Source organism: Orcinus orca, chromosome 12 (assembly GCF_937001465.1).
Source record: "Orcinus orca chromosome 12, mOrcOrc1.1, whole genome shotgun sequence".
Lineage (NCBI taxonomy): Eukaryota > Metazoa > Chordata > Mammalia > Artiodactyla > Delphinidae > Orcinus > Orcinus orca.
In genome coordinates this window covers 64,330,704-64,474,882 of record NC_064570.1, presented here as the reverse complement: position 1 = coordinate 64,474,882, position 144,179 = coordinate 64,330,704, and the positions used below count along the sequence as shown (strand labels likewise).

Genomic DNA, 144,179 nt, shown 5'->3' with positions numbered 1-144,179 from the left:
CAGCAGGGACTGTGTTTTCCCCCTTGAAGTCCCTAGGAAATAGCAAAATATTTGGTACACATTTAACACACAGTATATATCTATTGTTTGTTAAATTCTGAATGAAAATAAGATATAGCTATTTTTATTGAATTATTGGATCACATTATATGTAGTCAATTATTGTATTATATATGTACTGTATTGCATTTTTTTATTGTGGAGATAAATTTTCTACCTTCTACATCTAAAATAGGGGTGATAACATGATATCACTTATATGGGGAATCTAAAAAATATAATACAAATGAAATTATATACAAAATAGAAATAGACCCACAGACATAGAAAACAAATTTATGGTTACCAAAAGGGAAAGGAGGGGGGAGGGATAAATTAGGAGTTTGGGATTAACATATACACACTACCATATATAAAATAGATAACCAACACGGATCTACTGTATAGCACAGGGAATTATACTCAATATTTTGTAATAACCTATAAGGGAAAAGAATCTGAAAAAAAAATATGTGTGTGTAACTGAATCACTTTGCTGTACACCTGAAACTAAAACAACATTGTAAATCAATTATACTTCAATTTAAAAATAAATAAATAAATAAATAAATTTTTAAACCCGAAAAAGTGAATATAAAAAAAACAGAAATAGACTCACCAATATAGAGAACAAACCAGTGGGGAGAGAGAAGGGGAGAAGGCAAGACAGAGGTAGGAGACTAAGAGATACTAACTACTATGTATAAAATAAATAAGCAACAACAATATATTGTAAAACACAGGAAAATATCCTCATTATTTTCTCATAGAATTTATAAAGCTCTAAAGCTAATATCAGCAGAGTTCTAAGAATATTCAGTACTTTCAGCAGCAGCAGTAACCTTGCAAGGGGGCCACATTGATGGAAATAAGATTTTTTGGGATGAACAAACTTCCATATTATAAAAACTTTTTGAGAGCTGGGAGGTTTGTTCTACATTTTACCTATCTTAATACACATGCAGTGAATGATTATTCAATATTTCTTCAGATTCATGTTGACTATCTTTCTCATACATATTTCTTTCAGGGCTTAAGAAAGGAGAGATCATGCTTAAACTATGTCATCTTCTGCCAGAAATAACTTCATATAAAGTCTACAAGACACCAAATTGGAGGTTACCTTGGGAGAGACAGACCAAAATAATAAGATTCTCATGATAAGAATAAATGAATAATGCCTATGCTGCTTTCATTACTTTTGTTCCCTGTGACAAAGATAAAGTTAATTATTCAGAGATAGCAAAGAAGTCTGTTTATTGAATGTGACATACTAGATGCAGTTCTGGATTACAGTATATTATAATACTAAAGATCAAGCAACTTTTAATCAGAATCAAATGCAATTTTTAATTGAGCCCATTTATTGCACACGTGAGCTGTATTGAAAATTCTCCCAAATCAAAACTCAGTAAAGATTATTGCAATTAAAAAGTGACTCTCATAGGCTGACTTTTTCTTTTTGCTTAGATTCTCTTTTAAATCAACCCATTATAAATTATTTTTGTTAAAAGTTAGAATTGATTTAATGTGAACTGTATGCTTTTTTCGTAAATTTGTCCTGTTTCTTTTTGACCTCTAGCTTGTTTCATATTCTTTGTCTTCACTGAAAAGTGTTCATTGGTACACTGTGTCTAGATGATGCCATGACATCTGAATGAAAGATTTGGTATTTGTCATCCACATGCTTTGCCTTCTTGATGCCATCTGGATGTTTGGCCTGTACTTAAAAACCATCTGGGTTTGTTACTGTACTTTCCACTTTGCATCCAGATGTTTTGGCACTGTGTGGACAAAGCATGTGGCATTGTCTATAAAATGTAATTACATAAAAATAAATAATACTATGTAAGCAATTAAGGGAGCAACATTTTCCCATCTACAAATCTCAACAAATTTTTCTTAGTAATGTAGTCATGGCAGAATAGATTTTCCTTGCTGTATTTTAAAAATTTTAATTTCATTTCTGAACAATAAGGGATAAGTATAAAACATTCTATCAAATTCAAAGGAAATAGTCAATATTTTTACAGTTTCTAACAGAAAAATCTGTGATTCAATATATTTTTAACTTTTAATTATATTTTATTAATTGCAAGTATGATATACTTATGGAAATCTGACTTTAAAAGTAATAACAGGGCTTCCCTGGTGGCGCAGTGGTGGAGAGTCCACCTGCTGATGCAGGGGACATGGGTTTGTGCCCTGGTCTGGGAAAATCCCACATGCCGCGGAGCGGCTGGGCCCATGAGCCATGGCTGCTGAGCCTGCGCGTCCGGAGCCTGTGCCCCGCAATGGGAGAGGCCACAGCAGTGAGAGGCCCGCGTACCGCAAAAAAAAAAAAAAAAAGTAATAACAAAATATTTTAAAATTCTTCCAAATTAAAATCAATCTATTAAGAAAATTTATCTTAAATCACATTTTACAAAAATCTGTTGTACAAATCTTTTATACAGCAACATATATTTCCCCAATCATCTGCTCAAATCTCTAATATAGATTTTTGCTTCCATAATTCTGGTACCTATATACCTGTACATCTTGTACTATTGCTCTAGAAAAGAAAAAATATATATATATATAATTATATACTACTCCAGATCACTATGGCAACCAATATCTCTGATTAGACTTGCTTTCAAATCTTCGTATTATTTAACACACGGAGACTGTATATTATATAATAAGCATGCATTTCCGAAAAAAGGATAAGATCAAAGGGAGCTAATCTAAAAGTGATAAATATATCCCAGAAGGTTCCTGGGACCACTTCCAAATTGTCTGTAAGCAAGCGAGAGTATATAATTTTACGAGTCCATGGAAGATTTTGTCCAAAGCTTCCTAAACATGTGGTGTGAGAGTCTCACTCAGCTGGCTCAGTTTATCTCAGATGTAATAGCTTTAACTCTGGGCCCAGGATTTAAGAGTAGAGGGTGATAAGAAAGTATAAGGGAGACATTGATCAAGATGGGAATAGACTAGAACCCTAATATATAAAATATTCCTGAAAGAAGATATTTAGCCTGAAAAAGACAAGATAGAAGAGGGGAGAAATAATGGGGAAAATTTCTTCAAATACTTAAGAGCTATAATAATTAAAATGTATTAGAAATTATTTATGCCCTCAAGGGCAGAACTAAAATTAGAATTCAAAAAAATGTTTTGCTTCAATGCCATGGAAGAGCAGCATGACTTGTGGAAGTGAGTTCCCTACCACCAAACGATTCATGCAGGGAACTCAATTATAAGTTAGGAACTCAATTAGATGACTGCTAGTTTCTTCTCAAAAAATGTTTAATGTCTTCAGTGGCCAGAATACTGCCTGATACAAAATGGATGGTTAACACATATGTAATGAACAAATTCTAAAGTTATATTTCAGGTACCATTGTTCAAACTGAGACAAGCAGGTTTATGATGTTTCTAGTATGGCCATTTGCACCCTCCAGGGCACTCTATTTGGTTGAATAAAATGTGACAGGTACCTTCTGGACTTGTACAAGTAGTGGGCCCTGTACGAGCCTGATTACCTAAGAAATTTCAGGTTAGCATGATTTTATGTGGTTGTAAATTTTGAAGTCAGTGTGTAAGGCCAAATTAAGTAGATTCACATATAGCTAAGAAAATCTACCATATTAAAAACTAAAGTATTATCTCCCAGAAGTCCAATAAGGAGAGTTTTTCCCTTGGCCCTGAAACAATCTGGTCAGTTGAATAATAAATGAAGTAGCTGGCTTCCATTTTGGGGACATTCTGAAATAAAGGTATGAAGTTTATACACTTTACCACAGTACTCAGTTCAGCAAGATGGTCCCAGTCTAAGAGGCCCTAGAGAATGGAAACTGATGGGATGTGGTTAAGTACCACGTGCCTTGTCATGCTCACTCAGGACAGATGCACAATATATGGAATTGGCCATATTGTATGAATATGAACTGCTATTTCTTTCTCTGTATATCTCCTGAGTATATATACTTGATTTTGCATAAGTTGAATATATGCATAATAAAATTCCACTCTACTTGATCAACTTTCAAAAATGTAATTTGCCTCATAGCTACCTTCAGCAACAGTGCATGATGTTCCCAGTCTGAGACCCAAATAACTCCCATCCTCACGCAGTCATATTGCTTCCCTGGAGTCACCAGGCTACCATAATAAAGATAGAATAATCTCATTTGCAAGAGCTTTATAGATCTTATGATCCTTGATGCACAATAGAAACAAGGAGAAAGTTTTTCCAAGTCTCAAGCATAGAAATAAACTTTTTCCAAGGAATATATTTCCAAAGCCTCTCTCCCACTGAAATATCACTTATCATCCCTCCTACTTCATAGACCTCCTCTCATAATTATAAAAACTCACATACGAAAATAAGCAGTAAGGCCATTATGGAGGGATGTGCACAATTACCCATGGGGTCTCAGCCTCTTCGCTTATTTTCTTTTTTTCCATACGCTGAGATAGTCAGCAGCAGCCAATCATCCCTTAAGAAGCCACTATCTGGATCATCACCCTCCCTACATCTTGTCTCAGGATATATTTCTATAAGTGGTATGAGTCTTTTCCACATGCAGTGTCAAAACATCAAGAGAAAGGCAAGCACTAATCTTAAATAGATCTTATATCACATAGAGAAGTAAAGATTTCAATTTTAATTAACTATTTTCCAATTGCAAAAGAGAACTATAAAATGTTCTAAGATGAAAGGAAATGCACTGGGCAGTACTACAGATAAGAAAAGTTCTATCCAGATGGGAAAATTACGCTATTCAAAGAGAAGGAATGCAATCAATTCACTGAGGCAAGAGTAAGATTTCCACTGCACAACTTTGCCCTCCAAATAGGGAGGAAGACGGTAAAACACCAACTCTCTCTTACTTAATTATTAAGCTTGAACGTTAATTCATTTATTCAACTAATATTTATGAAGTCCCTACTACATGCTAGGCAACTGTGCAAGCATAGAAAACACAACAGTGAGTAAGGTAGATTTGGTCCTAATTTGCAACATGCTCGAATGTTTTTAAGATCTGATGGAGTTAAGTGCGTTGGACCAGCTAGTGGCTCATCCCAGAAGACAAAGTCCACATCCTGCTTAGGCACCAGGATTCAGTCCATAGAGAAGAATTGTTGCTTTGGATGAACATTCTGCACTGGAGAAATTCCAAGAGAGTTGTGGATAATGGAAAGAAATACCCCAAGAAGAGGCTCAGGTTGACTTGCAAATATGGCTACCAGGGAGGATTTCATACAGATTCTGCGTGAACTTTTTAGGCGTATAGAAAGCCACTATTTAGCATTTTTGCCCAACCAACTTACACACATTCAGTTTACATATAATTTTCAAAATAACAGTTAACCACTGCATACTGAACAGAATATTCTCAAATAAAGTATTATTCTCACTGTATATCAAACTTTAGCAGAAACCTAATGTGCTTTTTGATTTAGGAGATAAAAATTGTGCTAACAAGTCCTCCATGTGATGTAAGGCATGGTGCCCTCAAAGGAGACACCAGAGGTGGCATTAGCAGGACCACAGATTGCGATTATTTGGAATATAAATTGTTAGGAAAATAAACTCCCCAAAATTGCATTGGCTGTTTCTAGATAAAGATGAGTTTTACTTCAAATGCACGCATCTTTCCTAGAAAAGCACTATATAACAGCAAATGAGCACTGAACTAGTTGGTTTCTTTCATTGAATCATTTTTTGCCTTTCTTGCAGACTAACTGAAGGCAACCAACATTTACTGAAAGGATATTCTAGAAGTAGACAGGCTAGGATTCGATTGTAATAGGAACTTTATATCATGTTAGTGAGTTGAATAGTGCCCACTTCAAAATTCATGTCCACCCAGAATCTCAGAATGTGACCTTATTTGGAAATAAAACTTTTATAGATGCAATTAACTAAGATGAGGTCATACTGGATTCGGGTCATATTAAGCCATAAAGGGGAGCAGATGGCCATGTGAAGACAGAGGCGGAGACTGGAGTTACACTGGGGCCATCAGAAGCTGGAAGAGGAAAGGAAGAATTCTTCCTTAGAGCCATCGAAGGGAGAATGACTTTGACCACACCTTGATTTCAGACTTCTAGTCACCAGAATTGTGAGAATAAATTTGTTTTTAGCCACCTGATTCCTGGTACTTTGTCATGGTAGCCCTAAGCTAATATATAATGCTAAAGAGTTGTGCAGACTTTGACTATGAGATTGTCTGGAACAGTTGATATGATTGAGCAAAAACAAACAACTTTGTTTTTTTTTTTTTAGAGAAGGCCTTAAGCACCTGATCAAATGAATGAGGTATGTCCTTCTGGGACATCTGGGAAGCCAAACAGTCACGAGGCATTAGAGAGGGCCACCAAGGCTGTGAAAGCTAAGTTCAACCACGTTCAACCAAGGACTGAAAAGGAACCAGTTGGGCAAACAGGAACAGAGTATAGTAAACAAAGAACACAGAACAACTCTGTAATGTGTGTGTGTATGATTCTGTAGGATTTATGACTCCAGTCACTCACACAGTACAATGCTAGTGCACTTTAGTATCATTTATATGACCCATAGTTCCTTCCTTTCATTCTTTATTTTATGTACTTTTATTACAAATAATACTTTGAATGGCTTGTTTTCTATGATTTATTACTTTTCACTTCTATGGTCAAGTTAACATGAGCACTTTGTGGTGTAGATAAAAAGTTAACCCGTCCGGGTACCTCTTCTATCCTAGAGTGTATTTCAGAAGCATCAGTTGATCTAGCCTCCTTCCTTACCCTAACCACTCCTCTTCGCCAACATTGAGTCTGGCCCATTGTTTGGTGGTACACAGAATGACTCAGAATGTTTTTTAAGCCCACCTGGGTGGATCATGACAATGACAATGAAACCGGGGGTGGGGGTGTGTGTGTACAGTGTGTGTCGATTCATGGTGATCCTGCTACCAGAAAGGTCAATAATATATCCAACATGAAACATGTCTTGTTTTTTGACTGTATTCCAATGACCAACACATTTTGGCTTATTACATATAGCTTCTCAATAAAGGCATGGGAGACATGTTAAGAGAAAAACTACATGGTAGACCTTTGTAAGGAGAGAGAAGTAATCTAGGTCCTAAATGTAGAGTTTTTACAATGATTCCATATAGGGGCAGGGACTTGAGTTACTCATCAAGGCAATATCCTCGCAGTATGTCTTTGCCTTTTGGGCTGTCAGATTTAAGTCTGGAAACAGTGCTGAGCTTTGCAGAGCTTTGCTGGGCAGCTATTTGCAACAATTAACAAAGTGACAGAAATTAGAAAAAGGAAAAATGGGGCCTGGGTTCCTTGTTAGTTTGGCAAAACCTGTCATGAGGTGTACACTGTAGAGTTATAGCAGAACTCAGCAGCCCATGCTTATTGGTTACTTCACACGCTCACTCAAAGATTGTGTTCAGGGACTTGAGGGAGGCAGTTAGACCAATCAGTTGGTCATCTGATCTTATGTTAATAAATGAAAGATTGGTGACCCAGTAATTCAATATCTACAAGGAGATATGTTTACAAGGAGAACTCCTCAAAAAAAGGAAAAATGAATTAAATAGGATGGATTAAAATTGTCTGGTATGGAAGGTATTGTCCACTTCCATTAATGTTTCAATCAACACATGCTTAGGGCTTGCAATAAACATGTCACCACACTACACTGCACCACACTAGGCACTGGGATACAAAGACTTCAGGGACATGCTGTTAAAGGAGGTGTGATGTGTGACAGAATCGCAAACAGCAAATAACAGCAGTGTGTTCATTCATTCATCCATTCATGCATTTATGCCACAAATGCTCATTAACACCTTCTGTGGGTCAGGCATTTGTGTCAAGCTTTGAGTGTACAGAGATGGAACGACGTGGTCCATGCCCTCATGGAATTTATAGATATGGAACAAATCATTACACATGTTCTGCACAACTAAGAAGAAATGCAGTATGTGCTAGAAATACTTAACATGTGAACCAGCCTCATCTTGGTGGCTGGGCAAAGGGTACCTGGATGAAAGACTGGCTACACTGAGACAGAACGCTAAATAGCAGTGAAATTCTGGGGAATGATCCAGGCATAAATAATATTATGTAGAAAAGCTGACTTAAAAGAGTATAAACTTATAAGCTGAAAGATATTCTATTTAACTGAAGCCTATATTTTTAAAAGGAGAATAGTGAGAAAGGGACTAAATAGGTGAGCAGGTGTCCAGTCACACACCTTGAGAACTTGTTAGGAATAAAGCTGTTAGTCCTTAAATCCTTAATTCTTAAAATCTTAATCCTTATAAGCAATAGAAAGCCATTGAACGAATGGGGAGTAAAATGATCAGATGTGCATTTTAAAAATATCCCTAAAGGTGTAGTATAGAGTCTGAGTCATAGGAAATCAAGGCTGGGAGCTGGATGACTGGTCATGAAGGCATTGCAGAGCCTAAGAGAGAGATGATACCTTAGACAAGAATGGTGGTAGTGGGAAAGAGACTGGTGGTGTCAAGAAACCTCACAAGTTAGAAGTTAGGAGATTGACGACCCATTCGATAAGGAGAATGAAAGAGGGAGACCTTTAGAATGACGCTCAAAGTCTGACATGAACAAGACGCATCTGTTGAGCCACTTACTAGAAAAGGGCATATTGAAGGAGAAAAGTCTATGGCATGTTGTGCCTGTGAAACATGAGAGTCACGATCTGAGCAGGCTTCCCCGGGCCAATTGAGGCAGCCTCAATCTAAGCTGCCTATAGGGACAGAAGTAAATCACAATTTTCTGCTTGTTGTAGAAATGGAGCCTTTTCACTGTTTAACTTCCATCCCTTTCTTATGAGAAAGCATCTTTCTTCAAGTTAGAAAATGTTGCCTCATCGCTCCAAAAGCTGCAATGCTTTTACAGACTCACCTCTCTGGTCTGATCAAAAACACCTCCTGGGATTTGTGAATGTAGAACTAGGAAATATCCAAGTGAATCTCTCTCCAGTGGAGGTGGACAACAATGTGAACCCTGGAGCAGTTCATTGCCATTTCCCTCGTGCAAGGATGGTTGGCATAAGAGAGAGGGAGACAAGATGTGTAGATTACTGCTCTCGGTGCAGAGAAGTGGCATCTACTGGATAAACTTAAAGAATTTAAGTGAAGGGTACATATATATTAGGAAGAATATTAAAACACAGAAATTGCTTATGCTCTGAAGTGAAAGATACACCAAGGTTTCTTTAGCCATGTTTCCAAAAGAAGCAAAAGTGACACTGTTGAAATACCACACTGACGGGCACTAAGTGTTCTGTGCTCTCTGCTTCTTGATGTCTCCTTGATACAAGAAAATCTGAGCTCTACTCCTGTTCTCTGCTAGTCAAGGAAATTTTTCTCACCTTGAAAAATTATTTCCTGATTTCGCCAGTAACCTGTGCCATGACTCTTCAATGTAGAAATATATCTGTACAGTGTAGTTTGGGGAGCAATCCTTTACTAGAAAGACCTCAAGTTCTAATCCCAAGTTAAAATGGAGAAAGTTAAAATGGCTACCCAAATCGTTACCCAAAAGGGAGAAAAAGCTACAGGCTTACATTGTTGCTTTTAAGTCCTGGCAAATACACAAGAGAGGACCCAAATCAAGCAATGATCACAACTGACTATCTTTCCCAGATCTCAACTCGGTTCAGGAAAAGTGGTCCACTTTTTCCTCTTATACATACAGACCATTTCAAGAGTCTCACAAAAATGTTTTGTTCATCCATTGCTACTTTTAAAAGTTTGAGGTTACAGGGCTGCCAGGCATTGCTAGGACTCATCTGCCTTGGAAAATTTGTCCTTGTTGAACTCAGCCTGGACCTCAGCTGTCCTAACCCAAAGTTGTAACAGAATCACTAGTTGTTTTTAATCGCTAGTATTTACTTAGGCAGCAATGTGAATAATTGGAAATGAGATGCGCTGTTAAGTGTAAAATACACCAGATTTCAGAGATCTAGTGTGAAAAAAGAATGTAAAGTAAATCATTAATAAGTTTTCAATATTGTTTATATTAAAATAATATTTTGGATGTATTGAGTTAGATAAAATATATTATTAAAATTAATTACACCTATTGTTTTACTGGGTTTTTTTAATTGGAGTATAATTGCTTTACACTGTTGTGTTAGTTTCTGCTGTACAACGAAGTGAATCAGCTATATGTATATATATATATATATAGATCCCCTCCTTATTGGACCTCCTTCCCATCCCCCCAATCCTGCCCATCTAGGTCATCACAGAGCACTGAGCTGAGCTCCCTGTGCTATACCACAGGTTCCCATTAGCTATCTATTTTACACATAAATACACTGTTTTTAATGTAATTACTAGAAAGTTTAAAATTACATGTGTGTCTTGAATTCATGTATCATGTTATATTTCCATTGGATATGTAGTCTGCCAGCTTCTGACAAGGGATTATGTGGAATTATTCACAGGTTTAAAAAATGTGTTGTGGGAAGGGAAGGTGGATCACAATATTTGTTGTTTTGAAATTTAGTGATAAAAACATGATTTGGGTCAGGGTGAGAACAGAAATAAAGAAATCAGTTACCTGAATTTTGCATGAGTCCAAACAAGACATGACAGGAAACTGACATGCATCTGTAGCTTGGAAGAAAAATAACTGATTTAGGACACATCTTAGGTTTAGGATAGGGGGTACTTGGGGTTGAGGAGAATGTTTGGATTAAGGAAATTGGGGGAATTCAGAATGATACCTCCAGTGTCTGAGTAGATGTGGGAATAGGATAATGTCTTTAACTGAGAGGGAAAGAAAACAAACTTCTTATATCCTCAAAGGGAACAAAGGAACTGACTTGAGAATGTTAGTAGCAATTAGTCAACTAAAAATCAACTGTCTTACAATAGCTTCAAATAATTCGTCCCAATTTAAATTCCTAAATGGAGTGAAAATATTTAGCAAACCATCTAATGAGTTTCTTCTTCCCAAAAGAAGCTTCTGGGAAGAAATTTGTCAAGCAGAAAATTTTCCCTAAAACAAAAATTTTTCTTCCTTTGATAACAAAATAACATAAGTGTGATATACAAACTAACCAAATTTAATTATATTATTAGACTTGTAACATCATAACTGAGTCACAGAGACCTGTGAGATAAACAAATTCAACTCTTATGATGGGTATGTTAAGAAGGGGGGAAATAAATAACATGTTCAAAAGAGGCTACTTCAAAAAGTCCAAAATTCAAATAATTGCAATTAACCTCAATAGAATTATTAATTTTATAGTTTATGATTCTTCACATTACTATGCTGATTGGAGCACATAATGTTGAAATGCAAAGTGTATTTAATATGGAAAGAAATATTTATTGCCTCTTTCATTTATTCAACCAATATTTGTTGAGTACCTATAAAAGTGCTAAGCCTTTTGATGACCATAGTGACTTGGACCGACTTATTCTATCTCATGCAACTTATAGTTTAAGCTTGAGAGAAAAATCATTATTCATAGTATGTTTTATAAGGGTAACAATGAAATTTAAGTTGTTACGGGTGCACTTACAAGGGGCATCTAATGCTGACTCTGAAAGTGTCTAGAAAATCAGAAAAACTTCCTAGAGAAAATAACATCTACATTGAGATTCAAAGGAGGAGTAAGATTAAGTTAGATAAAATAGGCTAGCTAAAGGTGGAGTAGAATGAGGACAATTGGCAAAGGTCATGAGTTAAGAGAGAATGTGACACATCCTAGATGCAGGAAATAGGTAATTTGGTTGGAACATTGAGCTATAATGTTGATTGTCAGTAACCTAGCCTGGACAGATAAATGGGAATCACATTATAAAGGGCTTTCTAAATCATGAGTGTGCCTTTTTGCTGAAGCCTTTTACATCTTTGATACTGTTTATTTTTAAGTACATGTCACTCTTAATAATTAAATAGCTAGTAAAAACAAATTATATAACTTCCAAACAGTGAGATAATATGCAGCAGTCTCATAAAAGAATAAGATAAATCTCCATGTACTAACTTGGAGAGATGTCTAGATTTATTTTTAAAGAAAACAACTGGTTGCACAACAATTTATACAAGATAATATATGTTTATATATTCACAGAAAATTTTGGGAAGAATGTCCACAAACTCTCTGGAGAGTAAAATGACTGCCTCTCAGTAGTATACTGGGGGTGATTTTGGTGAAGGAAATATATGTAATCTATAATGTTTGAAAGAAAAGATAAAGGGATAAAGAAATATTTATCTATCCTATCCTATAGTAATCAAGAAAAGGTAGAAAAAAAGAAAGAAAAAATATACTAAATATTACAAGAATATAATGGCAAAATTCTGAATATTATTTTATTTATTTATTTTTTTGGGGTACGCGGGCCTCTTACTGTTGTGGCCTCTCCCGTTGCGAAGCACAGGCTCTGGACGCACAGGCTCAGCGGCCATGGCTCACGGGCTTAGCTGCTACCCGGCATGTGGGATCTTCCCGGACTGGGGAACGAACCTGCGTCCCCTGCAGCGGCAGGCGGACTCTCAACCACTGCGCCACCAGGGAAGCCCTGAATATTATTATTAATAAAATATTAATGGATTAAATAGCCTATTAAAAGTTAAATTGCAGAAAATCTGAGTAGATTTGAAAAATCCAGCTAGCTGCTGTCTATAGGGTGACACACCTAAAAAAAAAAAAAAAAAAGTAAAAGGAGAGAATACGGAAATAGGAATTCTGAATAAATCTCTAACAAGTCAAAAGATTAAATTAGTCATTTACAAAACTTCTTATAAAGAAAACTTGACTGGTGAAATCTACAAATACTTAAGGATTTCACAACAATCCTTCACAAACTCTTCGAGAAAAATTAAAATCAAAAAACCCCCCAAAACCCGGGCTTCCCTGGTGGCGCAGTGGTTGAGAGTCCGCCTGCCGATGCAGGGGACGCGGGTTCGTGCTCCGGTCCTGGAAGATCCCATATGTCGCGGAGCGGCTGGGACGGTGAGCCATGGCCGCTGAGCCTGCGCGTCCCGGAGCCTGTGCTCCGCAACGGGAGAGGCCACAACAGTGAGAGGACCGCGTACTGCAAAAAACAAACAAACAAACAAAAAAACCAACCCATTCTATGAAGCCAGTATTACCTTTTATCAAAACCAGATAAAGACATCATATGCAAAGAAAATTACACAACTACATACCTTATTGGTATTCTGATTTCTTATTTTTTGCATCCTGCATAGTATCTCACACCTCAGATTAGAATGTGGCATCTTTTGTCTTGGGTCTTTGATGTAATCAAGACGTTAAAAGTTTCATTTTTAAATATTTTGCTTTGTAGCTGTTATGCTGACATAGGATTTATGGATTTTTCCAAAATAAATTTTTAGAAAAAGAATAAAATGAATGGGCTAAGCCCCTTCTCACTGCCGTACAATCATATGTCTAAGACAGATCGACAAAGAATACGATTAGCATAACTCGTAATTTAAAGTCAGGGAAAAATTATTGGTTAAAATGGAACAAAAGGACTCAAGAAGTCATATAATTCTTTAAGTTCTTTTAAAAATTTTCAAGAAAGTTGTAGATTGCCACAAGTTTGCTAACGAATCCAAAGATTTCAACTCTTGTAAGTCATTTAAGAAGTCAGCACCATGGAAGTAACTGGAAGCTTAGCTCATGAATAAAATGATGTTTTGATACTCCATCTCCCTTTGAGGTGATTTTAGAGGGTCCACTGCTCATATTTCAATGTCAGGTTAGCAATTTCCAGGACCAGTAACCAGTGGCGGAAATGGAAGAGGAGGGCATGGTCTTACCCACTTTCAGTTGTTGAAGGCTGTGTGTTTACACAGAGTAAATCCCGCAGTGAATGCACAGATGGTTAATCAATTGCAAGTGTTCTCCTTTATCTGGCAAAATGCCACTCAAACTCAAAATTACACTCAAAAATAATAAATGACAGTTCGGCATCTCAAGATAGCTATCCTACACTGCTGTTACCAAAGAAAATGCAAGGGAAAAGGATGCATTCATTTACTCATTCACTCACTTGCTCAGTTCACACAAGAGCACCCACTACATACAAGGCAGGTGTGAGATACTGCAGTGTTACTTACAAGCCGGTTTAGAGCTTGATGTTACAAGCTTTATAAAGTGGTGCGTAAGAGGCAGGTACCTTGCCAGTCATTTGTAATGGATTTCCTCTTTCCTCGTTCTTTGTATCTCCAGCTAGGTTACCTGGAGTTACTGATATATTGAATCTCTAGTTTTGGCATCACTCTAGTTCTGGACTAATTCTAACCAAGTAGCCCGTAATCAGGAGGTTGATGGTGGTGGTGGTGAAGAAAATCGTTGTCTGGAGTTATCCTTATTACTGTAAGGCTGGTCTTTAGAACATCAAGGGAAAAACTCTAGGTATCTCTGTGGTCACTGAGCCATAACATTCTCTTCATATTTGCAATGTTAACTTTCCTCTGATAACGGGGCCTGTTTTCATCTGCTGTTCATATTCCAGTCTCCTGTGTACATGGAGCCCATCCCTGAACCCCAGCTCACTTATCCTTATAATCTTCATTTGTAATCATCTAACCTACTCCTGGCTACCTTTGGGATGTCAGTGATGCTATAGAAAATCCCAACATCTTCAGATCTTTCTACATACTGGTCAAAATTTATCAGAGTCCATTTGAAAAAGAGAATTTATAAAAAGCTATGAAAATCAAACATCTGCCCCTTAATTTAAAAAAAGAGAGGGTTACCCTGATTACAAGCCCCGACAGAGTGCTTAATGGAAAAGAAGCAATGCTTCCCCCCCAAATAAGGCGGTCATTTGGAATGGTAGTGGAATGGATGTAGGGCACGTACCGTGGGTATTAGGCGGGAGAAGCACCATGTATCAATCTCAGAGAATGATCAGAATTGGATCCGATAATTTAGCTCCTGGCAGATAATGAATAGACGGATGAGGCCCAGAATATCCTTTGTCTCTTTTTCTCGCCTTCAACCAAGCAGCCACGACCTTCCCATCTGCCCTGGAAGCTATACTCTGTTCCCGATGGACAAATGTTTGACACTGTTATTTTTCTGCCTAGTTTTGACTATTACCACTACTTATAACATCAGTTCTTAACCATTTTTAAATCCATGTGTAACTCTGAAAATCTGATAAATATTTAGGAACCATTTCCTTAGGAACAAATGCTCATAAACATGTGCATTTACATTATACTTGAAGGGATATACGAAACTCCTGAAACATATAAATACTGTAAAGATAATAAATAATATTTATTGAACATTTATCTGTGGTGGCCAGTCTTTTAAATGTTTTACATGCGTCATGTAATTAATCTTCATGACAAATCTAAAGGTGAGTACTCTTATCATCTAATTGACAGTTTAGAAAATGAAGATCTATAGGTGCTAAATTAAATAACCTGGGCAATATCTCACAAACAGTATATTCTGACAATGGATTCAAGCCAGGCCAATGTGATTAGAGAAGCCACATTCTTACATAATACAATATACTCTTTAACTATGCTAATTACTCTGATGAATACCAAATGATCAAAATTTGGTCTATAACATCCAGAGGCTTGCTCACTATCTAGTGGCAACGATAGGATGTATCAAAAAGAACGATAGGGAAAAGGAGAGTGTGAAATGTGGTAAGAGTTCAGAAACGCTAAGGGAGAACAAAGCAGTAGTTTTTCACCATTAGGGCAATTTCAATGTGTCCACTACTGACTTAGAGATATCTACACGGCAGTCATGGACAAATGAACTGGGCTCGTAAAGGATGGTTTTCACAGGAAGACAGGGAGGAAGAGGTGAGCATTCTAGGATAAATACAGTGTAGCAATGAGAGCCAAGATGCAGAAATGGGCAAGACCTTGCATGAGTGCTCTGGCCATCAGGAGAAGTTAGTTATCTCCCTACCATCAAGTAGTCAAGGGCACTGGAACTCAGTTTCCTACTCTCTGTAGTGGAAATTGTATGTACTTGATGACTCTGGGGACCTGAACTTGAGGATTTATTGAATCACTTTTAATGAATAATTTAATTAAAACAAGTTATATACATAATAATTTATGAAATATTGAGAGGAATAGAGGGAAGAATGATACATATTTATTATTTTTTAAGAGTTTACAGTCAGTTTGGAAAAAAGTCATACCGTTGAAAATAAATTGAAAAGCAATTAACATAGATAGATAGACACACAGAGATCTAACCATGAAATGATCTATCTGTTCTTTTTTGTTCCATTGAACGAGGAATAACTGTCTCAAATTCATGGATACAATACAACCTTTTATTGTGGCTGCCATTATTGCTTTCTAAGAAGGGGGAATTTTAAAGGAAATAAGACTACTGAAAAGGAGTGTGCTTTAGGCAACATGGAAAATATAAAGCTTTTTATGATTAAATTATTTAATATTTTCTACCTAATTTCAGAATTCTATTGAGGCCACAGAACATATATTTAAAAGGTGTGTGAGGGATGCCATTCATTAAAGACCAGGAAAAAGTAGTTGAAACTTTATTAAAAATTGACTAATAGACACTCTAGATAATTGAAATGACAGCTTGTTTTGACAGCTGCAAGCAAAAATGTACTTTTTCAAAACAGTGAGTGTAAATCTTTTTAATTTCCAGAAAGAAGAAAAAATGATGTACAGGTTTAACTTAATTCGCTCAGCTCATAAAGTGTAATAAGAAAAGGTAACTCTTCACCTGACTAGTGAAACTCTGGTAATTGGAGGTCCTGCCAATCACTGCACTTTGGGGCTGGATGTGAAGACCTTTGAAGGCCCTCAAGTGGAAGAGGTAATTTCCTCCAAGATCCTAGAGGAAACAGAAATCAACACAGGAGCAACCAAATATCCCCAGGATAACCTTTGTAAATACCACCCAGTGTTAAATTTGGAGATCATGAAACACTTCCAGGAATGTTTTTTCAGCCAAACCTCCTAACAAGTAGAATGAAGTAGAAACACATTCATCACCCAATGGAATGGCACCCATAGGTATTTTGTAATTATTCTATAAATGCTAAAAAGTGTGACCAAAAAAATAAGAGCTAAGTTTCCTAATCAACAAAACAAGTCAAGTCTCAGGTCAAGAATAATCCGTGTAACATTAAATTGTACTTATTGAGACATGGCTGCTTGATTTTATTACATTTATACCCATAAAGGAAACAAAAAGGACAAACAAATGCAGTTGATGAACTAAATCATGCCTTTTTAAACTCACATTATATCTGATTAGAAAAGGAAAAAGTCCAGCCTCAGGATCTGAGCTCCATGCTCTCTTAATTTATTTTATTATTTTGTTTTAGATCTAAGTAGTCATTTTACTTGAGACACAACCAGCTGAGAATTTAAATTTCACTTTTATGATAGTTTTAGTTATCCTTTGGCTAAGAGGGCACACAGTTGGACCAACCAAAAACTAAAAGCAGTTCATTAAAATATGATTATATACTTTTATATTTATCTACACTTTATGTGGGAGAGTTTGGTATAAAGTACATTTGATTAAAATGTTACAGAGCATAGAATTGCCAGGAACAATTTAAGCGCCATAAATGTGTCCTTTAAATTGAATCAAAGAAGGCTGAGAATTCTATAACACCCTGCGGAAATTCAATGCTTAGTTTTTAAATGAAACAATGTCAAAAATTGGAGCTCCGCCATCATTTTCAGCCATCAGAAACACTATCATAATACAGAGCTTTGATTTCTCCTCATTCCAAGCTCATCCACATTGAAACTTTCACTTGCAATCCACAAAGTGAGGCAGAAGGCTGAAAAAGTATGTGTTTTAGATCATCTGAGCAAATGGTCTCTTCTGTTCGCAGGTAAATCTATTCCTCTACTTAAGCCATAACTTTTTGACCTTAAAAGTGAAAATATTCCATTAATTAAATTTCTCAGGTCTGTTTAAATCACAAGGCATTCATTCTTTTTTTCATAGTTAAAGATTTAAATTGCCTATGTTTAATATCTTACGTGTAAACAAGGGCTATAAATTATTGATTGGTTAACATGGTCCATGAATGAATGCATTGTTCTCAAAGTAGACTGATTTTACTTTTAAAAGAAAGAAACAAATCAAAATCCTTAATGTCTGTGAGGTGTTATACAGAAAAAAATGCTTTTAAAATTTAGTAGGAGCAAATGAAAATGTGCATTTAGTTAGATTGTCTCTGGTGAAAGTATATTTCATTCAAAACTTTTATTAACAAAGAATTGCGTTAATATATTAAATGATATTAAAATGTATAGCAACATATATAGATGTTAAAACATATTTAGCCATTACTCTATTTAAGGGTATAAATTAATTTTGCAAAATTCAAAAGCTAATATGTGTTTTAAAATACAAAAATATAAACTACAAACATTCAGGAAGCTAGGAGCAAAGATTAGATGTACATAAGCGTGTCTATAATAAAGATGAACTAAGGAATTCAGCTGATGCAGAAGCCAATCTGGAAATTCCAGAATGAAAAAGTTGACAGTAGCTTCAGATTCAAAATGACAGTAAAGATTTTCAGAGACAAATGAATCCAAATGAGGAAGCAATGGTATTACTTAACTGTATATTGTGTCTAATATGTTAAATAAAGAAAGGAGATGGATCTGCACTGATGGATTAAAGTACACTGTGGCCTAAGAATATAATCCAGGAAAGGAATGCAGCAAAAGTGAAAGACATTCTTCTACCTTAAGCTCAGGAAATACTCAAAGTTCAGAGTAGGAGAAGTCAAATTCTGAACTCAAAGTTCAGAGAGAGTGGACGTGGGCCATCATGATCGTTAGAAACAGTGTTGACTATTAATAATTGTTATCATTATTGAAACATCTGGGCCAGTCAGCCCCTCATCCTTCTCTCCTCATCCCCACGCTTCACAACCAATATAAAGAGACAGGCAACAGTACCATTAAATCTAAATCTGGAGAATAACTCTGAAAATAATAGCATATCTGCCTGGGGAAGTTTAGTGTGGGTGTGCCTTCAAGAGAAGCAATAAAGGGATTGCTGTAGTTCTAGACAGACAAAAACAAAACCAAAGAAAAACACGCAAAAATAGTTCTTCACAGGAGAAAAACATACAAATATTTTTATACTAATATAAAGATCTTTATTACGTTTTTACTTTTAAACTAACAAGTATTGAGTGTGAGGTATTGGTTTAAATGTTTTCTATGTAACTTACAACAACCCTATGTTAAAGATTCTATTATTTATATTTAGCAGGAAAAAGGTACAAAACAGATCAAGTAAATTATACCAAGTCATGGAATTTACCAGTGGCGGAGCCAAAATTTGAACCAGACAGACTTGGTTTTAGAACCGATGCGCTTAACTCCTGTTCTGGGCTGCTTCTCCTCTGTGATGCCGGGGGAGGGCTGAGTCCAAGTCTGCCTGTCTCCTTCCACTCTCCCTGACTTTACTTTCTAAAAATGAATTACACGCACAATAGCCCCTTAACAGACCGCCGAATCACTTTTAAGCTTCTTTTACAGGGAAGAAAATTTTAGGAATAAACTTAAAATTCTGCACGAACCCCCATTTCCAGCTAGCCCAGTCCATTTTTCAGATATGAATGACTCAGATAGTATCAACAACTGTTTAACAAAAAACAGCAACACAAAAAGAGAAGAATGAAGAGAAATAAATCCAATGAATGATCCCACAGGAAAGTGATTATTTTTAATATAAGCAGAGAAAAAATATATATATGTAGTTATAAATGTTATATATATATATAATGCATATTCTTTTTCATATTCTTTTCCCTTATAGATTATTACAAAATATTAAGTAGAGTTCCCTGTGCTATACAGTAGGTCCTTGTTGGTTATCTATTTTATATGTAATAGTGTGTATATGTTAATCCCAAACTCCTAATTTATCTCTCCCCCACCCCTTTCCCCTTTGGTAACCATAAATTTGTTTTCCATGTCTGTGTGTCTATTTTGCAAATTTAACTTTTAATTTTGCCAATGCAGAAGGGAATACTAAATATTTCTCTAATATAGGCATTTCATTCATTTTTTAAAATACTGTTCCTGCAATCTATCATACTTTAACACTTGGATTGTTTCATTATCTCCTTAAAAAGTGCTCCACACCCGTTTTGTTTTGTTTTGTTTTTTTGCGGTACGCGGGCCTCTCACTGTGGTGGCCTCTCCCGTTGCGGAGCATGGGCTCCAGACGCGCCATGGCTCACGGGCCCAGCCGCTCCAGGGCATGTGAGATCTTCCCGGACCGGGGCACGAACCCATGTCCCCTGCATCGGCAGGCGGACTCTTAACCACAGCGCCACCAGGGAAGCCCTCCACACCCACTTCTGATCCTTCTAAGCCCTTCTCTATATCTGCAGCGATCCTCAAATGGAAATGTGATCATCATCCCCCCTGCTTAAAAATCATTGTTTTAATAAAGAGCACTGTCATTACTATATATCTCCACATGATCTGATCTCTGCTCTTCTCTTTCCTCCTTCTTCATGTTCAGATAAATAAATTGTATTAAATGTTCTACTAATTATTTTGAATATTAATGAGTCTGACACTAACGGCAATGTCCATTTAACAGTGTTAGCCAGAACACTGAACCCAGGGAAACTTACCCAAGAAAATGTTACAAATTTTTTCCTTCACTTTGAGGGACATGGCACCATGTATCTTTCAGCCTGGAGGTTTTTGCACTCCAAATGGACATGCTTATTTCAGAGTCCAGATTTAGTTAGAACTTAATCATCACATTCCCATTGGATCATCTTCCCCAAGAAGTCACACACAATCTCTGAGGACCCTCAGATCATGTCTGGTTTCTTATTTATCTCCCTATGGCCCTGAGATTATTAGACAAACAAATTATTAGACAAAAAAAAAAAAGCACACAAAACAGAACTGGCAAGATTCAATCAACTAGATCAAGTGTTTAGTCTGACCCATATAATTATTCAATATTGAACTTTCTCCATTTTGAGATATAAAATTAAAATGTGAAAATTTCAGGAAAAAAAGCGCTTTCTTTTAGATACAATAGATTATTTTTTAAGTGCCTAATATAATTCCAACCTAGTGACTGGAAGTAGAAAATAAAATTCTATACTGGTAGCATGAAGGAAAGTACAGAGCATAATAGAGCATCAATAAGTAATATGGATGAAAGTGGGTGGCAATTTGACTATACATCTGGTGAAGGTAGAATTTTGAGAAAGTAGAGTTTACATAACATTCCATCATTATATAGCTCAGGGTGTAATATATCGAATGCAAATTTTAAATAACTCGGATAAATGGCCAAAACTGAAATAAGCATTTCTCTCTTTTGAAAGGCACAGCTGTAGCATTTAAAGATGAGTTATAGAACTTGTGTTCCAAAGTGTATGAGAATTACAGCCAACACAGCTTCAAAACATAAACCAGATATAAATAAAAGGAAGGAATCAAGCGCTTATCCTACTTTTTCTATATGAACGACAGAATTGGGTAACCAAAGAGTAGATGAAGAAAAGTGTCTCTTCGTGAGAATATTTCAACAAACACATGAAGAAGCGTTGAAGGAATTGCAATTTCAACATTTCACAAATCCTAATGAATGAAAGGATCCAGGGATTGGGTATTAAGGGCTTCTACTTTTATCAAAAGAGAAAATTGGTCATTAAACACCTCATGAAGAATACAACACTGGTTATAATGTAGTTTTCAAAAAGGAAGAAAAGAAAGGCTAACCTGAGTTAGATTAAGCCTCTAGATTCAACTACAAATTTGGAAGAAAAGCAGAGGATCATGTTAAACTACAGTGGAATGAAATCAACAAATTTCAGCCTGTAGAAAACTATAGGACAGATAAGGGTCTTTAAACAAATGGATTTCAGGAAAGAAAAGTGATAGAGGGGGATTTGATAGATTAAAACAAAAATATTTTCCAAAATAACAGGCAAAACTAAACCTCAGCATCTATGGAAGAACAATTAAATGATAAAGTAAGGGGGCAGTTAGTATAAAAGTCAGGAGAGGTAAATCTTAGAAGAGGCTATGACTGGGGTCCACATAGGGGACTTCTGGAGTGGTTGATGAGGTTTTATTTCCCAACATGAGTGGTGTTTACAAGAATGTTCCCCTTCAGATAATTTAGAAAACTAAACATTTGTTTTATGAGATTTTCTTATATTTCTTATTTAAGAAAAATAATAAGTTAAAAACATAGGAAGAGGAAATAAGTTACTTTAACATACTCTGGAATTTGGTATCATATCATAGTTAGTGTGAGTTAATGTCTGTAATTAGCAAAATCCTGAGTAAACTATCCCAAATAATCTATTTTGTTCAAAGAATCTAGGTTGGTGTTTAGAAAATGTGGCATAGCCCTAATACTTGCATTAATGTCAAATTATTTTATGCTTTCTATTGCCTTTGCTTCTCTAATTAAAATGCATATTCATTAGTTAAATTTTTAGAATTTGGAAAGCTCATTGGGATAGTTGCTGGTAACAGGATTAGAATGGAATTAATATATTGATTGGTGGGCTATTAAGATTTTTAATACATTCAACTTATCTCCACTGAGTGTTATAAAAATTAGCTGCAGATTTAATAAAGTACCTTAAAGTCTTTACAGGAAAGCACCATATAAATACATAGCAAGCCATAATAACAACAATCGTAATTTATCCTGTTGCCTAAATAAAACCATGGTCAGTTAACCTAGACTGATGAATTTGTACATTGGGAAGACTGAGATAAATAGAAACCTAAGGGAAACAGTAGAAAAAATAAAGGGTAGGAAATTTACCATCTTAAACATCACAGAAGTGCAAGAAAGCTGAGAATGATTAGTTATGTTAGATATTACTAATATTGACCTAAATGTTTTCCACCTAATACCTGCATCACTTAAGACACAAATGATCCCAAACGTAGCTCTCAAATTTCTGGATTTCTTGACATGTTTATATAACAATTTCAAACTTGATATTTTATAACAAAATTAAAAATAAAATATGACTGACTGCCTTTTAAGTCATTTTGGTTAATAAAAACTTCCTTCATAGGGAAAATATTACATATTTAAAATCATTCAATGGAACCTAATAAATCCTTATTTTTCCTGTGGCCCCTCTCCTGAAAACTGTCTCAGTTGGTGAACACTTTAAGATATGTGTATGACTCTACACAAACCAAATATTCCATAGACACCTTTTATTTGTTAAACACAAGCCCAATGCCTCTTAAGTCAGAACAAGCCCAGGGGAAGAGAGAAGGAAGTCGGTTTATAAGACCCCCTGAGTTGCAAGCCCAGGCAGTTGGATCTCTCAGGAGATGGTCATTCATCTCCCACATCAGTGGCATCTTCATCAGTAGATCTCCTGGGCTAAGTTCTCCAGTCCAGCAAGTAGCCTTCAGTTTCTGAACAGAGGGCCTCCATGACCCTCAGTCTCACTGAGACCTGCAGAAGATGGCCTAGTTTTTCTTTTTAATCTGGTTCTGGAAGGCAGGATCTGCCTTAGGAAAAATTTCAGAGAAAGTGTTTATGGCTCCCCTGGCATCTCCCCGCCTTTTCCCAGCCTCTCCTCCATCTATGAAAACCCCCTTCTCCCTTAACTCCCCCTTCATCTGGGTTTTCACTAGTTCTATAATGGGAGCACTGGAGGAGAATTGGAGGGCAGAGGTAATTTCTCTTTCTTGCTCTGCCTCACAACCTACAAAAAAAAAGAACCCTCCAGCTGACATGCTTTAAGGTGAGAAAATTTCTTATAAGAGAGGGAAACATCGGTGAACCACTCCAACTGAATTACCCCATATCTTGAAGAAAAGACTCTTAAAACCACGATACTAAAGACCAGGTTATAGCTAACAAATAAGAGAGAGTAAATATTAAAGAGAAAAATCAAGATACTGGTCATGAATAGCTTTGTAGTTTGACTTGATGACTTTACTTAAAAGTAATAAGTAATTATCCATTACTTATAATAATAAAGTAAAATTATTATTATCACTATTATCAATACTAAAGAAGAAAGCTTGTACCCTAGAAATCTTTTTGGAGATGTCAGAGTTGTAAAGTCCCCATTCATTAAAGCTATTCATTAACTGGATTTATTGCTGGCAAATGTGAAGGCATTTAATAGCTGTGGATGTCTGGGGACTAGTGTGCCTTTCATTTGCGTGTTGCTCCATTCTTTAACCTTCTGCTTTGCTTGGTATTGTAGGAAAATATTTTTTCAAGCTCCTTTGACAGCTGGGTTTTGACTAGTTCTATAATGGGAGCACTGGAGCAGAACTGGAAGGCAGAGGTAAATTCTCTTTTTTGTTCTCCCTCACAACCTACAGGAAAAGCTGCACCTCCCTGGTGGCCCAGATCCCATAGAGCTGCCTGGTCACATGGCCTGGCTTCCAGATTCTGGGTGCCCCACTGCCTCCCACCTTTCATTTAGCCATTGGGTTTTTCCAGCTTCCTACTCTTGCTAGTCTGGGTTAAATAAGTGCTTTAAATTGCTCAATTGGATTTCCAGTTCTTTCTTCATTTGCATATCCAATTTATCCAAATGTTGCCTGAATTAAATTCTCTTTACTTTGAAGAATCTATCATGTTTTCTGTTATCCTGACCAGAACCAAAGGGATGCGGCAAGTATGGAAGCACCGTGCACTGTTTGCACTCAGTGAGAGGGTGTCCAAGCTTGCACAGCTGTCAGACAACTTTGGATTCCTTCACCTGATTTCATGTTCCCATCCTCCCAGTCCTGCTGTGGATTTGTGTCAGCAGGACCACAACACTCTCCTGGGGGAGAAGAAAAATGACGGAGGGTGCAGGTCCCATGCATAATGCTTCTCCCCATGTCTCTGCACTTCACGGACTCACACATAAACCAGGGTGGAAGACAGAATCCAGGCAGCAATAAAGATTTGATGGGGAAGCACCGGGCTCTGTAAATAACCCTTTATGAAAAGAAGAAAAAAAGAAAATGCATATATTTAATTTACAAAGAATCCCATATCTGATGACATTGGATGATGGTAACACATTACCAAAAATAGAGAAACTCTATGGAATGTCAGACAGATGAATTAATATAGGCTTAGAAGACTTGGATTCAAGCCCTAGTTTTGATCTTTACTTTCTGTGTGAACACAGAAAGCCAGAAAATGGCACTGAAACTCACTATTCTCATCTGTGAAATAGGAATGGTAGTGGTAATTTTTAACAGTGAATAGTTAACACCTACCTTGTCAGCTATATAGCAGCTGCTTCTACCTCAAAAAGGAGATATATTTTCAGTGGGCAGGTAGTTACTTTCAATGCCTCTGCCAGCCTTTCTGTGAGGATAGAGCAGGCAGCAGAACAGGGTAATGAGGTACTGGGTATGCAAAATTAGCCTCAGAGTCAATGTGGGTATCAAATGTATATCAATAGGGGTATCAAAGAAAGGCGAAAGGAGTGCCTTGAAGGACACTGGGAGATAAGTAACATAGGTAGAAAAGAAGTGGCCGGGAGAATACCAGTGGTGGGTAGCAGGAGTCTTCACAGCAGGGAACTCAGTCTGATTTATGGTTCTTTGCTTTGCCCAAAACCTATATGCAAATTGCCAGTTTTGGAAAACGTTAAGGATGGGGAACTGGAACTTAAACAAAGAAGTGAAGATGAAAATGTAAGCTCTTCCCTTCTACCTGGAGATTTGTAGGGATCTTGGGGAGGACTCCAGGCTGCATTGAATGGGACTTGATTCCAATTCATTTAACTCTCAAAGGCAAAGGAATCTCAGCGAATATATGGACCAAATAATATACGGGAGAGCACATGACAAACAGGTAGCACTAAACCAATCTCATTCATTGTTTTTAATGTTCCTCTCAAATAATTAGTAATGGTGATTCCGAGAGCTTTCCTTTATTTAAATTTTGTATTAGATAATTGTTCCAATTTTTAATTAGTAATCATCAGTCTCCTGTCCTATATAACTCCTTTCGCATATAGGAAATGACAGGACTAAACACTTGCTACAAACTAGGATCTTACAGCGCTATTCAAACAAAAGCACATGTAGGACATTGATGCCACCATAGTCCAAGCATCCAGACAGTTTCCTATCATTACAGTTAATTATGATCTTAATTTGACTAAGGGTCACTCAAGTAAGTATCATTCAGATGTCATTTTCCGGTTTTCATCCCCTGGCCTTGTATATTGGCTAGAGGTTGTTCTAAATGCCTTGTGGTTGAGACTACACCCTAGTGAAAGCCTGCTCCAATAATTGCTTCATTAATGGAAGACTGCTTGATATTGACTATCTTCATGTAGCTTTAAAAGTCTCCTAAAAGCCATAAGTTCCTTAGTGATATCAAATCACACCATCATTGCACCTGTAATAGAAAACACATGTAAAAAATAGTGCCCTGGGCTTCCCTGGTGGCGCAGTGGTTGAGAGTCCGCCTGCCGATGCAGGGGACATGGGTTCATGCCCCGGTCCGGGAAGATCCCACATGCCGCGGAGCGGCTGGGCCCATGAGCCATGGCCGCTGAGCCTGCACGTCCGGAGCCTGTGCTCGACAATGGGAGAGGCCACAACAGTGAGAGGCCCGCGTACCGCAAAAAAAAAAAAAAAAAAAAAAAATTGTGCCCTGCTATCTCTATATTGGAAATGCTTGTCGTAACTAATATGCATTATTTTGAAAGAAAGAATGCACTAGTTAATATATAGTTTGTTAAAATAAATGTGCATTTATAACAATACAATCCTACCTTAAGAAGCAGGAAACATCTCAAATAATCAACCTAACGTTGCACCTAAAGCAATTAGAGAAAGAAGAACAAAAAAACCCCAAAGTTAGCAGAAGGAAACAAATCATAAAGATCAGACCAGAAATAAATGAAAAAGAAATGAAGGAAATGATAGCAAAGATCAATAAAACTAAAAGATGGTTCTTTGAGAAAATAAACAAAATTGATAAACCATTAGCCAGACTCATCAAGAAAAAAAGGGAGAAGACTCAAATCAATAGAATTAGAAATGAAAAAGGAGAAGTGACAACTGACACGGCAGAAATACAAAGGGTCATGAGAGATTACTACAAGCAACTCTATGCCAATTAAATGGACAACCTGGAAGAAATGGACAAGTTCTTAGAAATGCACAACTTGCCAAGACTGAACCAGGAAGAAATAGAAAATATGAACAGACCAATCACAAGCCCTGAAATTGAAACTGTGATTAAAAAATCTTCCAACAAACAAAAGCCCAGGACCAGATGGCTTCACAGGAGAATTCTATCAAACATTTAGAGAAGAGCTGACACCTATCCTTCTCAACTCTTCCAAAATATAGCAGAGGGAGGAACACTCCCAAACTCATTCTACGAGGCCACCATCAGCCTGATGCCAAAACCAGACAAAGATGTCACAAAGAAAGAAAACTATAGGCCAATATCACTGATAAACATAGATGCAAAAATCCTCAACAAAATACTAGCAAACAGAATCCAACAGCACATTAAAAGGATCATACACCATGATCAAGTGGGGTTTATTCCAAGAATACAAAGATTCTTCAATATGTGCAAATCAATCAATGTGATACACCATATAAACAAAATGAAGGAGAAAAATCATATGATCATCTCATCGATGCAGAGAAAGCTTTCAACAAAATTCAACACCCATTTATGATGAAAACCCTGCAGAAAGTAGGCATAGAGGGAACTTTCCACAACATAATAAAGGCCATATATGACAAACCCACAGCCAACATCGTCCTCAATGGTGAAACACTGAAACCATTGCCACTAAGATCAGGAAGAAGACAAGGTTGCCCACTCTCACCACTCTTATTCAACATAACTTTGGAAGTTTTAGCCACAGCAATCAGAGAAGAAGAAGAAATAAAAGGAATGCAAATTGGAAAAGAAGAAGTAAAGTTGTCACTGTTTGCAGATGACATTATACTATACATAGAGAATCCTAAAGATGCTACCACAAAACTACTAGAGCTAATCAATGAATTTGGTAAAGGAGCAGGATACAAAATTAATGCACAGAAATCTCTGGCATTCCTATACACTAATGATGAAAAACCTGAAAGTGAAATCAAGAAAACACTCCCATTTACCATTGCAACAAAAAGAATAAAATGCCTAGGAATAAACCTACTTAAGGACACAAGAGACCTGTATGCAGAAAATTATAAGACACTGATGAAAGAAATCAAAGATGATACAAATAAATGGAGAGATATACCATGTTCTTCAATTGGAATAATCAACATTGTGAAAATGACTATACTACTCAAAGCAATCTACAGATTTAATGCAATCCCTACCAAACTACCACTGGCATTTTTCACAGAACTAGAACAAAAAAATCTCACAATTTGTGTGGAAACACCAAAGACACTGAATAGCCAAAGCAATCTTGAAAACAAAAAATGGAGCTGGAGGAATCAGGCTACTGGACTTCAGACTATACTACCAAGCTACAGTAATCAAGACAGTATGGTACTGGCACAGAAACAGAAATATAGATCAATGGAACAGGAAAGAAAGCCCAGAGATAAACCCACGCACATATGGTCACCTTATCTTTGATAAAGGAGGCAAGAATATAAAGTGGAGAAAAGACAGCCTCTTCAATAAGTAGTGCTGGGAAAACTGGACAGCTGCATGTAAAAGAATGAAACTAGAACACTCCCTAACACCATACACAAAAATAAACTCAAAATGGATTAAAGACCTAAATGTAAGGCCAGACGCTATCAAATTCTTAGAGGAAAACATAGGCAGAACACTCTATGAGATAAATCACAGCAAGATCCTTTTTGACCTACCTCCTAGAGAAATGGAAATAAAAACAAATGTGACCTAATGAAACTTAAAACCTTTGCACAGCAAAGGAAACCATAAACAAGACCAAAAGACAACCCTCAGAATGGGAGAAAATATTTGAAAATGAAGCAACTGACAAAGGATTAATCTCAAAAATTTACAAGCAGCTCATACAGCTCAATATCAAAAAAACAAACAACCCAATCCAAAACTGGGCAGAAGACCTAAATAGACATTTCTCCAAAGAAGATATACAGATTGCCAACAAACACATGAAAGGATGCTCAACATCATTAATCATTAGAGAAATGCAAATCAAAACTACAATGAGATATCATCTCACACTGGTCAGAATGGCCATCATCAAAAAATCTAGGAACAATAAATGCTGGAGAGGGTGTGGAGAAAAGGGAACCCTCTTGCACTGTTGGTGGGAATGTAAATTGATACAGCCACTATGGAGAACAGTATGGAGGTTCCTTAAAAAACTACAAATAGAACTACCATATGACCCAGCAATCCCACTACTGGGCATATACCCTGAGAAAACCATAATTCAAAAAGAGTCATGTGCTACAATGTTCACTGCAGCTCTATTTACAATAGCCAGGACATGGAAGCAACCTAAATGTCCATCAACAGGTGAATGGATAAAGAAGATGTGGCACATATATACAATGGAATATTACTCAGCCATAAAAGGAAACGAAATTGAGTTATTTGTAGTGAGGTGGATGGACCTAGAGGCTGTCATATAGAGTGAAGAAAGAAAGAGAAAAACAAATACCGTATATTAACACATATATATGGAATCTAAGAAAAAAAAATGACCATGAAGAACCTAGGGGTAAGAGGGGAATAAAGACAGACCTACTAGAGAATGGACTTGAGGATATGGGGAGGGGGAAGGGTAAGCTGTGACAAAGTGACAGAGTGGCATGGACATATATACACTACCAAACATAAAATAGATAGCTAGTGGGAAGGAGCTGCATAGCACAGGGAGATCAGCTCAGTGCTTTGTGACCACCTAGAGGGGTGGGAAAGGGAGGGTGGGAGGGAGGGAGATGCAAGAGGGAAGAGATATGGGAACATATGTATATGTATAACTGATTTACTTTGTTATAAAGCAAAAACTAACACACCATTGTAAAGCAATTATACTCCAATAAAGATGTTAAAAAAAAAAGATGTGGCACATATATGCAATGGAATATTACTCAGCCATAAAAAGAAACAAAATTGAGTTATTGGTAGTAAGGCGGATGGACCTAAAGTCTGTCATACAGAGTGAAGTAAGTCAGAAAGAGAAAAATACCGTATGCTAACACATATATATGGAATCTAAAAATAATAATAATAAGGAATGGTTCTGAAGAACCTAGGGGCAGGGCAGGAATAAAGTCGCAGATGTAGAGAATGGATTTGAGGACACAGGGAGGGGGAATGGTAAGCTGGGACAAAGTGAGAGAGGGGCATCGACTTATGTACACTACCAAATATAAAATAGATAGCTAGTGGGAAGCAGCCTCATTGAATTTTTTTCCTTAAATACAGGCAAATATACCATGCAATATCACATATTTCCCAAGTAACTTTCTCTGATAATATTTCTTTGAGGAAGATCGAGAAGCAAAACACTGATTGTCATTACTGCATTTTCTATATTTCATGCTTTCTTTTTAACATCATGGCTAATGTATAACCATGGTGATTTTCCCTGCCTAATTAAAAGATATATCTTCTAAGCATAGTGATATTTGGCATTTTCGTATTTCTTGCAGTACCATACAACCAAGTAAGCCTGGTTAACTTTAAAACTGTTTCATGTTTAGAATCAGCAGATTGTGGGTATTATTTGTTCCTTTGTTCATTTTTTAATGATATGGGATGACAGGTATCCTTTTCTGAAGGAGTAGTGTTTGCCCAGCAAGGTTAACAGTCAAGGAGGTTCTATAATGTGCCTGGCCTTTAAACTTCCATTTTAAAAACAGAAATAATTTCTAGAAGAGAAAACTTTCTTTAATAGAGTGAAATATATCCCTACTTCATTCTGGAAGGGATTAAGCTAGAGGTATGATTGGGGCTGTAGCATACTAGAAACAATGAATTTAATGTACTTAATTGTAATAACACTTCCTATCTTCTTAGCGATTTTCTCTCTCTTCTCCACCATCAGCATCCCCTTCTCATCCTTCATGCCAGAATTTATTTTTCATCCCTTTATGAGGTTATACCATTTGAAATTAGTAAATATTTTCACTTGTCTTATAATTGTCAAAGTAATCAATGCATGTTGCTGGAGTCATAATTAGCAAGGTCCATGAAAGTGTGTTAAGAAATACCGCCATAATCTGAAAAATAAATCCGAGCAGCATATCACATCTCTGCAATGGAAGTTACCTTCTAGGTGAATAACTCCCTAGGCTGAGACTATCGCAGAATTGGAATGCAATCCATTTTGCACCATGGTTCCATTACTAATATTTATTCAAATATGAGCTTTCATATGCTAAATACATATCTCCTCACACATTTGAAATGGATATCTTACCCATATAATCAGCAAAAAGATTTGCATCAGAAAGAAAATTATAAATGATAATATATCAAGTTTCTTCTAGTACAAGAATTCAAATACTGTTCAGCAAGGCTATGTGTTTGTTCAGAGAGCTTATATTCCAAGCTTGTGTGTCTGTCTTCTAGTTACCAGAATGACTTATTCTGCAAGTATACAAGTGTGTGTGTGCCTTGTATTTAATTACAAAATTCATATCAAATTAAAGGGGCAAAAACATCTCAATTCCTTATGACATATTTAAAAAGTCATTTTTTTCCCCTGAAGTATGTACCTCACTCCAGTTACTTTATACTAGAAGAATTTCACTTCGTGTATTGAATATAGGATTCATTGAATTTCACATTTCTCCTGTCACATATTTGTTTAACCTACATTTGAGAGCTGAAATGGTCAATGGTACATTTTGGAGGGTTTTTTTTCTTCGTTTATTTCTTAACATTCATTTATTTTACACAAAAACAGAGTCTCCAAAATTCTTGCAGATAAAGGAATACGGCTACCGAGTGAAAAACAGATAGCAGGAGGAAAAACGGTCTAAGAAGCACAGGGAATGAAAAGATTTGGTTTTGGTTGACATCTGAAATGGGAAAGAGAGTCAATGAGGCAAAGAGATTCCGAAAGGTACTTCCAGAAGTTGGGAAAGTTTTCTCACTGACGCTAGTAGGATTATGTTAAGGGACCAAGAGAAAGCTAATGTTATGTGTCAAAGGGTGAGTGGCTGCATGGTCTATAGAAACGAATGAAGCTCCTGCACATGTTCAGGGAAGTTTCTGGAATATGTTAAAACAAATCATGGCAACTTTAAACAGAGCCTCACATCATGCACAACCCTATGGAAAGAAGGGTCCTTTATTGGAAGACTAGGTTTACACTACTTGAGATGGATGCAAAGGAGTTCATAAAGAGAATCAAAAACAATCCATTGGATTGTTTCCAGTTTGGGGCTGCTATGAATAATATTGTTATGGACATTTACAAAATCATCTTCATGTGTTCATGTATCTTAACTTCTCTTGGGTAGATTCCTAAGACTGGAATTGCTAAGTTGAATACTAAGTTTATGTTTAGCTTTTAAAGAAAGTGTCAATTGTTTTTCAATATAGCTATATAATTTTGTATTTCCATCAACAATATATGTTTTGTTTGTTTGTTTTTTTGCTGTATGCGGGCCTCTCACTGTTGTGGCCTCTCCCGTTGCGGAGCATAGGCTCTGGATGCGCAGGCCCAGCGGCCATGGCTCACGGGCCCAGCTGCTCCACGGCATGTGGGATCTTCCCGGACCGGGGCATGAACCCGCGTCCTCTGCATCGGCAGGCGGACTGTCAACCACTGCCCCACCAGGGAAGCCCCATCAGCAATATATGTGTTCCCCTATCTTCTCTTTTACGTGAGACTAGAAGCATAGAAGACTTATTGGCTCAAGATTTTTTAACAAAGTCTAAGACCTATCACTGGCTGAGCACTAAGCTATGCAGATGTAGAGGTGCCCTCTAGGAAGCTGCGCTTAAAACTAAAATCAAGAAGGGGGGAGACTTCCAGAGCAGAAACATCGGTGACCATACATTATAGAGGAGAAAATACTTTACAAATTTAACCCAGGTAAATAAATAAATGAGCAAATGAAACAAAACAAAACCAAAACGACAGGTTGAGAAGTGAATTCAAAGGTCAGGGCATCTTTAGAGTGTGTCTTGCTTTTATTTGCTGCTAAGCCCCTGTGAATAAATGTGCAGGCACCTTCAGCCAAGGATGTGTGTGTAGCTTTGGCTTACTCTGACCTCTGCAGTATTTTAGGCTAGGATCAACCTGAGATAGAGAAAAAATGTATCAAGCCTGCTGGTTGTCACACCTTCTGCAACTTCCTGTTAAATCACTCACTCGTTTGCAGATCTGTTGTTTGCCCCACATAGTGCTGTAACCTCTGGCTAGCTGAGCTGCTTGATTTTCTTATTTGCTTTCCATTTTAAATGACAAGAATCCAAATCCTCTTGCAGTGGAGTTGAACCTGAGGGTTTTTAAGACCTGTCCTGCTTTGGCTGAATCTCCACAGCAACAGTACTGGGGGCAGGGGTGGGCAGAGGACTGGGAATAGCCTCAGGGAAGAATTCCAAGCATTCCTGCTCCCCTTTGCCAAGTTGAGTCAGTTTCATTTGTAAACTCTCCTTGGTTTACTGTAGGCCTTTAATTGATTTTAACGGTGCTGAAATGATTGTCTTTTGACAGTTTGGGCCAGTTTTATAGTTGCTCTTTGAGGAGAGAATTTGTTGATCTCCTCCCTCCAGAAGTGAATTCTCTGGATTATCTTTTCTCTTCCCTAAAATACATCCCTTGAAATCATCTAGGAAGACTAGACCCAAGTAAATTACAGTACATGTGGTGGAAAAAAAAAAAAAAATCTGTGTTTACTCCTGTATATTCTTCCCTCAAAAACAGCGTTAAAGAACTAAAATTTTCTAAAAGATTAAGAAGAAAGAGAATGAAGAGGAGGTTAACAGCAGATAAGTGATATGGAGGGAACATTGGAAGATGGTGGGTACAGGAACTCAGCAGATGACAAGAGATTGCATGTCAGACTCTAAGGGGTGGGGCGGTGAAGGGGAGGGGTAAACAGGCAGCAGCTAATTCACACTACAGAACCCAGAAGAGGGTCAGGAATTTGAGGTGCCAGGTACCCGGAAACCAACTGCCCCAAAACAGAAGAGTGGATGAAAGATACAACCTCATAAATGAAAAAGGCAGCAAACAAAGTAACTACAACAACAGATAAATATGGATATATTTCAGCAATATATAAATGAAAGTACAAGAAGATATGTAGAGCTTGGCATTCCTTATAATATTAATATAAAATAGTATACGTATGATTATATGTGTATCATGGGTTATTAAACTATGGCCTGAGGACCAAATCTACCTGTTTTTGGTGGTTGTTTCTTGAGCTAATGTGTTTTCTATACGTGTAAATGGCTGAAAAACACATTTCGATGCCCATAATACAGATTTATTGGAATATAGCCAAGCTCGTTAGTTTATACATCATCTATAGCTGCTTTTATACTACAATAGCAGAGTGAGTAGTTGAGACAGAAACCATATGGCCCTCAAAATTGTATCCAGCCTTTTACAGGAGAAGTTTGCCAAACATATAGTCACACATACATACACATGCATACACCCTCATATATATACACACATAAGCATATTAAACTTTAAAAGACTAAAATAAACATACAAACCTACATATAGTTATATTTGCACACATATATATTTAAATGTGAAATGTAAATGTTTTTATTTGTAAACATATATAGTCATATATTTTTAAACACATGTATCATAAATGCATATATCTGTAATACCCATAGATAAGATAATCATAAATTCAGGAATCAGAGAAGCAGTTGCCTCAGATGAGGGGATACCAGGAAATGGGTTGAAGGAGACAATATAGTTAGATGTAAGTTATTGTCAAATGTTTAGTCTTTATGTTTAAGTGTGCTTATTAAAAACAAATAAATGACGGGCAAGATAGTGATGGGGATTAAGAGGTACAAACTACTGTGTATAAAATAAATAAGCTATAATTGTAATATATATATATTACAACACAGGGGATATAGTTAATATTTTGTAATAACTATAAATAGAATATAACCTTTGAAAATTGTGAATCACTATGTTGAAACTTACATAAAATTGTACATCAACTATACCTCAGTAAAAATAAATATAAAAAATAGAAGATGATAGATAGATAGATAGATAAGAGGTCCATGCATGGACCAAAGATTAGAGTGTTTTGTAAATGAGGGAATATGATTAATTTAATTGTGTGCAAAGGACATCCATTAAATTTTTAAAAATTATCTTCCTAATTAGCAATTAGCCCTGGATATCCTTGCCCATCTCATGCAACCTGAAAGTTACTTTTACCATCCAAGAAAAAGACTGAGGTTTTATTCTTCAGAGGGTTGGAGTAAGGAGCAGTACCAGGCATGGCTGAAAGTAGGAGAGTGGAACCAAATTGAAAGTAGGAGAAATAAAGGAACTCGTCTCTTTTTATGTATATTTATATACATAATTTTTTTTCCCACCAAGACTTCTTTAAATATTCATAGACCAGCATTCTTAGATATGTATATCTAAGTTAGATGTGTATAGATCTATTTGATATGTATATGTAGGTTCTTAGATATGCATGTATATATATATATATATATATGAATTCTTTGTTGGTCTATGAATGTCGCTTTTTATGGCATCATGTTCTTATTTCATGGATGTAATAGAATAGTAATTTTTATTTTTTTAATTAATTAATTTATTTTTGGCTGCATTGGGTCTTTGTTGCTGCGCATGGGCTTTCTCTAGTTGTGGCCAGAGGGGGTTACTCTTCGTTGCGGTGCACAGGCTTCTCATTGCGGTGGCTTCCCTTGTTGTGGAGCACAGCCTCTAGGCACGTGGGCTTCAGTAGTTGTGGCACACGGGCTCAGTAGTTGTGGCTTGTGGGCTCTAGAGCGCAGGCTCAGTGGTTGTGGCGCGCAGGCTTATTTGTTCTGTGGCATGTGGGATCTTCCCAGACCATGTATCGAACCCCTGTCCCCTGCATTGGCAGGTGGATGCTTAACCCCTGCACCACCAGGGAAGTCCCTAGAATAGTAATTTTTAAAGTAACTAAATTTATTGAACACTTAATGTTCCAAATGGAACAAACTTTAATAGGACTTCAGGAAATAGACAATAGAGAAAAACAAGGGGGAGAAATTATTAAAGAAATAATATATAAATATTATCTATATTGGTAGAGCATGCATTTTCACATTGAAAAGGAACACCACATTATAACCAACATAATGAAACTTTAAAAGACCTACTAAAATACACTACCTTATTAAACTTCAAAATTCCAGGAATACAGAGAAGATGCCAAAATCTTCCAGAGGAGAAAAAGTAGGCAGGTAAAGATTTGGTAATCAAATTATCAATTTATATCCAATTTTAAATTCTATACCATGCCAAAATATGAAACAGGAGGGATAGCAGAACATTTTCATGCATGAAAATTCTTAAAATTTTAGTATTTCATACTTCCTTTTCTAGGAGATTACCAAAGTTTTATTTCATCAACATGAGGGCAACAATGAAAACAAAGAGGAAGATGTGGAATCAAGGGAGTTCATCCAGCTCAGGAGAGAAACAAAGGCAATTCCCATCCTAAGGCCGTTTTAGGATGACCACTGTGCCAGTGTGCATAGCAGACTGCTACAAGTTTTATGGGGGCCAGAGGGTAGTGGCTCAAGTAGGAGGAGTTCCATGCCCCCGCCTGCCTTAAATACTGGAACTGAGAAGATGTGTGATGTGACGATATAAAGTGGAGTTTAAAAAAATTCTGTGAGTATAGTATTTAATATAATGACAGATTAAACTAAGAAAAAATGTATCTACTCATCATTCCATTTTAACCAAAAAACCCATCTTTGTTTAATGTGATATATCCCCTGGGAAAACTCATCTCATCTATACCTACTGACTATGGACCATATCCTCCATTGATACCATGAGTACTGTGGTGGTTGATATATCAGTATTAATTAAAAATAAGATATCACAAGTACAGACAAAACTTCAGTTAGCAATTTATGAAAACAGCATTCAGCAAATGAAAACTTTTTAAAACTCTCTAAGAAAAAACTTAATCAATATAATTTCAATTAGTAAGAAAATTCAATTTAACTTACTTAATCAAAGATTTCAGCATTATTTAGAATAATTTTTATTGGCCTGTCTGAGCAATATTCTCTTTGTGAACTCTGCATGTTTTTTGGATATTTTAATAATGATTCTTCTCTTAGCTATTATAAATAATTATACATGCACATATACACATATGGGCATAACCTGCCCACCTCTGAATAACATGTTTATCGAAATTCAAGGGCAAGGAGTTGGCACTTGGGAAACTTAGGGTGAATGTCCAGTTGACAATCTGGAAATCTCATCAGGTACTCCCAAAGAATATTCTCCAAACAGTCAAATCTGCTTTCCACTTCTTTCCAAGTTACTGGCACTTGTCATCTCCTGCCAATAAAACTAAACCCTTTTTCCATTCTCTTGGCTCTGCGTTGCCTCACCATGTTTTTTGTCCAGCTGCAAGAAATGTTGTCTTCTCTCTGTTGCCAATTATTTCCTCAGCCAATAAAATTTTCTTCATTGCCTCTTCAAAATACTTCACACTTATGTAATACTTTCTTAAGTAGGCTCTCAAAGTTCTTCCAAATATATGATTTCATTAGTCTTCTTGATGATCCTCTAATGAATGCAGGTATAAACAGCCCTGAATTTGTCAATAAGTTGGATTCTCAAAAGTCATTTGGACGTTGGTTGTTTGGAACCCAGAGGCAATTTATGGAGTTTGGATCTCAGGGTAGTTCAAATATACTTACATGCATCTATAACTAAAGAATAATTCTGTATAAATGACACTACATGGATCATCTAGTATGTATCATGATGTTTCTGCAAGATTATGAATCAAAAAGTTCAACTGAGGATTCTGGGAAAGTATTTTTCCTTGGTTGACATCCCAGCAACAGTTTGGGAATGCCTATGGAGTCCTCAACTTTAATTCACATAATGGGGGAAATTGGAGGACTGATCCAGCCCTTATCCACAAGTGGAGTGGTAGCTCCATCTGGAAGGTGTCTGGCAGAATGTAGGAAAGGGACATGGAAGCAGAAAGGTAGTAGTGAGCTGCAGAAGCTATGGTGTTAAGTTTCTATTTTATGAGTTCACCTTTGCTATTTTTTAACTTCTAGTCTCCCAGGGTTTGGCCCATAGGTACTATTTTCACCATCAATTGCTTGATACTTTCCATCAAGGTTTCTCACTTCCTTGGTACATTGTGAACTAGAAAACAGTTATGCAGACTCTATCTTCCTATTCCTCCAAGTTAAAAAAAAAAAACACTTTGGGAACAGTGTAAATATTCATAGAAATATTTAGAACTTTGAAGAGAGAAAATCAAATTTCATGGAGGAGAATGTATTCCTGTATATTGGTAATTATGCTGGTCATGATATACACAAACGATTGGGATTATATCGATACATTCTTTAAAGAACTGCTCAGTCTAAATACTTCTCTAATGTTTTAGAGGAAAAAACTCAGCTTTTTTGACACTGTAGCACAAAAGAAGTACAGTTTCTGAAAGTATGAGAAAGAGAGAGATTAGTATTTATGGTGAGGGCAGGATGGGGTCATTCATTCATAGATGTAAGTTAAGAAGAGTTGGACACTGCCAACGAATCACCCACAAGTGGTTAGGAAGAGAGGTGCTACGAGGAGAGAAAGAGAGCAGGAGGGAGAGAGAGAGATGGAGATGAGTTTGTGTACGCAGATCACTCGGTAAACGTGTATGGAGAAGGGGCTCAATGTGAGAGGAAAAGGGAAAGGACTGAAAACGGGGGCATGAAAAATATTTCAGGGTACACAGTGATATAGAAAGAGGGTAATTGCTAGAGATGATGCTCACAGCTTCCTTATGCTCCCATCTTGTTGATAATTTTCTGATTTTTCCCCATTGTCACAGAAAAAATAGAATTCGTGTTTTATGCTAGAATAAATTTTTTTAAAATTGAGGTACAGTTGATTTACAATATTATAAAAGTTTCAGGTGTACAACATAGTGATTCACAGTCTTTAAAGATTATACTCCACTTGTGGTTATTGTAAAACATCGGCTATATTCCCTGTGCTGTACAATATATCCTTGTAGCTTATTTATTTTTTACATAATAGTTTATACCTCTTGATCCCCTCCCTCGTCTTGCACCTCCTCTCTTTCCTCCCCCAAGTGGTAACCACTAGTTTGTTCTCTATATCTGTGAGTCTTTTTCTTTTTTGATCTATTCACTAGTTTGTTTTATTTTTTACATTCCACATATAAGTGATAACATCCAGCATTTATCTCTCACTCTGACTTATCTCACTAAGCATAATAAATACCCTCCAAGTCCATTCATGTTGTTGCAAATGGCAAAATTCCATTCTTTTTTATGGCTGAATAATATTCCATTTTGTGTGTGTGCGTGTGTGTGTGTGCATGCGTGTATGCCCCATCTCCTTTATCCAGTCATCTCTTGATGGACACTCAGGTTACTTTCATATCCTGACAACTGTAAATAATGCTGCTATGAACATCGGGTTCATGTATCTTTTCAAAGTAATGCTTTTGATTTCTTCAAATATATACCTAGGGGTGGAATTGCTGGGGCATATAGTAGCTCTATTTTTAGTTTTTTGAGGAACCTCTATAGTGTTTTCCACAGAGGCTGTACCAATTTACATTCCCACCAGTGTACGAGGTTACCGTTTTCTCAATAACAAATAACATTTTTTATTTGTGGTCTCTTTGGTGATAGCTATTCTGACAGGTGTGAGATGATATCTCATTGTGGTTTTGCTTTGCATTTCTCTGATGATTGCCGTTGTTAAACATATAACGCTTTTTTTACAATCTGCATAGTTGATTTCACATGCAATCAGTTTTCAAGTTCTGAAAGTTCTAATTATTTTTGTTTGTGTTTACTTTTCCTTTGTGAAAAGTTTTATGAGGCGGAGAATTTGAGACATTATGTGCAGACATCAGGGAAGCAAAGTAAAATACAAGAAGGGAGGAATACCATGATATTGATGGTGGCATGCACTTACCACTTCTTTCTTCCTCTGATGCCATACCGTTTAGGGAGAAGTAGACCAACTACTTGACATCTTCTCTTTTTCTCTCAGAGCCATTTATCTTACCTGATGTTTTACTCTATCACCTGGGATACCAAATGATAAACTATCTCTGGGGATGTGGTGATTCCAAACCTTTGCTAGCATTTGGAATACCAAGAGTTGGAGAAGAGGCGAGAGATGAAGTAGATGTCCAAGTCTTTAGGGTTTGGGGAGGAGTTTCTGTGCCACTGATAATTTGTGGTTGTTGCCAGGCTGAGTGTCTAATGTTTTGAACTGAGTAGGTCTTGGAGGTCATTGATCCTGATCCCTCATCTAAGGATAGTTTTAGATCAATTGCATAACACACGGGAACAGATAGGGTTCCCAGAAACAGTTACCGAAGGAAATTATTTATCTAATAGCTTAATAGTCTTACTGAAAAAAATAAGTAAATTTGAAATGCAAAATCATCCACAGAGAAAGTTCTTTTTCTAAATTCCGTTAACTTACCATTAAAGGTGACTTGAACCTTCAGAAGGTGCCAGAGCTAAAGCAACAGTAAGCAGAGGTATCATTAATAATTATATACTAATGCTCCAGTTTGTACATAAACACGATTCCTGGTCAGTAGGTATAAATGAGGCATAAACAAGCACATCTGGAAGGTTCTGGATATACAGTAAGTTGATTGATTGATAATAAATAATGGATCACATTTGGCCATTTGAATTCATTTGGAAACAAAGTCAGCTGTAAAGAGATTATAAGACTAATGCTGCAATATTAAAAGGAATTAATGAATTAAGTTTCAACATGGTCTCAACAGTAGAACTGCAGACTTTGCAGGCACTCAGGAAAATAGATTCTGCATGTGGATTCTGAATTAATTTATTATACACACACAGCTAAATTCATTTTAGGAGAATGTCAGGTAAATTCTAAAAATAATGATGTTACACACATCCGCTTTTTCTTTTTTTTAATATATTTATTTATTTATTTTTGGCTGCCTTGGGTCTTCGTTGCTGTGCCCAGGCTTTCTCTAGTTGCAGCCAGAGGGGGCTACTCTTCAACGCGGTAAGCGGACTTCTCATTGAGGTGGCTTCTCTTTGTTGCGGAGCACGGGCTCTAGGCGCACGGGCTTCAGTAGTTGTGACACACAGGCTCAGTAATTGTGGTGCACGGGCTTAGTTGCTCCATGGCGTGTGAAATCTTCCCCGACCAGGGTTCGAACCCGTGTCCCCTGCATTGGCAGGCAGATTCTTAACCATTGAGCCACCAGGGACGTCCACATCCACTTTTTTAAAGATCACGTTCATTTTGCAGTATAGCTTAAAATATGTTTTAGTCTAATCATACGAAAGCGAAACAATGAAAATCTTCTCTCCTATAGTAATTGTTATGCTTTTAGATAAAAAATGTTTGTGTATCACATTTTTTAAGTTGAAAAAAACACACTGTTTTAAAGAAAGAAACTAAATGAATGCCCTCATCCACTCTCCTTTTCATATAAATCATGTGGTTGAAGAGTGTTAGTATGTATGTCTCCTGTTCAGTGTTTTAGAAAGTCATTTAGAGAACACTACAATCTGTGAGTATAATACTCGCCGTAAACTGATGATATGTTGACTGGCACAGAAGGGCTACACTTTTGTTTTTTTGTGACAAGGTCACTGTCTATATTTCAGCATTGAATTTCAATGCGTATATATTCCACTTAAAAGTCTTTAGAGCATGGTGATTAAGTGCTGGGAGCAGAGAATGTCTAAAATTATAAAAGTAGAGAAGCAAAAGATGTGATACTTCCCCTGATCCATTTAACTGCCGGTTCAATAATGTCTCTCCTAATTTGTTTTTATTTAAGATATGTAACAGTTTGAGGTTTCTGAAGGATGGGTGCCATTCTTTCTTTTTTTTTTCTGAATGGTACCATGAGTCATTAAATGGCTACTTTGTAGTTCTTGATACCTACCTGGAATGGGTTGTAATATACTCGTGAGGCCCTGTTGCTCAGTGATCTCCTTCAATGTGTCAGAGAATTTGCTTTTTAGCCTTAACTTCTAATCTACGCCAGTGTAACACATAGTCTTATTAATACAGTCCTAAATTATTGATCTTACACAACTTAACATTTTCTTTTCACAATAATCATGTAAGGTAAATATTAGTCCAAACTGACAGCTGCAGAAACCACAGCTCAGGGAGATTACCCAAGATGCTTCTATCAATTACTTGAACCTAGATCTTCTGACTCAAAAGAACATCTTAGTTTCAAAATGTCATAGAGATGAATATGTTTTGATATGAATGTGAAGATGTGTTATTAATTAAATTTTGAGTTATTCCTAGAGTTCTTTTCTTTGCTACTTTTCTGCCAAGATGAGTGAAAATTTTAAACGCTTTGAAAGAAGGAATTAATGGGGCAGCCTGAGATTGTAACAATAATGCTCTCATGCAAAATCAAAGCAGAGTAGAGACAAGACACTGCTATGTTTATTTTCTATTGCTATTTCTATGATGCATGATTTTTATCGAAGATACTGTCCCTGAGTCTATGTGATTATAAAGTGTATATTTTATATAATATTAGTTTGCTTTAAGTAAATGGCCGGTTGTTTTAAACTAGCATAGTACTAATCAGATGCATATATTCTCTTGTAAGGAATATGAAATGTGATTTCTAGATGGGGAGGTTGTATTTGGAATTCTCTGCATCTTCTATTCTCCCATTGTCAAATGGATCATCGCATTTTCAACACTTAATTATCTTTTCACCTAATTGTGTCTTATTTAACTTGATCATTTAAACTGCGCATGTGACTTTTTAATTTTCTTCTTGTCTTTATATAAATGAACTGCTAGTTTCTAACTTGACTTTTGCTTAACATATGAAATCTGAAATTTATAAAAGGAAAAGAGAAAAGTGGGAATTAAAAAAATAGTATTTGCAAATGAGAACAGTTTTCAGTAACTTAGCCACTAGACCTTGACACGTTCCTTGAACTAGGCATGGGGTCACTCCCATTTTTCACAGCTTGTTACATAATTAACTAAATCATAAAAATGGAACTAGTCCATTGTGACAAACTGAAATGTCTAAAAGCCTGCCTAAGGCACTGCACTGTGCAACTGTTTTAAGAAAATTCCATCTCTTCTGAGTTGGTGATGGATAATGTGACAAAAATATTCCGATTAAATTCTAACTTTGGAATACTTAATAAATTAGTAACAGCATTAGAAGTGCCGCTTTTATTCACCTGTCAAGGAGGAGGGCTGTGGTGCTGATCTTTTGGCCCTTTTTGTCTGCTTTCATGGGAGCTGCTTGCAGCTGAGGGGGTCGCATCTTATGAAGGTACAAGATGACAGCAAGGTAAGACATGTGGTTCCTTTGATGCCTTTGTACTTACTCATTTCTTCTCTTCAGACTTGGAGTTACTGAAGAACACAGTGTTTTTCTTTGACAGACTGAGGCCTTAACTCTCTTTTCCTCATCATCATTTTCCAATCTTTTTTTGTATTATGGAAAAATTATTTATTTTTATTGCTTTAGGGCATTGCTCAGTGAGGTGTTTCTCTGCATAAAAGAGATACATAGTTTGAAGTGATATTGAAGATGGAATTAAGTAAAGTTATAATTTGTGGACAGGTCATTGAATGAAAGTTTACATGTTAGCATATACATTTCCCACGAGGGTTTTGTGGCACATACAAGGATGAAATGAGTTATATGTTTTTACACAAATTAATTAAAAATCATTTAATCATTATTATAATTACTTTAGCAGAGTTATTCATAAGTTATTGTAGGTATTGTTTTTGCGTTCTTGCATACTTGCAGCCATGTGTAGAGTGATATACTAGAAAAACACACCATAATAGAAGTTAGAGCATGGAAGATTTAATCCTTCCATGAAGTAATGTGATTAGCAAAATTTTTCTATTTGGTTTCAGGACAAGATTTGTTGAGACCTAATGGGCAAATGGCTTTTCCACAATGGTGAACTTCCATTTTAAAGTTAGGACACAAATCACTGAGGCACTTCCTCTATTTTTTTTTTTTTTAAATGTTGAGCCTTCTTTTAATTTATTTATTTTTATTTTTGGCTGTGTTGGGTCTTCGTTTCTGTGCGAGGGCTTTCTCTAGTTGTGGCAAGCGGGGGCTACTCTTCATCGCGGTGCGCGGGCCTCTCACTGTCGTGGCCTCTCTTGTTGAGAAGCACAGGCTCCAGACACGCAGGCTCAGTAGTTGTGGCTCATGGGCCTAGTTGCTCCACGGCATGTGGGATCTTCCCAGACCAGGGCTTGAACCCGTGTCCCCTGCGTTAGCAGGCAGATTCTCAACCACTGCGCCAGCAGGGAAGCCCCACTTCCTCTATTTTGAGGAACAATTTGTGATCTTCCTTTGAATCTATGGCTCTGTTCTTGAGTGATTTCCCTGCCCCTCTCAACACTAGTCTCGGTTATTCTAACTTTGGCTTGGACAACCTGTATCCGTTCTCACGTGGGCCCAACATCAACTGGCTTGATATCCAGACCTATTTACATTGGTTCCTGCTTTTCCTTTTTAGTTTGCTTCCTTGGTATCTTTTCCCCATCTCAACATGACTACCATATTTCTGACCACTTTGATAACTTGACAACTATTGATACTTGCCTGATTTCAAAGGATTCTTCTATAGTGGTTTAGGAGGAAGGGACTTAATTCTAACTTGGAAAATTCCAATTCTGGATGATAATAATGATATTATTACTATTGCTAGTAATAGTAATGGTCATAGAAAAAGTTCACAGCAGGTTAAATTTGATATCTATTTCCTGACCCATCATATCACTTGCTGTAACCAGGTGAAGACCTTTCTTTTCACTGACTAACCAGGTAATGCAAGGGAGGCTTCTAAGAATACTGTATACCTACCTAAGTGACTAGGTTGAGCACAGGAAGCTCAGTTGTGAAAAGGAGAATACTCTGATATGACTTCAGAGAGAGAAAAATCTCCTGATTAACCACACAAGTCATGAGCAAAAAAAAAAAAAAAAAAAAAAAAATTCCTAACCAGGAAGTGTTTCCAGACACTCTCTTTCCAGGGAATTTACAACTATTTGCATTGTACATTCTATCACAGTATAGTTGAAGTCCTAGTTTCTTTATATTTTTAATTTTTCATTTACTCACACTCTAGTATGAGTTGAGTTGTATTCATCTTTGTATTCTAGTTCCAACACAGGTTTGGTCACATAATTGTTATTATTATAACAATTATTGAATGAATAATTGTTGTTGAATGAAAGAATGCATAACATAGTCTGGAAGTCAGTCCAAACACAATTCTTAGGCATCTCCATGGAACATCTAAAACTAGGACAGGATGAGTGTGCACATTCGTCTTTTCTTAAAGTCAGTTCAACCATCATTTTAAAATAGAGCCTCAAAGAGTTGCTGAAAATTATGATTTAGGATTATTGTAATTTGTATTGAGATATGAATCCCCCAGCATAGTGCCATCTACAAAGTAGGTGCGTAACAAATGCCTGTTGAATGAATGTGTAAGTTAATGGGTGAATCCATTAAAAATCCACCAAAAAATGTAGCTACTGAAAAATTACAGCCACTCAAGGGTTAAAAAAAGAAGAAAGAAAGGAAGAGAGGAAGGAAGGAAAATGGAGGAAAAGAAGGAGGGAAGGAGGAAGGGAGAGATGGAGACAGAGAGAGGGATTAAGGATGAAGTAGGCATGGCAGTGAACATTGGAACTATTGACATAGAATTTTCCTAATGTTTATTTACATATATCCTAAACAAAATGCAAAATCATTAATAGTTTTTGAAGTAAAAGATGCACATAGTTATAACACCTTAGAATAATAGAAAAGGGAAGAAGGATGTCAAAGATGACTCCAGGTTTCTGGCTTCTTAAACTAGGTAAATGGTTGCGCCGTTCATGGAAATAGGAGCCCCTAGACAAGAGCCAGTTCATGCAGAAAGATCATGTGTTTGATATTAGGTGAAGTTGGAAGTACCTTTGAGACAGGCAAATGCTAGCGTTAAATAACTATAGGAGAGGTGGAGGATGTAGCATGTGAGTTCGAAAGTGGGTTTGTGGCAATTAGATGGTAATTAGAGCCATAGGTGAGGATGAGCTGGAGTAAATAAAAGGCACATGTTGAGAAGTCGTTATCTATCCATTTCACTGTACACCACCTTTATTATATATAAAAGACTGTAAGTCAATTATGTCAGTTAAAAAGTTTCTGCTTAATAAATGAGGTTTTGTTTGTTTGTTTTGGCCGTGTGGGGAGGCATGCAGGATCTTAGTTCCTTGACCAGGGATGGAACGTGTGCCCCCTGCAGTGGAAGCCCGGAGTCTTAACCACTGGACCGCCAGTGAAATTCCCTAAATGAGATTTTATAGACATCATTTTTTCCTCTCTGTCTTTTACTTCCTATCATTTATACTTTATATTGTACAAATAACTGCCCACCCTCATTTCTCTTCATACAGTCCAAAAAGTAAGTTGGTTTTTTTTTTGCAGTACGCGGGCCTCTCACTGTTGTGGCCTCTCCCGTTGCGGAGCACAGGCTCCGGACACACAGGCTCAGCGGCCATCGCTCAACGGGCCCAGACGCTCTGCGGCATGTGGGATTTTCCTGGACCGGGGCACGAACCCGTGTCCCCTGCATCGGCAGGCGGACTCTCAACCACTGCGCCACCAGGGAAGCCCCCAAAAGTAAGTTTTTTATGTAAAATTCATTTATTTCTTCATTCACGAAATGTGTCTCATATAAATTCATGTTTTATATACATTAGTACAAGCTTCTGGTGGGGAATTATGGCATCGTTACCTATTTGTTCTTAAAAATGCTACTTTTTAAGGATGTTAAAATTCACTGCTTCTACACTAATAATTCCGTATGTTGTAAAACAAGCTAAATTGGAAAAACAATTAAAGCCTCTGGAAAAATATTACTTAAGGTAACAAAATAATATTTTTTTCAAATTTCACATTCAGAATCAAAGGAAAAAAATCTTTATGTTTGTCCAGAGCTGCATTCACTATATTACACTCAGAGCTAAACTTTCTATGCATGTTCTGCTCTGTCCTTATAGTCACTTTTTAAAATAGTCCCCTTAGAAAGATAATTCTTCTGATACAGAAAAAACAACAAAGAGGAATTTCCTCTTTCAGAATTTTATATTTGAATAGAGTTCTCATATAAGTTGTAATGTGTGAGTGCTGTCTACCCACCCTTCAGAAAAGCAAAGCATGGAGAAATACCAAAGAACATGGAAATGTGTCAATATGTCACAATTTTCATGGCAGATTATTAGTGTGAGTTTTCTCCAATTCTCTGATTCTGTCTGGCTTCATCAGAAGATATTCATTCTTCCTACAAGAAATCTTGTTACTTGTAACTGTTCACGGTTCACTAAAAGTAGGCAAAATTAGTGGATAAAATCAACTATTCTATTTACTGTCCATATCTTCTTCACTAGATTGTTAAATTTCTGATGACTTCATTTTGTTTCATTTAGTCCAGTTTTTTTTTTTTTTTTGGTTCCCCCCATCAGGTTGGCCTGAATTCTCCAGTCTTCCGTTCCTGGTAATGGAAATGTATAGCTGCTTTTTGGTCCCTAACATTGCTGCATAGCTCTGCTGCAATGGATACTGCCGATTTTCTTCTGAAAACTGTCTATTCATTTGACTTCCATGTATTCTCTCCAGGTTTTCCATGTGTCTCTGCGATACTGATTGTTCTATTTTTCTCTCCTCCCTCCCACTGTGAACACTGATACTCACTCTCCCAGCCACTTGCTCCTTAAATATTCTTACTTTGGGTTCCTACTCTGGCTTATAGCATTTGCTCCTGTGTGTTTTCTTCAGATGGTCTCATGTATCTTCACAGTTTTAACTATCATCTGCATGTAGATAACTTTCAAATGCTTCCTGAACGACGATTTGTCTGAGATTTAGATCATAAGGATATTTGAATTATTTCGCACCGTCTTTCACTTCAGCATGCCTGAAACTGCCCTTCCATCTGCATTCCTCACCACCACACATCTACTCCACCAAGTCAGAGGCCTGGGAGCCACTCCAGAGCGCTTCCTCACACCTCCACATGCTGCCATATATAGTAAGTTCTGCCACCTTTACCTAGAAACTCACATAATGATTTCAAGCAAGCTCCACATATGTATTTACCGTTCTAGGTTAGAGCTTATCCTTGATCTCACTTTAATTATTCTAGTAGCCCCTTACAGGAATCCCTGCCAGAAGTACCCATTTTGATATCACAATAGTCCATAAAGTACCATATCTATTTATCCATAAAAACATATTTCATCATTAAAAACAGTTTATTTTATACATCATTGAAAATAGTTCTAGACATTAATCCTAAAGTTATTGTATTGAAGAACGAGTAAATTATCTTAAAGAATTATGCCTAATAAATTGTTAAAATTTTAAAAGCTGGGAAACTTCATTCTAGCTTAGAAAGTTTTAATTTTCTGGGTTCCAGAATACCTTAGATATATTTTGTGTGATATTTGGCAAATAATATAAAATCATCTCTTTCATTAAACTTACTTTGAAGTTTCAGATTTAGTTAAGCAGCCCTCCTCTGTGGCTACCCAACCCTCCCTACACGTATTTTAACACAACACATTATATGGAAATTTTTAATTTATGATTTATGCATTTTTCTTTCCCATTATACCATAAAAAACCTATCCTTTTTTATTTGTTTTCCATCTATTTAGTACTTTGTCTAGCATGCGTTAAGTACTTAGTAAATATTTATGAGCTCATATATTAGGATTAAGTGCATATTATTAAGTAAAGACACTAGTTCTCAATTCTTAGAGTATGAAACATACTTGATAAAATTTGGTGACTTAGTCTGTGTAAAGAGCTGACTTTCTGTGATGTGACGTGGTGTGCAAAACCTCTAGTTTACATTTTTCATATAAACGGGGAAAATGTTATATTAAGCCCTGTTAGGCCAAGGGTTAAAGTGAGAATTCAGTGTTCTAGCACATATTTGTTTATATCACATAAGGGCACAGCACTAATGTGCTTTGAAGTGATTACTGCTGTGGTAAAATACTAGGGAAAAAAAAAACAATCCCATGTGACACGGGAGAATGAAAATCTAAATGAAAGCAGAGCATGCATATTGTTTTTACATTGTACCTGTCAGTCAAGCTAAAATTTTATGAAGAACTGAAAAGCAATTTTCACTCATGTACATTATATCATGTAGGTCATATTCTTTTATGTAAATCTCTTTCACTTGGGTGTTTAAATATCAATATAAATGTAGTTCTAAAAAGTATGGCTTTTATTTCTTTCTCTCTTTAATTCATTCTGAGTTTTGGAGAGCAAATGTTTTATGGAACATGACACCTACAAGGGGCATTGTCTGAAGAGGTGTTAAAACATGAGCTGCATGTGTTTTGGATAACAGTGGTATTGCAGGAGAACGCTTCTTCCGCCCTGTACTTTGTCTCACAAACAAGGAACAGGGAGATGAGGGCTTGGAAGATGTGTATTAATTCACAGGTGAAATGAAACAGAAAAGATAAAGGCTCAAGTTTATCCCTTGGGGGAGACTAGACATCCATTAGCTTTAAGATCGTTTTGTTTCACATTTCCGTAGAGCTAATTGACAAATTCCACATTTTTGCATCAATTTCCCCCAAATATCCAATGCTTCATGTTATGAAAATCTCTCTTTGCCAGTTAATTATAATGTTGGGCATTGTCTTGTGTATATTAACTTTTTCTTTCTTTGTAGGAATGTGATCAATAGCGTTCCTAGATTCTGCCAGGACACGTCATTTTTGACTTTCTGCCTGGGAAAGAAACAAAACAAAGCAAGGCAAAACAAAAAATCCCCAATACACACAAATACACATGTTGCTTGTCCATAATTATTCCTTTAGTAGTAGACAATGACTTGTGAACTAAACATGTGAAACTCCAGGTCATCTGTTTAATGTTTCCTTATTTACTATTTATGAAAATATCATTAAAGTGACATATATTATTTTCATTATTTGGAATTTGATTAAGATAAATACATGTAGCATACTACTAATTAATTCTAGTGATTCTTTTTTAGTTCTGAAAATCCATTTATGACAAAATATACACTTTAAAAGATTCTGGAATTAAGGACCCAAGCAGTTGAAATAGTTCATATTACCTTAATCAATTATTCATTTAATAATTGTATCATTCATAGTTGTAACAGAAAACAGAAATCTCAGACAAGATAATTGAAAAGAATTTAACGAAAGGACTAGTTACAAAGGTGACGGCAGGGTTAAGTGATAACGGAAAAAGGTGGTGAAGGATCTCAGTCCTAGCAAACTCATTCTGCATGTGAACTTTCTTACCAAACATAACATGTTTAAAACCTAAGTAGTATTTCCTCCCCAAAATGGGATTCAGTTGCAGCCTTTGCATCACAGTTGAAGTCAATTTCATACTTCAAGCTTCTCAAGCCCAAAATCATGGAATCATCCCTGATTCCTCTCTTTTGGCTACACTGTATATCCAATCAATCAATAAATCCCTTTGACTCCACCATCAAAGTAGTCCCAGAATCGGAACACATTTTACGACTTCTACTGTTGCAATAGCAAAGTCCAAGCCTGAATTACTGTGACAGCCTCTTAGCTGGTCTCCGTAATTGTACCCATGCTCCCTAACAGACTGTCTTCAAGACTCTCACTGTAATCATTTTAAAGTGTGAATTAGATCCTGTCACTTCTCTGCTCAAAACACTGCCATGGTTCACACTTCAGCCACTTATAGCCCATAGGGCACCACATAGCCTCACTGTGTTTCTTTTGTTTTCTTCCGCTTCCTCTATCCTCTTTTCTCAGTATACTCTAGCCATTCTGACCTTTTTCTTTGAACAAACAAGCCATGTCCTTGTCTAAGGGACTTTGTAGCCCCATTGCCTTGGCCCAGAATGTTCTCCCACGCCTTCCCTCTGAAATTCACATGGCCATCTTGCACATCTGTTTTAAGTCTTTGCTCAAATGCCATTTAAATACATTATTCTATGTCTCTGACTTCCGTTGGTTCTGCTAAAAATTTTGCTATCCATCTAGATCTTGTAGCTAATCCATATTTTTTTCTTGCTTGTTGCATTTACAATTTTTTTTTCTTTTTTTTAGTGTCCTCTAGTATCACTGTAAAGTAACTGAGTGTTTCTACCCTGATTGGGACTCAGGCATTCTGAATTCATCTTTCATCAATTCTAAAACATAACTCTATGAATATTTTCTTCAGTGTTTACTTAATCTTTATTTGTGTCTAATCTGCAGTTTAGTTTATCTATTGAGTGTTTCATTTCAAAGACTATATTTTTAACTATTAAAAGATTCATTGGATTTTCTACAAAGCTGACTGATCTTATTTCACAGTCTTATTTTATAGTATTTACCTGAAAGTTCTATTAAACGAAAATTCCATTATATAATGGTGGTTGTTTCCATTGATTTGTTCAAGGTAAAGTGTTTACTCATGTATTTTCTAATTTCATAAACTCAAACCTGAAAAAATACGTAATAATAGCAGTCTAGAGTTGATGAATAAATGAATTTGGACACGGGACAGAAACAAATGCAGAACTTCTCCAAAGAGAAACACTCTTGATCTAACCACAAAGGTATTTCACCAATAAAATTCTGAATCAGGACAAATCTCAGGGCAAATCAGGACCAACCCAAGAGAGACAAATTTCCTTCTGCTGCAGGTCATCTTGACTTATTTTTTTCTGCTCCACCAGCTTCTGAAGAAGGAACCCTCATTTGCTCTTAGCTTTTTTGTGGAACTTACATTTAACTCACTCTGCTTTCCCAAGGCCTCATCACTTTTGTCTCTCCTGTGATAACAACTATGATCCTAGTTTACTGACCCTAACAATCCTTTCCCCACCTCTGCTAGGGTTTTATCTCAGTTTCTGGTCCCTGTGGATTTGCAAACCCAACTGCACATTTAAAAGATATTTGGGACTTCCCTAGTGGCACAGTAGTTAAGAATCCACCTGCTAATGCAGGGGACACGGGTTCGAGCCCTGGTCTGGGAAGATCCCACATGCGTAGAGCAACTAAGCCCGTATGCCACAACTACTGAGCCTGCGCTCTAGAGTCCTCGAGCCACAACTACTGAGTCCGCATGCCACAACTACTGACACTAGAGCCCGCGCTCCACAGCAAGAAAAGCCACCGCAATGAGAAGCCCATGCACCGTGACGAAGAGTAGCCCCCGCTCACCTCAACTAGAGAAAGCCCGCGTGCAGCAATGAAGACCCAACACAGCCAAAAATAAATAAATAAAATTTTTTTTAAAAAGGATATTTGTTATCTATTTCAGTAGTTGCAGACTATATGATCATCCATAATAAGGTATTACAAAGTGCTAGACATTCTATATGTTATGTTCTCTGATTACAGAAGTGAATAATAATTCATAGTCCAGTTTACCTCCATATTTAAAAATTTTCTATCCATGAGTCTTATTAGCTTTGTTCTAAGATTAAATGGTGCTTATTCAATAAAATCAGGTCTAAAAATTGCAGACCATTATTTTCCTGTGTTCTATTGCTACGATAGTGAGTTCAAATATACCTGAATACTTGTTCTTCTTCAATAAAATAGGTAAATTCGATGAGCTCCTAATTTTATAATTTTAGATTATGTGCATAATTAAAATGTAAAATATTATGTTTCAAAGTATGGCATATAAATATGCCTCATAATCAATTAAAATTTCTCACTGCATTCTCATACAAGAGTATTTTTCCCACATGCCTCAATGTCAGCAAACAACATTGGTGCAAATTGAAATTATTCCAGACTAGACATAAAGAAGCAATCCAGAGTTTTCGTCCCTGCATGTGACAGTGTACAAGTCGGGGAGGGAGCATGTCAATATAACATCTAGTTTTAAACCAAACTAAATGTCTATAAAGGATGTTAGTAGCAAACTTTGTAATTCTTTCTGGCTCTGAGAAACTGATCTTAGCAATACTCGTATAAGCCTTCCTGGCTGCCTGTAGAGTACCACTTAAGAACATTACCTTTTGACCTTGTCCACAGATGCTGGAGCTCATCCAAGTCCAGGACCAGGTGTGATTACATACCTGCTAAGGAGGTTCTCAATGTCCTCTACCTGGGAAGCAGGTGTGTTATGATGGATTATCAAGTTGCTGTTCAAATTGTAGGTTGACACAGGCTACTCCTAAGTCTTTTCAGCAAAGACAAACAAAGCTCCAAACAACTTGACTAGTGGAAAAACAATGTGGCCTTCCCACAGGAAGAAATCCCTAAAATGACCTTCTTATCATAGCAGGTTCTCTGAATAGTTTCCAGATGGTGATGGAGTGCCCTCACAGCTCCACTATCCCTAAGAGGCAGGAGCTAGGACAGCCTCAGGCCCTGCGGGGGAGAGGTTTTCTGTATAAAGGCAAATGGCCTGATTAAACCACTCCCCCAGTGCCTTTAGATTATAGAGCACTTTGTTCTAACCAGCTAAACTGACACCGTAATGATGCCTTAGGTAGCAACATCTTCTAACATTGCCAAGGAATAGTGCTAGCGTGTATATGAAAGGTGGCAGCCAGCAGGTAAAATGTGGGCTGAATCAGGTAACAAACAAGGCATAGCTGAGCCAGAAACACAAAGAGCACTTATTCACAAACCAAAGCTATTCTTCTGTGAAGGCATTGTGGACAAGACTGCTGTTCTTATGCTGATTTTCCCTGTTATCCCTTTACATTCTGACAACAACACTGCCAGCAGAAACTATGCAACAGGAGCACGTCTGTGTATCTATCCCTTGCCTTGTTTTTGTAACCCTAAACTCTAACTGCTTCCCATTTCTTTTTCCCACTTCTTTCTCTTAAACAAATACATGCAGAGGAAAATCACCAGGCAAATGTCTGGGTTTGTAAAAGGGCTAATATTCCATAAAGGAATATTATTCTTCTAAGGCTTACTCTCTTTTGTTCTTTCTTTTTTCAGGCATGTCATTTGGTATCTATGACAAGAATCTAAATATTCAGTAAGATCACATTCCTTGATATTTTACATTTCCTGACCTACAATGACATGGATATTCTCATCCACACACTTCAGAATGTTAACATATTTGTGTGTTGTTCTCATTTTTGGTACATGATGAAATAGCCGTTATTTTATAACAGGGTTCAGCTAATTCCAGAGAACTGAAGAAATGATTTCATAGGCCTTAGTTCTCTTTTCCAAAAAAGGTTACAAGCTACTTCAGGGCGGAGGTCGTAATCCTGCTATATCCTTTCCTTATAGTACTAGTTATTTGTGTCCTGATATATCCGCCTACGCACTCTCCCTTCATGCCCAATCCCTCCTGCACTCCACTGAAAATTTATCTTTCCCAGATACCACTTTTATCATGAACTCATCTGCTTTAAAGCCTTTAATAGAGTCTTGAACCCTACAGAATAAAGTGTGCAATTCATGATCACATTGGTCATTTCGATCTTGTTTCCACACTGCTACCCACCCAAATACCAACAAGACTGTGTGTGCAATTGGTGGTCTCCAAGCCTGGGAATGGGTGGCAGGGGAGGGCTGGCATCAGGGATAGGAGCAGTAAAGTGCAGAACAGTGTTCAGTGACTGTCCAGCCAGGCCTGCAGTGGTGCAGGAGTGGAGGTTGAGGCAGTGGCTGCCAGGCTAGAAGTTTACCCTTGTAATGAAGAGCATGCGCGAGACTGTGAATACTCTGAGAGTAGGCTGCTTCCTTCCCAAAAGCCAGAAGTGGAATTTGAAAAGAAGGAGGAAACAGAATAAGAAACAAGGTTTGGATTATTCAAAATAGTGTAAGGAAAACGATTATGTATCTTATTTTATAAATTTCACAATAGCCCTGAAGCTCTGCTCATTACTTCTCATTTAGGAGATCCTACTATGTGCTTTTAGCAAATGTGTGTGCATGTGTGTGTTCTTCCGAACAACAACAGCAAAATTAAATCACTACTTAATATATAGATTTTTGGGTATTCAAGTCATGCGTTTTTTCCCCAATTTTAAGGATACGACGGATGTGAAAAAAATGTTAACCAAAATACTTTTGTAGAGAACTGAATATTTCCAACCCCAAATCAAAGGAATGAAAGAAACTATCTTATTATAGTATTTTAAATACATACGTATGTTATTCCTTGAATTTTAAAATGATAGCGTCAACAGCACAATCATGTAAATTAACCAAATGAAATTGAAATTAAACATGCACAAAATAGTGAAAAGATACTAAATTATAAGGCAAGATATACATAAAAACTTCAGAGGCTAACAAATGTTTTCTTCATTTAGAATCTAAAAATTTAGTGTCCCCTCTGCTTGTTAAAAAGAAACATAAGTTTTTTCTGATATAATTTGTTAACAAACACACAAATCGCCTACACCATTTTTGTTATTTGATTCCTGCTTTCAACTCTCTGGATTTTGTGGGATATATTGAACCAGCACGTCTTACCTTCAGTTAATTGGTTTGCGTCCCTGGCTTCTGCTCTTTAATTGCCTATGCCTCGGTGATTAGCGCTCCCTCTCTATTAGTCTGTCATTCAGGAACTCAAGACTTGTGTATCACGAAGTGATGATGATAAAAAGATGGTTTCATACACAGCCGGAATCTACAGAAATTAGAATGCTAAGTTTATGTCCCATTTTCTTCAACCTCATGAGGAAGGGTACTTTGCAATAAACATTTTTGTATTTGGTGTTTTGTTCCATACAGACAAAAACAGATCACATAAGCTACTTTCTCTTGAGTGTGTGATTTACAAATTATCGCCTATCCTCTAACTGCTATATCAGAAGTGGAGCTGCTTGTGGAAGCTTAATTTAAAATCCTTGAATGAACAGTTAGTATTGCCTGTCTAATATTTTGTATGAGTTCATTTTCAAACACACCAGCCATGGAACATTATACCAAAGGACTAAGAAAAGAAGATACACTCAGGAGGCATTTTTCCTTATCTGTCATGCAAATGAGTGTTTTTGGATGGGTAATAACAATTTGATGTTCTTTGAAGGTGTGCCTTTTTTATGCAACTCAAATCAGAACACAATTAATGCAAACGCATATATAACAAGCAAGCAGATAAATGAATATCTTCTTCGTGTCCTAAAAAAAAATTACAACTGTTGATGACAAGAGAAAATAATGAAGAGAAGGTTGGACCAGGAGTCAAAATATGTAGGCCCCTTAACTGATCTTCCACTAAGTACATTAAGGATAGAATCTTCCAAGTTGAAATGTCACTTAAATGTCATTTAGCCCAACTTTCATTCAATATAGGAATTCCTTTAAATATCTCTGAAAAGGGCCTTTTAACTTGACTTACATCTTGGAAACCTACCATCCTACAAGGCAGCTCATTTCATTGAGACAAATAAAATCTATTCCCCCTTTACCATCCATGACTCTAGGTTCTGCCCATTTAGATTCACGTAAAACAAATCAAAACCCTTTAGCAATTAATGACTCCTCAAATATTTACAAATAGCTATCACAGTAGCTCTAATTCATTTTTAAATGTTACACCAGTAACCTTAGGATTGCATGGAAATCTCCAGACGTGGTCTTTCCTATGACTGTTATTTATTTTTCTTTCGATACTATCTTTAATTACTTCAGAACTCACTAATTAATTTTTCATTACTGACTAATTTGGTAGAGTTTTTCAGATGAATTCAATTGAATCTAAGTCTGCTACATTGCTGTTGAAAATGTGTGTACCGAGACTGGCATGTTTGCTAAGAAAGGAGACCCAAATTACATTACCCCAGGTAGTGAGGCTTTCAGGAGAATTTGCCTTGAAATCTTTGGTTTTCAACTTGGCATATCAAGAAAGGCAATATTTTCAGCACCACAGAGTTAGTTGCACTCACATATTTATTAAATGCCCAAGATTGATATGCCATTCAAAAGTCAGTTTCTTCACGTATAGTGAACAACGTGCACCTTGGCAGAAGGAATTTAGAAGAATAGACTATGTCTTCCTTCTAATGAAGTCACCCACTCTACTAGTGTGTTGATATCAAGAACACTGAATTAGATACCAGAGAGTAAGTTCATGAACTTAGACTCAGAGGACAGGTTGGAGGAAAATCCTGACAGCTATTTCATTCAACTCAAGGAGAAGTCTAATGAGCAACCCCTGCTCAGAAACAGAGTGTATCTCCCAGGGGAATGAGATGATCAGACGATGTCCCAGATTCAGGGTTTCTCTACTCAAGGAAGTAGTGAGACATATCACCAAGTTTTGCTTTTCTGAACCCGTTTATTCTATCGATGTTATTTCCATACTTTAGGCTTCTTTATTAAATACAGTAGGTCATTTTTTGTTTTGGAAATATTTTAGCTTTTACTGTATTATTGATTTCATTGGTCAAACTCTCAGAGTTCTTGGAGTGATATGCTCTTCCCTGGACTCCCATCTGTGCTAGTTATCTGTTTCAATTAAAATTCAAGGTTTAATATTTGTTGATATTTATTTCTATCTTCTTATTTCATCCTCAAGTCCCTTATTGAGATCTTTATTATCCAGTACAGTAGTGAATAGATTTGAGTACTATTCGTAATTTATAAGGATATCCTCTAAACTTTAGATCAGTGTGATCCATGAATGACCCTAGCTGTACCTTTTCTATTTCTATCTTTTATTGTGATGATGAGCCAACCACTTAACACCTGAGGGACTCAATTTCCAAATCTATTCAGGGAGCATAGTAATTTGAGCAACTTTAACTGTATTCCTCTATGGCGGAGACTTTTCCTGTTTAGATACATGTGGAGTCCTGTCGGGAACAGTGAGAGAAGACAGAGCATCCCACTCACCAGCCAGATTTGCTCTAACTGAAGAAGCAATATGAGCAAAGCAACAGAACCACAACCTGGGCAGACTTTCCAAACAAGTCATAAAGCACAAAAGAATGTGAAGAGAAGGAAAAATTCTTCAGGTAAGGAAGCACAGTCACAAAGACTGAAGAATTCAGAGCAGACAGAAAGACGTTCACAATGGAGACAGAGATGTGAATCCTGGTGTCATTTTCTAAGTGGCCCTTTAAGTGGTTTTTAGCTACAGATGGGACTATACCGTAAGGGCTTTAAGTGACCATCTTAGACTAGACACTAAATTCTCTTTTGGGGGTCTTTCACCTCTCAAAGTTAATTTTTTCCCTTTGATTCTCTTAAAGCTGGAACATCCCTACCTATTCCTTCATTGGAATATGAAGAAAGATGGATTCTTAAAGGTCTGTTGTAATCAGCAGGCACCAGAGATCTCTACCTGGCATTGCTTCACTCAACAACTTAACTTACTATACTTTGTATTTTCTAATCTTGAATTGGATTTACATGACTTTAGTGGCTCAGACATGGCAGAGAACAGTGTATGATGAAGGGAGGTTGAAGTCATAAGGTCATAGGGTTAGTATCCTCTACAATTGAGAAAAGTTGAGGTCCTCTACCCTTCATTATGCCTGGATGATTTACATGAATGCAGAGCAGAATCAGAAAATGTTTCCCATTTGTTTTCCCTCACCTGAGATATTGATCAATACACTCTATGGGCTGGCCCTTGGCAATCTGGAATGTGGCTTAAAGTTCTCTCTGTGTAGCTAGTAGTTTTCTCAGGTACTGTCTCTCTGCTGGGTATCATTTTGAGAGAGAAGCAGCAAAGATAGAAACCATAGTTGTAGTGAAAGTGAAGAATGTAGTGAGTTGTAAAGTTTTCTTGGGGATTGGGTTGACTGTGGAAATCACCACAGAAGTATTTTCATATAACTTGTTGTTATATCCTGTGATTGCCAATTCATCTCAGAGAGAAGTTTATAGACAAGGATAGGCAAATTGGCAGAGATTTGAAAAACACACCAACCAATTCTGATAAATAAAAGGGAGACTATGATGGGACATTGTATCAATTGAGATTTGAGGAGGTCATAGAGTTCAAAAACTGGGATGGTGGTGGTGACTTACGAGGAGCTGGAAAGAGAGCTGGTACCAGAATGTAATGCCCATGGCCATGTGGAAGAAATATGCTGGCGATATAAATCTAAGTGGAGACAAAAGTCAAGTGTTCTATGGATTTTGAGTAATACATTTCCAGTATGTCAGTAATAGCAAGAGACCATACTATCTATTTGGGTCTTGCTAAATGCTATCATATTAATATTATATCAACAAAGGACTCACCTATTCTGTTTTACAGTCTGAATGGATGGAAGTGGCACCTAGGGCAACTAACTTGTTGGCAGAGATAAACTTTCCTGGGTTGGTTGTAGAGTTCCCGATTTCAATAGCAGAACACTCATGAATTCTTTGCCTTCTCCCCCATGGAGATATCCCTTACTGCTCCTTGTGTTAGATTTTTTTTCTTGGTTGCAGTTGTGTCTTGGACTGGAACATTTCCTAGGGTTTAGTTACTTATGTGGACAAAGAAATTGCCTGGGGTGTTGTTAAGAGTTGGGGGTAAGGTGAACACTGCCATCCAGGTGCTCATATTGTTTAGTGATGACAAGGATCTGGAAGTTGGTAGATTGTCACCACTCAGCAGGGAAAAGGGGGAAATAGCAATTGCATAGCTAGAGAGATGAGGGGTTAGGATGATTCTTGTTGCTGTTGTGACAGGAAACTACTTTTGAAATATTATCTGATTTTCTCCCTCCTGTTATTCCCATTTCTTCAATTCTAGTAGATAGTCAGGTCCGTATTCATTTACCAGAGAAGAAACGTGAAGGAGAGTGGAAGGAAGCTCAGATTTTGTCTAGTTTTGGTTTCATACCTTAACGAGGAGAGAAGGAAATGGAGATAAGTGTGTTTAGTAGTCCCTAGAGAGAGGGCTAGAGGTGATGGGTCATTAGACAGCATTTTGGTAAATGGTCTCTTTGAAGGGCCTTGTTTCAGTTGTCAGAGTTGTTTGGAAATTGAAACATTACTTGTGACTGCTCACTCTGTGCCCAGACCTATATTAGGGGCTCATGTCATATGTACCGATGAAATCTTCCCCTGGTCGGGAGTTAGTGCTCAGATTAATGTTCACCCAGCAGGAGTGAGGCCCATCTATATCTCTTCATTAAATGAAGTTGTTTCTTGTCCCTGTCTAGTTTATCCCTTGTGGAATTTTTCCACAATCTTAACATTACAAGACATCCATAAGCCTCAAGAAGAGGGTTGTATCCCTGGCCACCTGGCAGGATTGATGGAAGGAGAAGGTGACACACCTGTATTTAGAGAAGGCTGAAAGCAGCCTGTATTCCAACAATGGTTAAATACAACTCCACTTTCTCTGTAGTTTGGGTGAGCACAAGTGATAATGTAATTTACTGAGAGAGGAGAAAGGATACATTGAGGGAATGATGATGCTATTTAAAATATTGAGTTTAAGATGTATCTGGGACAGCTAAGTGGAGATCTGCCATAAGCAACTGGATAAAAGGAATGAAACCTTAGTAGAGTCTCTGGTTTAGAGGTGTATATTTGGGATCTAACAAATTTTAAGTTGTTTCTTGAGGAAAGAAGAAAGAAATTTCAAAATGGGTATCTGCCAGGATACACAGTGAATAGAAAAATGAGTCAGAGTGTTGGGAATACAGATATATAAGGAATACAGAATATTTCATAAGACAGACTCTAAAAAAGCTATTAGTGATAGAAGGAAATAGTGATGTCAGATGAGTCATAGTGTCAAATGCAAGGGCGGTGGGACAAAAGAAAGACCACCACTTGTTCAGTGAATTTTGAAATCTATCATTGACCTTCATGTGCAATGCCTTTGGAGCAATGTAGTATGGATGTTTGACTGCTCTAAGCTGAAGAATAAGAAAAGAAGTGAACATGATCTTGTCTTGAAAAAAGAAAAAACATATAGTCAGCGTCTATAAAGAGATACAAAATCAATAGAAAGTTATATTTTGATAATTAAAATTTTCAAGATGAGCAAGTCTTAGAGGTGTTCACATGTTGCGCTGGAAAAACCAGTAAAGAGGGAGAGTTTGAAAATACATGTGAAACGGCACAAGCATGCTACCCAAGCCATGTTACCTTGCAAAATAAATGTATATGTATATCTACGAGCTTGAGAGAGATCAAACCTGTGACCGCTGCATCTCTGGCAGGTGAACTAATTGCTCTGATGACTTGTGCTTTAAAAGGGGCATTAACCATTGATGTCACCAGATTGCTACATGTCCTGCAGTGGACTGTGTGGCGCTAGAGTGATTCCTAAATACTCTCTCTGTGTCCTCAAATGCCAAACCTTAGGAGAATCTTATTCACCAGCAAGTTATTGACCATTTTTTCAGTGATCTTTCAAAACAGGCTTTGCAATAACTACTCTGTTTTAAAATCATGTCCCCCGAAGACCTCAGGTGAGGGAATAGAAGTGTGTAACCACAGATATCCTAAACTATTTTCTATTTTATTTTGTCAGTTTACAGTTACCCGTAATATTATATACAAGTAAAGATATGATGCCCTATCTTCTTTGCTGCCAAGTCAGGACTATAATTTAGCCTGACAAATGGGCAAAGCTTTCCAAGCACCACATGGCTGGTACCTATGTCTTGGAATATGGTGAACCCACATTGTTTTTACATCCATGGAAGTGCTAGTCAAAGGTGCCCCTGTGAATTTTGAAATGAAAGCCTGGGAATCATAGGCAGTATTACTCAGTTCCTTTATGAATGAACGTGGGATAGCAGACTGCAGATTCTAGAGAAGGTATTAATGAATCATCCCCAGATGATCTTCCCACGACTCACAGGACTTCAAAATGAATCATATGACCTATTTTTTAATTAAAAAATGCATTTTAAATGAATTATTTATGAACAAGTACAGCTGTAACCTTGATACTATTAAACTGTTCTGGGCTGTTGAAAGGTGTCTTAGAGCAGCGACTATTCATAGTCAAACATGCAGAATCTATTAATATAGTCGGTGAAAAATATGAAATGGTCTCCGAAGAGGTGGAGATAAATGAGCCCATCAATTCCTATTGCCTTCTTACCATAGCCAGTCACCAAAGATTTGTGCAGACATATTTTATTTTGGAGTTATTTGTAATCTGCAAATATCTATGTTTCTGTCTTTCAAGCTTTATAACGTGACTATTTAACACACTATAAGTAATCAATAAAAGGAATATTGCATATGCATCATATTTTCCTTAGGGATAGAATGAATGAACACGGCATTTTATTTAAGACCATTTTGACTATCTCTCACATCTGAGATAAATTGAAAATTACTTTGACATTGGAAAAACAGAGGGAGTCTTTCCCAAGCGCGAGCCAAAGAAGCTACATTATTTTTCAGACATAAGTGTTCAAAACACAAAATGATATTTCAGTCAGGATTCAGACTACTTAACCCTCTGGATACATTTTCCTAAATCCATTTTCTATTGTCTAACTTAACCATTTTATTTTTAAATATATAAGTTAAAAATATTAAATTCTTGTCTAATTAAAAAAATATTTTAAGCAAAAGTTATATTGTGAGAAAGAAGACTTTAAAGTGGAAAAAATTTAGTGATGAGAAAAATGAAAGGAATGGGAATAATTAGGTAAATTAACATTGGAGGAGCCCAGAGTACTTTTCTCATTTTCTCCTTCCAGTAGGAACTTAGAAATCTCAGGAGCTAGAAAGGAGCTAAAATAAATCACAATGTAGAAAACTTAATTAAAATCTGATCTATATTGATTTCTGGTACACAAATGTTTGCAAAGGTCATAGAAACTAATAAACTAATTATATTCATAAAGCATATAAGTTAATATAGTGAAAGGTTCTGTATATCTATCTCCTTTATCCTTTATAACAGACATGTCAGATAGGATTATTATCCCATTTTACATACTAGTAAGCTAGGCCTCTGAGAACTTGCTTAACAATAACAAAGGTCTAGACTCGTGTTAAGAAAGTCAGGACAGGGCTTCCCCGGTGGCGCCGTGGTTGAGAGTCTGCCTGCCGATGCTAGGGGACACGGGTTCGTGTCCCGGACCAGGAGGATCCCACATGCCGCGGAGCGGCTGGGTCCGTGAGCCATGACCGCTGAGCCTGCGCGTCCGGAGCCTGTACTCCGCAACGGGAGAGGCCACAACAGTGAGAGGCCCGTGTACCGCAAAAAAAAAAAGTCAGGACAAAAATTAAATGTCAGGTGTGTGACCCCAGGGGCTATCCTATACCTACTGCACTGCACTACTTCTCATTGAGATTTTGAAGCAAAGATGCTATAAGAAAGAACTTGTTTCTCTTCTAGAAAAACATTTACACTTCTATAAGTAAATGCATCCCTTATTAAAATGGCATTTGTGCATATGTATTATATTTGGAGGATGGCAGGCATACATAGACTCATTATTCTGTGGTGTTAAATTTACGGGCTAAAAAGATAGAAAGTTTCCTATAGCTGCTTTTTAATTTTCTGGTGATATCTGTCTAACGTCTTTTTTGAAATCTTCATTTGCACAGGACATGGTCACATATGTTTAGCATGATAAAGATTTAACAAAGTTGTTCTTTTGGGGTCTCCAAATCATGCAGGAAGAATTTTTAGGCAATACATTTAGATGTTCCAAATCTTTTAAAACTTATACAGGTTATCTTAATTTGAGTTAGCTCGTGATATTAACCTGAGACATATATTAATTCAATTTACATAAGCATAAAATGGTTAAATTATCCACAATTTTATAGAGTTCATCTATGTAATATTTTATGTAATTATTAGCTGCTTATAGGTAAACTCTATATCAGTTATAATAATAATGATGAACAATTATGACAATATTTCACATAATTGACACTAAAAGTCCAAATAGAAGCATTCAGATTAACAAAAAATTAAGTCATTATAGGTATTTTACCTCATATAACTATAGCTAGATCATTAAATATAGAAATTATAAAAAACAATTTACAATATTTCAAAATATGTATGTATATATATATAAGCTAATGTTTTATTGGTGTTGATTATTTTAGTGTTTTAAATATAATATAAAACCCCATTTGAAACACAGACATCTCTTAAAGGCTATGAAAAGTTCAGACATATTCATATATGAGTGCATAAAGCATGATAAAATGAAAGCAAAATATTAAGGAAAACCTACCAGGTTTGCCGTCGTGCTGAATACTCTTTGACCGTCTTATTCCCTTCTAACTTGTGACTTGAGCTTGTCTGCTACTGCTGCTGCTGCTTTGTTATTGTCATGTCCATTTTTTCTTCTTTTTCTTAAATAACTACTATTGCAATGGCAGGTTGCAAAAATGAGCACAAATTCTTCTCTATTCATCAAGAGATGGAGTATAATTTTTTACCCCTTGCAATGACCTAGGCCATGTGAGTTTCTTTGGCTAATGGGACATTAACAAATGTGCTCCAAATCGATCAGGGTTTCTCAACCTCAGCACGGTTGACATTTTGGACTGGATACTTCTTTGTTGAAGGGGATTGTCCTGTGCATCGTAGGGTAGGATATTTTGCAATATCTCTGGCCTCTACCCACTACATGCCAGCAGCAACCCTCTGACTATGTCAATCAAAAATGTCTCTCCAGACATTGTTAAATATCTCCTGGGGTAGGGAGAATTGCCCCTAGCTTGCAAACCACTGACGTAGAGTCTTGAAAGAGCTTTCATCTGGGGGCTTGCCCTCTCATGCTGCAATCCTAGATTCAGGCTGGAATCCTGAAACTACCATGTGAGTAGAGCCTCAGCTAACCTTTTGGAGGATGAGGCCATGTGGAAGAGAATGCAGGCATTCTGGCCAAGAACCTGTCCGCTTCCAGACAGGTAAGTAGGCTGTTCTAGACCATTCAGCTGAGTGTACCCTACAGAGATCAGCAGAGCTAATCCAGACCAGAGGAACCACTCGGCTGATCCACAGAATCATGAACTAAATCCACAATTGTTGATTGAGGTCTCTAAGTTTTGAAATGGTTTATTATACAGCAAAATGAAATTATATGCATTTGGAGTTATTTTTATTTAGCTTTCAGTGGTATTTGGTTTTCTTCTGATGGACACTATTTAATTATTAATTAGCTTATAATTAGCCAATATAGCATAGTGATCAAAAATACAGAGACTTAAAGCCAAACTTACTGAGTTTAAATCCTGACTGTATCACTTTCTATCCGTATGACCTGAAGTAAATTATTTAAACTTTCTTTACTCAGCTTCCATACATGTAAAATGGAGTTAATAAAAGTGACAGGAGCACAATAAGACTTTTGTTAGACAAACTTGATTTAAATCTTAATTGGGGGTTTCATCTTTATTTCCACCACTGACCTCAACTTTAGAAGCTTAGATATACATTTATCTTCTTCCCTATCATAGACCATTTCTTTTCAGGGTCCTATCTGAGAATACACATGACTTTTTGACTCTACTCAGAATATATTTTTACAGTGGAAATTTCTTTTACAGATGAAAAGAATATTTATAAACCTCATAACATTAACAAACCTTAGAGTGGCCAATTCAAATTTAATAAGAAAACTACATAGGAGTCTAGATTGGATCCTTATCTCTGCTGTAGTCCAAACATCACTCCCAAGGTGATATTATTCATTCCAGATGTCATTAGCCTGTAGTTTCTACCATCTTTAGGCTCTGAAGCCGATCTAGCTTCTAAGTAGGGAAAATCAAAGATGCCCATATTCATATAGCAGGGCCTCGGGATCAGCTGAATTTTATTGCTGGTTTTCATGTTCTGTCTTATCCTCATGGTACTTGAGTTCTGCCCTAGCAACTCCATTTGCTGAGACTGGGTACTATCTATCTGCTATATGAAACTTCTGATCTCAATTAATTTCTTCTCTGGTTCATTTCTTCCTGCTAATGGACTCCCTAGACCTCTTTCTTACAAAGATATCCACCTGATAACAATCCCTTGACTTTCTTATTTTCTTCCTATTACCTGCTGTCAATCTCTCCTGATGCCCTGCTTACCTCCTAGATGCCTTCTCCTTGTATACCTCTGGGTCTCCTTGTCTTTTCCAGAAGATTTGTCTGATATTCTTATTTTTGTGCTGCCAGAACTTGCCAGCTTAGCCAGATCCAGTTCAGTTCATTTCTACAAATATTGCAGCATCTATTACATTATAGAGATAATATAGCAACCCTTTATGGCAACTTTTAAAATTAACCTGATAAGTTAATTGTAGAAACCAAGACTGGAAAATGTTAGGTAGCTCCTAAAGTCATACAACACCCCAATGTTCATTGCATCACTATTTACAATAGCCAGGTCATGGAAGCAACCTAAATGCCCATCGACAGATAAATGGATAAAGAAGATGTGGTACATATATTCAATAGAATATTGCTCAGCCATAAAAAGGAATGAAACTGGGTCATTGGTAGAGACGTAGATGGACCTAGAGACTGTCATACAGAGTAAGTCAGAAAGAGAAAAACAAATATCGTATATTAACGCATATATATGTGGAATCTAGAAAAATGGTACAGATGAACAGGTTTGCAAGGCAGAAATAGAGACACAGGTGTAGAGAACAAACGTATGGACACCAAGGTGAGGGAAAGTGGGGGTGGGGTGGGATGAATTGGGAGATTGGGATTGACATACATACACTAATACATATAAAATAGGTAACTAGTAAGAACCTGCTGTATAAAAAATAAATTTAAAAAAGAAGAAAGGGCTTCCCTGGTGGTGCAGTGGTTGGGAGTCCGCCTGCCGATGCAGGGGATGCGGGTTCGTGCCCCGGTCCGGGAGGATCCCGCGTGCCGCGGAGCGACTGGGCCCGTGAGCCATGGCCGCTGGGCCTGCGCATCTGGAGCCTGTGCTCCGCAACGGGAGAGGCCACCACAACAGTGAGAGGCCCGCGTACCGCAAAAAAAAAAAAAAAAAAAAAAAAAAAAGAAGAAAGAAAAAAAAAAATAGTCATACAAAAGTGACCGTTGAACTATGATTTAAATCCAGGAGTGCTAATGACTCTGAGTCAGCACTCTTCTTATTCTGTTTCCCTTATGTCTTATTCACACTTATTCCGGTTCATCTGCCAACACAAACTCATAAGGACAGTTCGAACCACAATGAATAATCAGCATTTATTTTGTAATTATCTGTATTATTTGGTAGGCAATGGACTATCACTAAAAGTTGGTGAATAGAGAAGTAATAGGATCAAAATTGTGTTCTAGAAGAATTAATTCAGAGTAGATTAAGGGAGAGGAGAGGCTGAAGGTAGTGGACTATTATAACAGTCCAGATCAGGGGTAATGGGGTCCTGACACAAAGCAGTAAACCTTTAGGGAGTTTAAAACAACTAACAAAAGAATAAAACAACTAACATTGAATACTGGTGCCCTCTGGCATGAGTGAGAAGATAAGGAATGTCAATGGTAATTACAGGCTATCCTCAAATGATTCTCCCCAAATTATTATATTGTTGAAACCTATTAAAATATGCTGAGTTTAAGTTTTTAAACTTAATTTATTAATACATAATGTAATGAAACATCCATTCAAATTACTTTAGGTGTGGGAAATAAATCTTTGGTAAAGGCATTAGGAATTTAAAGTATTGCTGAATAATTAAAGATTCCAGGTAAGCATTTACCTTATTTGCTTGTGGCCCTGCAGAATGCATTCTGTGATTGTCTAATTAGTTGAATAAAAGATTCTAAGGTTGGTGAATCATTGCCACATATATTCATTTCCTTATAATTTTGTATTAATGGTTCCTGTCATTTTCAATGCCCTTGGCTTCCTTTTATTTTTCATCAGCTACCTTATGTTACTGCAGGACCCCACTGAAATGCCAGCTCATCTATGAAACCCTCCCTAATGACTCCAAGTAAATTCTTCTTTGGTGATTGCATTGTATATAGGAGATTGGCTTATATTTTGTAGGGGAGGAAATACAATTTTTCCTCTACCCTTCTGAGTTCTTAGCTGAGACTCCTGTAATAAAAGATTGATAAACAAGAGAAAAACAAACAAGTTTATTAACGTGTATACCTCATGAACACCTGAGAGAAACTTGAAGAAGTGGCTTTAGAATTTAGGGATAAATATCATCTTAATAGGGAAAGGGGAAGGGGAATATGGGCCTTTTAGGGGAGAGTTGGTGATTTTTAGGAAAGACGAATGGGTCATGAGATGTAGGTCTGGTGTGGTGTTGTACTCCAGTACACTCTCCTGGGATAAGTGCATCAGTCTTCCCTGGTTGATGAAATCCCCAGGGAGAAGATTTATGACAAATCAGCTAGCTCCCTTTGGAAGATCTGTCCTTAGACAGATAAGAGCTCAGAGAAAAATTCTCCCTGTATCTGCTGTTTTCCAAGTGTCTACAGCTCAAAACAATCAACATACCAAAATGGCATATTTGGGAACGGCATGTCCTTAAGTCCTACAGTCATAATTTGGGGTGACATATTCTGCTACTCTTCAATTTCCATTATGGCTCTTGCCTGGTTATATTGCATTTGCTATGTGTCTCCCCAGGCAGATTAGTGATCTTTAAGAACACAGAAAATGTTTTAGCCATCTTTATTTTTCACTTTAATTACCACTCATAGACCTGGGGTCACCTATATATCAAGGCAGGAGGTAGAAGGAAAATGCAAGTGAAAGAGAAAACATTTTTGAAGCTACATATTTTTATAAATAACAGGTCATTTTTGGCCAGATTTTCTTCCTTAATATTTTGTGTGGGCAAGACAAATTTTGTGTTTGAATACCTTTTTCTGTTGCATGTGTCTAACAGCCCTGCAAATTTTTATCTTCTAATACTCATGCAGATTTGCTTATTTATGTGACAAACCTGGGGACTTTTGTGTTAGTGACCTTTGCGTTACATATATGCTTTGATTTCACATATACAGTTGTCCTTAGAAACCTGCTTTATTATACCAATTTTATAGATGAAGAAACTGAGACTTCCAGAGACTAAGTAATTTTCCCAGTATCACTCTACTAACCTACCCAATGGAACTGAATCTTCTAAACAAAATCATTAGTTTCAGGAAGTTTTAACTAAAAGTTGAAGATTAACTGGAGAAATGGAAGCTATCATCATAATAAAATTTATTCCAGGTGGTTGACATACAGAGTTACATTTGAGCTATTAGTCCCAATACTTAATAGCTGGGTGTCAGGGAACCATAACTAGTATCTAGATGCAGAGATAGGACTTAGTTACGCGCTCAAGCGTTATGGACAAAATGTATAAGAGTGGTTGCATAAAAGTACTCTCCACTCCATTGGTGGTTTATCAGTAGTTATCACATCATAACACACTGTTTAAAATGTAAATACTATCAGTTGCAGTAGCAACTGTCAGGTGTTCTTGGAAAACACACAATATTCTGGGAAACAGCAGCACAATCAAAACATAGGTGGGAGGGGGTGAAGGGGGAATCAGGTACCATTTAAAGGCAGATCATCTCTGCTGATTGCCTTTGTCTCAAGAAGACAGGTTTGCTTCCAGAATCCTCAGCTTTTCTCACATTTATTTGAACTTAAAAATACCTGAAAGGTTCCAAGTCCTCCCAAAGGTAAGAGGACAGTTTTGCTGTGCTCCCAGGGAGGATATTGATACTGATGCTGGTAGTTACACTGTCACTACACCTGACTGTGAGCTCAGAGACATTGCTGGAAATGAAGGCTGTAGCTGACCTTCGGGCTGAAAGTCAAAGGAAAGATATAAGGAGAAATACAAACTACTCCTCTTTTGTTTAGTTTCAACCTCTATTTTAGCTAACCTAAATATGATGTCTGTAGTGAAAGGTAAACATAGCTACAATCACGTTAATATTGGTAATCCGGGTCTTTGACCATATGTAAGGAAGTTAAAATGTTCTTTAAAATCTCTTCATAGTTAACATTCGTTTCCTAACATGTGTTTTAAAGACGAAGTACACTTGTTTAAGAACATAAGCCTAAAAAATTTTTTTAAAGGAAAATAAGCCATTGTTCATGAATGATAATGAGCCATTTGGGATAGGAGTTGAGGCTCCCATGGAGATGGGTAGGCCAGAGATAAATAAAAAAGATCCATGAATATTTCTATATTAAAAAAATGAATAGTAGTGTGGAGACAGGTCAGAGCCTGTCTCTGAGAAGGGTGAGGGAATTCGTCTCAGAGAAGTACAACATTATGAATATAGTAGATTTAAACACAGTGTTCAATACTGTGATACTGTTAGCATATTTGTAGTATAAATATCCCCAACTCTTCAAACCTTCAGTAAATGTAGCTACCTCACACAAATGTCATGTGAGAGCGAAGTATTTGTTGGAGGAGGATTGACTATTCCATTTCTCTCGATAGCCTGAAAAATGGAATTAACTTGCACTGGACAGCAATAAGATTCAAGAACTAAAAAGATTAAGCAGGAAAAGCAGCTCAAAGATAGAGAGGACCGTAAGCCGCAACCCTTTCTTGCCTTGAAAATTTGCAGAAATTTTCAGAAGGTCACTGGAATTCTATAATGTGCAATAGCATTTCAATCAATACCCTCTAGAACCTTGGTGGCACGAAGTGAATCTGAGTAGGGCAGGAAAAAAGAAAAAGAATTTCATCTCTTAAAGGAAACTGTTTTTGAGAGACATTAGAGGATAAACTGTGCTTGGAGAGGAAGATGATACAGATTTCTTACTAACTTACTTTGGAAAGGATATAAAACTAGATTAATTTATTTCAGTACGTTTTCTGAGATTTTTTTTATGTGACATTCTTAATTAAATTGGAGGGTAAAATGAAGGATGATGATAAGTCAATTGAAATAAAACAAAGTCTCTTTCAAATTGGAAAGAGTTAACTGTAATCAATTAAAGGATATATCAGCGAATTAACTGATAGTCTAGTCAGAAGTGAATGAGAACTTTGAAATCAGGGCAGAGGGCAAAACAGATGAACAGACTAAAATACTGACACCCCAACACATCAATCGATAAAAATAGAAGGTGTTTTATCTCCTCTACTTCTTTTAATGACAAGGATCAGATCAAGCATAAGGATTCCTTTGCTTTTCGGTTCCTTAAATCAGGGACTTCAAAGAATTAAGTCTCTGCTCATATCAAGTGATACAGGAGAAATCTAAGTGGGCTTCAGCTTCAGAAACCTAGTGTCCCTTTGTCCTTGATCAGTTCATGAGTCCTGATACTATTTGACTCTGTCCAGCCCGTGCATCTCAGCACCTGTAGTCCGGAATCCCTGCTTGGTCCGTGTTTCTGGGCTTCAAGGATGATCTTCAAAGTACTGACCACTGTGAGCTTGACAAATTTGCCCTTTTGACAAGGTGAAAGAGGTCATTATATCCACCAGTGGGATCCACAAAGCAATTCTTAAGGAGGTTTGAGCCAATATTTTTACAGTTGCATATCAGGGATACTGTGAGCACAGGGAAATCTTGTAAACAGTGCAGAATTAAAAAAAAAAAGTTTTCAAAATTTAGCTATCAATAACGTTTGTCTTTTTAATTGCCCACAGCACCATGTTGGTAACACTAAATTTGTATTTTACTGATTCATAGGAAAATGACAAAAATAATTACTGCATCTTAAGTGCAATTCTCAAGAGATATTCTGCTGAGAAATAGCACCTTGTAACAAAATGACTATTCACTGTCTAAGTAACTCCTGAAAAAGTTAAGAAATGTAAGAAGAACAAGGTAAAAAGATATTTCTTTCAGAACCATTCTCCGTATAAAATTAATTTTTCTCAGTGATTATTGGAACATGTTTACTCCTTGACGCAAAGAACTGAATCACTGGCCCAGTCCTGACCCTGACTAAAAGACTCATAGCGTAATGCGAGAAAGCGACAGAGGTAGGGCAAAATTAAAATTATTTCATCACTTATCTTTAAATTATTAAAGATATTTTGTTCTCTCTGCTGTCCCACCAGTCAAGAGAATGCTTTAATTATCTTCCTGTGGAGAACACAGAACTGTGTCACTGAAATGAATTTAACCAATTTGACTTATTAAGATGTTTTACCATGATTCCAGGTGACTTGTAAAATGCCAACAACTGTTTTTTAATATACACATTTTAATAATATACCAACATCAATATTTTCCAAAAAACCACTGAGGTCTTCGTAAATTCCAGTGTTTCCTAAACGAATTTTACCTGGTATTGCTGCATGGGAACTTTACATTTTTCAAAGCACAGGTATAGTTCCATTAGTATTTCCTAAAACTCGTGAAAAGTAATCAAGATACCCTCACTTTTTTTTTTTCTTTTTTTTACAGCAGGTTTGTACATCTCCAGGGAACTTGCATTTGCCACAAAAGAATATAACAAGGAGTTCCTGACGTAAAGTGAATATCCAAGAGACGTATTCTTCCCTGCGGTATTTTGGGAAGACCTGGAAGATTGTAATTTTGCGACATTTATTTTGGTGGGAAAAGGAAGAACTTACAGTATGTTTGTTGAATGTATCTTCAACAGTGGAAACACCCTAGGATAGCTCTTAGATAAGTAAATCTGATAAGCCTTTCTGAGATTTTGTTAAGAAAATGACACTATTTCTTCTTTCCTTCTCTACCTCTGTCCCCTGCTTGTTTTCTTCTTTCTTTTCCTCTTGCTCTTTTTCCCAATATCTCTTCTTCCTCCTTCTGTCTCTAACACCATCACCCTGGAAGCTGTCAGTGTATTGACTGCAAATATCATGTATCCACATGGAAATTAAAATTGTCCCACACTCTAGAGGACAGATCACAACGAATCTAGAAACTTTTAAACTCACGTCCATGATCTCTTATCTTTTGCAGTGATCATAACTGAGGCTCCTTCACAAAATTCATGTGGGTAACATTTCATTAAAAAGAAATTGTAATTCTGGAGTATATCCTTTTTTAAAAATGACTGAATTTTTCCTTACAAAAATGGTGAAATCTTGAAAGACAAAGAAAGACACAGGAACAATTCCACATTAAGGTGATGAAAGTGATATGACACTAAACACAATGAGTAACCCTGGACTGGATCCTGGACCAAAAAATAAAATAAAATAAATACTCTAAAGGACATTATCAGGACAATTGGATATATATATATATATATATATATATATGTGTGTGTGTGTGTGTGTGTGTGTGTGTATACATTTGTTAGCTGTGACTGTTGGAATGTAGGTAGAAAGGATGCCTGAGTCCACCTTTTTGATTCATTAAGAATATATGGTTGGTGTTCATTGACTAACTCAATTTATTATCTGAAGTTTAGGATCAACATTTCCATTATTGAATGTGGCAGGAAATTGGGGGTCCATTGTACAGGTTTCCCAGAATTAGAATATAGGTATAAATAATGATATATGGATATATCTATATAGATATATAGGATAGATATATAGACTAGAATATATATAATAGATCAGTGATAATTTTGCATCAGTGTTAATTTTCTAATTTTTATATTTGCATTGTTATGTAAGAGATGTAAGAGAATGCTCTTATTTTAAAAAATACACACTGAAGTATTTAAAGGAAAAGGGGAACTATCTTCAACTTACTCTCAAATGGTCCAGGGTGCGGCATAAAAGGTAACTAGCTAGCTACCTAGTTAGCAAGATAGATAGAATGATTTTACTCCTCCAAAATAACCTTCTATTTCTAAAAGCTATGCCATTGGAAAGTCTGTAAGGAAAATCTCCTCTGTATCTAAACAGTACCTACTTCCACGTCCTGGAAGAAGACCACTAGTTTCCATGATGGAATCCTTAATCAATGGACAGTATTTGTAGAAAAACTGATTGTACGGAGAGTCCAGGGTACCTTTGAGCTCACACAAGGAAACTTAAAAATACCCCCTTTTAACTGAGGTATACAATGATTCAGCTGGAGGGCCTCACAGGCAATGTTCTAGAACAAGGGGTTGAAGAAGATGATTAATCTGTTTGCGTCTCTACCTCAGAAAGGAGAACTTTCCTTCTGCCAGGGGAGAGTACTGTGTTGGTTTACTGGAAAATATAATTAATTCTCTATGACATTTAAGTGTAAGTCAGTGCAAGAAGTTATAGGATATCTGGCAAAATACTTTGTTGAAATAGAGGCAGATAGAAAACAACCACACACATACACACAAATACACTAAATTAAAAATACACATCCTTAGCATTAAGTATTTACTCTCTGACCCACAATGCTAGACAGAGTTTGGAGCTTAAGAAAAGACATACAGGTCAAAATCGAAGATCTCTTGCTCCAAGCTTTGCTCTAGTCTGAACCTCAGCAGCCTACAACTGAGCAGCGGTGACAAGCTGCCCATATTTGACCAAGTGAGGTAACCGGGCTACCTGTACATGGTTCAATGCCAGACTGAGTGAAACAGACAAGGTATACCTTGGGAACTTAGAGAAAGAGAAGGTAAATATGGGCTTCACTTGTGTAAAGTCACCAGAAAAATCTGGGAATTGAGCTGAGATTTGGTAAACCTATGTCAAATAATTTCCTTAAAACAAGCAACCATGGAAATATGTTTCGGATGTAGAGTCCATAGTCCCAAAAACCACAGGTTATACCAGATTTTGTTTTCACAAAAGAAAATACATCTCTTTGATAATATTACATGTTTTAATTTGAAAAATGTGATTATATAGTACATCTGTTTTTCCCTTCCAGTTTCATTGAGCTATAATTGACATATAACACTGTTTAAGATGTACATAATGACTTGACTTACATACATCATGAAATGATGACCACAGTGAGTTTAGTGAACATCCATCATCTCATAGAGATATGAAATAAAAGAAATAGAAAAAAAAATCTGTTTCATTGTGATGAGAACTTTTAGGATTTACTCTCTTAACTTTCATATATAACATAAAATGTTACTTATATTACTAATGTCCTACACTATTCCTAGCACTTATTTATCTTATAACTGAAAGTTTGTACCTTTTGACCTTCATCCAATTCTTCTCACCCCATCCTCCACCTCTGGTAACCACAAATCTGATCTATTTTTTCTATGACTTTTTTGATTTATTTATTTTTTGAAGTATAATTGACTACAACACTATGTTAGTTCCTGGCATGCAACATAGTGATTCATTATTTCTGTACATTACCAAATGATATCCACAATAAGTCTAGTTACCATGCCTCCATGCAAAGATATTACTTTATAATTGACTCTATTCCCCAAGCTGTATATTTCACCACTGTGACTCATTTATTTTGTAACTGGAAGTTTGTAGCTCTTAATCTCCCTCATGAATTTCACTTATCCCCCCTCACTCTCCTCCCCTCTGGCAGCCAACTTTTGTTCTCTGTATCTACGACTTTGCTTCTGTGTTGTTATCTTTGTTCATTTGTTTTGTGTTGGAGATTCCTCATATAAGTGAAATCATGTAGTATTTGTCTTTCTCTGACTTATTTCACTTAGCATAATACCAGCTAGGTCCATCCATGTTGTCATGTGGATTTAATTCTCTTTTATGGCTGAATAATATTCCATTATGTGTGTGTGTGTGTGTGTGTGTGTGTGTGTGTGTAAAACAATCCTCTTTATCCATTCATCTATTGATGGGCAGTTAGGTTGCTTCCATATCTTGACAATGGTAAATAACACTGCAATGAACACAGGGGTGTATATATCTTTTTGAATTGGTGTTTTGATTTTCTTCAGATAAATACCCAGAATTGGAATTGCTGTGTTGTATGGTAGTTCTATTTTTAATTTTTGAGCAATCTCCATTCTGTTTTTCATAGTGGCTGCACCAATTTACATTCCTGCCCACTGTGCACAGGAGTTCCTTTTTATCTACAACCCTGCCGATACTTGTTATTTGTTGTGTTTTATAATAGCCATTCTGACAGGTATAAGATTATATCTCATAGTGGGTTTGATTTGCACTTCCTTGATGATTAGCGATGTTGAGCATCTTTTCAGTCGTCTGTTGGCCATCTGTATGTCTTCTTTGGAAAAATGTCTATTCAGGTCCTCTGCCCATTTTTTAATCTGATTGCTTGGTTTTTGATGTTGAGTTGTATGAGTTATTTGTATATTTTGGACAACAACCCCTTATCAGATATAGCTTTTGTAGATGGTCTCTCCCATTCAGTAGGCTTCCTTTTCATTTTATTGATAACTTCCTTTGCTGTGCAAAAGCTTTTTAGTTTGATGTAGTCTCATTTATTTATTTATTTTTTGCTTTTGTTTCTCTTACCTGAGGGTACAAAGCCAAAAAAATATTGCTAAGACTGATGTCAAAGAGGGTACTGCCTATGTTTTCTTCCAGGAGTTTTATGTGATCATATAGTAAGTTTATTTTTTTTAATATTGAATATTTTAAATATTTCAAACATACTAAAAGTATAAAAAATAACAGTTTCCTCCAACCATCTTTTTGGTATTCTGTTTACATAGTGAATATTGTATTGTTAGCAGTTTTATTCCATTAAATATTTTCACAAAACATAATTTCTAGTAACTGCATTAAAATATTACTTTTTCCTCTATCATAGACATTTAAGTTGTGCATCATTTCCCTCCATTATAGTTAATAGCGTAATGAACATTCTTGTACATAAGTCCCCAAAACTATATTTTTAAGATTACAAGGAGCAAAATTCCTAAGTTTTACGACGTTTTATATACCATCACAGTGCCTCACAAAACTGCTGCTTAGTGAGTATGACTTTAAAAGCTATTAGGCTCATAAATCTCAGGCTTATAAATTTTGAACTAAACAGAGCAAAGGTTTAACTTACCTTTTCTATAACTGAAATCAATGCAACTCACCAACCTCTTTTTATACTGATAGACATTTTTTTTAAATAATACAATTCAGGGCTTCCCTTCCCTGGTGACGCAGTGGTTGAGAGTCCGCCTGCCGCTGCATGGGACACGGGTTCGTGCCCCGGTCCCGGAAGATCCCACATGCCGCGGAGCAGCTGGGCCCGTGAGCGATGGCTGCTGAGCCTGCACGTCCGGAGCCTGTGCTCCGCAACGGGAGAGGCCACAACAGTGAGAGGCCCGCGTACCGAAAAAATAAAAAAAAATCATACAATTCAAGGTCATCATTCATTTCTACTTTAGAAATAATGTCTGTTTTTAAAAATAAATATTGAGTTAGATTTAGGCCCGATGCTTATCTTCTTCCTTGGGGGTAATTCTTTGGGAGACACTCAAGTCTCCCTGATATCAGCAAGTGGGTGTTTGAACCAATGGCTCTTCTTCCCATTGGTCTCTGCTGAGGTGTAGATTGTTTTGGGGGAGCTCTTGCTATGTCTGGGCTCTCTAGTCTCCCTCTGGTCACATGATCCATGAATCTGGGCACCTTGTCTGCATTCTCTCCAGTCTCTTGAACCCTAGTTCCTCTCTGAGTATGGATTTAAGCTTACCCACCATCCCCCTGACTCTCTGGGGGTTTAGAAATTCCAGGAACCACATTCAGATCAGACCTCTCTGGACTGCCCTCAGTCCCGTCTGCAGAGACCCCTTCCAACCTCTGCCACTCCCACCCAATCTCTCTACCACCCTAGCTACCTTGCCTTGGACAGGACCCACCGTCATGCAGATTGCAAGTCTACTCTTAGAGGCTGGGAGCCCTTTGCAGGCCACATTTTGAGTAATAAAGTACAAGATAGAACTGCTCTCAAATATCCCAAAAATTATTAGAGGGTTACTGTTAGGAAATCTTTTTTTTTTAACTTTTTATTTTGTATTGGAGTAGAGTTGATTAACAATGTTGTGATAGTTTCAGGTGTACAGCAAAGTGATTCAGTTATTCAGTTATTATTTTTCAAATTCTTTTCCCATTTAGGTAGCTACATAATATTGAGCAGAATTCCCTGTGCTATACAGTAGGTCCTGTTGGTTATCCATTTTAAATATAGCTGTGTGTACATGTCATTTCCAAACTCCCTAACTATCCCTCCCCCCACCCTTCCCCCCGGTAACTGTAAGTTCGTTCTTTAAGTCTGTGAGTCTGTTTCTGTTTTGTAAATAAGTTCATTTGTATCATTTCTTCTTAGATTCCGCACGGAAGCAACATCATACAATATTTCTCTTTCTCTGTCTGACTTACTTCACTCAGTATGACAACCTCTAGGTCCATCCAAGTTGCTGTAAATGACATTATTTCATTCTTTTTAATGGCTGAGTAATATTCCTTTGCATATATGTGCCACACCTTCTTTATCTATTCCTCTGTCGATGGACATTTAGGTTGCTTCCACATCTTGGCTATTGTAAATAGTGCTGCAATGAACATTGGGGTGCATGTATCCTTTTGGACCCTGTTTTTCTCTGGATATATGCCCAGGAGTGGGATTGTGGGATCATATGGTAGTTCTATTTTTAGTTTTTTAAGGAACCTCCATACTATTCTCCATAGTGGCTGCACCAATTTACATTCCCAGCAACAGTGTAGGAGGGTTCCCTTCTCTCCACACCCTCTCATCTTTTATATTGCTATATCACCCTCTAAGGCCAAGACCGCTGAAGATAGGCATGGACCAATAACGCAGAGGCTCAGAGAGTGTCTAAAACCTGGGCACAGCACCACCCTCTCACCATCTGACTGAACATGTAGCGTATTTCCCAGTGAAAAGGAGACTCTGCTTATGTCCTACCTTGCCTTTTTCTGCTGCTTTATACTTAATTTTAAATCCTTTATGTTTTGTTCCTTCTGGCTTTGGCTCATGATCTTCCAATAAGTGTTGGGAAAGAAAATGACACTTATTATAAGACTTTTGGGGTGGGGAAGAGTAAGTTTAAAACCTTCTCTCAGCATTTCAGTTGACTTCTGTCTTCCAGGATGAGGCATTGTGCACCAAAAAGGAAGGCTGATACCCAGATGGTGGAAGAAAGGTAAAGAATTCAAAGAAGGAAGGAGGAAAGTAATCGCACTTTGTATTTAAAATTATCCCTTCTACATATTTGTGTAAGTGTATTGGTGACAAATGTATCAACTTACCACTAGTAGTAAGTAGCCTCACTAGGACTTTGCTGGCAATGGAACATTGAGCTCTTTTATTTTCTTTCTACTTCTAGGAACATGTAGCAACTGATTGTCATTTTAATTCCTATTTATCTCTGTGTGGTTTCTAATAAGGTTTAACATGATTTCAAATGAATAAGCTATTTTATTTCTTCCTTATGTATATTTATTATTTTTATCGTTAATTCTTAGAAATTACTTAGTAATTATGGGGATCATTCAATTTAATCCTTTATATTTTCCATTTATATTAATCTCACAGTGCAATTAAAGAAAAATTTATTTCCTTCTATACAATAACTAAATCTCCTCTTCTTTCTAGTTTATGTGCTATTTTACTTAGCAGATTTCACTTAAAAAGTATTGAAGAATAATAACCATGTAGCTTGTTTCTAGACTCTAAAAGAAATGTGTCTAGTGATTCACAGTTAAGTATAACATAGATTTTTCATTAAAGATAGGTATTATGCATTATTTAAATATTCTATTCCTTTTTTTTAAGTTTTAAATTTTAAACAAAGTCAGGAATGAGTATTAAATTTGGGTTTTCTTAAATGATGGTCAGATATGCATTTTTAATCTCTTAATGACATATATATATTCATAGTTTAGACAAATGAGCCATATTTGAATTTTCCTGGAATAAATCCTGCTTGGTTGAGATGGTGGATTACTTTTAGGAATTATTTACTTTACTTTGCTTATATATTATTTAAAATTTTATCACTTATATTCAATGCAAAAGAAGACACATAATGTGCGTGTGTGTCTGTTTGCCAGATTTGTGTTAGAAATATGTTCTTTTTTTAAAAAATAATGAAGACATATTTCAATGTTTGCCAATTGAAAAAATGGATGTGTTCTCACAGATCTCCCCATGTCATCATTTTCCTGGGTACTTCAAGTCTTCTTTCAAATATTAAATGAGAAGATATTTGATAGTCATAGCTCAAAGTCACAAAGTCTAACAAGCATTTAACTAGTGTGTGTCTTCAGGATTTAACCCCCTTTTCTTCATTCCCTGATCATGAGGCATCAAATGTTTTCCAGAAAAACTTGATAATTTGGGGAGGGAGGGAGGAATGTCTAAAGTCATTATAAAAGTCTGCAGTACTCAACAGGCCCTACTCTCATTTCAGAGTTCAGGACAGAAGGCTACAGTTCTCTGGCTTTGCCACCCCTGGGCCATTTCTTTCCTGAGAGCAGTAGTAGCTCAGGTTGAACCAGAAAGGCAACAGCAAGTACATATTGCGGGGAGCAGAACCACCTGAGACTTCACATGTAGGTCTGAGAGTGAGAATGTTATGTAATTTACTGTTCAAACAATGCAATTATATGAATGGCAGACTATGTTGAAAATAATTAAAATCATAAAACTTCGAAATATTTACTAAATATCATCTTATAAAATAGTTCTAAATCAGAAACTATTTTCAAAACAAAAATTCTTTCTGAAAATATATGTTCATGTATTGTACAATAAAACAATTTTTTAAAAGTATGTTGACTATCTGAATATTAATAATTAAAATAAACAAAAAGATTTTTAGTAAATATTTTACATAGTCTATCCAGTTTTCTTAATCATATCTGTCTCTCATAGCATGTCATTGATATATTTCAATAAAAAAGAATTTTTTCTCCAATGGAGTCTTTTCTATATAAAATTTTCTGTCTTTTTCAAAATTGCCTTTTATTTTCATAATTTAAAGTTCTCGATACCTCCAATTGACTTTTCTCTGTGGATCATATTTTAAAATAAGAAATACTTTATAGAGTTTGAGGCACTTCATAAACTCAAGAAAATACTACTAAATAGAGGGCATCTTAATGTTCTTTTTTTTCTATACTGAAACGTGTGACTACTTTAGCCCAAATATTTTCATGTTCTGTCTTTTTTACTTCATTCAAAATACCTTTTTTGACAAATATTTTTGCATTACAGAGCTCATCAAATGAATTGTCCTTATTTTGTGATTTGTTTGAATTATTCACCAAATCCAGTTACTGTAAAATTGTAGACCTTGTCAATTTCATTCTATTCCAATGTTGAGTATAAATTCATTCAAGTAAATATAGGGCCATATCACAAAATTTTTTCTAAAAGTTAGGATTTCCAAAGTGCAATTATAAAATTTGAAAATTAAAACATTCCTTTCAAGATATATTTACTATTTGTGAGTCTATATTTTTTCCAGCTTTATTGAGATATAATTGATATAAACACTGTGTAAGTTTAAGCTGTACAATGTGTTGATGTGATATATTTTTAATTGCAAAATGATTAATGTCATAGCTTTAGCTAACACATCTATCATGTCACATAATTAGCATTTCTTTTTTTTTTGTGGTGAGAACATTTAAAATCTAATCTACTCTTTCAGCAACTTTCAAGATTATAATACAGCACTATTAACAGTACTATCTGTATGTTAGATCCCCAGAACTCACTCATCTTATAACTAGAAGTTTGTACTCTTTGACCAACATCTTCAATTTCCCCCACTTCCAGACGCTGGTAACCACCATTCTAGCCTCTCTTTCTATGGGTTTAGCTTGTTTAGATTCCACATATAAGTGATATGTTACAATTTCAAGTAGCCTAATGTACATGTAATTGGAATTCTTTAAGGAGATAAGGGTGACAGAAAAATATGTAAAGAATTAGTGACCAAACACTTTCCACATTTGATGAAAGGAGCATTTTGTGCATCACCATGTTTCTCTGAAAATGGAGTTTCAAAATCCAAGATGACTAACTGTGAAATTTTAAAATACAATTATAATCAAAAATAAAATAAATAAATGAATGTAGATTTTAATAGATATACAATATGTGACAAGAAACTGCTCTGTATAAGAGTTAGAACTTCTCAGCCTCTATTTTCTCCCCATACATATCAGATATACTTGAATCTATCATTTTCTGCTTTGCCCTCTGACCTGGCTCCTGGCAGCTTTGTGCTCTCATTGGCAGTGGCATCAGCCAAGGCACAGCTGGCTGGTGCATCACATGGCCAGCGGGGTCAGCGGCAGCATCACATATTTCTCTTACTTTCACCAGAGACCAGAAGTAGTGAAGTGTCCCTAGCCACTCTTGGATGCACTTAATTTTATCAGCAAGCACCTGGCATGATCACATTGTATCAGACTAGGGTAAAAACAGATGTATTAAAATGAGACATCTCTTTGCTATGTATATGTCTCCCACATTACTGGGTGAGATTTAACATTAACTGGAGATCTGCTAAACTCATCCTGACCTATTTTAGGACAACAGTTAATAACAACAGCAGTAAGAACAACTACAACAAAAAATAAGTGAAAAATGAAAAGTCTAGAACAAATGTTAAAAAGTCTTAACCAGGATTGCCAGAGGCATTCCAGGTTGTATGATCATCCCATATTAAAGAACTAAGTTTGCATTTAAAAAACATTATGTTTTAGATGCTCCTGTATCTCTATATATTTAAAAGATTGAATCAATACTTTTTTTGGTTTATTATCTTTTTTTTTAGAGGTCTAGGCAGATGTAATGCAAGATGTCCTAGATGAAATTGTTACTCTTTTCTCCCAGGTATTGATAGATTTTTGAATAAAATTCATAATTTCTTGCAACTTTGAAGCTATATTTGTTCATGTGAATTTATTCCTTTGTGACACAGTACTATGTGCATTTATTTGATGGGGGAAATCCAGAAAAGTATAAGTTCCTGTATAATAAATATCTAATCACAATTTTATAATCAAAAATTCAATTGTTAATAATAAAATTTATAATAGGAAATGAAAAAAATAATTGTATAAAAATGTAGATACTACTCTTTTTTGATAAAATTATATTTATTCTTACATCCGTGTTTTTATGGCTACAGATAAAGATGATATATTCAGATTATTTCAGAAGGATGATCTATAGGTTGAGAAATTTTGTGTGATGTCTTCCTCAGGCTCTTTTTGTTTAGGCAATTGGAAGAAAACAATATTATGATAATTTATAGAACTGAGCGTATCTGAGAATCACAAGCAAGACTATTTCTCTATTTTTATTTAGCGTATACTCAAAATTAACGTAGATGTGGTACTCTAGAAAGAGCTGAGAATGGACACAAAAAGATAAGGCAGAAATCTCATCTTTAATCAGCTGACAGTCTAAATGAAGAGACAGAACACACACATACAGACACACAAACACACACATGAATGAAGACTACATTAACAGAGCAGCATATTAAACAATATTAAACAATAACAATTAAAATATTAAACATAAGTAAATACAAGTTGAGGTTGCCAAGTAAGAGATGGCAGATGAGGTTAATCATAAAAGACTTCCTTGATAAAGAGAGATTTAATTGTATCTGAATACAATGCTTCTTAAACGTAGAGAGTATATCCATGGGGTTTTTTTGCGTGTCTGTTTTTATAACAGTTCCTGATGTCCTTACTCAGTCTTTGGGTGTCAGACTGTAGAAAATTATATTGATGGTCCCAACTCCTGACGTTCAGCAATGCTAATACAGGAGGCATTTTCCCATCCAAGTGACTGACAATAAACGGGCCATGGGCCATGGCTCATACTTATTTAGCTAACACCAGCTGACAGCTACTCTTTGGAGGTCAGCCAAAGAAATTAAGAGAAAGGGGCATTACATGGACTTTCTTTTTCCTAAAATAATCAAATAGAAGGGAGACATTGAGGAGAGGCTGTTTTTACAACTTTTAGTTGAATACCTCTCACATCAAGTTGGGAAGTATTTCTAGGATTACAGAGTGATGATAGAAAAAGGAGAACCCTTTTATGGTAACAGAAGGTGCATTCATTTATAGGGATTGGTTGACTTATCTTCTTTTAATGAAGTGTCCTAGAATAGGTTTGAATAGGTTTTGTGCTTCTTCTCCTTGGATTTTAAAGTCTGTAAGCTGGGTATGAGCAAAAGTAGCATAAGAATTTTATATAATAGCATGCTCTGTTTGTTTTAAATATCCACATGATTCATCCCATTGGGTTAGAGTATGCTATTCAACATGCCGTCTTTAGGAAATATTACACGCTAACAGTGTAAACAGCAGGAATGTGTGGCCAGAGATCTTCAAGAGATTCAAGGCTTAGTATTTATTGAGAATCTCTTTTACAAAGCCAAGGGTGTTTATTGATGAGCATAATGAACAGGATTAGTTTTTATAGGAATTAATTAAGAATAAATATCTTTCCACATCTTCTGATGTCTTTATAATTGTGAGCATCTTGGCCACTACAGCTGAGCCAGTGCCTCTCTTTCCTCTCTCTGCCTTTATTCCAGCCATTATTCTTTCCTGCTATCTGCTCTTTTCCCTTCTACTCTGTGAGATAGTATATACTTCTTCCAAAAAACGATTCTAATTTCGTGATTTAGTGAGGCCAATCCCTTAATCAGTGCATTTTCTGTATCTTTGCATGGCTTGTACCTGTTCAGATGTCACTGGGTAATTTCTTTAGCACATTCATTCTTTCATTCATTACACAGATATTTGTTGAGCCCAGCTCTATGCCAAACACTCTGCTCAATGCTGACGATACAAAGAACCACAGCATGGATGTCCTACCCTTGAGCTTGCAGGTCAGAGGCAGAAGCAGGAAGAGATGATTCCAATATCAAATGATGAGTGCTGTGAGGGAAGAGGCTTGGGGCACAGCAGAGCACCTTTTGTCCTGGTTCTGGAGAGAAGAGTCAGAAAAACCCTCAGGAAAGAAGGAAAAGAATGACCCTGATAAACTCTGAAGTTGAAGTAAGCTCAGCCCATGAAGGAGGTTAGGTAAGGAGCAGACACTGTTGGTTAAAAGAGCAGCCTAGATCCCCAGAGAGGACCTATGCCAAGTGAGCACAAATAATTCATGTAACGACAAGTCATCCTGGGTGACAGGACAGAGGAGCAGAAAATGTGTTAAGGAGTGGCAAAAATGTCATTTAAGGAGGTAGACAAGAATGAGATTTTAAGTTAAAATTAAAACAAAGCATTCCAATAGGTTAGCAATTCATTTTAAAGGGTATGTAAACCACTTAGTTTATGCAAAATTGTGATTATGTCAAACTTGTGTTTTAGAAGATCACCATGGCTACAAAGTAGAGAATGGATTGAGAAGTCAAAGCTGGGGCCAGGAAGGAGAGTTGCCTGAAGAGACTTACAAGACAAAAAGATGGGGCTTGAACAAAGAAATCAGAAAAAAATGCTTGGATTTAAGAGTTACTAAGGATGTAAACTAGATGGTACTTTTGATTTGGTTGTAGATTCTGAAAGAGAGATTCAAGGATGCTTCTTGATTTTCCTGTTTGATCAGCAGGATTGACAACCAGGTGTTCACTAAGGTTAGGACATCAAGAAAGAATCTTGGCATTAAAAAAAAGTAGAAAGAGAAAACCACGCTTTCTGATTGAAACTTACTGAGTTAGAAATGTGTAGAGTAATAAATAATAAAGAATTAGTAGTGGTCAAATACAATGTCTCTGGAGGGGAGAAGACTGATCTGGGACAAAGAAAATGATTTTGGAATATAAATGGTAGGGCAACTGAAATGGATAATTTCATTTAGGGAGAACTTGTAGCGATACAAGGAGAAGTTCACCATTGGTGGGAATGTAAATTGGTGCAGCCACTATGGAGAATAGTATGGAGGTTCCTTGAAAATAAAAACTAAAAATAGAACTACCATATGATCCTGCAATCTCACTCCTGGGCATATATCTGGAGGAAACTGGAACTGGAAAACAAATATGCACCCCAATGTTCATAGCAGCGCTATTTACAATAGCCAAGACATGGAAGCAACCTAAATGTCCATTGACAGGTAAACGAATAAAGAAGATGTACCATATATATATATATATATATATATATATATATATATATATATATATATATACACATATATATATATATATATATATAGTGGAATGGGTGGAATGTTACTCAGTCATAAAAAAGAATGAAATAATGCCATTTGCAGCAACATGGATGGACCTAGAGGTTATCATTTAAGTGAAGTAAGTCAAACAGAGAAAGACAAATATCATATGATATCACTTATATGTGGAATCTAAAAAAATGATAGAAATGAATTTATTTACAAAACATAAAAAGACTCACAGAAGTAGGAAACAAACTTACCGTTACCAAAGGGGATAGTGGCGGGGGGAGAGATAAATTAGGAGTTAGGGATTACATATATATACTATTACATATAAAATAGGTAAACAACAGGACTTACTGTATTGTACAGGGAACTATATTCAATATCTTGTAATAACCTATAATGGGAAAGAATATGAAAAAGAACACAAATATATGTATATATGTATAACTGAATCACTTTGCTGTACACCTGAAACTAACACAACATTGTAAATTAACTATAATTCAGTAAAAATGGTTATTAAAAAAAAAGAAAATGTTCGAGAAAAGAACCCTATCCTTATAAGGACAAACCAATAGGAACAGTCTATAAAGAGGCAACGGACAAGAACACTAGAGAAAGAACAGCAGAATATGGCATTCAGGAAGGAGAAGAGAGGATTCAGAATGAAGAGTGATGAAGAGAGTCAAACGTCAAGAGAGTACAAGAAATATAAAAAGTGAAAAGAATCCAGTGGTTTCAGAATCAATGAGATTCCCCTTGACAAAAGCAATTTTAGTGAAGATGTGGAATGGAAAAGAGGTTTTGCATTGAGTCACAAATAAGAAGTTGGGAATAAAGAAACCGCATATTGCGGACTCTTAGCAATCTTGATTTAAAGGAAAAGAGTGTGAAAAAAATGGCACTGATCTTGTTTCTCCCAACCTTGAGTATCCTGCTCTTCTATTATATTTGTGGGTGCTTGTGACCCCAGTGGATGCACAGACTACTTGTCTCTGACCCCAACGTTGGAAAAAACACTGTTCTTCTCCAATTCTTAGTTAATAATAGCAGCTATATTAAAGAGTAGTGATAAATCATATATCTAAACACTAAATGTTAGTTTTTAACCTTATTATAGTCATTCTTATTTAATACCTCTAAAAACTGTCATGGTTATAGAGATGTTGGGTACAGAGTTGATTGATGTTTCTTATTGACTCCCTAAGGGAATATAAGAGACTTTAAAAATTTATTCAATAAGTGTTTATACTGCTCCTCCCATGTGCCAAAGTTGGTAGTGGGTAATTTTTGCATCATGATATTATGAGGGTCAGAAAACTTAATTTCATGATAGAATCACACAGATAGTAGATGACAGATCTAGGGGTTAAATATGGGTCTTTCTGACAGCAAAGCTCATGGCATGCACTCTATATGTCACTTCTAAAAGAAGAGGCAACTATTACTCTATTCTCAATATTATCTGAATAATTCAGCTTGTAACATGATAGAATATTATTACTATGCTGTATTAGTTGGGCAGGGGCTCTGCCATCGGGGAGGCCTTCATAATCTTGATTCCAAACCACCCTCAGCTTTGGATTTTCATAATTAAAAGGTAGGATAATAGTAGTAACTATTAAATGTGTTTAGTATAAGGGTTTTTAAAAGCTAATCTATATAAAATTCTTTACAAGTCCTGTCACAAGGTAAAAACTCTAGACATGTCAGTGATAGTGCCAAAAGTAACCGTCATACTAGTAGTCATTATAGCTTGTGATATTCTTATTTTACCAAAGAAATAGCTATCAATATGAGGAAACTACCGCTACAGTTGCCGAATTTGGGTAATGAAGTCAGTCAACCAGTAAATTCAGCCACAGATAAAATTTGACAAGTAACTTTCTCTGCTAGTTGAGTTAAATTACTTGAAAAAGTTGACATTATTTTCTCACAAATACTCAGAGCATCACTGACCTAAACTTTTCTTTATCTGCAACATTTTGTCCCCTCAAATCACATTTTAAACAGTTTATAGCAGAAGTTGAATTGAAAAGAATTTTTGAAATGCCTCTCTTTTTCTGCCGTTTTTAATATATTGACTCTGTGCTCTCAAGTGACGAAGCTATTTATTTTTATCCTAAGTGTTTAATATTCATTTCATTTCTCATGTCTTTAATCCTCTTCAGTCAGTTCTATTAAAAAGGGATTAAATTTTACTAAACACAACAACAAATATTTAAATTTTTTCATTTTTATTTAAAGTATAAGCTTCCTTGAATAACTTAGAGTTTAAGAAATGAAAATGTGGATGGAATAGTGGAAAATTAACTAAATTATGACATTGAAATCATATTTATAATGATGGCCAACCCCAGTCACATATACAAGTGACACTGGAAAGAAAATAAAAGCTCAGATGGTTTATTAAAGTAATGAAGTAGGGAATATATCTACATATTTTCCATATAAATGCTTTAGCTTGGGTTATTTTTCAGTATTTTCTGCAAGTTGAAGGGGTGGGACATACAACACAGAAAAGAACACATTATCACTTCCTTCTATCCAGGGTCTGAGCTGGTACCAGCACCTCCGTTCTTTATTTGTTTACTCCACAAAATAAGATCCCTGGCTGTGTGAGTGAAAAATATTTATTTAACTTTGCAGGGTTTGTTTCTTAATCTTTAAAATTGGTATGCTATCTATCTCAAGTAACTGTGTTGATTAAATACATTAAGATATTATTTGACAGTTCAATGCCTCCTCCATAATGTGAGGCTTCCTCCCCACCCCGATTTAATCTTTTGAAATTATTTGTCTAATAGATTCTGAAAAAAAAATGATGATATTGGATGCTCTGAGACATTGATATCTATGTAGAGATACTCTTGGGCACCCCTGATATCTTTAAATGCCACCAGTTGAACTTGAACCTGAAGCAAAGTGACCAGTTATGATTAGGGTTTAGATCTAGACCACTGGAGGTGATGTTTGAGGCTTCTTCTCATTAGGTTGCATTAAGCTCTACATTAAAAATTTTCAAATATATATATTAGATTTGTCATAAGCCAAATTTCTTTTTGGTGTCCATTTTTACAGTTGGTCCCTCTCCCCAGCCACAGGGGTAAGCAGTAAATTTTCTACAAACAGTTAACTTCAGAAAGTCACATGGAGACCAACAATCCCACTCAACATGCTTGGTTTCTAAGAAACAGGAAAAGAAAATACTTTCAGTTTTTCATTTTTATGTTCCTTAATTGTCAGAAGTACTTAAAACTGAACGAGAGTGAAAAATACACTGTGGTACTTTCCCATGTGAATCCACGTGTCAGCTATTCCCTGGCTGAGGTTTTGGCTATCACCCTTCAGGGCCTATTGCTTTTTTCTGGGTCTGTTTCCACAGCTTTACAGATTTCATAGTGATTCACAGAAAATTTCCCTGATGCTTCTTTTGAAGACTGCCTAAAATGGACATCTTTTTTTCCTTTCAAATACTCCTTTTATTTTCAGGGGCCATTATGCTTACTTATTTAGAAATAATATGTCCTAAGTGTATTTACTATTGGATAAAAAGATACCTCCATGCATCGCTAATATAAACACTTCACAATTGGTTAATTACAGAGGAACACCTGGAGGTCCTGCTGCTTCTAATTGTCACTGTCCCATGGTAGCTAATAGTCATATACAAAAATAGGAAGCAGCCAGCCCTTTGAATGAGACTAGCCATGGAGTCCTAAAGTAAAGGCATTCATTAGCCATCTGTCCATGGTGGGCTATGACCAACTCCTTTCTACTATGAATAAAGCTCATATTGGTACCTTAATGTATTATTCTTAAAAATTTGTTATTACAAAAGATATGGAAATATGAGCTGGGTGGATTTCATTTCAGAAGTGTCTAATTATATCCAAAATTATTTTAAGTACTATTATCAGTTTGAAAATTCAAGAATTCAAACTTTAAATAGTAAAAGAAATAAAGAAAATTAACTTTTTAGGTAGGAGGATTTTTATTTTCTATTTTTCCCATTGAAAAGACAGCTGTGACATTAAGGACTTAAAAATGTACTTGTTAAAATCCAAACTAGAAGATAAAATTGTTGGTCAAATAAAGGATTTCAAAATGATGTCAAAGCATAATCTACCTACCAGAAAAAAGTCAAATTAGCTCATGTGATAATTCTTTGTGCTATAAGACAATACTAATTTTAAAATCCCATACCACATAGTGAGCTCCTTGATATACAGACTTATATGTCCTTCAAGATCAGAGAAAGTCTCCAGTCTATTATCTGCTATGATAAATAGCTATTTCTTGAGTGGGAAGTATTTTTTTTAATTTTATTAAAAATGAAAATCACAACTTACATAGTAATGAATGGCATTTTAAAAAATAGATACTTATTATAGAGGTAATTTTTTTTAAGGTTCACATTAGTTTAAAATAAATTCTAAGAAATTGAATATCCCCAAACTATTAAATGTTAGGTGCAAGATTTTGGTCAATAAAAGTTAGAAGCTGCCACTTTTTCTTTAATCTTAGACACAGTTGTAAATAAGACACAATTATTTTATCTACCCTTAAGAAATTTAAAAATATGCTTCCAATTAAACTTTATACAATGTTTTCATATCACTTAAATTTTTTTCTTTCATATTTAATGAAGATTATTTTACATTTAAGAGTCTTTTAAAATCACATTTTTAATGAATATATACAAAATATATAAATGTTAACTATATTGGCCTGCATGATAGTAATAAAAATATATCCCAATTTCAAAGATTTTTAAATGTGGAAAAAATATGGATCTTAGAACAATAAAGAGTATATGACATTTTATTTATTGTGAGACCTGGAATAGTTCAGAGAAGAGAACAATTAGCTATATAGTAAAAAATATACCCAAAATAACTTTTAAATACAGAAAATATTTCATATATAAAGAGTTGTTACCCCAAATAATCCACAATTAACAAGAACATGCATTTGTTCTGAGTCATCTAGGTGTATGTTATCTAGGTGCATGAGTCTAAAACTTGATCTACTGCATTCCTGTGAGATGTACTCACAATACATAAATGATATTTAAATAAAAACCATTTTACCTTATTAGAACATGGATTTTACTTCAGAACTTTTCAATTTCATTTGCTGAAAACATCTCATAAAGAATATTTTCTAAAAATGGTTGGGAGAGTTTATACTAGTGTACAGGTTATCTCTATGAACTTGGATAAAAATTATTTAATAGAGAAGTTAAACAAAAACATCATTAATCATTAGAGAAATGCAAATCAAAACTACGATGAGATATCATCTCACACCGGTCAGAATGGCCATCATCAAAAAATCTAGAAACAACAAATACTGGACAGGGTGTAGAGAAAAGGGAACACTATTGCACTGTTGGTGGGAATGTAAATTGATACAGCCACTATGGAGAACAGTATGGAGTTTCCTTAAAAAACTAAAAATAGAACTACCATATGACACAGCAATCCCACTACTGGGCATATACCCTGAGAAAACCATAATTCAAAAAGAGTCATGTACCACAATGTTCACTACAGCTCTATTTACAATAGCCAGGACATGGAAGCAACCTAAGTGTCCATTGACAGATGAATGGATAAAGAAGAAGTGGCACATATATACAATGGAATATTACTCAGCCATAAAAGGAAATGAAATTGAGTTATTTGTAGTGAGGTGGATGGACCTGGAGTCATACAGAGTGAAGTAAGTCGGAAGGAGAAAAACAAATACTGTATGCTAATACATATATATGGAATCTAAGAAAAAAAAAATGTCATGAAGAGCCTAGAGGTAGGACGGGAATAAAGACACAGACCTACTAGAGCATGGACTTGAGGATATGGGGAGGGGGAAGGGTAAGCTATGATGAAGTGAGAGAGTGGTATGGACATATATACACTACCAAACGTAAGGTGAACAGCTAGTAGGAAGCAGCCGCATGGCACAGGGAGATCAGCTAGGTGGTTTGTGACCACCTAAAGGGGTGGGATAGGGAGGGTGGGAGGGGGGAAACACAAGAGGGAAGAGATATGGGAACATATGTATATATATAACTGATTCACTTTGTTGTAAAGCAGAAACTAACACACCACTGTAAAGCAATTACACTCCAATAAAGATGTTAAAAAAAAAATTCAACCAGAAAAAAAAAAATGCAAAAGAAAGCTAAAGAGCTATAAGTAATTTGTAAGCCTTATGTTTTTCATAATTCCCTTATCTCTCTCTGTATTAGTTTACTCCTCTTAATAAATTTTTTGTCTTCTATTTCTCAAGGTTGAAAAAGAAATATATATGTATTTATATGTTTACATACATATACACATATATGTATGTAAACATATAAATATATATAATATAAATATATATATATACATAAAGAAAAACTGTGGCCAGTTAGGTTGCTTGGCAACCGACACCATGCTTTCGTGTGGATTTGAGACTCTTGCTTCTACAGGCTGTTAAAATTACATGTTTCTTGAGAGTGAGGTATAATGTTTGTTCTCTTTTCCTTTATGGCTTTTATGCATGTGAAACAAATTCTCTCCTTAACTCCAAATTTTAGTTCTCTGAGAGTTGGTTATCATTCACTTTCTTGGAAGAAAAAGCCATGTCTAATTCTGGCGCCTCTGCAAAAGCTTCACCCATTATGCCCTCATAAATTATAGAATGTAATCATGAGAGATGGGGATCCTGAGTACAGAGTGTGTGTAGCACAGAAACAGACTTGTTGGTTTAAAAACACTTTGAAATTGTCCAAAAGTTATCATCAAATGGAAGCCTGAAGGGAGCAGGGATAAAAAGGGGTGTCTGCGATTGGAAACTCCCATTTGGAGATGTGAGATGAGGTGAATGAAACAGGCTGATGAAATAAAGATCCGAATGGAAAGGAGAAACTGGGAAACAAAATGGATAAACATGAAAATGGTGAGGAGGGCAAGACCTCCACAAAAGATCAGAGAAGAAGAGAAAATACATAAACATGATCTGGGAAAACCTGAAAGGAAACAGACACTACCGGAGAATGAGGGAGGCTTTCTTTCCCTCACCTCTTTCACGTGAGGGGTGACAGCTAATGTTATTTCTCAAGGACAGTGATAAAAAAAAAAGAAATTGCAGAGGGGAACTGCATCCTGCAGAGAGCAGAAGACTTTTACTCACAGCCCTCTGTGTGTAAGCACTACATTCAATAGAAAAAAAATAGCATCGCCAGTCCTCATGGCTTGAGACAAAGAGCAAAACATGAAGGCCATACACAGAAAACAAGTGAAAGTATGCAAAATACTCACAAGGTGTCTAGATCTACAACGGCATCTAGAAAACCCTATGCTTATGAGAAGGCATAGTAGCATTTAACAGTGCTATCAATCAGGTTAGTCTTTGCCAGATCCCGAAAAGGAAATGATCATTTATTAGCCATGTGATCAACAGCATAAAGGAACTCTAGCAAAGTCCCATATATATTTCTAGAGGAAGCACTTAGTTTTCTTCTGTACTCCAAAGAAAACGGTGTTATCCAGTATCTTTCCTGAAGCCCTGATTCAAATTAACTCATGGAAGCAAGCATAGATCAGCATCAGATCAGTCCAGGCTCAGCAGAGAGAACTGGACAGGAGTGGACATGTAACAATGACTAAAACATTGATGAATGGATATTTGATGGCATCATGAGGTTTGCTTTTTAGTGCCAAAATATAAAAATGATGTAAGTCAGGATCGTTTCTCTTTTTTCCCACATTTTCTCTTTCTCCCTCTCTAGTTTCTTTCTTGTTTTTCTTTCGCACCTTCTTTGTTTCTACTCAGCATCTTAGTTCCCAAGAAGATAATCACTGGTAGCTAATAATCAAAATTTTCTTTCTTATTCTGTGATGGCTTCTAGAGTGTTCCTTTTCTTAACATAAATTTATAAAATAAAACTCTATTATTGAGACCTTTTGTCACTTCACTGATGTTTTAGGTCTCTAGTAAATCACTTGGTGGAAGTAGATTGCATCAAAGACATCGTGTGTGTGTGTGTGTGTGTGTGTGTGTGTGTGTGTGATGTTGTTACTTGCAAACATTTTAAAATACAAAGAATTTCTGTGAGAAATGATTGATTGGATTCAAAGTATGGACATAAGATGAATTTCATATTAACAACACTTTGTCGAGGAAATTTAGTGGTTGAGCATTGAAACCTATAAATTACGATCATAATCTAAATGTCTGAATCTAATGTGCCTCAGTTGCAAGAGAAAATTTCATCAGAGATGATGGAATAATCAGGCAACTTTTATGCATGTGTGTAAAGTTGGGTGTCAATTCCTAGAAAATCCTGTATGAGTATAGATTTTTGAGGGACAAACCTAGTAGGGAACAAATAATATTTGTTTCCACTATTGTCAAATTATTTGTTATCCTTTCCTTGTCTCTTGAAGAAGTTTCACATTATTAGAAAACTAGAGGCTGTTGACTAAGCTAATGTTTCAGGCAGGAAGCTAGAAAAAGGAAGGTAGACTGCCTTATTTTAATCCAAAACTTGGGTGTGAAGTCTTAATTTAACCACTTTTGCAAAAACCTTTAGACTATTCCTCAAATTTTGAATAATTTGGGGGTATTTTGGCACTGCCATAAAAAGCAAACACCTCTACAGAAAACACAGATTAGATGAATTGTTTCATCTAAATGGAGAGAGAGTTTAATAATGCTCAGTGTTCCCACAAATATATATGCTCTCATTACAGAAAGTAGCTACTGCATGTAAGATTTATCACATTTTTTGCAGTTCTGTGAAAACCACAATTAGTTTTCATTAGGGTCAGAAAAGTTCCTAGAATACCATGTGAAAGTACTGCATACACACACAAAAACATGTACAACCTCACATACACTCCCTGCTTTAATTTATTTACAGTTGTTAGCATGCTATTAACCCCACTAATTGAAATGAACTCACAGAAACAGAATTTGAAGGAAAAATTGTAGAAAAGGAATAAAGGTAGAAACTGCTATTCAAAAGATTACATTTCTCTGGATACATCACTGTTATAATTCTAGAAAGTTTGGAAAAACCAAGTGAAATTTTCAGGTTGATAAAAATTTAGAGTTTTTTGTTGGGGTTTAGATAAGTTAATATGAATTTTCTAAAGATCTCATTTCCCACCAGAACCTCCAAGAGAAGGATCAATATAATTATCTTAATTTCCATCTTCGGACAGTTGGTTAAAGCTGTCAAAATACTTTACTTTTTCTTCTGTGCTATCCAAGAAATTAATACAGGTTGTCAATACACTTGGACCAAAAAGTAAAGGGTTGTCAAAAAGACTCCCATGTTGTCAAATTTGTTGGGAAACTCTTGGGCAAGCGGTGCAAAAGGACAAGCATTTAACTTACTGACTTTAAAGAACTTACTGTCGGTGACTAAGTGGGAAACTGACAGTCTCGGGGAAGTGATGGTGGTCCCTAATGGGAGGCTAGTCTTACCCATTCAGTGAATCTCTCTTCATTTTCATGGAAGGCATATGTTATGTTACTAAAGAAATGCCCCTTATGTCTGCCTGTGTTCATATTCGGCTTTCACCTGCCGTTCTTACCTCTATGCAGCATGTTTGCTTTTATAGGTATCTGCATTCAGGAGATACCGTTGGTTTTCTTTGAACTAGCGTGAATGGCAAAATTTAGTTAACATTAAGCATTTAAACCTCACCCTTTTCAGAGCATTTTAATTCCCTGAGATCAGTTCACATTCTGTTTGTATCAAGTGCAAATCATTGTAGTACCTGGTGTGATTGTATACATAGAATGGGAACTCAAGGAAAGGTTGGATTTGTTCTTTAGCTCCTGTAATAGTGTACACGGTAGCTCAGTGATGGAAGGAGGGGAGAGGCAAATACTACTATGATGTAAATAACAGTTTCAATGACAGATTAAGACTTTTTGGTTTAGTAATCCCACGAAGGTCATTCACCACCAAGTATGGTAGAGCCAAGACTGAAACTCAAGACTTTAATCTCAATGTTGTTTACATGTCATTATCCAATTTAATAGTTTCCTAGGGCTGCATTAGGTTCCTAGGGCTGCCATCACAAAGTAACACACACTCGATGACTTAAAAACAACAGAAACTTGTTCTCTCACAGTTCTGATTAACTTGATTGCAGTGTATCTGCAATCTGGCATCTACCAGATTAAATTCCTACCTATGAACAAATGACCCAAGACATGTAGGTAATGGGATTTCTAGTAGAAGTTTAGGTAGTATACTATTACTCACAGGCCTAGCTTGATTCCTACTTATTGTTTGTTTGTTTTTCTGGGAGGGGGGATTTTTTGGTAATATATTCGCCTAATGTTAGAGTAAGCATCTTATTTCAAAATTAGCAGGGAGACAAGATTAAATGTTCATTTGTTATTCTGGTTAGGAATATACTTTGTCTTCTTTTGGAATGCAGCAGAGTACCAAGCATCCTGTCTGATTCCAGTCTTTTTAATTTTTTTTTAGTGATTTCTTTCCTAAGAGTTACTACCCGTCATGCAGTCATGTACATACTTAAATATTTGGAAATAAAATGGGTAATGTTCTGTTAATTTGTACTTACCATAAAAACTTTATCACTACAGTATTTAATACCTGTGTTAGCAAAGAATCCAATTTACATCCTCATGTTTTTATCGTTTTTCACACAGTACAATAAAATCCAACCTATTCATTACAAAAAAGGAGGGAACAGATGTTTACTCTGATAATAGCATATTAATATATGGGCATATGAATGTATGAATTCTGACAGAGCTTTTCAAAATTACTTAAAATAATTATTTTATTCCTCAAACAGATATTTAATGAAAGTTACTATGTGCCAGACACCATTCTGGCTGCTTTTGATAGAACAGTGAACAAAACAAACAAGAATTCTCACCCTAGGGACTTATATTCTAGTGAAGAAAGGATGACAGTTTATATTAATCTACAAATATATATTTACATCTACATATATAATTAGAGCAAAATAAATTTATTCTAAAAGATAAATATTTCATGTTAATTACCTGCTAAATAACAAAGAGTATTCAGAAAATTTGATCAGGAAATTTCCTTCAGTGTTGAAAACTTTGAGTATAACTGGTATTTTTTTATAGTTCTCAGTTATCTATTAAGCCAATATTAAATAAATATTTAACAATAAATAAAATTACTCCTATCAACCCAATGATTTATATTTATCTGTGCCCTAGTCTAATATTTCTATATATCTATATATGTATATCTATCTTTCCACACATATGTCTTTTTCATAGTTGCAATTATAGTGGCTATAAAATTGTGGTTTTTAATTATTTTATTAAAATTATTTAATAAACTGTTGCCTCATTTTTTTATATCCTCCATACTTACCATTTTCTTGATTGCTCAATCAACCATATAACTATGACTTACTGTGCCCATTTTTTTCATATTTAAGTTTTTAAAATACATTTCTGTCATTATAAAATACAGTGTTAAAAAAGCCTTTTACATAAATTATTTTAATTTCTTCTTTTGAATTTTTCCCTATGACAAGATGAGAGATTTTTTTAGAATAAGCGTTGGAATAATTTATGGTTCTTACAGCATATTGATATATTGCCATTCAAAAATGTTACTTCATAATAGCCAATATTATGATTTTCATCTATCACAGCACCTGTCAATCAATCAGCAGGTTTCCATCTGTGTGACACTTTAGATGACCACTTGCTTCATTAGAGGAATTGACACATTGACATTGTAAATTGTTGACTTGAGCTTGGATAGATGATAGCTTGTGTTTTGTCTTTCATTACACATGGTCTTACAGTTTTATCCTTTAAAAAATATTTGTTGTGGGGCTTGTCTGGTGGCACAGTGGTTGAGAGTCCGCCTGCCGATGCAGGGGACACAGGTTCCTGCCCCAGTCCGGGAAGATCCCACATGCCGCGGAGCGGCTGGGCCCGTGAGCCCTGGCCGCTGAGCCTGCGCGTCCGGAGCCTGTGCTCCGCAACGGGAGAGGCCACAACAGTGAGAGGCCCGCGTACCGCAAAAAAAAAAAAAAAAAAAAAAAAAAATTGTTATGATAATAGTGTCTAATAATAACGGTGGGAAAGAATTCCTTCATAGGTAGCCAAACATTAAGCTGTAGTTTTGCCCATTTTTATTGTAATAAACAGAAACAGAGGTCGTTAAAATTAAGGGGGCAGGGTGATGATTAGGGCTACAATGGGCCATATTTAATCTGCAGAATTAGGTGGGGAATAATGATGCCTGTTTCTTCCCATTTCTTTCCCAATTTGATTTTAGTTTTGCTTAGGATCGTCCATTAACAAATCATCCAGAGTAATCCATAAATGCATAATGTCAAGTGCAGCAGAGGATTGGGAAGGAAGGACAGAAAGGACTTCCATCCTTCACACATTGAGAAATAAAGCATGTTTCATAAGATATCAATGCCTTTTGTGAGGCAAATCTGGCCATAATTATGTAGACACTATATTTTAGTGTTTTATAAGTTAAAAAAGGAACTGAGAGTATAAATATTATTTTGCATTCAAAAATAAATTGATAAAAAAAGTTAAAATACAGCAAATGAAATCTAGAATTCCATCTATTTAGAAAGGCTAAATTTGTATTTGGAATAATATTGTGCAATGTACTTGATTCAAATTGTAAGTAAAATGGTATCTACTGAATTTGCAGGTGGGACACACATAGAAATAAGATGAATTTCTTTTTTTTATTTTTAAACAATGAATTTCTAAGAAAATGCAAAACATTTACTGGTAGGCATTACTAAATGTTCTGTTCACGCGACAAGATTGAGTCATCTTTTGGACCCATATATTAACTAGGAATCCGAAAATATAGACACCTTTTTATGAAGACAAAAACCAATTTACCTTTAAAATCATTACTTTTTGCTATTCTTTTTCTCCTCTATCAATGCAATTATTTACAACTGCAAAGGCTTGAGATCTCTGCGTTTTTATTTTTCTTCCCATGACAATGATTTGTGGTATTAGTGCAAATCATCGATTCTGTACTGCTCAGCTATCCAGTGTATGGCAAAAAAAGGGGCTGAGGATGTGGTTTTAAAATGCCCTTTACTTCAAAATTCACATTATAGAAATGACACCTCTGGTATTATAACTGTGCAGCTTGCACTGTGTTGCATAAAATGTTCTCCCAAGTGGACAAGGTCATTTGCTTTTGAGACTAATTCTCATTCTTTGTGTTCAACTTGGGTTGAAGATATTAATGCATATCTTTGTGGTCTGGGTCTTGCAACTCTGTTAGGTAATAGAATATTTTATACTTTGAAACAAAAACTTATCTTACTTATTTTCTGATGAAGTAAATATGCCTGACATTCAGCAGTGTATGGTTCATCATTTAAGCACGGTGATGTTAATGATATTAACATCAGAAGTAACGGAACTTGCTACACGATAATTTTACAATGCTGTATAATCTACAACATTTTCCAGCAACAGTTATATAATTTAAAAACTCTTCAGACTTAAACTTTATATCTGGAAGAAGTAGGAAATGAAAGATAAGGCGACAAATCTATTAATTCAGTCAATGTAGAGATCATTAACCTATATATACAGGACTGACAAGATAACTCTATATTATTGAATTAAATACATAGAATCACATACACAAAGTACAGCAATAGAATATGGCTAGGTTATGTGTTCCTCTTTCCCCATATTCAAAATAACACAAAATTCAGGACCAGGTTGCAGGCTTAATATTTTTCTGTGCGACACCTTTCAAGAGAATTTGATTTTTCTGTTCACAGTTTGTTTAAGAAAATAATGTTATATGAAAGGAAAGAGAAAAATTACAAAGTAAGAATTAAAATATAAGGCTAATTAATTTAGTTGCTATCCCTCCTATAGTTGAAGGAAATTTAAAATGATAAATGTACTAACTTTTGTAATTAGACTTGGAAATAACTCACGTGTCAAGAAAATGGTTCTAAAACAAACTGTTCTTAATGACTAGATGAACTAATATTTACTTAGTACTTATTTTCTACCTTCCCTTGTTCTAAACATTTTGTGTGCATTCTGTTAAAATTTTTTTTATTGACATATCGTTGATTTACAATATTGTGTTTCAGGTATACAAAAAGTGGTTCAATTATATATATATATATATATATTTTTTTTCAGATTATTTTCCATCATAGGTTATTACAAGATACTGAAAATATTTCCCTGTGCTATACAGTAAATCTTTGTTGCTTATCTATTTTATGTATAATAGTTTATATCTGTTAATCCCATGCTCCTAATTTATCCCTCCCTTCCTTCCCTTTCCTCTTTGGTAATCATGTTTGTTTTGTGTACATTCTCTTTAAATCCTCACGATACATTAAAAAAAAACAAAACAAAACATAGAATCATAAGATTTTGTAGGTGCAGTTTTCTCTTCCTGAAAGGATTTCCCCCTCCCCCCTTTGCCTGGCAAGCTCCAATCTATTATTTTCAGGCCTTCTTCATCTTCATCTTCTTTTTAAAGATTAAGCTAGTTTTCCTACTGTGAGTCCCCACAGCAAACACAAATTTATTGCAGGTATTTGTTAAATACAATTCCTTCCCTGATAGCTATGTGAATGTACGGCCATGTGTCTTGTGCTCATAGGATATCTTTAGCACTTGCCACTGTGGTTTGAACTGGTTTTGAACACTTGCTGTGGATTTATACTGCCTGGGTTTAAATCCTGGCTCAGCCACTTAGCAATCCTGTGACCTTGGCCAAGTGGCTTAGCCAGTCTGTAACTTAGTTTCCTCATCTTTAAATTGAGGTTAAAAATAGCACCTACTTCACAGAGTGGTTGTGAGGATTAAATTATTTAATACTTGCAAAGTGCTTACAATAGTACCTGTCTGGCACACTATAAAATTATAGCAAATTGTAACTATTAACTATTATAATTCTATGACATATATTCATTAACTGAATGTTGAATTTATATGTAATAAGCACTTTGTATGCCGAAAACATGGCCTTATTGACATAAATTAAAATCCTTTAATAAACTATTGAACAAAACCAAATCATCCCTTTGATAAATGCTTTACAGCTGAAATTATCTGACAAGTTAACTCACTAATTAGGGAGATGGTCTGAAAACTCTGTTATCTTCAAGACTTCACCACCAAATTGTAGCATCCAAAATTTGATATATTTATTCAGATTTTATCAGGGTTATAAGAACCTTTGTAATACTTTAATTTGCTTTTCAAATAAAAAATATTCTCTTCATGCTTACTGGTGTAGAATTTTGGAGCCTCATTCATTCATTTCTCTCTGTGTTGGAGAGAACCCTACATTTTGGGGGGAAAATATTGACTACGCACATGCCTATTTTGTTTATCTACCTGCTTTTAATCAAGGTCTGGAATCCAGATTAGTCTTCTCAATGTACATAACGTATCTTTGCGTCTGCTTCCCACTCAGTTGGTTTCAAATCATTTGGAATTTTTCTAGAATTTCTCAGTGAGTGTAATCTCCAACACGCTAATGCCTAATCATTCTGAAAAATGCAAGTATAAGAACTAACAATTATGGAATATACCAGAAAGATGCACAGTTAAAAATCCATTTTTGTAGATAATCTGATTTTATTCTTGGATTAAATTAATTCATTGGGAATTTTCATACTGGGTTCATATCATCTTTTTTTCTGCCTGCACATTTAGCATTATATAACTAATATCCATTGAAATACGCATAGCAACTTTATAATACACATTCCTGTGTCTATTATAGAAATGTTTCAGCAGACTGTGTCCCATCAAATAGAGTATGAACATAGGGAAGAAATATCTCTCTGGTCTCATTGTTAAGATTGCCAATGATCCTTTTGAATAATTGATTATTTGCTTTATGAACACTGTGGATCATGTAAATAATTCACGTATCCCTTTTGGGTCGGTTGCTACGAATCTCAAAAGCAAATTCATAGCCCGCCTCTCGCTGTTTTCACAAAATTTCGTGGTATGTCTTTTATATATGTTCCTCACCCTATTCCATCACACTTTTTCTACTCCTATTGTCTCTTCATGGATGCTCTCAATTTCCAATTACAAATATTTTAGTTTTGAGTGTAATTTTTTCCATTACCTAAAATAAATCTGGTAGAAACAAATACAATTTAGGATTATGGCTAAAAATGTGGTCAAGGATGGATTTAGAGCATTTCAGATTATGGACAAAGGGATTGCATTATTTAAACTTCCCATTCAGTGTTGTGAGGTTATTGGTTAAACATCTTGAATATAATCATGGCGTTATATAACTATCGTCACATGGATAGTTTGATTCCTGAAACTACTTGCTGATAAAATCCAAATTCATTTACCAAATATACAATCTCTATATGCTCAAATGAGCTGTTTTGTATACTCAGTTTCTGTTGCTGCATTTCAATAAATCAGGAAGAATTGGACACACAGCTCCTTTAGCTCTCTAAAAAGAAGTCAATCATTCTCCTTGATGTAGGTCCACTGATTTAAAATAAGCTCCTATTCGCTCCCTATAAGTGCTTATTAACCTGTTCAAATTGTTTCCTAAAATAAGCTGAATTGTTACTTGCCTAGCCTGTTTTCTAATTAAAATTACTTTAAACTCTTGGCATTTTAATTCTATTTTTAGAATGACATTTCAAAAAATGTATGTAATATAGCAAAACAAATGAAAACTATGTTTTTAACATCTTTATTGGAGTATAATTGCTTTACAATGGTGTGTTAGTTTCTGCTTTATAACAAAGTGAATCAGTTATACATATACATATGTTCCCATATCTCTTCCCTCTTGCGTCTCCCTCCCCCCCACCCTCCCTATTCCACCCCTCTAGGTGGTCACAAAGCACCAAGCTGATCTCCCTGTGCTATGCAGCCGCTTCCCACTAGCTATCTATCTTACATTTGGTAGTGTGTATATGTCCATGCCACTCTCTCACTTTGTCCCAGTTTACACTTCCCCCTCCCCGTATCCTCAAGTCCATTCTCTAGTAGGTCTGCCTCTTTATTCCCATCTTGCCCCTAGGTTCTCCATGACCCTTTTTTTTTTAGATTCCATAAATATGTGTTAGCATATGGTATTTGTTTTTCTCTTTCTGATTTACTTCACTCTGTATGACAGACTCTAGGTCCATCCACCTAAACTACTTTTAAACACTATCACTGTTTTCACCAAAAGCAATGAGACAAATAAAGGAATACAAAATACTTCTGCTACTTTCTATGAAGTCTCCCTTGCTCTACCTAGCTGAAAGTTATCTTTCTTTTTTTTAAATTCCTTAGTACTTCCTTTTAGTATCTTTGGTTTTTAGCTCAACTGTTAAGATTTTAGCCATGATAAAAATGATGACTGTATTTCATATTATCTTTTATTCTCCACATATTCTTACACAACAAATGAATGAATTTATCAATGAATGAACAAATGTGTCTTTCTTTCTAAACACCATGCTAACTGGCAACAATATTCTATCTTTTTAAAATTATTTCAATTTGAGTTTAGCTATAATTCTATAAGTTTACATTTAAGATCATTTAGAATCTTAAAAGCTATATTTTCTCCTTCTTGACACATACTATGAAAATTCCTAGGTAATTTATTTTGCCTCTTATTTTATGCTTTCTTTCTTGTAAGTTTTAATCTGCAGTCATAAATCAAAATAAATAATAGAAAACAGGTAAGATAATTTTAGTTTAAAATATGTTTTCCACTTATAATAATGATGTTTATATTTGTAAAACTTTCTATATTATCAGTAACATGTACACCCATATATGTAATGTTTATTCATTCAAAAATGTCTATTGAGCACTAATTGTGTGTATATTTTTAAAAATTTATTTATTTTTGGCTGCATTGGGTCTTTGTTGCTGCACGCGGGCCCTCTCCAGCTGTGGCGAACAGGGGCCACTCCTCACCGCGGTGCGCAGGCCTCTCATTGTGGTGGCCTCTCCCGTTGCAGAGCATGGGGTCCAAAGTGCAGGCTCAGTAGTTATGGCGCACGGGCTTAGTTGCTCCGCAGCATGTGGGATCCTCCCAGACCAGGGCTCGAAACCACGTCCCCTGCATTGGCAAGTGGACTGCCAACGACTGTGCCACCAGGGAAGTCCACCAATTGTGTTTTATACAGTGTTTTACATAATGTGGATACAAAAGTCAATATGATATGATTTCCTGTTCTCTCAGAGTGCATAATCTACCAGGGGAAATAGTACAATTATTTTAAATAAATAATCCTAATGTAATATGATAGGGAAGAAAAATTAGGTACAAATTCTTATGTAAGTATAAATGAACTGTAGATAAATTATTCTTGTCTTCCACCTAGAATATTTTAATATAAAATACATAATATCTGGAGAATCATAAAAATGTTTATTACCCAACAGAGCCATGACTGAGAGACAGAAACGAGTACTGTAAGGTAAAATAAAGAATATTTCAGTTCACTATTAAGAGTGGCTTACAAGTTGGGACAAAGTGAGAGAGTGACATGGACATATATACACTACCAAATGTAAAATAGATAGCTAGTGGGAAGCAGCTGCATAGCACAGGGAGATCAGCTCGGTGCTTTGTGTCCACCTAGAGGCGTGGGATAGGGAGGGTGGGAGGGAGACGCAAGAGGGAGGAGATATGGGGATATATGTATATGTATAGCTGATTCACTTTGTTATACAGCAGAAACTAACACACCATTGTAAAGCAATTATACTCCAATAAAGATGGTAAAAAAAAAAAAAAGAGTGGCTTACAGAGGGGCTCCACATTATATGTCATCAGGGAAATGCAAATTAAAAAACAGTGAGATACCACTACATACCTATTAGAATGTTCAAAATCCAGAACCCTGAGAACACCAAATGCTGGCAAGGATGTGGAACAAGAGGAATTCTCACTCATTGCTGGTGGCAATGCAAAATGGTGTGGACACTTTGGGAGACAGTTTGCTGGTTTCTCACAAAACTAAATTTACTCTGGTTATACAGTCCAGCAATCATGCATCTTGGTATTTGCCCAAAGGAATAGAAACATTTCCATACAAAAACCTGCACACAGATGTTTATAGCAACTTTATTTATTGCCAAAACTTGAAAGCAACACCAATGCCCTTCAGTAGGTGATTGGATTAATAAACTACTACATTTAGGCAAGGGAATATTATTCATCACGAGAAAGGAGTTGTCAAGCCATGAAAAGAAATGGAGGAATATTAAATGCATATTACTAAGTAAGAGATGCCAATCTAAAAAGCCTACGTACTGGGCTTCCCTGGTGGCGCAGTGGTTGAGAGTCTGCCTGCCGATGCAGGGGACACGGGTTCGTGCCCCGGTCCGGGAAGATCCCACATGCCGCGGAGCGTCTAGGCCCATGAGCCACGGCCGCTGAGCCTGCACGTCCGGAGCCTGTGCTCCGCAATGGGAGAGGCCACAACAGTGAGAGGCCCGTGTATCGCAAAAAATAAATAAATAAATAATAATAATAATAAATAAAATAAAAATAAAAAGCCTACATACTGTATGATTCCAACTCTATGACATTCTGTGAAAGGTAACACTATGGAGACAGTAAAAAAGATCAGTGGTTGCCAGGGGTTAGGGAGGAGAGAGAGATGAATAGGCAGACCTCAGAGGCTTTTAGGCAATAATATTACTCTTTATGAAACTATAATGGTGAATACATGTCATTATACATTTGTCCAAACCAATAGAACCTGCAATGCTAAAGGTGAACCCCAATGTAAACTACGGACTTTGTGATAACGAGAGATCAATGTAGGTTTATCAATTGTAACAAATGTACCACTCTGATGGGAGATGTTGAAAATGGGGAAGCTATGCATGTGCGGGGACAGGGAGTGTATGGGAACTCCGTACTTTCTGTTCAATTTTACTGTGAACTTAAAAATTCTCTTAAAAAAGTATATTTTTTTAAAAAGTGGCCTATCGTTATTTTGTTTATCAAAAAGGAGGTTTACTATTTTTTTCCAAAAAACAGGGCAAAGCCTGTCTATAAGACTTCTCAGTAGATGTAGAAAACTAAAGGAGAGAACAACAGTCTCAGAAACCCATTGCCCAAATTCATTAACATGAGGTCCTCAGCAGTGGGGAATTTTCAGGCAAATCTTTCCTCTCTGTTAAAATTGAGAATAACAATAGATTACTAGTAAACTTTGCATCCTCCTGTTTATGGACAAAACACATTTTACCATATAACTTAGGCAAATGTCTTGAATCAAATAACATGCTTCGATCTAGTATCATGTCTGAGAATGAGTATGAGGTTGCCAGTCGGCAGTAATGACTCTCTACTATTTAATTCACTTTATAAATCTCCACTATGGAGCCTTGGAGTTTGCAACCTAATTACATGTTGGAAGTCACAGCCAAATTTCCTGCATCAAACTTTGATCTGTCTCTGTTCAGCTCCTTGCATTTCTGAGGTCAAACTCCTGAAGAGATGAGTGCATTGAACTAAGTAGTTTGATTAGGCTTAAATAATTTAATCTTAATTTCCTGCTGTCATAGGGAGTTAGCTATTAAAGCAAATGGGTGAGTTTGGTTTTCAGTTGACTTCTGTGGAAATACATACCCGTAGATGAGAGTCCTCATCTATAGACCCAACTGGGAACTCAAAGTTTACATGCGCTTGCTTTCATCTTTTAGCCACCCTTGATTCCCAACTATGGAATATTAAATAGAGACACAAAGTGTGTGCAGGAAAATTTATTTTAGACTTGAATGCCATATGGGGAGGAAGGAGAAAGAAAAAAATTCTTAGAAGGGTGCTGTAGCGTTCTGTGGCACAGCTCACAGTGGTGTGAAAGGAGCACCGTGGACCATATGCCGACTGTTAACCGTTAATTAATGTGTAACAAGAAAGAAAAGTCACCTCTGTCACTCAATAATATGGATCTGAAATTTGTGCAGTGCTCTTTTTGTTAAGTAACCAAGTTACTTTTGGGAAATGAAAAAGAGGATTGATTGTTATACTAAACCTAAATCTTTAAATTATCACGAGTCTTCATGGTGTATCTCACTCTTCAGGCTTATTTTCGGAAATAAAAGCAGGAAAACTCAAGTTTTCACCAAAATAGCCCTCTCTGAATTAAATAAACCAGGGACTAGCATATAATACCTTTTTTTTCTCCTTAGTTGAGCTTTCTCGGGATAGTTTTGTTTTGTTTTTTTGTTTTCTTTCTTTCTCAGTGAGTGACTTTGGACCTAAAGTCTGGCTGTAAACTGTCTGAAATTCTCATCAACTGAGCCATCTGATCCAGCAGGCACCATACACGTTCGCCTCTGATAGACCTCGTTGAGTGTGCTCTGTTGAGTGTGCCCATACCATACATCAGGTAGGCGTGAAAATGCATTTTCTTAGCTTGTTTTTATTGCTAATTTTCCTTGTGGGACAATGCTGTAAAATGCCTTAGAAATGTCATCAGGCAATAGATAGCAATCAGACTGTAATTAAATTTATCAGACTTCTTTGGACTCTAGCTAATGGATAGCATTTACTTCTTTCCTTTAGTTCCAATGCAGTTCTACATTATATAATTTTATACACAGGTAAACTCTCAGGTAAGATCAGTCAAATTTAAAATGTCTGTTCCAATCTTAGTGGAGATTTAGCTCATTCCTCTTATTCCATTTGCATGGCACATTTGGGCGTTTTAAATTTTGTTAAAAGCGAGAATCATGATAGACAGTCAGTCCTTCCTTTACTGTTTTCCAGTAACGAAGTAATTTTCCAGAAGAATTTTAGAGCAAGAGAATACTTTCTGTGGTCTGTAGTGGAAAGTCTTGAACTCATGCTGGTTATTTTGTTTCCACTTGCTGTCTTTAGCCCAGATGATCTTAAATCTTGTCTTTAGACCTCTTCAAGGTCATTCATGTGGCCTCCTGTCTGAAATCTTCCTTTTCGTTGACCAAGTTGGGCTATAACTTTTTTTTTTTTTTGGCAAAAGTTAAAACTATTGTTTTATTGACTGTGAGTTGAAGAAGTTTATATTTTCCTCTTTTTTTTTTTTTTTTTTCCCGAGGACAACAATTGATCAGAGAAGCACAAAATGATGTTCTAGTTCTTTTTGTCTTGAATTGTCCAAATGGGCAATTTCTGTAATCTTGGACTTTTGGGTCACTGTACTATTGATTGTTTTAAAATGACTGTTGGATAGGAGTTGCAACCTAGGTCAGTGCAGAACTCTTTCTTAACCTGACTTTAGCAATCTTGTTTTGAGTTTGGCAGTGGAATTGAAAGACATCTCTGGCCTCCCTGAGAAAGTATGGCTTACAAATGGTTCGTTTGTTCTAGCAAAGGGAGATAGTATTTTTATGAACTTATAACATAGCAAAGTTAAATGTGTTGAATTGGAAATGATTCTAGCAGCACTATATGTTATAATGCTAAGCTGTATTACTGAAAAGAAACCAGCAGACCAAAATTGCTTATCATGTTTTATATTTATAAATTCTTTTATGTGACTGATTTACTGTGGCTTTTGCTATTTATGCTCATTCAGTTTCTAAATGTCTGGAACTTGGAATGGGGCTGATGAGTCACATTAAACATCCTCCTACTCTGGGACAGCAAAGATTAAATGACACACTTAATTGCACTCATTTCACCATGAAGCCTTATTTCCAAGGGCTCTGCCAGTTGTCAGGTGCACTATATTACAGTCCCACATGGCATGTGACATCTTTGCTGCTTGCTGCATCTGGCTGGAGCCCTCTAGTAAACGCGGGTAGTTAAGCTGGTGAAAGGGTCTGGCTGTAGGACAATGACGTCCATGTTAACGATGGTGAAGCATTTGAAAAATAACCCTAGAGAATACTTCACATCTGATTAGCAGGACAACACTTTTTCATATTAAAATGAACACAGTCGTATTCCATAGTTGCATTAATTGATTTATTTTAAGAAATATGAGTATTGGTCATTTTTCCAAAGACGCTTCTTAAAGTAATTGCTAAACATAAAGGAATCTGTTAACTTCACAAAATTTCAATGTAAATGTTTCTGGGCAGACTTAGTAAGAGCTGGGTTAATGGTCTAGTGGACTTAAATCACTGGCACTTTACTAAAGATTTCTTAATTCACATTTCCTCCTTCCTCTCACTGATGAGAAAATGCTCAGCTATATGCAAATGGGCACTAAAACCTCACAGGGGTTCCCTTCCACTTGTTCTCAAATTAAAACTATAGCTACTGTTTTTATAAATAAAATAAAACACAAATATAGTAGAGTATGGAAGATATGAATTTATTTCTTCTCTCATAATATATTTATATATTATATACTATATTATATTATTTTAAATTAAAAAAATAATAAAATATGTAATTCTATTCAGAGGAATCTCTGTCATCTCAACACAGTTTACAATATTAGAGTACTTAATGAAAAGAAATTCATGCACAGGTAGACTGATCAAAAGACTATCATTTCTAGTCCATTTTTTCTACTATGCTTTCACGTAATTTGGGAAAACAATCTGCTCAGGTGGAGAATGAAAGTAAAAGTGAGATTTGTATTGTTTTGAGGAAAGAGTTTGGGGTAAGGGTTGTTAGCAGTCAGATGTTTTCCATCGTCATCAAGGAATGAACAAGAAGAAAAGGTCTAAGTTACAACGGGAGGAATTAAAGCTAAATAGTATAACACAACCACAAAAGTAGTAAAACACAAGGACCAGCAACCAGAGGAAATCTTGTAATTTTATTTTTTTTCCTGAAAAAAAAATTATCTTTCTCTTTCTCACTCTCTTTTTTGCTTTAATGTTCATATCCATAGATGCTATCAGACACCAAACATATTAATGTAACTTTTAACCAACTATATGATGGAATTGATGGAAATCAAATAATTTATTAGTGATATGGGGTAAAATATAATGCCTTTTAAAGGGACTGTTCTGCTTTGATACGCCACCTTTTATCATGAAGGCAGAAAATTGAGTTTTAATGAAAATTATTTTCAATGCTCCATTAAAGGGCAATGACATATTCAAGAGGTTTTAAAATGTATAAACAAAAATATATACTCCATGTTAGTTATTATTAAAACTCTACATTTAAATTTAATCCATTTCAAAAGTGTTAGAATAGTTAAAATCAAAATGTCCTAGCAATTTAAATGAGCATGGTGCTAGCATACCCCAAAATATAGGCTAGTCTGGTTTCAGAGGCTGTCATATACAGATGTGTTTTGTAATACAGAGACGAGTTTCTCACAAACACATTATTATAATATCCGTGTACTTTGTAATGTTACAATGTTTTTAGGTTGGGTTTAATGAAGCTATAAAATAATCTATAACCACAATATATAACAATTATTGGTCTTTCCTTTGTCTCTTTATCCCAACTTCTTGCCTTCCTCCCTTCTTTCAAATTGAACAAATGTCAGTAATAGTTTGGGTTTCTCACGACACTAGATGCTGAGAATACAGAGATAATAAAAGTCAGTTTAACCTCCCAAACTTCACAGTCTGGTGGAGGACACATGCAAATGAACTATGAGAATGCAGTAAGGTATGTGCTATGAAATTCGGAAGTCTAGACTGTCTTGGATTCTGCTGAAAAGGAAGTAGCACTTACTAGGGATATCTGTGAAGTAGGGAACATGAGTCTCTAATTAGAAACAATATTGTGAGTATGGATTTAGAGGCAGGAGAATATTCTCCGCGATTAGTTTAGAAGCTGCCCTAGCTCGTCTTCCCTGGAACCAAGTCCCCGGAGAAGGGAAGGGAACCCAATGGAACAAAGGTAGGCTTGAGCGGAGATGAAGCCTTAGGTGTAACCTCTGTAAGTCTCTTAGGGAAGAAATCATGGGAAAGTCCCATGACTTTCCAATCTATAAACCTCCAGTAGCGGTCATTTTTATTGTGGTATAAAAATGGAAATATTCTCCCTTTTTGGTTACATAAGTAGTGTATGTTCACTATGAAAACAACATTTTAACAATCAGATGAAGTCAAAAGGGGCAATAAAAGCTCAATGTTCCACAACACTGTAGCACATCTTAATTTAAGCTTAAGAAACCGGTCCATTTTTGTCTTCCCGAGTCTCTGTAGATTTGTCTGGATGGTTTTAACCAGAGTTTCATTTGTCCTTGGGCCACTACTAGACAGCAAGTTGTTTCATAGCCTCTCTCTGTCCTCTTGTACCTGAGGAAAGCACACGAACCTCATAAGGCTTTCTAAGAGATTTTGCTGCTGGCAACAATGGGCAAGAGAAACATCAAATGCAAAGGGAAAGTTTAAAACTGTCAAGGAATCTAACTCTGCAGAACTGGTTCTGCTCTTCTAACTTGCTGTATGACGTTGGGCATAGTATTCATTTAATCATGTATTAAAGAAAAACAACAAAAAAGATTTGACCAGATAATATAAAACAGTACTTCCAAGCTCATAATTCTATTCATTGGAATATGAATAAATTAAGTCCCAAATTTTATTTATTAAAAAAAAAAGAAAACAACTTTTATTGCGACCCTAACCTGGCTCCTCTGAGAAGCTTTTACGACCAGGATTTAGTGTCTTGTGTTCTTCTCCAGGACGTGGCAAAGTTTGGTGATATCCGTCATTCCATTTGTTGACAAGTTTATGTAGTTTCTCAGGCTGGCTGGATGAATACCTGTATTGTCCAGACTGGAGATGTATTCTGAGGAAAGTGTCTTTGCAAAAAGAGGAAACCCATTTTTTTTCTGTTAATTGTGTAAGAGCATCTTTACTCCCTAAGGCCACCAAATATACTCTATGATCCAGGAAGGTTAGCTACTTTCTAGCCCTTCCTCCTCTGATACCTTCCTTATTTTACTTGGAAACTTTCAGAGGAAAAAGAAAACACAATAAGACAAAGTCCTACAAAGTGCTAAGGATGAGTCAGTAAATATGTAAGGACCAAAGTCAGTGATATAGAAAAAGGAAGGGAGGAAAGACTCAGCCTCTAGCAGAGGAGAAAAACAGAGCGTCTCTGGTCAGATAAATCATTTACAAAGTAGAGAATGTGAGAGTTAAGACCTGCCTGTCATGTGTAATCATATGCTATTTAGAAGCTTCATTTTCAAGAGTTATACAATGAAAATAAAAGCACAGCAAATGGATACTATTTCATAGTTGTCATACACTTTTTATTCTGCTTTGAAGTTATAGAAAGATAGGAATATTTTACAGATAAGGAATCCTAGACAACTCTCAGAGACTGGTTCCCCCGCTGAGGAATGTACTCGTTTTACAACTGGATGACACAGGTCCACTGCTGGCCACCTGGCAGAGCTTCTATTCTCTTAGCAGAATCAGTAACTCCCCGTGAACGAAGGTCACCAAATGATTTCTGTTTTGTTTTTTTTTTTTTTTCTGGTACGCGGGCCTCTCACTGCTGTGGCCTCTCCCATTGCGGAGCACAGGCTCCGGACGCGCAGGCTCAGTGGCCATGGCCCACGGGCCCAGCTGCTCCGCGGCATGTGGGATCTTCCCGGACCGGGGCATGAACCCGTATTCCCTGCATCGGCAGGCGGACTCTCCACCACCGCGCCACCAGGGAAGCCCACCAAATGATTTCTTGATTAAAATATTTTTCCATGGGCTTGCCTGAAAAATTAACCTAAACACTATTTTGTCATAATTATTTTGTTGTAAGTAGAAAGGCAACATGATTTATTAAGTGATCAGAGACTCAAATCCCAGTTTTAACATTTACTGTCTCTGATGTTACAGAAGAAGTTACTCTACCTGTCTGAGCCTTGGTTTCTTCACTGTAAGACAGAAATAATAAAATACCTATCTTCAAAGATTATTTTGAAGATTGCATTTAATATAAATAAAATCCTTAACACAGCATCTGGCAATAAATATTGTGTAGTATTATTTATCTACCTTCCAGTATATTGCATTGTTATTCTGTTTACATTTTAAGATGCAAAAGTTAGCTTCCAACATTTAAAAAAATACATTATCCATTAACTTCTTTTTCTTTTCTTTTTTTTAATATCTTTATTGGAGTATAATTGCTTTACGATGTTGTGTTAGTTTCTGTTGTACAACAAAGTGAATCAGTTATATGTATACATATATCCCCATATCTCCTCCCTCTTGCATCTCCCTCCCACCCTCCCTATCCCACCCCTCTAGGTGGTCACAAAGCACCGAGTTGATCTCCCTGTGCTATGCGGCTGCTTCCCACTAGCTATCTATTTTACATTTGGTAGTGTATATATGTCCATGCCACTCTCTCACTTCATCCCAGCTTCCCTTTCCCCTGCTGTGTCCTCAAGTCTGTTCTCTACGTGTGTGTCTTTATTCCTGCCCTGCCACTAGTTTCATCAGTACCTTTTTTTAGATTCCATATATGTGTGTTAGCATACAGAATTTGTTTTTCTCTTTCTGACTTACTTCACTCTGTATGACAGACTGTAGGCCCATCCACCTCATTATAAATAACTCAGTTCCATTCCTTTTTATGGCTGAGTAATATTCCATTGTATATATGTGCCACATCATATCTATTAACTTCTTATCGTAAATGTGTCCATGAAATTACTTATCTAAAGGCTTGTATCTAATCTACAGGCTCTGAAATTACAGGATACCCAAACTTTAACCCTTGACGTAGAGAAGGATGCTAGACAAATTGAGGGAAAGTATCTACGGTGAAATTCAGATCTGGTGACATTGCGCAGTGGAGAAGTACTCAGGGGTTGATTCAAGAATGTTGACTTTAGAAACAATGAAATAGTAGAGATGGGGTGAAATCAAGGTCAAAGCTTCCTGATATTCCATTTGAGTTAAATCTCACCATGCAAAGTGATCTCAGAGTTTCCTTAATAACTATGACAGTGAGTACAAAAACACCTTCCAGGAGAATCAAGAGCTAAGGTAACAACTCTCACCTTTGTGGGAGAGAAAACAAGCAGTGAGTGAAAAACTGATGGATGAACAAAGTGAGCAGGGACGAGCCTTTAAGATACCATAAGCTGGATGTGAAATGAAAATTTAGCAGAATGAATCATCTTGCGTCTTAAAGTTATATCGTGAGTATTGCTCGCAGCACACTCTCTTAGAAAGCCTCATGAGGGTTGTGTGCTTTCCTCCCAAGAGGACAGAGAGAGGGTATGAAACAACTTTCTGTCTAGCAGTGGCCTCAGGACAAATGAAACTCTGGTCACAACCATCAAGAAAAAAAAAAAACATCTGTAGGGACTCAGGCAGTCAAAAGTGGAATGCTCCAGCCTCAAATGGCCTCACATTCCATGGTGTGTCAGGAGAGAGAGAGAAGGAGAGATCTCTGGTGTTTGTTCTTATAAGGACACTCATTCTGTTGGATAAGGGCCCCACCTTTATGACTTCTTTTAACCTTAATTAACTTCCTTAGAGACCCCATCTCCAAATACAGCCACACTGGGGGTTACAGCATCAACATGAATTTGGGGTAAACACTAACATTCAGTCATTTACTTATAACATTAGCTTATAAGTAACTATATTCATTTGGCTTCCCCTGTAAGCAGAGTCTGAGATTAAGACCTAGGAGATTTCCTTGGAAGGCAAGGACTGAGACAAGGATTTGCGAGATGAGCTCAGGAAGCAGGAGTGAGAGAGTGGGTAGAGCAGGCAGGAAAAGTCAATGAAAGAGTACATTAGGATGCTCCCTTAGGCAAAGATCTCCTTTCAACCAAGATATCAAAAAAACCCACAGACTATTCCAGAATTTTTGATCTGAAAGATGGGAGACTGAAACATTTATCCACTCTTACCATTGGTTGAAGGATCAACCTAGGGAAGCTAATATACTAGTGCTCTGGCCAGGCAAGCTCCCTCCAAGTAGAGAAGGTGTAGGGACAGAATGAAGGAAGATGTGTCATCTGAGGGTAGGCTGGGATGCTGACAGCCAGCACAGGGGGGCTAGAACTGCCACCTGTGCTGCAGCTGCTGTCAGAGGTGGACCAGGAACATGTAACACGAACACCAGAGGCATCTGTGTAATATTTATCTGTGTTTCAATACAAACAGGCAAAAAGTAAATTGGTTTGTAAAAAGCTACATCTTAGCTCCATTTAAGAAGTACAGTTACTAATCATATTGCATTTCAAAATCAGAAGAATGGATGTGAGGTGGTGATAGTATACAAAAGGGAAGAATGGATATGGGTTTCAGTTACCTATCACTGCCTACTACTTTAAACCAACAACTGGTTAATTAATTCTCATGATTCTCCAGTGCTGGACTCTGCTAAATGGTGTTCTGCCTCTCCTGATGCTCACGAGAGCTTCAGTTTTCTGAGGGTTGCTGGAGCTGCAGTGATCCAAGATGGCTCTCCCTACTGGCTGTCAGTTGGAAGCTCCTTTGGAGCTGTTGACCAGAACACACTTGCATAGCCACTCCCTGTGTCTTGGGTTCCTCACTGCATGGAATCTGGGTTTCAAAGAAAGTATCTTAAAAGAGAAAATGCTGAAGCTGCTAGACTTTCAAACTGCTTGCTTACACTCAGAAGTCTTTGAATGGTACTTCCTTCGCATTGCATTGTTCAAAAGAGTCACAGGACCAGCCAGGATGCAAAGGGAAGAACATATCTCCTCCTTTGATGGGTGAAGCAGCATGCTTGTGCAATGTGGAATATGATTATTTGCAACCATCTCTGTGCCCTAGCTACTACAGTAGGAGAACAGGGCTTGTGGATAGTTCATGAGAATTAATTCTTCAACAATTCTTTCCCAAGGTTCTACTTCTTGGTTAATGCTGTGCTTAATTATCTATTCATAGTAGGGGTTTTAGATGAGGACCAAAACACTTTCCTACACTGATTGAGAACAATGGGTAGTATTCCCAAAATTTTTCTCAAAATGTAGTATTAAAACTTACATTGGAGTCCTCTGGTATGATTTTTAAATAATATGAATTCTTGGGTACAACATACCTGATGTGTCATAGTCTTTAGGTCACACTCAAGAAACCGGCATTTTAAATGAGAAACACAGGTATCTATGATAAAAAAATATATTGCTAGAAAGATACAATTCTATGTCTTTGGTCTAAAATAAGAGAGGGCCACTAGGGAATGACGGCTGTTCTGTACATTAAAAGCTTGAATAGATATTTCAGGTAGCATGTACTGAGTAGCATGAATGGAGTTCTAGAAACTAGACAGAATGGTGCTTTCCTGGAAGCAAGTCCATCAGCCTAGAGAACAATTAGGAGAAAAGGAGATACGACGAGACTAGATTAATCAATCTAAAGAAGTGGACGGATTGTGAAAGATTTGAATATCGTACTAAGTAGTGAGCTTTATCTAGAAGGTAAAGCACGATCCTTACAAGGTTTTAACAGGAGGTGTCATATTCAGAAGTATGATTTAGAAAGGTTATTGTGTCTCCAGCTTAGGTAACGGATTAGAGACACAGGGGTCGGGTAAGAGGGAACAGAAGTAAAGAAAATGAGAACAGATAATGGCACAAACTCAGGTAGTGATCCGTGTGGGTGAAGTAATTAAGCCATTAGAGTTGCTTACATGGGAATAAATCAACTTTCTTGTAGAACGTTTTGCACTTCCACTAATGGTTCTACAAGGGCATCCATCCAGTCCTGAAACACAGGTGAATATATATAATACTAGCTCAACTACAATCTTAAAAAATTCTCTGTGTTGCCAGGTTTTATGAAAAACTGTACAATTAGGTGCACAGGCATCAGATACATTCCTAAGGAGACAACTTTTCCTCTCTACTGCACATCCAAAGTAACATCAGGTGTCAGTGTTCTGGGAAGGATACAAAGCCTAACTCTTCAGCTGATTTTATAGATGGGCCTAGCCACACCCCATTCGTTTCCCTTTGTTTTTCCTATTCTCTATATGCAACTTTATGAGGTAGAGCCATAAAGTAATGGTTTTTTCATGTGGCTCATAAACTAACTCTGAAGGCAATTTCAAGAGATTCAACAGTTCTGAGCTGTGACAGCTCTGTTAAAACGGAGGACGACCTCCTCAGATGATTACTTTGAAAAGGGCAACACTTGTTAGAACATGTTTCTCTGGCAAGTTGATTTGAAAAACATCCTTTTTCTTATCTTGACCCCTGTGTACCCGCTGATTTCGCTAAGCATTCCATGAGAGTTTATTAACTACTTTATGGTTATGCCTTATTTTAAAGTAAAAGTTAGAGTTATATTAGGGAACCTGTTTCTTCCCTTTCAGGGAAAGTCAACTAGGTTTCTGTCTGGAGGGCTTTTGACGACCTCTGTATCCCTGATGGACACATAGCAGGCCTGTGGCTCATTTGCTCACCCAGGAGAAAAGAATGCAGGGGAAGCAAGCACACTGGGCCCCAAAATGCTAAAGGCGAAAAGCAAGATCTGAGCAAATCTTGGAACAGTCTCAGCAACATGAAATATATGCTGACTCCAAATGCGCATTTCCATTTTTTAAAAATGAGGCAGCCCTGATCCTTGAAGAAGAAAGTTAAGGAAATCAACTCTTATTGAATCATGGAGGGGCTATCCACAAAGGTAGTAAGTCTAAGCATAGCTCTAAGCCTTTGCTTCCCCTTATCCTACAAACAAACGCATAACAATGGAAATGCTCGTTCCTCCTCCTGGCCTAAGGAACCCCTAGTCACTCTCTAAACTGTCATTCTCGCACACACCCAAGAGAGGTTGCAAGCACGAATGACATCATTATTCTCTCTCCTTCCAAATGCCTTATGGTCCTGCTGTCATCATCAAGTCCTAACTCCCAACAGGAATTGTACATTCCCAACCAAACTTCAAGATTCACAAGCAACTTTGATATGACAGAAGGATGGCAACCAGATTCTTCTCTCAAAAAGTATTTTCTACAAAAGGTATCAGGTTCCAATCCTTGTTATTGCGAGCGCCAAAGGAAGCTTCTGAATTTTACCCTGCAATTCTGGTCTTAAATACTACTCCCGTCTTCTGTAGATGAGAGCACAGCATTTGTGCTCTGTAAAGGTACTGTTTCTTCTGGAGTCTGTGGGTATACACTAGAACTAATGCAGACACTCTCTCATGACAGTTTTAGGTGCCTAAAAGCATGCAACCATCCATAACCCTCTTCTATGCTCCTGGTAGAATTGAGCTTGGCACTAGAGAGTTATTGACAGTAATTGTAATGAATTATGTATAGACCAAAATGAGTGTCATCAAGAATCAGAATTTTTCAAAGTAAAAGTGGGTATACATCAATGTCAATGTATATACATTGGGTAGAGATAAGCTAGTACAGAAGTATAAATGAAAGATGGTTTAAGACTTGCCAGTAAGTGAGACTTTTGTTCAAAACTCTCTTTTACTTTTTTATGATAAAATGAGATATTTATACGATAAAATGAGGTTTTTTTCCATGCTGGGGAGATATGAGGAAGTAGACATGAGTAGAGCTAATAGTCTGCTTGTAATGGAGTAATTTAAATATTCTTTATTTTTTAACATCTTTATTGGCGTATAATTGCTTTACAATGGTGTGTTAGCTTTTGCTGTATAACAAAGTGACTCAGCTATACATATACATACATCCCCATATCTCCTCCCTCTTGCCTCTCCCTCCCACCCTCCCCATCCCACCCCTCTAGGTGGCCACACAGCACCGAGCTGATCTCCCTGTGTAAATATTTTACTTCTTAAACATACATTCTAATTTTTATGAGTCTGCATTTATTTCTTAGTATAAAAACTATGTTTCCTGTCTAGTTGTAAGTTTAAGCTTAGATTCATACAGAGCATAAAATATAAATGTAGCAGACACATATACTTCCTATTCCCCAAATTCTCTGAGAGAAAATCTAGAGAAGTGCTTTGAAATGCAAACATTACGTAAGTTCATGGCAGATTTTTTTTTTCAAGGACTGGAAGCAATAGTCAAAATGAAGGATCTTGTAAGATCAGCTAGGCAATGGTTCCAGGGTATGTTTATGGGACAAAGCATACCAGTTTGTATGTTTTCAAATGGTAATTATATGGCCAAAAAAGGGTATTTCAATGGCACACTTTGTTATCAAAAAATGTATTATTCAAGAAGTCAACATAGACATGTGTTCCATGATTGGGCTTCTCCTTTCCCACCTCACTTTGGGGGCTAAGCTAAAGCTACTTAGAGAGTCTAACTCCCTGCGATGTGATTCTCCCAGCCAGAGGGTTTTAACACACATGGAGAGGCTGTATGGCCAGAGAGCTTGGACTCTGATGCCAGACTTCCCAGGTTTGAACTTGACTCTGGCACTCAGTAGTCCTAAGAGAAAGGGAAGTTCCTTAACCTTTCCGTGTCTCAGTTTTTTCAACTGAGGGTAATAATGGAATCTACCTTGCAAGGTTGTTATAAGGAATAAATCACTTAATATAAGTTAAGTACTTAAACTCTGAGTAACACTTAGGAAAGTATTTGCACACCTATCATACACATATACATGAATACACATACATACACAGATTTCTGTGAGCCAGTGTGTTGCTGCTAGTGACAAAGTTTCAGTATCTACAGAGGGCATTTTATGTATCTGATATCTAAAAAAGTGGCCTAACAAAGAAATATGTGTTCTTGAGAATATCTGGAAAATACAGATACATCTAAGGTAGTACCATTTCCCCTTGTTTGCTCTTAGTTATCATTATGCTGGTTCTGTGTCAAGGAGAGTCATATGTTATCACTATTCCAGGCTGAAATTTTTCATAGCAGCTTTATTCCCTACAACTTTCTAACCTTGGTATCCCTGTTCCTAGATAATTGGAAAAGTATAGGCTACATTTCAGATGATGGGTATAATTTTGCATTCTTATGAGTCACTTTTGGAATCATTAACACATTTAGAAATGAAGATGATGATATTTTATCAGACAAATATTAATCATTGTCTTGTACGTACAGATTTTTATGAAAACCCATCTCACTACTTTCCATCACCCCTTTCTTTCAAAGGTTCTACAAATATTTATTGAGGACCAGTTAAGATCCAATCACTCTGATGGATAATGAAAGTGTACAAATGAAAAACTTGGCCTCTTCCATCTCTGGGATGTAAAGAGAGTAATAACGTAGCACGGTGATTCTTGAAGTGTGACTGCGTTCCTTAGAGTACAGATCCCATGATGCCTGAGAAATAAAAGTCTCATCTCCACGTTAGTTAATGCACTAGAACGAATCCATTGGAATATGATCAGTTGTACACTTGTAAACCAGAGTACTTCATAATAATTGACTCTATAGAGTATGTGATACCAAAGTATTGATGGTAAAATACATTGTCAAATTTCTGCTTAGAGAATGTTGTAACTATTTATCCATAGAAGTTAACTATGATCAATTAATTTATATTCATACTAGTCTCCTAAAACATGCTAACATGTGATGAATAGCAACTTATACTTAAAGCTTTGATTTTCAAGAGGCAATGATCACAAACATATCTTCACTCTCTTGCCATGTAAAGCATTAGATAGGAAAACAATTTTTGATCCTGAGATGTTTCTGTTTTATTTTAGATTATCTATTATGCAAAATCTCATTCTTCCCCTTTTAAAATAACAGTTTCCTATAGGAAATCTCTTTTACTTTTTGAAAAGCTACTCTATGTACTTTGAAAAGCTACTGTGTATTTGGTACAAAACTGAAAATATACAAGGGGACAATTACTAAGTTTCATTACCTTCCTTGCCCTCACAACTCAGTGACTCTGCAGAAAGGATCCCTATTACCACTTTCTTGTTCATTCTTTTAGAAATAATCTAGGAAATGAAACACATACACACATAATTATTAAACATAGTTGATAACATATTTTACATATGGTTCTACACTCTGCTTTTTCACAGAATGTAATGTGGACATCTGTCTCTAAGTTAGAGTAAGTTACAAGTGCCTCATTCATTTCAAAGTTCACACTGCACGAACGACACGCCCTTAGGGTGACCCTGGATAAATGATGCATCTTGCAATCCACTGTGCTTGACCATAGGCAGAACTTGCTTCTAACCAATAGAATATGTAAACGTGATAGGATGATACTGCCTTAGTTAGGTTCCATTAGGCGGCAAAGGTTAAGGAATGGCACGCCCACTTCTCTTAATATAAGATTCTGTCTTGGCAGGCTGAAGAGACAGTGTCCCCTTTCAGGCCTTGAAGAAGTAAGTTGTGATGCTGTGAGAGGTTTGTGGAGCAGGGCAAATGGTTAGGACCTGAAGGCAGTCCTAGGAGCCGAGAGAAGTCCCTGACAACAGATAGCAAGGGAAAAGGGGCCTCACCATTTCTGCTGCACGAAACTTACTTCTGTCTACAATGCAAATGAGCAGATTCTTCCCCATCAAGCCTCCAGATACGAACACGGCTTTTGGGCCTCAGGATTCTTCTGGGAAAGAACTCTTCTATGGGAAGGGCTGGTAAACTGTAAAGCCTGAGCCAAGTCTGAGTCCTAAGTCTCAGGGCTACAAGAAAAGGACAAGAAAACAAACCAGCAAATCTGGTGAGTATGCAGATAATGGCAGAGGCAAGGCACGTGTATGGACACTGGGTATGTGGGAGATCTCTGTAATTTTCTCTCAGTTTTGTTGTAAACCTAAAGTTGATCTTTAAAAAAATATGAGTGTAAGTATGGGTATTGACTGGAAAGAGTCTTGAAGGAACTTTCTGAAAGATGGAAATTTTTATATCCCTGTGCTACAAGAAAACTCATTGAATTATACATTTAAGATCTAGGCATTTGTCTATATGTAATTTTATCCTTAAATCAATGATAAAAATAGGAAAGTAAAACAAAACAAAACAAAACAACAACAACAAAAAAACCCCACAGCTTTGCAGACACTTGATTGTAGCCTGGTGACACCCTGAACAGAGAATCCAGCAAAGCCACACCTGGACTCCTGAGACACAGAAATTGTAAGATAAGAAACGTGCGCTGTTTTAAGCCACTGATTTGGCATCATATTTTTACGGCAATGGCTTTAATACATTTGGTGTATCATTGATTGATTTATAGCTTTTTGAACCTTGAAGGCAAACAGAAAATTGAATTAACGAAACTCCCTGTCTTGTGGAATGCTATAACCATTGGTTCAAGATCCCTTTCCTTTTATACTTATTTGGTTACTTCCTTTAACCCATAATCCTCACTCACATTCTTCTCTCACCAACAGGCAGTCATTTAAATGAGTTTGATGTGGATCTATTTTTGTTAGATTATATTTCTGCCAATTGTGTACATGCATTTGAAATTTGCCTTAGATGTTCATGAGATATTGTCTCATGTCATTGCTCCGAGTAAACATATATTGTATACGATTCCATTCCAAAGAGTTAAGAGTTAATATGAGCAGATCATGTTCAAAAAATAAATCAAAAACAAGGTCAGAGTTCAGGTTAGGAGGTAGAAAACAGTAAGAGAGTGAGGTTGTGAGCTAGGGAGTTTTGCACCTGCTGTTTGGTCTTCAGTGTGAGGCTAGGATACAGGTCAATCTGCCTTGGAGTGGGAAATGATCCTTTTAAAACATGAAAACTATTATTTCCTCAGTGGCTGAAGAATTTCCAGAAACGTCAAGTCGGACAAAATTTGTACATTGGTAAAATGAAAACTACAATACAATAAGGAGGAGAGAAAAGTCAGGGCCAAGAATGAGCATGAATTGGGAGGCTGCATGGACATATCCCGCATATAAAGTCCTACTCTTTGTACCTAGAAAGTGGACAGAGGGTGGACCAAAGGAAAGAGGATGGGATTGGGGTTTGAAAACATGCAACCAAGTCCCAACTACCCTCTAAAAGGCCATGATGCTTTGGGGCATGTAACTGGATCTAAGCCTCACTTTCCTCAGAAGTAAAATTAGAGTTAACCAGAACACCTATTTTACGAGCTCATGTAAGAAATAACATATGATTTTTCATATATTTGCTAGTTACATTTGTCTCTATTTGTTCTGACATTTAAAAAAAATTTATATCTTACATTAAAAATAACTGGTATATGAATCTAGTGCTGTAGGGGAACAAAAGATTAATAAAACAGGTAGTACTTTTCCTAGGCTGTAATTACTGGAAGGACTAAAATGTTCATGGAGACAGTAGCAAAGTAAATGAGTTCATGTCCTTCTTATAAGGCTCTTTTAAAAGTCTAATTCAAAGATTTCTTGGTACCATTAAAGTTTTAAAAAGTGTTTCTTTTTCTTTTCTCCATTCAATTATTTATTCAACTGTAGGCTCAAGTCTTTCTCAGACCTCAAAAGCTGTGCATATAAATTAAGGTCCCCAGGCTTCCCTGGTGGCGCAGTGGTTGAGAGTCCGCTTGCCAATGCAGGGGACACGGGTTCGTGCCTCGGTCCGGGAAGATCCCACATGCCGTGGAGCGGCTGGGCCCGTGAGCCATGGCCACTGAGCTTGCGCGTCCGGAGCCTGTGCTCCGCAACGGGAGAGGCCACAACAGTGAGAGGCCCGTATACCGCAAAAAATAAAAATAAATAAGGTCCCCTTTGCCATTACCTTCCCGATTTCCTTTTCCTTTTGGAAAGTTCATTCTTTTACGAGTTTCTTTTTCCCATATAATTTTTGGAAACCCCAGAGGAACACTACATTTTCCACAAATCTGTATTGCTGGTAGGTTTTCAGTTCTGCAAGATATTCTAGCAATAATTCTAGAAATATTAAAGTTACCTCCGGTTTCATTATCTACTCTTGCAGGCAACTCCGTTTCTGCTTACTGATATGTTTCAAATGCAATCATACTTATTGCCCCCAGTGCAAATATAATAGGGCTGTATTATTTTTTAAATTTAGTGATTGACTTAAAGTAAAAACTTACCACCCAGAAAAGCAACCTGAAACCTGCTCTCAGATATGACTAAGATGAGCATTTATAGCGCTCACTCGTGGTCTGTCCCCCCTACCACCACTATGCTGCAGGTCTTTACCTACCAGTCCAGAAGGAGATACCTTTCGTTTTGGACCAAAAAATGTTCTCCATTATTTTGCAGGACAGTGAAATTTTTCGGCAGAAGTATATATATTTGCCATACAATGAAGCAGAAAGCTGCTTACACCTTCAGAGTAAGCACTCTTCTGGTCCCCAAATTTTTAGAAATATTAGGGTCCATTCTCAGAACACCACAGCACAATCACCATTAGTGAGAATCTACTGTTAGATCCTAGGATCATTATGTATTCGAATTCTTCACATTAGAGATTGTGAATCACCCCTCCTGCTCTTTAGGTGTTCATATTTTACTTAGAAAGACAGACATGAGTATGGATGTAGGCCGGGCAGCATGTGACCTCTGGAACAGAGACAGTTGCGCTCAGAGGAAAAACTAACCATTCTCGGGGTTTCAGGAATAAAATCGACCCCCCAAAGCTGTGCCTTTTAAAAGATGTAAATTTATTTTAGCCAAGGGTAAAGAAAGGCATCTCAAACCAAGGGAACATCTCGTGTAAAATTACAAAGTATATGTTGTAATTTGTGATCTGGGAAAAATGATAATTTGATGCAACATTGTGATATGTGGAGAAAGTGGCTGCAGAGTCAAATAAGGGACAAAAACTGAAGAATCTTCCAAGTTACACTTAGGAGCTGGGATTCTGAACTGTAGCTATTGGGAAGATTGACCACAGTCTGCTTGAGGTAAGATATTACATGCTAACTAGCCTTTTTTCCCTGTAATCAATTACATAAGATGAGAATGAACCATAAAATGTTTATTTCTTATATTGATGATGATAGATAAGGGAGGAAAGACAACTTTGGAGCTGTAAGAAATTGTATTCATTTCATTTTTTAAATTATTATAGAATATTTGAGACACAGGAATATAAAAATACAATAGATGAAAAATATAAAAAATATAATATTACAAACATAATATACTTTAAACCCCTGCTTTATTCCTCCTTGGTAACATTTTCTTCCATCCTCACCCTGAGGTTATGACTAATCTTACCAATTTAAAATGTGAACTGGGACTTCCCTGGTGGCGCAGTGGTTAAGAATCCGCCTGCCAATGCAGAGGACACAGGTTCCAGCCCTGGTCCGGGAAGATCCCACATGCTGTGGAGCAACTAAGCCCGTGCGCCATAACTAGTGAGTCTGTGCTCTAGAGCCCACAAGTCACAACTACTGAAGCCTGCGCGTCTAAAGCCCATGCTCCACAACAAGAGAAGCCACCGCAATGAGAAGTCCACACACCACAATGAAGAGTAGCCCCTGCTCGCTGCAACTAGAGAAAGCCCGCATGCAGCAATGAAGACCCAATGCAGCCAAAAATAAATAAATAAAAAATAAAAATAACTAACCTGAACTTGGTATTTTTTCTTCCAGTATTTACTGACTCTTCCTCATATATACGTATATATACACAAATGTATACTAATATGTAGCTGCACACGTAAATAAATGCACAGGTAGATATATAATTGTGTGGATGGTTTTTAAAGTTTTGAGCTGTACGTATACTTCTACAATGTGTTACTTGATTTTCTTCAATATTTTTGTGTGATTCATCCATTTGGAGGATACATGTAACACTATTTTATTCATTTTCATTGTTGTATAGTATGCCATGGTATGATTATTACATGTTATATATATTTTCTCCTATTGATAGAAATTTGTATGCTTCCAATTATTTCATATCAGCAACAAAGCTGCTGTGAACATTTTGAACAGATTTGTTTGCACACGTGGGTGTATTTTTTTTGCTACATCTTACCAAAATTTATGGATCAAGTATAGTGGGGTATTATTTTTATATCCAGTGCACTATAATGTTAGAACAAGAAGACCAATATTTTTTCTTAAAATCATGTACCTATGTGCATCCATGTCCACAAAGCCTAGAACAAAAATTAAGAAATTGAACAATGGCTTTTAAAGCTTCTAATAGATTATCATCAAACTTCAATTTCACTTCAATGAGTAAAACATGTCAACAGTCCACTCTCCATATGTACCTGAAAGTCTATCAAGATTTCCTTTATTTATTTCCAGGATCACTACTTACAGTATTCTTAATCAGTCATTCCCTCATTCTATGTTTAATGAAGTCTAAAGACACTTAAATGTTTACTATTTCAGTGGTGATTGTTTAATTTATAAGACAAAGTCTCATCGCTCACATCAAAGTCATGCTAGTGAGGCTGTAAATTATACATTTTATGGTCTATAAAACTTAAGATGATCCAGTTATCAGGGTGTTTATTGTTAAAATATTTTTACAATATCTTTCTAGATATAACTAGACTTTTAACTATTATGATGACCATCCAAAATATCTTCCCTGAAGAATAACAATTGCATGCTGACATTTTTTTCTAAGTACTTTTATGAGAACAGGGTGAAATATCACAGGGATCTTCTTCAAATATCTACCATAGGAGATAATTTGACACATGCCACATTTTGGGAAGCATTAATCTTTTCTTTCGTATCCCTTAGGGAAAGAAGCTAATGGAAATATTGTGACTAACTTCATCCAAAATGCTCTAGTTTGATTTTCAGGCACCCACAGCTAAACCACAGGGAGTGAAGCATACAATACAGGATTAACTAATTCAAGTTCAATAAATATTTAATGAGCAACTTTTTTGTGCAACATTCTATTCTAGGAACCCAGGACACAGGATAATAAGATGAAATCTGGCCACACATGGCTTACATTCTAGAGTATTACCTTTAATAGCATGATGTAGCCTTGGATAATATTCTAGAATGCTGCCTTATGAAGTATCTGATGGTTTTAGAAAATATATTTCTTCACATAAATAATGGCATATGTGAAGGTAAATATTTTTCAGAAATATTCTACAAAATGTATCTTCTGTCATTGCATTTAAAGTGTAATAATGGTTGATAAAAATAAAAATACTGACAATATGTAAAATAATAGGTAACCCAGAAACCATAAATAGACATAGTAACAGATTTCATGACACCAAATTTTAAAATTCCCAAACTATATACAAGATATATCAGACAGAAAATATGTTCCACAGGACTTTGTTGTAAAATGGTATAGTTGCTGTGGAAAACAGTATGACAGTTCCTAAGAAAATTAAACATACAGTTACCATGTGACCCCGCAATTACACTTTTAGTTATAGATCGAAAAGATTTGAAAGCAGGGACTCAAACAGATATTTGTACATCCTTGTTCAGAGAAGCTTATTCACAATAGTCAAAACGTGGAAAGAACCCAAGTGTTCATCGATGGATGAATGCATAAAGAATATGTACATACATACACTGGAATATCAGTAAGCATTAAACAGGAATGAAATTCTATGACATGCTTCAACATGGATGAAACTTGAAAACATTATGCTAAGTGAAATAAGCCAGAGATAAAAGGACAAACATTATACGATTCCACTTGCATGAATTACCTAGAATTGTCAAATTCACAGAAAGTAGAACGGAGCAGCCAGGTGCTAACAGGAAAGAAGGGTGGGGGTAATTGTTTAAAGGATGCAGCTTTTTCATTTAGGATGAAAAAAAGTTCTGGAGATGGTTAGTGATGATGGTTGTACAGCAGTGTGAAAGTACTTAATGCCACTAAACTGTACACTTAAAGATGGTTAAGATGGTCTATTTTACGTTATGTATATCTTACCACCAAAAATAAATAAATAAATAAAGTGAATGTAAAATGAGAAACTACAGAAAGAAAGTTTTGATTTAAAAAAAAAACAGGAGTGTAAAAGACCTGGGAGACAATGGGGAATCAAAGGAGGTTTGTTTTATTTTAAAATAAAAGAATCAGTGGATGTTTGGAGTATCCAGAGAACAGGGAGATATTGATGGTGAAAAGAAAGAAAAACAGTAGTAACTATAGGAGCAAAGTCTCTGTGTGTGTGTGATGGGGGGAATGGGAAAACCAAACCACATTGCATGGGGAAGCACAAATAGGTAGTAAAACTATAAAGAAAATAAGGGGGCAATTAATGTGAAAGTAATTGATATGGAAGCCGAGATAGTGTGCCTTTTATAGTTGAAAGAGGGGTGTGACACATAAGGAACAACAGGGGTGACTGCTCTGTTTCTTGAACTCAGTGATAGTAGACTTTCTATAAAGTGATGGGTGTATGTTTTTAAAATATTTCCTAAATTTCATATTTATGTATGTGTTCTATCGATACTATCAAAAGTCAAAAAAATCACAACAAATACAGAAGAAGAATATTCCAAGTGTATGTAAAGTACTTACAGATCACTAAGGAAAAGGTGAACAGCCTAAGTTTTTTTTTTAATAGGCAAATTACATAAAGAGCTAATTCATAAAAGAAGAAAAAATTGATCACTAAACATACAATATGATGCTCAACCTCACTAATTTTAAATGCTAATTAAAATGAAAAATTGTACCTTTTATAATAAAGAGTTAGCATAAATTTTCAAAGATGGATACTTTTCCAGTCTGTTGAAAATGAAGGGACAGGACATTTTCTTTAAACAATAGGTGTGAACGCTGTTCAGATTAACAATGAACAAAAAATATGATCAAGCAATTCCACTTATAGGGATCTATTCTGCAGTAAGTAAGCAATTATCTTACAAATATGCAAGGATTTCACTGCAGAATTATCACATAGCAAAACAAAGAAACAACAACAAAGAAACAACCTAAATATCTCCAAATAATAAACTGATTACATAAATTATGGTGTGTCTATGTAATGCAATACTACAGAAGTATCTGGAAAAAATGTAATATGTCTTTGTACTAAGATATGTCCGTAACATATTAAGTGGAAAACTTCTGTAAAGTGTAATCTCATTTTAGTTAAAAAGAAATTGTGTATGTATGTACTCATTTGTGCGTGCAACATAAAGACAAGGGTAGAAAAAATATATCTGAAGACACAGCAAACTACTAATATTTGTAACTTTTAAGGGTTGTAATTACAGGGTGGCAGATTTATTTCCACTTCAAATCTATCATCTACTTATCTATCTATCTATCTATCTATATCTAACATCTGTTGATGTATCTCTCTCTCTACCTATCTACATGTCAATCAACTATATGAATTGAAGAGCTTATTGATGAACTTTACCTTCTTCTTTGTGTTGGTTAGTGTGTTTCAAATATTTTAAAACAGAAAAGTAGTTGAAAAGTAGTATGTATTTAAACACTGCATCCTTTGTTCTCTTTTCCTTCACTTAGATTTGAAAGACTAGTACTGCAATTTTTATAGATTCCAATTTCTAGATTTAAATTCAAATATACTATTTTTCTAATGCTTTTTATATTGTTTTCATTTTCTTCTGAAATTAAAGATAAAAATCCAAAGTTCTTTCTCTATTCTTTCTTTAAATCTAGGGTTAATGTCCAAGATAAAGAAATTTCCCCAAAACTAGGTAGCTATGTTTCTTAAGTGGCTGAGAAGATTGCAGACTCATTTCTATTGAGAGTAAATAATCTATTTCTTTTCTTGATTTTACTCTGGAAAAATGCTACTTTTATTGATTATTCAGGTGATGATTACTAATAAAATTTTTAAAAGACACAATAAACAATGACCAAATAAAGCACTGCAATCAGAAATGACAATTTACCTCTGAGAATATTGTGAGGTAAAATTCTTGATATGCTATGCCTTGAGTGTTTCTTACTGATTATTTATATGAGGATAATGCTATTAAAATTAGAGCTAGGGCTTCCCTGGTGGCGCAGTGGTTGAGAGTCCGCCTGCCGATGCAGGGGGCGCGGGTTCGTGCCCCGGTCCGGGAAGATCCCACATGCCGCGGAGAGGCTGGGCCCGTGAGCCATGGCCGCTGAGCCTGCGCGTCTGGAGCCTGTGCTCCGCAATGGGGGAGGCCACCAACAGTGAGAGGCTCGCGTACCGCAAAAAAAAAAAAAAAAAATAGAGCTAAACTTTCAAAATTTCTTCGAAGCTTCCCTGTATTGATGATTAAATCACCCATTCTGATGATCAGCTCAGTAAAACATGCAACTGATTTGATTACTAAATCAAATTAACCATTCTGATGGTTGCTCTCACCTGCTCGCTTACCTTCCAGGTTATCAAAGTGATACTTAGTAGACTCAAATATGTAATGTAACCTGATTTTAGAAATGCAGCTTTCAGTATTTCTGAACAGATTTGGAAAATTACAGTAGATCTAGCAAAATGTGGTTCAATGCAGAATGCTAGGTGTGGTGACTTTGTAATGTGCAACTCTGGCTAAGCTGAAATTCACTTCCCAGAATTTCCTTTTCTGTATGTTTCCAATTAGGGTGGACCATAAAAAGGATTCTTGTGAGAGATTTAGAGAGAAGAGGGGAAGCAGCGATGATTTTGTGGTTTACACTGTTTGTCACTAAGCGTTGACTCACCTCCTTGGCAACGGCTGGGCCTGCAAGCACTCAAACTTGCCCTTCAGCTTCTTTGGCACCTGGGCCAGGTGTGTGTTGCATAATTCAGTGATAAAGGGCTTCAGCTTCTGCAGGACACCTGTACCATCAAGGTCAGAGGTAATGAATATTAAAATAGTTTCAGTCTATCCTTGTGGGCCTCAGAGAATTCCTGTAGGCTCTAGCTTTTTCCTGTTTTCCCCCAATTTACATCCATCTTCCCATCTCAACTACCTACCCTGGGATGTCAAGGTTCATCTTCAGATACCAAGGCTGCAGCTTTGCAGAGACAGCTTCACCACTTTCCCAGCTATGTGAGGTCAAATCCTTCTCACAAATAACAGAGCCATAGATAGATACATAGATAGACAGATGGATAGATAGATAGATAGATCTCCAAATGGTTCTAAATGAACCCAGACTAATATATTATGGTGTAACCTTAAACACTTTAACTTTGATTTCAATTTCTCACCAGAAAAAAAATGATTTTAATATATTTAATAAATTATTATGAAAATGTAATTGTAAACTAGGCAAAAGTAATTAATACTTGTCTTATTAGGTACTAAATAAATGCTGAGTAGCATCAAAAATATGTTGAAAAAGGGATGTTCAAGAACAATATTGAAAAAAAACACAATGTCATTTTGTTCTGTTCCAGAAATATCTGTTCTATTCACTGGGAAAAATGACACATTCAAAATTTGCCTGCAACTGTCACTTTTAGACTCACTGTATCAAGGACCAGGGCATTGTTTCTAGAAGCTCAATGATAGTATTATTCAGTAGTTGCTCTCGTAACCCTTTCCCATCAGTACAGATTAGTTTATCATATTAGATGGCTCATAATTTGCAATATCAGAATGCTGACACTAAGTGTTTAGAGGACATGGTTTATAGCTCGGTGGGCCTGGAGCATGCTAGCAACGCACCCCATATGGTAGAGGTCAGCCTGTGACTGTGGGCCAGGAAGGACAGGCTCCTGGTGATGGCACAATTAAAAGGGTACATGGGAACAGAGATCTGAGAGCCAGGGGTGGGTGTCACAGTAAACATTTCTCAAAATATCCAATGGTAATTTGAAAGTACTTTGACAGCAAGATTATTGAAATCCAAGGGTCCGGAACATGAAGAAAAACTTTTAAGGTTTGAGTACATTTTATACCATTAATAACTTTTAAAAACACATTTCATTTATTTTACCTTTATTATGCTTATAAAATTTTTAGTTTGTGCATATTTTATTAAGCACACAGTAGTGTGATATAACCAAAATTTAAGATATAAATTTTTTTTTTTTTTTTTTTTGCGGTACGCGGGCCTCTCACTGCTGTGGCCTCTCCCATTGCGGAGCACAGGCTCCGGACGCGCAGGCCCAGCGGCCCTGGCTCTCGGGCCCAGCCACTCCACGGCATGTGGGATCCCCCTGGACCGGGGCACGAACCCGCGTCTCCCGCATCGGCAGGCGGACTCCCAACCACTGCGCCACCAGGGAAGCCCTAAGATATAAATTTTTGATAAATAAATTTCATAAATCAATATGCATATAATTAATTGGGAGTGTGTTCCATAATTTTTAATTTTTTCCTACAGGTTTAAGATATATTGGTTTTGAGTTTTTGATGAGACCTCATTTTTCTTTGATGATCTCTGTAGCCTCCCAAAAACATGGCACAGTAGATTATATGTAGATATGCAGTAAACATTGCTAATCAATAAATACATAAAAATGAGTAATTTTTATATTAGTGTTATGAAAAAGTCTCCATATTATTAAAATAGTTTACTGTCACAGTAACTGTATTAGTAAAATACTAGAAAAGATACTAGAATGCCTTCAGGAAGGCAAAGACTTTTTCCCCCTGTTTTGTTGTATCCTAGATGCCTAGAACAGTGCCTGGCATATTGTAGGTGACAGAGTCATTTGTCAAATGTTGCTCATCAAAGTTTGCAACATATTGGTGTTTTTTGTTTTTTGTGGCTGCGTTGGGTCTTCGTTGCCGCACGGGGCTTTCTCTCGGGCTTTCTCTAGTAGCGGCGAGCGGGGGCTCCTCTTCATTGCAGTGCACAGGCTTCTCACTGCGGTGGCTTCTCTTGTCACAGAGCACGGGCTCTAGGCACACGGGCTTCAGTAGTTGTGGCTCGTGGGCTCTAGAGAGCAGGCTCAGTAGTTGTGGCACACGGGCTTAGTTGCTCCGCGTCATGTGGGATCTTCCCAGACCAGGGCTCTAATCCGTGTCCCCTGTATTGGGTGGATTCTTAACCGCTGTGCCACAAGGGAAGCCCCCAATATATTGTATTTTGACAGTCAAACCAGTTTCTTCTATTTTCTTTCTGTTTTGTGTATTCAACTCCACTTATATATTGATAAAGTGAAAGAAAAAAACAAGCAGTGACACTGGATTTAAGACAGCTGATTCGGCACACAGAATGGGGTCTCCCCACCACCAAATGTTGAGAATGATAGAAAGCATTTTCAGAAAGATAATACAGAGCCAGTTTCAAATAGAAAGCAAAGTTTTGGTGGAATAAGAACTCTAAGATTCAATTTTGGGCTGGAGAAATGTCCCAAAATAGCTGGCACAAAAGATAAAAATATGGCAATCATAAGAGAAAAACAGACACATGGGATATAAGACCCAGAGCATCTTGATTTTTAATAGGAACATGGGGAGAGGAAGAGAGAGAATGTACATAAAGTAATACTTGAGGAAAAAACAGCAAAACTTGAACACAGTTGAGTAGATAGATATGGAATAAATTTCCAAGACAAAAATATAAAGAGAAACCTCAGAAAATACTACTGTCAGAGAAAAATAAAGCACGTCATTTCCAAAGGAAAAACACTCACTGACTACAGACTAAATAACAATGCTGGATGTAGAAAGATAAAGGAGCGACATCTTCAAAGTGCTGAACCAAGAATTCTCAAACCCATCAAAGATCATTCAAGAGTGAGAGCAAAAAAAATTTCAGACATAGAAAAAAACGCAGGAAATTTACCTCACTCAGAGCTCCTCTCAAAAAATCACTAAGGCAAAGAAATTAGCAATATATTTTCATCAAATAAATGTGGATTGCAAAAATCATTTAAAACGAGACTACACAATTGAATTCCAGATGATTTAAACATAAGCAGATGGGAAGAAGCCCAAAGAGTGGAGAGAAATAAAATCTAAATTAAATGCTCTCAATTATTAGGAAATTGTAAGTTTAAGTATGTTAGTGAATATTTCGTAGGAAACCAATAGAATGGAAATAGGATGCAAAATTTTCAAATATGCAGAACTGGTAGAAAAAAGAAACTAAGAAAAAGAAAAGAAAACCTTAAGATTATACAATTTACAGTTTGTAGAAAAAAAAACTTTCTGTTTAATTCTTTGACCAATATCTCTCCAATCATATCTAAAATTTCCTTCTTGTGGTCAGAAAAAATCACAGAATCTGCCACAAAGAGGGCAGGCATTTGTACATTAAATAAACTCTGGAGCAGCCAGTCTTTCCCTGTCCTCTTTCCATGATAAGGGAGACCAAATGTGGTACCCTCTACCTTGATACACTGTGAAAATGTACCACAAAAGAACAATAGGTGGATTTAATATGAAAGAATGCAAAAAACTTTAAAATACGCTTATATGGTTTCTGATAGCAGCATTTTAACTTAAACACATTGCTTCCTCAAACCCCCATCTCTCAAAATGACTAAAATCACACTTCATTGACCCACTCCACTGAATCCATTCCTGTCTGCTTTTTCAATGCATAAACAAAAACTCAAAACTAAAAATTTGAGATTTGCAATAATATGGAAAGAAGGGAAGAAAGCATGTTTTAAGAAAATAAACATGTTAACATTTTTTTCTGAATGTTTCTCATACTATTAAATTTAAATATATAGTATCACACTCCTATTCGACATAATACTTTCAATATTAACTTAAATATTTAGGTGAAATATTTGTAGTCTTGAGCAAAGTAATATCACAGCTACCATTTTAAATTCCACAGGAAAAGATGACTAAGCATTTTAAATATTGTGATAGAACCATTTATATATTTCTGTATCTGTTTCTAGTTGGGCATTTTTCCAAATCTATTAATTTGGCCTTTCTCAATGTCAAGAATTGCAGGGAAGATTAGTCTAAATAAGAGACTGTGGCACTAGAGTCAGTGTTTCAAATGCAGATGTAAAGTTTATTTGAGTCTGGTAATAATGTCAGAAAAGACCTTAATGAGCTATTTGAAATGGGATACGGGTAATATGAAATATTCAGAATGTTAAAACTTGATCAACAGGAAATGCTGACATAAGTAAAGTCATTTCTACTTAGACTAAGAAGGGGCAGGGACCTTGTTTTTTGTTCTTTCAGCTGCACCCTTTTCTGTTTATCTTTTGTTTGTAGCAATGAAAGGCAAAATATTAGTAATAATAGCTAATTTTTGAGCACTTACTCTGGGCTGCACATTCTGCTAAGGATTTTATGTTGATGAACTCATTTCAGAGTTCTATCTTTGTCTTGATTTACCTTAAGAGGAAGCAGGGCACTCTATCATGTTCTTACATCCATGAGAGTGGCAGCGATCACACTGAAGGGGATGTGTGGATCTGGGAGTCCTCATGGATCACTGATGGGAATGTGGATGCTCCCACTGTCCCCAGCTTAGAATTCAGACCATCTGCTCCTGGGCATCTGTCCCCAGGAAATTCTTACAAGACTTCAGAGCAGGACCTGTATTGAGTTGCCATTGCAACTTTATTTGAAGTGCCAGCTTTTACGTGTGAACTTGGTCTCAACACTAGAAAACTTTGTAGATAAGAGGTGATGGAATTTCACTCTGGAGCACAGCAGGTCAAAGAATAAATGATAAAAACAGACATAAATATTCATAAGTCATGAAAGCATAAAGCTAAGTGGAAAAGAAACAATGTATACTGAAAGAGCATGCATCAGAAACCAACAAAGAATACAAAATAAACATGTTAGAATTGTCTAATTAGAAAGGAAAATGGGTGGAAGAATGGGGAAAGGGAGGCTAAACAATTTAAATTTTAATTTGAAAAAAGAGAATGAAGAGATTCACATGGACCAAGGAAGATAGAATGCCATACCTGAAAAATATAATTAACTCAGTATTTTGAACCTGAGGCCTAACATGAAAAAAATATATAAATATAAACAAAAATATTTTACTCCAAAGTTATTGAAGAATATTGTCTGTCAGTTTAGACAAAAAGAAAGATAACACCCATCACTGGCTAGGAAGTGAGGTAATAGAAACTAATATTCATCTTTAATGTAAGTTAAATTTGTGCAACCATGCTTGGAGGAAATTTTTGTAAACATATATTCTCTTCGTCTAGCAATTTATCTTCAAGGATAAATAAATGATTGGAAAAGTAACCAAAGATATATGTGAATGACTGTTTATTGAAGTAGCTATGGAAGGCCATCGATTGATTTCACGTGTATCTAAAAGATTGCAAAACGAATCAGATATATGATAGCCACACTATTGATTTGCACGTTATATAAATGAAGGCAATTCCCTGCAACTTAAATATGTTACAAAAATTGATAATCATAGCTCAAATTTTAGATAAGCATTTCACATTTGTTCTTTGGAACAGATCAGCATTATGAAAATTATTGCTCTATTGAGGTTAAATTGATTCTTTTTTTTGGAAGCATGCGTAATTTCCATCTCCAAATCCATCCCATTTTTGCATCGTCTCTGTTACTATTAAACTAAAAAGGGTAAAATGCAATAAATTGATAGCTATTTTATAAATGCATACACACACAGAATGTAGACAAAGGTACTTTTTAAAATGTGAAAAAGAATGATTGTCTTCTCTAGTGGAATTAGATTTTGTTTTATTTTTACTTCCCTATATTTTCTATTTTTTTTCTCTAAAGAACATAAATAATCTGTAATATAACAGGTCCCACTAATTTTGATTTTTTTTGGAAGATGTGGGGACTTTTTTGTGGATAATGGGGACAATAAGAGTGAAGAAAAGGAGTTTCCTTACAAAAAGACACAGTTCACCAAATTCATGATTTGCCTCTGAATTAGCCTGCAAAGTTTCTAAGCTAGAACCTTATGACACTGCCATTTTATAGGTACCACTATTTATTAAACACATTTTCCAGCAGTGGTCAAATCTCAATATTTCTCCCTGACGGTAGAGACAAACGGACAGATATCTCTTCTTCCAAGTAACAGACAAGTCAAATCAACTTGACTGCAGGTGTTCATACGTTCATCAATGTACAAGACTATTGATTGAGAAAATCCAAAAATTCATTTCTCTTTTTTATGTACTGTTTTTCTCTAACTTTTAGAAGAAATGGATTTAGAGGATTATTTGATTTTTTCAAGTTACAGAGCTGGAATTAAATCAATGGTCATTGTTGGAGCAAAAGTAAGAAGTGGGTATCTAGGCATAAGAAAGCTGAGTGATATTTACCGGTAAATATAATCAATAATATTAGTCTTTGCCTAAGAAAATCTCTTTATTTTTTTTAGAATGCAGATTTACTTTATTTACCTAACATTTTACTAAGAAATATGACAAACACACAGAAAAGTTTAAAAAGCATTGCAGGGACTTCCCTGGTGGTCCAGTGGTTAAGACTCTGTGCTTCCAATGCAGGGGGGTTCTGTCCCTGGTCGGGGAACTAAGATCCCACGTGCCACGCAGCCAAAAAAGTAAATAAATAAAATAAAAATTAAAAAGCATTACATATGGTGAACAGCCATATTCCCCATATTTCTACCATTTAGATCTCAGAACTAACATTGTACACCTGCTTTATTACTTGTCTATCTATTGAACACTTTAATCTCTATAAATTCATCTTATTTTTTAGTGCATTTCAAGGTTGCAGACATCAGTATACTTCTATCTAAAAATATTTAAATATGCATATCATCAACTAAAATTCAATATTTTTTACATTACTACTTTTTTTCCTTTTGAGTTAAAATTTTAAAATTGATTTCCTCCAAAAATAATTAAGTCACTTTGAAATTTGGGGAATGAAGTAGCTAATTTTTCACCCTAAACAATTTCTGAGCTAATGTTCCTGTAGGATTCTTTAAGGGCACTCCTCATGGAAGATCCATTTTTGTTTTGCAATCCAAGTGGGGCAATTTAGAAAAGAAGTCATCAGAAGGAACCACCTCCATTTCCCTATCAGTAAATCTACAAACTAACTATATCTGTACTTGTCTTCTCTACTCCTCTCGTTATAACCTAACTCACTAGGGTTTTGCCAGATGCGAGTGTCTGCTTTGCAGGATGTGGTTTATTAAATTTATGAAGAATAAGGCTGTTTCTAGAAATAACAAAAATATAAGAGAAAAGGAGTAAAACTGTTTTTATGCTTAGAATCCCTCAGCATTCTGGGATAAGATTGCAAAACACACCAAAATCCAAGATGACAATTTGTTTTACCAAAAGAGATATTATTTATTAGATTACATATGCCTATATAGATGGGGATATGATACACTCCACAGCTTATGTCTTCCAAAGTACAGAATAAGGATTATCTGACAAATTATGCAGCATCATTTTTTACTGGCTTTCTTCTGGCCCAAAGGCTTTTGAAAGTATTCACAGACATAGTCAATGAAGGCCAAGTCAATATAACCAGAGATGAAGTAGTATAGAAGCTCTGATCGTCATGACGGTCATGATCCATGGATAGACCTTCATGGATATTTGGCTATTTCCCAAATTACCACCAGAAATAGTGTTTTAGTTCTAATGGTGTCTTTTCCATCCTTCACAGTATCAAGTGATTCTCTGGTTATGATTCTAAAGTGAAGAATTCACTGTAGAACCCTATTGTAAGAACATCATGGGCCAGAATATTGCAGATGAATGTTTTACATCAGTGAAAAAGATGAACATCTTTACAAGAATGAATTCCCTCTATAATAAGGAACAAAGTAACTTTAGATATGATATAGTTGATTGAAAAGAAACTCATGCTGCTATCCACAGACCCACGTTCCATTTTATGAGAAGAAACCAAAGAAAAAAGTTTAAAAGAAGAGGTAGAATTATTCCAAACTCTCTGACTCAGAACAAAGTTCAGGTAGCTCAACAGTAGGCAAGCTACTTCAGAGTTTAGGAGAAGGGTATGACAACTGAACCAAACCATCATAGCTTTCTAAGATTTTTCAGACTAAAAAAATAAAGTATATTGATCAAGAACAAAGTTACTTATTTTCCAAGGCCACTCTCCTTATAAATGTGGTAGTAATACTTTTCCTTATAATCTTCTCAAGGCATCCTAGCTCCCATATATTCCTTCCTTTTTCTGTATCATCAATCTCTTCCACTCTACTGGATTCTTCTTAACATTTAATCAACATATTCTTCTACACACCACCCTAACTCCTATCACCCTTAAGTCCCTATAAAAGCCAAATCTCACAAAGATTATATGCACTTTTTTCTCTGCTTGCTCACCTCACATTAATTTTAAATGCAATTTTTTCTTATACCATTTCAATAACATTGCACTTATTATATTCCTGTGCTTGCTGTCAAAATACCAGAGATACGTTTCTGTCTTCATGTTACTCCACTTCTTATCTGTATGTGATTTAGTTAGTTCTTCACTCCTTCTCAATTCTCTATATTTTCTTGATCTCCGTAACATCCTTGACCTTCATGCCAGAGTTAGATAGTACCAGAAGACAGAAACAGACAAAGATTAAGGAATTAGACAGAGGAGGGTAGCGACTGAGAATTAAGGAGTCCCTGGTCATAATAATAGTTGTGATGGGGGAACTTGAAGGTAATTAAGTAGTTATTGCATTAACTTACAGCCTGTTGTGTATAACCATGGATAGAAAAAGAAATAGAATCTTTCATTACATCTTAAATTGTTTTTCATGTTTAATTCTCCCAAATTTATTTACTCCTTCATTCAGTACAATTTATTTGCAAGGTTCTGTCCCATTGCATTTACTGGACAAAATTAAAGTTTAAATACATACTTCATGTAGATAGTTATGCTTCAGAACTACAACAAAATGTTATATGCTTTTCTTCTCTTTAGCATTGCAATGTTTTAAAATACCTGTAGCACTTTAATCCTAAAGTGCAAAAAATGTCTTTTATCACAGAGACCATTTCTAACCCATTATCTGGTATATTCTGGTTGTATTAACAGCTTGTACTATAATAAGTTGCTATAGCAATGTATCTTAATCCTTTAAGAATAACCTTTACAATTTACTACTGTTTTGAACACAGAGATATACAAATGACTATTTTCAATCTACATTATTATTAAAATGAAGTGTATCAATCCCATATCTAAAGTTTTTTTTCCAGAAGTGTAAAATGAAACCAGCAGTATTTAGGCTTATTTACCTTAAGTATTTCTCCACATTGCTTCTATTCAAAATGAGGTTTTCGTATTAGGTATCCCAAACCCACATTGAAAACTCACCATCTGGAAGGGTCAGCATCGTTAAGAAAATGATAAACCAGACCATGATCGACTCTCTATCACTTGGTGGTCTGAGTTCTTATCCAGCAGACAGAATGCTTTGTTTTTTGGGGTTTTTTTTTTCTATTCAGCTATAATGAGTCTCTTGCCTGTAATTTGTTGTCTGTTGAAAAATTCATTGAGAAGGGCATAACTATGGACAAATAACCATAACTCTTTCTTATGGCTTCTTGCCAAAATTGGAAGACATGAGCTGTCTTTACTGAAAATTTTCAATTAATATTTTATTCTGATATAAAAATAGTAAATGTCTTTTCTAAGAATTTAAAAACTATACTGATATACAAGGAAAAAAATTCTAGATTTCCAGGATTATCACAGTTAATACTTGGGTGTAGACACAGAACAATTAAGTTTACACTGTACCTACTGTGAGGTAACCTGCTATTTTCACCTAAAAACAAATCATAAATTTGTCTGTATGTTCTTAACTATTATATTATGGAATGGAATTTGATATTTCCATAGTATTTGATTTCAAGGATGTACATTTCTTTTTAACCATTTCCTTTTGTGGCTCATTTAGGTTGTTTTCAATAGCTTGCTGTATTACATAATATCCCACTACCATATTTATGTTAGTCTTCTTTCACTTTTCTATTTACTTGAACTTCTAGGTCAACCAACAGCACATTTCTTTACTATTGGTATTTGTATTTGAAGCAGTTTTAATTAAATGTTAAGAACATGGGCTTTAGAGTCAGACCTCTTGAATTAAAATTAAATTTGACACTTTATAGGTCTATAACCAAAGAGTAGTTACTTAACCATCCTTTGCCTCCACTTTCTCATCTGTAAGATGGGAATATATACATTACTATCTCAGAATATTTTTTAAGTAATTAAGTCCATTACTAAACTTAATAAATGGAAAAAACCTCTATCAAGGACTGGTAAAAGAGTAAATACTTCAAAATATTAAATATTATTATCATTTGCCATATGAACTATCAGAATTAATGCACTAAGTTACACTCCCAATTTTTGTGTATACATATTCTTATGTCCTTACAACATAATCAATATCATATATTATTAATTTTATAAATTTAGATTTAGTAGTCAAATTTTACTGGGTTTTTTGAGCATCTCTAATATAATTTTTTGTTTTGAAAATTTTAAACAATATTTTACAGTTACTTTGTAAATTAGATGCCAAAGCAACATCTGAATTATTTTTAACTTTCCTTCATAGTACATGGAAATGTTATTTATGGATTAATAAGGTGACACTTTTTCCATAGTAGACAGTTTGAAAAAACATTCTCTTTCAAGTTTATCTAAAGCATAATTATAGCATTGAAAACAGTTAACCATGAAAGACATATTGATTATTATTTATTTATTTTTATAATCTAAGGTCAAAGGGTTTAAGAGACTTACCTAAATAAACATGGCTGATTAAAGTAAGAATAAGATGAAACTAACTTCTGTAAAATTCCAGGACAGTTCTTTTACTAAACCATAATATTTACACTGAAAAAAAAAACAGCAAGTATTTTATCCCTATAAGTAATCAAGGTTCCACTATATCTGAAATGTTCTGTGCAAGCCAGATGTCTATAGTTTAAAAAATGGTCAGGGGGATAGGTTTTACATCAAAAATTTAAATAGTAAGAGTGGTTGGGTGTCCGCCTGCCGATGCAGGGGACACGGGTTCATGCCCCAGGCTGGGAGGATCCCGCATGCCGTGGAGCGGCTGGGCCCCTGAGCCATGGCCACTGAGCCTGCACGTCCAGAGCCTGTGCTCTGCAACAGGAGAGGCCACAACAGTGAGAAGTCTGCGTACCACAAAAAAAAATTTAAATAGTAAGAATGCTAATCTTAAAATGAAGTAGGGAAGAATCCGATTCTTAAAAAGATATCTATATAATGAAAATAAACTCAATCAGAAAATAGTCAACTAGTATAAACACTAGAGTCCTCCCTTGAGTCTTATCTATAGAATAAATACAAAGATATACTACATGGCATAGAAAATAATAAGTTCATGAAATTTATAATGCCATAGGATCATAGACAGACTGAAAATTTGGATTCAAGAAAATATTAAATACACAAATGGTAGGTCCTTCACAGATAAAAATATGTTAGGGAAGTTTTCTTAAATGCTTGATGTTTTCTGGAGGACAAACAAAGTTTCCTAAAAAGACATAGCTAGTTTCTGTGTATCAATGGGCTGAATGTATGAATCCTCCCAAAATTCATGTGTTGAAGCCTTAAGCCCTATTGTGACTATATTTGGCGATAGGGGTCTTTAGAACATAATTAAGATTAAATGAGATCATAAGGGTGGGGTCCTTATCCAATAGGATTAGTGTCCTTATAAGAAAAGAAAGAGAGATCAGAGCTCTTCCTCTTTCTCTGAACACATACAGAGAGCAAGGACCAATGTAAGGACATAGCAAGTAGACAGACATCTGCAAGCCAGGAAGAAAGCTCTCATCAGAAACCAAATCAACTAGAACCTTGATCTTAGACTTTTTCATAACTGTGAGAAAATTAATTTCCACTGTTTAAGCCACCCATTCTGGTATTTTTTTTATAGCAACCTGAGCTGAAGAAATCACTGGGCCATCCTAGCAACGATGCTCAGTGTTCCTATGCTTCCCAGCTGCTATAGATTGAAGATTTGTGTCCCTCCCCAAAATTCATATGTTGAAATTCTACCCCCACATTGATGGTGTTAGAAAGTGGGCTCTCTGGGAGGTGATTAGTTTCTGAGAGCAAAGCCATCATGGATGGGATTAGTGCCCTTATAAAAGAGGCCCCAGAGAGCTCTCTCACCCCTTCCACACCAGTAATGCAGACTGAAGCCAAAACTTGCAAATCTGATCCTTAACGATAATAATGACTATCTTGTAGAAACTCTGTACTGATATTGGAAGAATGGCTATGAGGAACTTTCTGGTTCATTACACTAATTACATTGTTGGCTTTCTGTAAATTATCTGGATAATTGTAGCCAGTTGTCAGCTTTAACTGCAAATGAAGTTGGAAAAGAGCAACCTTTGGAAGAGAAGTCAGATAGATTAAAATAATAAGAAAAGAAACAGTGAAGAATTTTCCCCCAAAGAGAATATGTACATATATATTTGCAAAGTATTATCTATAAATTTAGAATTAGGAGGATATCCACAAAATCTTCTAACATTTGGTAAGTCTATGAACTTTCATAGATTGTTTTCTCACAGACAGATTTTTGTTTTCTCATCCAAGCTCTTTTAGAACTATGAAGGTAAAGATATACGAATACTCCCTTTGAAGTAAATCAGTTGAAAACTCCTTAATAAATCTGAGGAAAAACAGTATTTAAGGTGACCAACTATCAGACCATATTTATAATTCGGGTCATTTGTATTTTTCAACTACTGATTTAATGTAATTATTTAACAATTTGAGGTAGGTGCGTAAAAGATAAAGTGACAAATTTTTAAAAATCTTTTAAGTACACGTTGTGTATGACGGTAGTTAAAGTTAAATTACATGAGGAATAGGAAATGTTCTCTGTCAGTGTACCTTCAGGAAGCAGAGGATTTTATGACTTGGTTTTTAATGGCCTTATGATTCCTGAGGGGAGTCATAAGTTTTTAATCAGGCACAGCTGCCATTTAGTAAAAGCCAACTTTGCTAGGCTAGGTCAGTGACAGTGTGTTTAATGGCTTCATTGATAGTTTTGTACACGTTTTCTCTTCAGCTTACCCACATTTCTGGACACTTTTAAATTTTTTAACTGACCTAATCGAGTAAAGTCATAGAGTTCACTCGTCATAGCAAAGGTTTTGGCAATAGATACTTTTAGACTTTCAGTCCCAAAGCAAGTATGAAACAATTCTGGTAACTTTTCATCCTTTAAAAAAAAATCTTCATATGGACACTGGGGAGAAAAAAACATAGTATGATCCAATATTTCATTATGAAGAATTTGAAACTGTTATGTAAATTTAGGAAAGTTCACTTATCAATTTTGTCAAGATGTCTGGTTATGACAGTGACACTATCTGTCCCTTTCCCTTCACTTTTAACAACAGTTTATGTCCTAGGGTTTTAAAACTTATCTCAAATCTTGTTCATCAGTTTTTTCTCTGAAATTTCATCATAATTCCTCCCCTTTAACTGTATTCTCAAATTTACCTCAAGTGCCCTTGCATAGTGATAC

The 144,179-nt window shown here is 36.1% G+C and overlaps 1 long non-coding RNA gene across 1 annotated transcript; it reads left to right on the top strand.

Moving 5' to 3' along the window:
* The first annotated feature begins 26,460 nt into the window (after nt 1-26,460).
* Nucleotides 26,461-98,175, top strand: LOC125960604 (uncharacterized). The gene is made up of 2 exons (XR_007470407.1): nt 26,461-26,519; nt 98,009-98,175. It is a non-coding gene; the product is annotated as an uncharacterized LOC125960604 (long non-coding RNA).
* The last annotated feature ends 46,004 nt before the right edge of the window (nt 98,176-144,179 follow it).